General features: G+C 46.7%; 1 protein-coding gene across 1 annotated transcript; it reads right to left on the reverse strand.

Annotated features, from left to right (window-relative positions):
- Positions 1 to 7,403: 7,403 nt before the first annotated feature.
- On the reverse strand, positions 7,404 to 117,090 carry EIF2B3 (eukaryotic translation initiation factor 2B subunit gamma). Its single transcript, XM_056130925.1, has 12 exons — positions 117,012 to 117,090; positions 112,824 to 112,980; positions 107,893 to 108,038; positions 81,569 to 81,728; positions 72,841 to 72,952; positions 55,734 to 55,823; positions 38,170 to 38,297; positions 36,334 to 36,506; positions 34,960 to 35,037; positions 33,898 to 34,046; positions 19,981 to 20,084; positions 7,404 to 7,612 (listed from the first exon to the last, which is right to left on the reverse strand). The coding sequence occupies exons 2-12, from the start codon at positions 112,969 to 112,971 to the stop codon at positions 7,560 to 7,562; spliced, it is 1,341 nt and encodes a 446-aa protein (XP_055986900.1). The 5' UTR covers positions 112,972 to 112,980; positions 117,012 to 117,090; the 3' UTR covers positions 7,404 to 7,559.
- Between the last annotated feature and the right edge of the window lie 4,806 nt (positions 117,091 to 121,896).

Consider the following 121,896-nt stretch of genomic DNA (forward strand, 5'->3'; position numbering starts at 1 on the left):
CCTGGCGATGCTCGGGGGACCCTATGGGATGCCGGGAATCGAACCCGGGTCGGCCGCGTGCAAGGCAAATGCCCTACCCGCTGTGCTATCTCTCCAGCCCCTATTTTTTGCTTTTTGAGTCACATCCAGCGATGCACAGGGGTTACTCCTGGCTCTGCACTCAGGAATTATTCCTGGCGGTGCTCAGGGGACCCTATGGGATGCTGGGAATCGAACCCGGGTCGGCCGCGTGCAAGGCAAACGCCCTACCCAGCCCCACCGGAGGCCTCTTTGCAGCCTTCCTAGCACGCCCCCGACTCGGCCCGCTGGGAGGCTCCGGGAGGCGCTGGGAGCCAGAGTCCTTCTCTCCAAAGCTCCAAAGTGAACGTCGGTTGGTTGGTTGGTTGGTTGGTTGGTTGGTTGGTTGGTTGCAGGCCCTTCCGGAGATGCTCAGGGCTTACTTGGGGCTCTGCACTTGGGGGGATCTTCCTTGGCGGGGTTCCCGGACCCTAGGGGATGTCGGGGATCGAACCCGGGTCAGCAAGGCAAGTAAGCGCCTGACCCCCTGTTCAATTGCTCCAGCCTCTAAAGTGAAAATACCTTCAAAGCACAAAGCCCACTTGGCTGTACAGCCCTGCAGGACCCCAAACAAGCTTCTCTCCCACTGGGCCCTCACACCAACCTCACTGGCCTGCCCGCCCAGCACAACCGCCAGAATGTTCCAGACGCACCCGGAGATTCTGTTGAGTGTCTGCTTTGGAACACATTTGAGAACTCTTGGCAGAGAACCTTGATACTGAGCGGGAATCAATGACCTCTTCTTTGAAACACTTCTTGGATTTTTTTTTTCTGGGGGTGGGGGTGGGGGGTTGGGGACACACCCGGGATGCTCAGGGGTTTCTCCTGGCCCTGCACTCAGGAATCATTCTTGGCGGGTGCCTCGGGGACCATAAGGGATGCTGGGGATCTGACCTGGCCTGCCAGTGCAAGACAAGAGCCCTACCCGCTGTACTGTCACTTCGACCCTTCTTCTTTCTGGGCCTTATAGCACTCGATTTATAATTTTGTTATAGTATTTCTGACACAATTCATGTACTTGAAAGACTAGACAGTTAAGTGGGTTCTCAATAATTGCTGAGTGAGTCATTGAGAATTGCCGAAATCAGGGTGAAAAGGACAAGAAACATGGAAAAGATACTTAAATACTTCCATTAACTATCCCATCTGAAAATACTGTTTCTTTTTTGAAAATACTGTTTCTGCCAGCTTCCTTCCAAACTGATACCAGATTGAATAAAATCAGTATTCCAGTGTCATATTTGGGAAAGAGAAAAATAATCTCCTATAAATGCATTCCTCTACTATTATCTGCGATCACACTACTATTATCTCTGGCCAGTTTCTTGGTTGGTTCTTCCAGACTTGTTTATCATTGCATCATGAACAGTTCGTGTTACCACATAATCTTGTATCAATCATTTGTAGAATGTCCTTAGGACAGATTCCTAGAATTGGGGGTGTTAGGTCAAAGGCTCTGAACAATTGGATGGCTTCAGCTGCACACACTGACCAACTGTTTCTGGAATACTTGTGTTTGTTGACATCATTCCGAGAGCCTCATCCTGGGGCGAGGGAATCTTTAGGCTGAGGGATCAACAGCTAATAGGTTCATCACTTTCGTTGGTCCGCCCCTGCCATAAAATGCCTGTGGAGGAACTCATACACGTGTGATGCTGTGGGCCCAGGGCACCTGCTCTCTAAGAGCTGCTTATTCATCCCGTCCTTTCTCCCTTCGTCATCTGGAGTGAATTCTTGGTGGGTAAATGAAGTGTGTACCTTGAGCCATTCTCTGGAAGTCTGAAGACAAAAGTATATGTATCAAATAATTTCTACACTAGTTTGTTCTTGGGGCAATAGCTATAGACTTGTACAGAGGCTTTCTGTAAATAGTTCCTTTTTTTTGTTTTTTGTTTTTGCTTTTTGGGTCACACCCGGCGATGCACAGGGGTCACTCCTGGCTCTGCACTCAGGAATTACTCCTGGCGGTGCTCGGGGGACCATATGGGATGCCAGGGATTGAGCTCAGGTCAGCTGTGTGCAAGGCAAATGCCCCACCCACCGTACTATCACTCTGGTTCCTTTCTTTTGTTTTTGGACCACACCTGGCGGTGCTTTGGGGACCATAGGTGGTGCCAGAGATAAAACCAGGGTCAACCTCATGTAAAGCAAGCACCTTATCATCTGTATGAATTCTCTGGCCCTTAAAATGACCGTATGCTGAACAAAGTCTTGTAGTCCAGAGACAGGGTGGGATCAATTGTTCTGCAGGTTTCTGTTTTTCAGCTCAGGGCTTAGTACCCCCAGCTGCTCCACAATCCAAGATGATCTTTTTTTTTTCCTTCTCAACAAAGTGATTGCCTTGGGTTTGGGAATGTGGCTTAGTGGTATAGCACAGTCTGGTGTGGGTGACACACTGGGTTTATCCCTTGCACTGCGAAACAAAACAAACCAAATCCAAGTGATTTCTTCCCCCGGGTAGCTGAATCCAGACGGGGTGAACAGGAAGGGGAGTGAAGCCTCTCTCCTCTCTGTCAGCGGCCTGGTTTGCTGTGACTTCTTCTGGACCTGTGTCTGTGCTTTGGGCCCAGACGAAAGTTCTCCAAAGAATGGGAAAGGAGAAAAGCAATTCTACTTAAATGCGCTGTTGCCAAGGAACACATCTAATTACTAATTCATGAGACAAAATGAGATTCGAGAGATAAGAGATATCTGTTCACCCTTTTGTTAAGCTCCGAGGGCACAGGGTCCTCAGAGGGAGCAGAGAGAGCACACACAAAGAAGCCCCCGCTCGCCGGGGACGCGGAGATTTTTAGAAGTTAGGAGAACTGGGAAGGAGCGGCAGCAGGACGCCTGAACTGAACCTGAAAGACATAGTCCAACGTCAGAATCTTTCACCTTTTGGTTTTGATGCCACACCTGGTGGCGCTCAGGACTTACTCCTGGCTCTCTGTTCAGGGGTCACTTTGGCAGGAATCGCGCTTGGGAGACCATTTGGGATGCTGGGATGGAATCTGGGTTGGCCACATGCAAGGCCAACGCCCCACGCACTCACTGTGCTATTTCTGTGGCCCAGAATCTTTGATTTTTTTTTTTTTTGCCACAACCAGTCGTGCTCAAGGCTTACTCCTGGCTCTGTGCTCAGGGATCACTCCTGACAGGCTCAGTAAACCATACAGGGGGCTGGGACTGAACCCAGATTGGCTGTGTGCAAGGCAAACACTGTACTGACTGTACTATGGCTTCAGCCTAGACATTGATTTTATTGTTTTTGGGTCACACTCAGTTCTATGCAAGGGCTTACTACTGACTCTGTACTCAGGAATCACTCCTGGTGGTGCTCTGGGGACCCTGTGAGATGCTGGGGATTGAACCCGAGGTTGGTCATGTGCAAGGCAAACACTGTACCGGCTACATTACTGCTCTAGCCCTGAAACTTTTTTGTCTAAGAGATCTTGGGCAAAGCTCATAACTTTCAACACTGACATGGAATAAGTAAGAGAAGAGGAGAGGAGAGGAGAGGAGAGGAGAGAGAGAGAGAGAGCAGAAAGGCAGAGAGGGAGGGAGTGAGGGAGAGAGGAGAGAGGAGGGATACACACACACACACACACACACACACACACACACACAAGTGTTAAGGCACTTGCCTTACAAGCAGCACTAGCAGATGCGGCCCCCAAACCGAAACTTAAAAATAAAAAAATAAAAATAGAATAATATATGTGATTGAGAACAGAGTCAAGGAAGATGAAAACAGACACACGGCTACAGCGTATATTGAGAAAGTTGCCAGCCTGGTGTCAGGGTCGGGCCCTGAGAGTGGCAGCCAGTGAAGACGGGCCCTTCTCTTCTGGTGTAACATCTCACCCCACGGCCCCACGGGGCCGGGGCAGGCAGTGTGGACAACTCAGCGATGGCCCCCACCCCAGGCAGTTGAGGCCAACAGCCCTGAGTCTCCAGTGCCGACCCCCGATCAGAGACTGGCCTTTCACCACAGTGGAGAGGGGAGGCAGCTGACACTCACGCAGAGAAGCCCCGGACGTGAGCCTTCTGGGCGGTGGCGGGCAGCGCCGGCCAAGGCCAAGGCCAGGTCATGCTGGCCTCCAGCGGGACGTGTTCCCTCTCAGCCATCTCCCCTCCCTTCAGCTCCATCCCGCTCTGGACCTTCTGTCTGGGTGGTCCTTCCCACAGACCTCTCCCCCCTCCTCAGACACATTTAACTATTTAGAAAGGAACATACAAAGGCCTGACTCCTGAGCCTCCTCAGGGGGACTGTGAGTCTCTGGAAATACACACAGCTTCCATCGCGGCCAGTGGAGGCCTTTACTTGTTCCTGGGGTTCCAGGCAAAGACAGTCCTCCCCCCGGCCCCTGCGGGATGGAGTAGGGGAGGAAGAGTATGTGGGAAGAGGCTGGGGGAGGGCGGTCAGGCCTCTGACGGTGCAGGGAGCACTTGACAGGAGCTGGGGTGAGGCTCACTGAGGGAGGAGGTCCCTGGAGTTAGAGCCATCAGATTTGCCTGCGCTGGCGGGCTCCCAGCGCTGTGTCCACACCTTCCCGGCGTCCACCCGCGATCTGACTGGGAGGGCCTCCTTCCTCTTTCCCTCGGCCTCGAGCAGGGGCAGGGAGCGAGTCACCGGCTGCCCGGCTCTGCTGACTTCTGTCCCACAGAGAGGCGGCTGGCAAGCGGGCATTCATGCAGTTGCCCCCTGCATTCAGATGCGCTCAAGCCCTCTGAAGCGGCTGCCAAAAGCAGTGGGACACAATAGTAGCAGTGTCCTGAGACCAAGGCTCAAACCCGCAGGGGGGCCTTACCCCGGCCAAGCCCCCGTCACATCTGCCTGTTTCAGAGCTGCCTGCCGATCTTCCTGGGCGCAGGGGCTGCTCACGGCTCAGGCTGGGGGACCAAAGGACAGGCACGTCCTCTGTCGCCCGCAGAGGGAGGGGTGTCAGAAGGTCTGGGACTGTGGTGCAATCCTTTCTCCTTCCCCTGCCTTCAGAGTTACGCGGCCCCAGCGCCTTTGCTTCATGCCAGAATAGTGTTCTGGCCTCTCGGACCACCCAGACCACAAGGACCAAAATGCTCTGAGAAAGGGGTCAAAAATCTAAGGCCGCGAAGGACCTTTACTAAGTGCCGCTTGGTCCGGAGAGACGGCTCAGAAGGCTGCGCGTGTCCTTCGCATAGAGAGGCCTGGGTTTGATCCCGGGAACAGCCTGGTCCTGAGCTGCCAGGAGCAGGTCCAAGCACAGAACCGAGACCTGCTATATGTGGTTCCCCAATACTGGACCACTCCCCGCCTGAAAAAGTCCACCTTTCCTTTTTCTGGGGGGGAGGGAGGCACACCTGGCCGTGCTCAGGGCTATGCTCGGGGATCACTTGCAGCAGGGCTCGGGGGACCATAGGGGGGACCAGGGATTGAACCTGGGTTGGCTGCATTCAAGGGCAAGCTTTTTTTTTTTTTTTTTGCTTTTTGGGTCACACCCGGCCATGCTCAGGGGTTAATCCTGGCTCATGCACTCAGGAATCACCCCTGGCGGTGCTCGGGGGACCCAATGGGATGCTGGGAATCGAACCTGTATCGGCCATGTTGGCTGCGTGCAAGGCAAACACCCTACCCGCTGTGCTATCGCTCCAGCCCCCAAGGGTAAGCATTTTACTGGCTCTACTATCTCTCCGACCCCCCACCTTCCCGATTTTGAAGGTAAGGAAACTCAGGGTCAGAGGATCTGCGGTGATCCACCCAAGGTCCACCCCCCAGGGACAGTCCTCTTGCCATCAAAGCAGGACTACCTCCAGCATCACCCTGGGCCCACAGGTTTAATTTCAGCTCCAAAGGGGCCGTCAGACTCCATCTCTACGCTGCTCACCCCCCACTTCCAACGCGCCCCAGTGGTTGCTGCCCTCCTGCCGGGCCATTTCAGTTCCAGTCCAACTAGGGCAAACTTTCAGGCACCTTAATCTGCTCGGCGGGGGGTGGGGGGGATTGGGGGGGGGGGAAGGCGGAGTTGGAGCACTCCCAAGAAGGCGGATGGAGGTGGAGACCCCCCCGGGGTACGAATGCTCTTCCAGTCTCTCACAAGTCCGAGGAGAACAACACTCAGATCAGGCAAGATTACTCAAGTGAACTTGAGAGCCTTCACATTTTTGAAGCAACGGAGAAACCAGTATTTCAAATCAGTCTTTATAATTACCGCCACCCACAGTGAGGACATCAAGAGAAACCTTCACTTTGATAATTCTAAGAGGTAAAATCTCACCCCAGGAACCACTTTTATCTCCTCCCAAACACCTGCAGGTTGTAAAAGGCAAGCAGGGAGAGGCATGAGCAGAGAGCATAGGTGTGCTGGGAATATGGAAATCTCATTCCTCAATTATCTGCAGCAGCAGCAGAGGCTGTGTAATTAGGTTATAAAGCAGCGCAGCTGGAGGAGAGGGTTGGGGGGGGGGGGGGGAAGAACCTCATGCTCTAGGTCCTGCGTTTCCTCACCAGGCTGGACAGACCCCACGAGGGGAGAGGGAAGGTGCCTGGCCTCTCAAGTCCTGGCTGGCTTTTATTGCTCCTGCTGCCACTAGAACCCGTGGAGGTGGTCTTGCTGCTAAGGTAGGCCGTCCGGCCTGCTTCTTTAAGAGTCTCCAAGGAGACCAGTTGAGCTGAGCAAAAAGGGATGAGGCAGGGAGTGAACGGAGAGTACGGGGTGTGTGTGCACACGTGGCAACACTGGAAATCTGAACAGCATACATGGCAACAGAGTCCGGAGTCCTGCCTGGACAGAGGCTCCCAAACGGCCTTGAGCTGCCAGGAGCAGATCCGAGCGCAGAACTGAGCCCTGCTGGGTGTGGTTCCCCAACACCGGGCCTCTGCCCCCAAAAGTCCACGTTTCTTCTCTCTTTTCTGGTGCCACACCTGGCAGTGCTCAGGGTTTACTCCTGGCTCTGTGCTTAGGGATCACTTGTAGGGAACCATATCGGGTGCCAGGGACTGACCCCGGACGGGCTGCATTCAAGGGCAAACGCCTTACCGGCTGTACTATCCCTCCGAACCCCTTATCTTTCCTATTCTGAAGGTAAGAAAACTCAGGGACCGAGGATCAGCAGTGATTAGGGCAGGTCCACCTCAGGGGACAGTCCTCTTTCCATCAAAGCTGCCGAGTGTGGATCAGCTACAGAGGTGACACTGTCTAGACGGCCTGCAGGTCTAGGGGCTTCTTCTGGGTGGGGGAGGCTCTGATGAACATGGTTGGCAAGGAGCCCTCCGCAGGGCTTTCCCACGGGGGCCACGGTCCTTGCCCCGAAACCTGAAGGCAGGAGACGCTGGCTCCAGGAGAGCGAGACTTGACACCACACGACTCCCGGACACATGCTGTACACCTGCAGCCCACCCGACCGGGTGCCAGGGACCACTCCACGCGAGTCTCCGACACGACTCGGGGAGCGCATCTTTATTGGGAAATAAATACAGAGTCGCATAGGTGGGCCAGCCAACGTCTGTAGTCCCTAGGGCCAAGGAGAAGGACAGGACTTGCTCAGATCTCCATGAGCTGGTCATTCCCCACGATGACCTCATTCACGTGACTGGCTGCAAAAGTAAAGAAAAAGGTATGAGATTTGGCAGCAAAAGATGTTAATTCAAATCCAATTCTTTCTTTCGTTCTTTTTTTTTTTTTGGGGGGGGCACACCAGCAATGCTCAGGGAATTACTCCTGGCTCTGCACTCAGGGATCACCCCTGGCTGTGCTCAGGGGACCCTGTGGGATTCCAGGGTCCATACCAGAGCCTGCGAGGAGTGATCCCTGAGAACGGAGCCAGGAGTAAGGCACTGGTCGTGGCCCCCAAACAAACAAACAAACAAACAAACAAGAGTTCATTATGATTGTTTAGTGCTTGTTTTTGGGCCATACTTGGTGGTGCTCAGGTCTTACTCCTGGCTCTGTTCTAGAGATCACTCCTGGCAGGCTCGCAGGACCATATGGGCTGCTGCGGATCAAACCTGTGTTGGCGGCGTACAAGGCAAGCACCTTACCTGCCGTACTATTACTCCAGGCCCTGAAGAGAGTTTACTTTTTTTTTTTTTTGCTTTTTGGGTCACACCCGGCAATGCCCAGGGGTTACTCCTGGCTCTGCACTCAGGAATTACCCCTGGCGGTGCTCAGGGGACTATATGGGATGCTGGGAATCGAACCCGGGTCGGCCGCGTGCAAGGCAAACGCCCTACCCGCCGTGTTATTGCTCCAGCCCCTGAAGAGAGTTTACTTTTAAGGAACAAGAAGTATTTTAGGAAGAGATGGCAGGAGTAGAAAATACTGAGGGCAGGCACTTGCCTTGCACCCGGCCAACCTGGGTTGGAACCCCAGCATCCCAGAGAGTCCCCCAAGCACTACAAGGAGTGATCCCTGAACACAAAACCAGGAGTAGGCCTTGAGCCCGACCCCAGTGTGTCTGACCCCTTTCCAGAAAATAGAAAGAAGACGGGGGAACCAATGGTCTGCAACAGAAGCGGGGACCACGGGTGTTCCACCTCTTGCCTATAGGCACGAGGCAGCAGGTATCTCTCAGTCTTCTGGGGCTCACAAGAAAAAGACTTAATAAGGTGGAAGCTGCCGTGCCGGCGGCTTGTCAAGCCCCACACTTTCCTTGCCATATGGCAGGCCTGAGTGTGACCCTGAGAGGCAGACTTTCTGGCTTTCCTGAAGCTCGACTTCAACCTCAGAAGGCGTTGAGTAGCACAATGAAGACCCTCAGTGATGAGCCCGACTCGACAGAGATCTTCGGGACTGTCATTCTGCCCATCCCTACAGACTCTTGTGTTCTGCTCATTTGAAAAGGGGTCTGTAGCTGGCTGAACTTTCTTCCCCTGGGGTCACACCGGACAGTGCTCAGGGCTTACGCCTGGTTCTGTGCTCAGGGAACAATCTTGGTGGAGCTTAGAGAACTGTGCAGGGTGCTGGGGATTGAACTCCGCATGTGAGGCGAGCACCTTGTCCACTGTACTATCTCTCCAGCCTCTACTGATTGGACCATTAGAGACTGTGTCTTTGGGGAAGGGGGTGGAGCAATAGCACAGCTGAGAGGGCATTTGCCTTGCATGAAGCCAACTGGGGTTTGATCCTCAGCATCCCTTATGGTCTCCTGAACACTGCCAGGAGAAATTCCTGAGCGCAAGGCCGGGAGTAAGCCCTGAGCATTGCCTAGTGTGACCCCTCCCCCACCACAAAATAGGTCTTTGGTTCCGCCCCCTTTCCAGTACTGCAGAAACATATCCTTTATGTTTATTTTACATTTATTTCACATTTTCAAAATTATTTTCCGTTTCCTGCACACTAGATGATCTTCTGTCTCGCCAACAGGGGCTCATCACTTGCTCACAGGACTTCCCTTTGCTTCGGAGCTTTTCCTGTCGTGTCTAGTTGGTAAACAGCCCCAAATTTCAATATTCAAAGTTTATGTCTTCCTTTACGATGGCATACCTGGGGCTGAAGACAGAGTTCAATGGACTGAGTCCATTTTTGCACTTGGAAAGCCAGGTTTGCTCCCTGGCCCTGCATGCCTGGTTCCTGACCACGTGGTTGGGGGCAGCACCAAGTCAGGAGTAGCCCACGAGCACTGGCAGGTGTGGCCCTAAAACAAACCCTCTCTCTCTCACTCTCTCTTGATAGACATACATATAAGTAAATAAAAATAAAGGATGGCAACTGTACCTCATGGTGTTTCACTAATAAAAATTTAAAAAAAAAGGATGGCATTCCTGATCCTGTGTGAAGAACTGACAAATTTCTCTCTCTCTTTTTTGGGGGGGGGCACTCTTGGGGATGCTCAGTGTTTATTCCTGGTCCTTGCTCAGCAATACTCCCGGTGGGGCTTGGAGGACCACATGGGGTGCCAGGGATCGAATCCAAGTAGGCCAAGTGCAAGGCAAATGCCCTACCCGCTGTACTATCACGCTAACCCCTGAATTTCTCTTTTATGTCCTTAATTAACACTAACTGTCCTAGTGGCCCCTCCCCTGCCCCTGGCCCCCAGAGCCAGGGATCTAACCCAGGGCCTCACACGTTCCAGGCATGTGCTCTGCATCCTCTACTTTGTTTCCTTTATTCATTTGTCCTTTAAAATAGACTATGAGCTATTTATTTCATTTCATTTATTTATTTTAATTTCTACTGTCATTTATTCCTGTAGTCTTGAATCAGTTCTTTTTTTTTTTTGGAGTACTTTTTTTTTCTTAAATTGAATCACTGTGAGATATAGTTATAAAGCTTTCATGTTTGAGTTTCAGTCATACAATGATCAAACACCCATCTCTCCGCCAGTGACATTCCCCACCACCAATGTCCCCAGTATAACCCCCCTTTCCAACCCTCCTCCTGCAATACAGATACTGAGAGGTTATCACATTTGGTCCTGTATCTACTTTCAGCACACATCTCCCATCTCAAACTATCTCTCCAACCATCACTGACTTCGTGATCCCTTCTCTATCCCAGCTGCCTTCTCCCCCAGCTCATGACACAGGCTTCCAACTATGGGGCAATATTCCTGGCCCTTGTATCTACTGTCCTTGGGTGTCAGTTTCATATTATGTTATTTTATCTTCCACAAATGAGTGCAGTCCTTCTAGTCTGTCCCTCTCTTTCTGACTCGTTTCACTTAGCATGATACTCTCCATGTCCAGACCACGAGCTATTTTAGTGAGCTCCTCTTTATATCACAAACATACCAAGCTGTCATTGTTGAATGCATGTGTTTTTTGGGGTTATGGAAAGTACAAAGGTAGGAGCATGTATAGAAGAAAAGGCCTCCAACCTTGCGAGAAACGGAGATGCACGGATAACTCCTGACCCCAGGCTGCGTTGGGATTCAGGCCTGTTTTCCAACCTAGATCTCAGTCTGCAGCTCAGGTACCACTCTGGAGAGAGGCAGTATTGAGAAGACAAGGGAGGAAGAAAAGGTGACAGTGCAGGAAGGAGTTTTGAGTCCTAAAGACTTATTTGATCTTAAGCAAATTATTACATGTCTGTGCTTAAGTTTCCTTATGAAGTTGCGGGGATTCAGGAAGACGGCTGATGTAAAGACACAAGCCTGGCGCTTTGAGGGCACTGAACAGAAGCTAAAGAATGGAGACGGAGCTGGCCTGTGGATTCCTTCCCAAGGAGGTGCTCCCTCATGTTGCAGAGTCATCTGCTTTTGGGGCCTGATAGTACAGAGAGACGGTGCTTGTTTGTTCTGTACACGGCTGGCCTGGGTTCGATCCCCAGCATCCCATAAGGTTCTCTGAGCCTGCCGGGAGCAATTCCTAAGTGGAGAGCCAGGAAGTAATCCCTGAGCACTGTCGAGAGTGCCCCAAAACGGAACAAAACAAAACAAACCAGAGTCACCTGTTTCTTTGAGAGGCATAGAAAAAAGGAGGCCTCAGATCAGCTTTAACTTCTTGAGGACTGGGTCTCGTTTTATTTATTTGTTTGTTTGTTTATTTATTTATTTATTGCTTTTTGGGTCACACCCGGTGATGCACAGGGGTTACTCCTGGCTCTGCGTTCAGGAATTATTCCTGGCGGTGCTTAGGGGACCATATGGGATGCTGGGAATCGAACCCGGGTTGGCCGTGTGCAAGGCAAACGCCCTACCCGCTGTGCTATCTCTCCAGCTCTGGGTCTCATTCTAGAGTGTCACTGTCAATAAGCCCAACCCATGAAAGACTGACCAAAATAGCCCCCAACAATCCCCAATAAAGGAAATGCCTCTCTGGCTCGTTTCCAGGGTCATATCCAAAGGCTGTTTATCTCCCCAGACCCTGAGTCAGCCTTACCATCTCCTACCTAGACTGAAATTAAGCAGTGCCTTCATCAGTGCAGTTTTTCCCAGGTGAGGGAAACTGCCACTCAGGGGGTATGCTAGAAAAATCGATGAGGGCAGCAGAAATTTTAGGTGCAAGCACGGGGCTGCTTTCTGTTCACTTGTTTAAATATGGCAGATTTCCAGGAAAGTGTGTAGTATTTTTTGTTTTGTTTTGGGATCACACCCGGCAGTGCACAGGGTTCCTCCTGGCTCTGTACTCAGGAATCACTCCTGGTAGTGCTCAGGGGACCATATGGGATGCCGGGGATTGAACCTGGGTTGGCTACGTGCAAGGCAAACACCCTACCCCTTGTACTATCGCTCAGTGCTTCACTGAGTACTTTTTTTTTTACCCTGAGAAGGGGGCAGTAGGACAAATAATTTTGGAAGTTTACTTGTTTCTAAAGACTTTTTTTTGGGTGTTGTTTTTAGGCCATATCCAGAGATGCTCAGGGGTTACTCCTGGCTCTGCACTCAGGAATTACTCCTGGCAGTGCTCAGGGGGACTATATGGGGAGCCAGGGATGAACATGAACCTGGGTCGGCCGTGAAGAGGGCAAATGGCCTTCCTGCTGTCCTATCGTCTGGCCCTCTAAGGATTGTTATAAAGTGAGACCCAGGGTCTGGGAGACAGTTCACAGGACGGGAGCACATACTCTGCATGTCAAGACCAGGTCTGATTCCTGGCACTGCAAAGTCATCTGAGCATTAGGAACAAGCTCTGAACGAAGGGCTAGGAATAGGATGTGGCCTCCCTTAGCCCTCTGCTGCCATCCCTTCCCCAAGACTTTCTCAATTCCAGTGAATCTTCTTTTGAACCTCAGATCTCCAGATCAGAGGGGCACAAATGTGCCTGGCTGGAGCAGACAGTGTTCATTTTCTGCTCCGCCAGAATCCAGATACACGACTGAGCTTTCTCTGGCCTGTCCTCTCGACTCTTCTTTACCTCTGGTCTGCTCTAGACCTGGGATAGGAGAAGAAGATTGCTCGCTGAGATTCAGGGCATCCTGGTGTGGATGTGTTTCCATGGGACTTAGTGATGTGGAGGAAATGTGAGACACACAGGCAGGACTAGCTCTTCTTCGTGAGAGTTGGAAGCTGGTTCCGGTAAACAGAGGAGAAAGGTTCTGAGCTGGTATTAGGTTGGGAAAGACTCGAAAGGGAGGAGTACCAGAGACAGTGGCCAGCTGGGGAATCAACAAAGGAACAGAAGCAAATTATGTCAAAAATGAAAGGGAGTACCGCTGGAATCCAGGAAAGAGGGTTTATACCCATCAGATCTACTGATTACTGTGACCTGAGTGAAGGGGTCCAGCTTAGTTCACTGACAGGAAGAGAGACTCGGGGCCTGGGGAAAGAGAGAGAGAGGATAAAGTGCTTGCCTTGCCAACACCATGAGAGAACTGATGCATAAAACTGAGTTTGTGTGTGTGTGTGTGTGTGTGTTTGTATGTATGTGGGGGTGCTGAAAGGAGGGGCACTGGGTTCCCTGGGAAAGGGAAGTGGGTATATCGGCGAGGGTGTAGTGTTGGAATATGTACATGGGAAACCATCACTAACAATACTGTAAATAAGAGTATCTCAATTAAAGAAAGAAGTGCTTTCCTTGCAAGTAGCTGATCCCAATTCAATTCCCAGCATCTCACGTATGGTATTCTGAGTACCACCAGGAGAGATCTCTGAGCACAGGCGATTAGTAAGCCCTGAGTACTGCTGGTGTGGCCCTGAAACAAATTTCCCTAACTAACCGCCAGCCCCCCCTAAAAAAGAGAAAAGTCTCCGAGTATCCTAGATTCTTGCTTTGTTGGCTGTGGCCCTTCTGTTGGCTTGAGGTCAAATTTGGTTGCCAGATACAAACTCATCAATCATGCATGCTGGGGCAGGCCGAGGCAAATCGGAATTGTTAGAAAATGGTTTATTCTGGCCCAGGGGACGAGGCAGAGGCTTAGAGCAGCTGCCTTGCAAGTGTCTGGTCACCAGTTCAAACACCCGGTGTCCTACTTGCACCAGACGTGAGCCTGGCTCCCTTGAGCCCGAGAGCTCTGCCGGTTGGTCCTGGCACTCGAATGATTCCAGGCTGCTCTGCGGTCAGATCCGTGTGAGCGCTGCAGATAGGGATGCAGCCATGGTGAGCACCAGGCCAAGTGTACACCAGGACCTGGTGACACAGGAGCAAGCACGACAGGCTGTGCTCCGCAGGGGACATGTGGCCAGAACTGAACCCAGGTCTCCTGTGGGCAGAGCACACGCTCGAGCCCTCTGAGCTAGCTTGCTGGTCCTCACGGGGCATTTACGAGTCTACCGCAAGATCAGGTGCATGAGAACATTTTGTTTGTTCCTGCTCTGCGGGGCTGGGGTTTAAAGCCAGAGCCTCACATGTGAGGCCTGTGCTATTCTGAGTTCATCTATATCACAACCTTGGTCTTAGAAGAATATATGTATTTTTTTAAGCTGTAATAACAGCTGTCAGCCGACGGTATGGCAGAGGGAGTGCCAGCTCTTCCTGGGAATTTTTCTTACTCCTTTTTATGTTTTGGCACAACTGGCAGCCCAGCGGGGAATTTCTGAGGACTAGCCACTGGCAGTGGGAAACCACAGGTTTGGAGCGGAAAACTTGGCTAGGGCCCAATTTCCTTCATCTTCTGGGGCGGAAGCCCCATATCCAGCTGTGCTCAGGAGACTACTCCTGACTTGGTGCTCATGAGTCACTCCTGGTGGCGTAGGGTGACCACCTGACACTGGGGATCGAACCCAGGGCCTCATATACGCAAGGCAAGTACTCTCCTGATGAGCCACTCCCAACATGGTGACAGCCCAACTTCCATGCTTGATTCTACAGCCATGATACAGTTTAGACCTCACTGGTCACTGTCACTGTCCTCCCGTTGATCATCGATTTGCTCGAGCGGGCCCAGTAACGTCTCCATTGGAGACTTTGTTGTTACTGTGTCTGGCATATCGAAGACGTCACGGGGAGCTTGCCAGGCTCTGCCGTGCGGGCGAGATACTCTCGGTAGCTTGCCGGGCTCTCCGAGAGGGGCGGAGGAATCGAACTCGGGTCGGCCATGTGGGCTGCGTGCAAGGCAAACGCCCTGCCACTGTGCTACTGGTAGACTAGTGATATGCAAGAAAGATAATGCAAGAAAGGTCTCTCAGAACGTGATACTGTGATACTTAAGAAAGGTGATAATGCTCACGGGTAGAACAGAATGTACCTGATATGCGAGAAGAAAAGAAGTGAGGAGATGGGCCGCAGTGATAGTACAGTTGGCTGGGCATAGCTTGCACGCAGCTGATCTGGGTTTAATCCCTGGCATCCCATATGGTCCCTTAAGCACCATCAGGAGTGATTCCTGAGTACAAAACTCCTGAGCACTGAATTGGCTGTGACCCAAAAAGCAAAACAGAACAATAGTGAGGAGACAGAGTTGCACTTAGTATACGTGGAGAAATAATGGTGAATGGAGCAGGCAGGCTGTGGGTCAGGGGATACGGTCCCCATTTAAGGGTTACTGCCTCTGCACTCAGGAATTACTCCTGGTGGCGCTGTGGGACCATATGGGATGCTGGGGATCGAACCTGGTCAGCCACATGCAAGGCAAACACCCTAACTGCTGTACTATCATTGCTCTGGCACCCCCTCCCACCTTTTTTGACAGGATCACACCTGTTAATGGTCAGGGGTTACTCCTGGCTCTGCACTCAGGAATTACTCCCAGCAGTGCTCGGGGACCATATTGGGTGCTAAGGATTGAACCTGTGTTGGCCGTGTGAAAGGCAAATGCCCCAGCGCTGTATACTATCTATCATTCCAGCTCCTCTCTTTCTTTCTTTCTTTCTTTCTTTCTTTCTTTCGGCAGTGCTCAAGGTCTACTACTCCTGGATCTGTGCTCTGGGATCATTCCTAATGGAACTGGGGGACCATTTGGGGTGCCAGGGATCTTGAACCCAGGTTGGACATGTGCAAGGCAAGCGCCTTGACCACTGTATTATCCTTCTGGCCCACCACAGCTATTTATTTATTTTAAATGTGAAGTCACACTGTCACACTGTCCTCCCGTTGTTCATCAATTTCCTCAAGTGGGCCCAGTAACGTCTCCATTTTGAGACTTGTTACCGTGTTTGGCATATCGAATATGTCACGGGTAGCTTGCCAGGCTTTGCCGTGCGGGCGAGATACTCTCGGTAGCTTGCCGGGCTCCCGAGAGGGGCAGAGGAATCGAACCCGGCTCGGCCGGGCTGGCTGCACGCAAGGCAAACGCCCTACAGCTGTGCTATCGCTCCAGACCCATGTAAAGTGAGATAGTTTTTATTGACGGAAATTTACTTAGAAAAATGTGGGGAGGGGATGATAGTACAGTGGGTGTGTAGGATGTTTGGGTAGTGTAGCCTTGTACGTGGCTGACCTGGGTTTGATACCTGGCACCCCATATGGTCCCCCAAGCACTGTCAAGACTAATTCCCTAGTGTAGAGCCACCAGTAACCACTAAACATCACCGGGTGTGGCCCCAAAACAGAACAAAAAAAAAGACTTGAAGGGAGAGAAAGAAAGAACACAGGCTTCTCTAGAGTGGGAAAAAAAAAGCAAAAATACATTTCAAAAACACAACAGGCTTGAGAGGGCAAGTCACACGGTTCTTTTATCAGATTAAGCTTAAGAAAAAAGCGAGGCGGGGTCTCAGGATAATTCCAAGCCTCTCACAGATTCCTTGCTTGCTTCCTTTTCTTTGGTTTTGTTTTTGGGCCACTTGTGGCAGAGCTCAGGGCTAACTCCTGGCAGTGCTCAGGGGATCAAATGCAGTGCCAGGTGCCAGGGAACAAGCCTGGGTTGGTAACATGCAAGGCAAGTGCCCTGCTCACTGTACTATCTCTCCAGCTCAGAATCCTTTCTTGGAACACGGTCTTTCTATTCTGGAATCCCTCAAGTAATGCTGTGTGGATCAGAGATGGACGCATTTATCATCTCCGCTATCAGTTCCGCCAGCCTCTGCTAAATCAGGACCCTGGGTTCACTGGAATAAGGCGGTCCCGAAGGATCTCAGTCTAACATAGGAAGGAGCTACTGCCATAACTTGTGGCTTTTTTTTAATAATGGAGATGACAAAGTTTGGGGGTGCAGGGGAGTAAGAACGTCCAGTTTGGCTATGGGAAGTCATGGCAAGAGTTAAGGATGGTTCCACAGAGGAGAAACTATGTGGCTTGCCTTTAGGAAAGGGATTCCACAGAGAGAAAGGGGATGTGCAAAGGTCTGGAGAGACACAAAGCCTGGACTATATGGGGAGTGCTAAGTCCTTTGGCAAATTCCTGGCACTGGGCATATTCCTTACAAAACCAAACTTCATTTAATTCTCATGATCACTGTCCTGGGCTGGAGCGATAGCACAACGAGTAGGGCGTTTGCCTTCTGCGCAGCCGGCCTGGCCGAGTCAGGTTCGATTCCTCCGCCCCTCTCGGAGAGCCTGGCAAGCTACCGAGAATATCTCGCCCGCACGGCAGAGCCTGGCAAGCTCCCCGTGACGTATTCGATATGCCAAACACAGTAACAGTGAGTCTCACAATGGAGATGTTACTGGGCCCGCTCGAGCAAATCGATGAACAACAGTGACAGTGACAGTGATCATTGTCCAAGATAGGTAGTATTGTCTCATTTTTTTTTCTAGTTTCAAAAACAATCTGATACCTAGAAATAAAAATGCTTAGTTCATGAGCTGCACAATTGAGCCTCGAATTTAGATCTGGTTTTTTTGCTTTTTTTTTTGGCCATGCCTGGTGATGCTCAGGCTTATTTCTGGGTCTGTGCTTGGCGACCACTCCTGGTGGTGATCAGGGACCATACGTGGTACTGGGAATTGTACCGGGGTTATCCACGTGCAAGGCAAGTGCCCTACTCTCTATCTTTCCAACCCCCCCCGATCTGATTCTGAAGTTCAAAAGAGAGGTAAATAACTCAAAAAAAAAAAAAAACCCCAAAACAAAACAGATGGGTGAAAGATCATATAGCAAGTAGGGTGCTTGCCTTGCATATGGCCAGCCCAGGGTACTGAATATAGTCCCTACTGCATGCCAGACACGCTCCCAGGCTCACAGCCAGGAGTGCCCTCTGAGCACTATTGGGTGTAGCTCCAAACAACAGAAAGAATGAACCACTTTTATTTACTTGCGTGTTTTATTGACCAAGTTGCCCCCGCCTCCTCTGGCATTTGAATGTCTCTCAAGGACTGCATGTTCTTTTTTGGCTCTGGAGCAAATTAAACAGGACAGCTCAGCCTCACCTCAAAGCAGTTGGCTATTTCACTGCTGTGGTTTTGATTTTGGGGGCCACACCCAGAAATGCTCAGGGCTTTCTCCTGGAGCTCAGGAATCACTCCTGGTGGGTCTTGGGGGAACTAGATATGGTGGGGGACTGAACAGAGGTCGACGGCATGGAAAGCAAGGGCCTTAACTCTTGTGCACTTCTCTATGCCCCAGTGACTGATATGCGAAGATGCTTCTAATATTCTTTCAGACCAGGAATCCATGGAATTGTTTCTCTTAAATGTCAAGGACTTCTGAAGGCCAGAGCCAGTGCCAAAGACCTTGTTGAATTATTAGCCCTTCTCTCTAATGTCCAAAAGTCACTATAACATATTGGTGCTAATTGGGGCCATTTGATCTTTTTGCTATGTTTAACATTTTTTGGGCTGGAGCAATAACACAGCGGTAGGGTGTTTGCCATGCATGTAGGCAGCCCGGCCGAGCTGGGTTCGATTCCTCTGCCCCGCTCGGAGAGCCCGGCAAGCTACTGAGAGTATCTTGGCTGCACGGCAAAGTCTGGCAAGCTACCCGTGACGTATTCAATATGCCAAAACACAGTAACAACAAGTCTTATGATGGAGACGTTACTGGGCCTGCTCGAGCAAATTGATGAATAATGGGAAGATCATGACTGTGACCGTGAAAATTTTTCAATGACAAGACTGCTTAAATATATGAACATATCTGTAAGATAAATTCCTAGAAACAGGACTAAGGAGAGTTAAAGAAATGGACAGTGATTATCAATCCTCTTCTAAAGATGGTCGTACTGGGCCAGAAAGAGCGTAGCGTATTTTGCATGCTGGAGGCCTGGGTCTGACCCTGGGAAAAGTATGGTCCCCCAAATCCCAGTGGGAGCAACCCCCCGGAGCACTGGAAGGTGCACCCCCTGAAAACATATCAATTTGTTTTCATCTTCTGTGCAACGCATGCACTTGTTTCCTCATTCTCACCATCACTGAGCATCACCTACACTAATATGACAGATCACTGTATCACTGTCATCCCACTGTTCATCGATTTACTCGAGTGGGCACCAGTCACGTCTCCATTTGTCCCAGCCATGAGATTTTGGCAGCCTCTCCTTACTTGTCTTTCCCAACGAAACTGCCACATTGGTGGCTCTTTCAGGGTCAGGAGAATGAGACCCGGTATTGTTACTGTTTTTGGCATATTGAAAATGCCACGAGTAGCTTGCCAGGCTCTGTCGTGCAGGCGGGATACTCTTCGGTAGCTTCCTGGGCTCATAAATATATATATATATCACATCACTGTCACAGTCCTTCCGTTGTTCATCACTTTGCTCGAGTGGGTCCAGTAACGTCTCCATTGTGACAATTGTTACTGTGTTTGGCATATCAAATATGTCACAAGTAGCTTGCCAGGCTTTGCCGTGTGGCTGAGATACTCTCAGTAGCTTCCAGGGTCTATACATATATATATACATATATATTTCCCTCTATGATTTGTTGCCTATTGTCTGAACCCCCATCAAATATGGTGTGGTAATTATGGAAAATGGGTAGGGAATGTCTTACGATGTGTTGTGTGGCTGTGAAAGTGGCCGCGCGGTCCAGGGATATGTTGTTCACTCCTGTTTGAGGCTTGGCCCGAGCATGTGGAACGTGGAATCAAACCCGGGTTTGATTCCCAGCATCCCATATGGTTCCCCCAATCACCACTAGGAGTAATTCCTGAGTGCAGAGCCAGGAGTAACCCCTGTGCATCACTGGGTGTGATTCTTAAAGCAAAAAAGCAAAAAACGTGATAGATACATTAGAAAAACGGCATCCATGACTGTCACTTGGGTTCTGATATACCTTTGGCTTCAATTCGCTGGCCGTTTCCAATGAGGCAATCCTTCACTTCGGCTCCCTTCTCGATCACAGCATTGTTGCAGATGACACATCCACTGATGATGCTTCTGTAACACACAAGCAGTCAAGTCAGGGCCTGTCCCCAACGCTCATCACCATCCTCACTGCTACGGCTGGGGGCTTTGGGCAGCTCTGTCAGTTAAGGGTTCCTTAATGCAGTTCGTGCAGGCAGAAGGCCTGGGTGTCCCTCGATGGCAAATTGGCTCAGCTGGTACAAGGGGAGACAGGATTTCAGAGAGGCTGAATACGCCCCCAGTGACCTTCCCTCGAAGCCTGGAAGGAGCAGACATTCTGACTTAGTTCGTTAGGCACCCCAGACTGGCCCAAATTCCACTAGGGAGATACTACAGGGGTTAACCTTGCAAGTGGCCAACACAGATTTGATTCCCAGCACCCCAGAGTCACTTCTGAGGTCTGAATTTGGAATATGTGTGTGTGTTGTCTTTTTATTTATTTTTTTCATTTAAGTCTTAGATCGCACACTCTTCTTCCTAGGAAATCGGCTGTGGAAACAATGGGCGCCACCCAGCTCTGATCACAGACTACAGTTAATCAAAACCATACCCAATTAGCAAAACAAATAAATAAGTAAATCAAAGGATTTATTTCTTTTTGTGGTGCTTGGGATTGAACATAGGGCTCCGCCACATGTGAAGCATTTGCTCTCGCTAAGTCACATCCACAGCCCTATAAAGGAGGTGTTTCAAACCAGTTCCATGTCACATAAGATTATTCCAGATCCTACAGCCGCTTTTTCTAAAGTAGCACAACTTAATCTTAGCATCTGAAGGCTAATACTTTTGTGTGTGTGTGGTGCCAGACACTGAAGCCAGGGAATCACACATATGGGACTTGCACCTCCCTTTGGGTCACATCCCTGGGCTAGCAGTTGGCTGTTTGGAGAAAGTACCAGGGCTGGAGAGATAGCACAGTGGGCAGGAGGGTAGGCACTGCAGGCAGGAGGCCTGGGTCTGGAACCCGGCTCTATATACAGTCTTCCAATCACCTCCAAACACTGTCCCAGGAATAGCCTCTGAGCACCGCCCCCATCCCCAACACACACACACACACACACACACACACACACACACACACGCACACGCACCCCCCCCAATTTTCTGGCTCCTGAAAACTAGTAGGTAGGAAGCAGGTTCTTTTGGAAAACAATTTTTGGGGCGATCTCTAGACCTTGGAAATTACTGAGTAGCTACTAAATGCCATGTACCACACTACCTTTTTTGTTGTTCGTTATGTTGCAATGACTGAAAGTTGAATACATGTTTGGCTGCAGTGTTCATGCGTGTGTACTTGCCGGGGGGGGTCGAACTTTTCTTTTTGTTTGTTTGTTTTATTTGTTTCTAAGGTCATATTTATTGATGCTCAGGGCTTACTCCTGACTGCGCTTAGGGATCACTCTTGGCAGTTCCAGGGATCGAACTCAGGTCAGGCGTGTGCAAGGCAAGGGCCCTGCCTGTTACCTATTGTCCCATCCACAGTTGCACTCTTTTGACTATGGTGCTCACATACATTTTGGCTGTAGAGTTTGCACAGGTTGGACTCCGGGTACAGTGCTCGTACATATTTAACTGCACTACTGGGGTTCACAAACTGTTAGCAGTGGTGCACAGGAGACTGCACACTCTTGTTCCAGTGTCGGGAATCCCAAGCCACAGAGCTGCTGGAGCTGTGCCAGTGCATGTGGGTGGCACTGGAGAGCAGAGTCATGGCCTACTGCTTACAAGACAGGCCCTTTTGCTACTGAGCTACCTCTGGGGCTACGCAGAGGTTCTTTTAAATACTCTATGTAGGGCTGGAGCGATAGCACAGCGGTAGGGCATTTGCCTTGCACGTGGCTGACTCAGATTGGATCCCCTGCGTCCCATGTGGTCCCCCAAGCAATGCCAGGAGTAATTCCTGAGCGCAGAGCCAGGAGTAACCCCTGAGCATCGCTAAGAGTGACTCAAAAAGCAAAAATAAATAAATTATGTCTATTACAGGAGTGATTTACAGCTCTAGCTATTTCATCAGAAAACATCACCTGGGTAGTGTGAAAAATAAACAAGAACACTCTTACTGTCCTGGTGCTTATCAATGTTTTTGGTAGGCCTGAGATGGGGAGCTTATATTCACGATCACGACCACCCTGTTGTTCGTCGATTGCCTCGAGCAGGTGCCAGTAATGTCTTCTTTGTCCTAGCCCTGAGATTTTTTTTAAAAGTGCCATATTCAAGGCTTTTTCAGGGTTAGGAGAATGAGACCCATCATTGTTACTGGCATTTGGCATATTGGGTACGCCATGGGGAGTTTGCCAGACTCTGCCGTGTGGGCAGGTTACATTCGGTAGCCTGCCAGTTTGTCCAAAGTAGGAATGAGATTATAAAATGTTGCGCGGCCACAAATGTGGCCGCACGCTTCCGGGAGCTGAGTGTGATAATCTCTGGATCCTGGCCGTTGTTGGGGTTACACAGCAGTTGGTAGGTGTAATTGTCTAGCTACTGGCAGGTCCAGTCCCAAACCATGCAGGCTTGGAGATCTCAGCCCCGGGTCCCACACACCTGGGTTCCTCTGCCAGTTCTTTTATGCGTGAGGCTCATCCAAGTGTGTGGAGAGTGGTCCCAGCATGGCCTTGGCTGGGGCCCGGAGGTCTTCAGCTGTTGGGCCCTACCAAAGACTCAATGTTTTTGGTAGGCCTGAGATGGGGAACTTATATTACAAGACCAAAAAAAAAAAAAAACCAAACGGGAAGCTGACTCTGGGATATCATTTTCACCTCTGATGTAGTACAAAAGAACCCATATTTTGCAGATAAAGTAACATTTAGAGACGTCAACCCCAAACCACATTAAGCGCCAACTAGAATTCAAATTCAGGTATGCTTAACTTCAGGATCTGCACCTTTGGGGGTCAAACAGGTAGCTCAAAGGACTACTGAGCAGGCCTTGTCTACTGGAGGTCCGAGTTCAGTCACTGGCACTGCACGTCCCTCCAGAGCACTGAGTTTGGAGAAGTCCCTGAGCACTTTTTGGGCTGGGCCAAAAACAAGAGACAGAATCCATACATTTCATCGTAATGTCACGCAAAGGGAGAAATGACTAGAGGACTACCAAGTTCTTTTTCTGAGCTGAGTTGGCCCTGTGGAAACTTTTGTCTTCCGAATTCCAAAGGAATTACTCAGCACCCTAAAGGGTCAGAAAGTGGGAGGAATAAACAGATCTCTGGGGTGGGGGAATCACAGAGGATCCAGGATTTGGAAATTTACCTTCTTTAAAGAAAATTAACAGGGGCTGGAGCGATAGCACAGCGGGTCAGGTATTTGCCTTGCACGCGGCCAACCTGGGTAGAATTCTCAGCATCCCATAGGGTCCCCTGAGCACCGCCAGGAGTGATTCCTGAGTGCAGAGCCAGGAGTAACCCCTGTGCATCGCCGGGTGTGACCCAAAAAGAAAAAAAAAAAGAAAAAATTAACAGACGGGGATTAGAGCAATAGTATAGTTGGTAGGATGTTAGCCTTGCTAATTTCTGAGTACAGAGCCAGAAGTAACCCTTGAGCATCACTGGGTGTGACCCAAAAAGTTAAAAAAGAGGGAGAAAAAAATAAAAGTAAACAAATAGAAAGTGACCCCAATTGCACCAAGACTGCTACGGTCTCCAGACTGTCCTGGAGCCTTGCAGAGGGGCGGTAATCCTCCAACTGGGAAACAATGACTTAAACAAAACTAAAACAAAACAAAACAAAACAAAATCAACCAAGAACAAAAATCCTCAAGCGATCCAGAAGGCAAGGAGGATGGGACGAAAGAACATTCCAACGACTGTAATGCGCAGCCATTACAAAAGAGTCTTCCCAAATGCCAGAGTTTCAGTTGAGAGAAATTCTTGCCCTTTATGGCATTCCAGAGTCTTCTTTATCTCTAATTTTCCAGAAGGTTAAATCCTGTTGGGACGCATCAAAAGGCCAACGCGATAGCAACGCTGAGGCCTCGGCTCAGGAAGGGCAGCGTGTGTCTGGCTCAAGCTCAGGGCACATACACTCCGTGGGTGGGCCTTCAGGGACCTTCCGATCTTTCCAAGCTGCCCTTCGCCTTTGGCAAAGCCGCCTCGTCAGCATTTAGGGTACTCCTTAGGGAGAATTTCCCCCGAAAGAGTAGCAAGGAAATAGAGAACATCTCAGATACAGAGGATCCGAGACCAACTTCCTTGTTTGTTTTGGTCTGGGGGCCAGTTAGGTGGTGCTTAGGGCTTACTCTTGGCTCTGGTTTCAGGCATCACTCCCGGCAGTTCTTGGGATTAGAGGCGGTGCTGGGGACTGCTGGCTGCTTGCAGGGCAGCCTTAACCCTCGACTCTCTCTTGGGCCCACCAGAACAGAGTTGTTTTCTTAGAGTTGGTTCTAGTTGGTCACTGAAGTCTCAAACTAGACTGGGCTGGGGGGGCTTGTGTCCTGTTCAAGAGGCCCGGGGCTCCTCCCAGAGATTCTAGGCCAACTGGCTTGTGATTCAACCCTAGGCCTCAAGGATGCAGTGCCGCTGAGACTCGAGGTGCCAGGGATTACCCAGCAACGTGGGTGGTAAAGCATGCACCTTACACCCTGTACTCTCTCCGGCCCCCTGCTCCACAATTTAAGGGCCTGAGAACGTATGTTCTGGAGCAATTTTTCCCAACGTGGAAAAAAGGGGTGGTGAGACGAGTCTGGAAACCTAGGCTTTGGAGCTGGGCAAGAGGTAAACAGAGTCAACAGGCGACAAACAAACCAAAAACCAAAAACCAAAACACCACACACACACACACACACACAAAACCCCCTCAACTAACAGAAACATAAACAGTTACAATTTGGGACAACTGACTGGTTATTTTGGAATCTGAGATAGAAGGAAGAAGCCTTTCCAGAAGGAAGGGCGTGGAGGGATAAGGTCAGACTCCTGCAGCAGTGTCCAGCTTGGACTCCCCCGAGGGTCAGCGTGTCAGGACGGCGGTTCCCAGGAACCTCTGCTCTCGCTTGTTCATCTAGCTGGAACACAGCTTCCTCCGAGACACAAAGCAGCATGGGTCCGCAGTGTGGCCGGAAGAAGTGAGTGGACTGAGGGCACTCTCTGGACACTCTCGCTGCTGTAGAAGAATCTGAGGTGAACCACACCTGCCTGGTGAAATGTGAAGCCCTTTCTACCATAATTTCTTCAATTATTCCATGATCACTATTACGGTCACAAGTCAACTCCATGAGCAAGGCAGAAATATTTTGAAAAAATTTCAAGCCAAAACCGCTCTCACTCTGTCCAGAAACTCCAAAATTAAGGATTTTACTGGAAGTGTGTGAAAAATTGATAATTGTAAATTAATTAATTTTCAATTATTAATATTTAATAATTAATTTTCACACATACACACGCACGCACAGACACGTGTGCACACACGCATGCTCAAGATGACGGAACAGGGCTGACAATACACCAGACAAGTCCTCTCCTGGTGGCCATTCCAGAGTAAGGGCTGCCTCTTTTGATCAGTGCTTAATTCAGGGGAGGAGGTAACTTCCTGCGAAACTCAAGAGAAGGGGGCCGGAGAAATAGTCCAGCAGGGAGGGTGCTTGCCTTGCATGTGGCCGCAAAAGCCGCTTAAAGACGGCTCAGATGAATGGTGCCTTTGGTCCACTTGGTGGAACAAATATCTCCTTGGTGGGGTCAAATTTAAGCAAAGATACAGGTCTTAGAAAACTGTCCTGAAAACCCTGGTGCTTCAGCGGAGAGCTGGCTGTGAGAAAAACAAGCCTGCCACAAACAAGAACCTGCATGAGCCATAAAGCACAAAGGCAGAAGAGTAAGAAGGAAAGTGTCTGCCACAGAGGCAGGGGTGGGGTGGGTGGGAGGAGCGGGAGGGATACGGGATATTGGTGGTGGGAAATGCACACTGGTGGAGGGATGGGTGTTCAATCACTGTATGACGGAAACTCAATTATGAAAGCTTAACTGTGTCTTACGGTGATTCAATTAAAAAAAAAAAGGCCATTTTCTTTTTTTTTTTTTCTTTTTGGGTCACACCTGGCGATGCTCAGGAGTTACTCCTGGTTCATGCACTCAGGAATGACTCCTGGCGGTGCTCGGGGGACCCTATGGGATGCTGGGAATCGAACCCAGGTCGGCTGCGTGCAAGGCAAATGCCCTACCCGCTGTGCTATCGCTCCAGCCCCAAAAAGGCCATTTTAGAGGAGGAAGAAGTCATGAGCTGGGCAGCAAGAAGGCCTCAAGTTCTCACTCCTCTTCTGCTGCAGCTAGGACTTCCTTTATGACACAGTTCTTTTAGCAAACCTGCAGGGATGATGGAATTTATTAAATTTTTTTTTTTTTTTTGCTTTTTGGGTCACACCCAGCGATGTACAGGGGTTACTCCTGACTCTGCACTCAGGAATCACCCCTGGCGGCACTCAGGGGACCATATGGGATGCTGGGAATCGAACCCGGGTCGGCCATGTGCAAGGCAAATGCCCTACCCGCTGTGCTATTGCTCCAGCCCCCATAAATTTTTACAAATTAAAAAAATTATTAATTTTCACAGGGAAAAATTAAGCAAGGTTAAGCGACATGCCACAGCGGGTGGTGGTCCCATGGCATCACGGGTTTCTGTGCCCGCAGCTGCTACGGCCTTACTTGGTGGGAACCACCGCTTCACGACTCTGAGGACGGGCGGGCTCTGCTCCGGCTATGAGCTGGCAAGCTTTCTAAACTTACTCACGATTTGCGGGGGAGATGAGGATACAGAACTGGGGTTAGAGGCAGTTTTTCTAGGCGTCTGACTAAGGCCTGGTTTAAGTCAACACTCCATTAGCGCAAAGATAACGGCTGAGTCATCCATCTCTCCCCGTGACAAAGCCCCCAACCAGAGCCCAAAGGGTGCTGCAGGTCCAGGTGGACTTGATGGACAGTCACGCACTATTATTATTATTATTATTATTATTATTAATCCCTCTCCCATCCCCTTTGTTTGTCTGAAGATCATATTTTGGGTTGCGGTGCCTGAGCACTGGGTTGTATTATTACTAGTATTGTTTTTGATTTTGAGGCCACCCCTGGCTGTGCTCTGGGCTCACTCCCGGTGGAGCTCAGGGAATCATCTGGGCTGTCAGGGAACAAACCAAGGTTGGCTGTACTCTCTCTCTAGCCTCTATTGTTATTTTTTGTTTGTTTTGTTTTTGTTTTCTGGGCCAAACCCGATTGTGCTTCGTGGTTCCCGGATTTGTGGTTCTTTCAACACACTTGGCAGGGAGCTTTATTTTTCTTTAAGTAAACACATCTGAGGTACATGTGGAATATAAAAAGTTTAGTGTTAGGGCTTGCTCCTCAAGCCTGCATTGTTCCTCGAACATGGATCCCTCTGGCTTGTCTGTTTCTTTGGGTCTTATTTCCACTCTAGAGAAGTCTGTACTTTCTCTTGAACACACGTTTTTCTCTTTTTCTCCCTCCCTCTCTCCTTTTCCTTCCTTTCTTTGGTTTTTGGGCTACCTAGGCAATGCTCAGGAGTTACTCCTGGCTCTATGCTCAGGAATTACTCCTGGTGATGCTTGGAGGACCGTAGGAGATGCCGTGGATTAAACCCAGCTTGGTCACGTGCAAGGCAGGCGCCCTACTGCCTGTACTATCACTCTGGCTCATCGTTTCACATATTTCTAAGCAAGTTTCATTCAATAAAAACTACCTTAATTCACTTAAAAAATAAAAAAAGTATAGTGTTAGCAATTACGGGATATAACGACGTATGAGAAGTATTCTTATTCAAAAAATTTCACCTCTAGTTGAGGAGAAAAAAAAGAGGTAAGCGTCGCTTAAGTACAAATGAGGTGTTGGGATTCACAGGGAAAGCAGATGTGGTAGAAATCATTTCTCCCAAGGACGATTCAAGAAGACTACAGACAGGGAGGAGATGGAGCGACAGTACAGTGGGGTGGTGTTTGCCTTGCATGAGGCCAGCCCAAGTTCGATCCCTGGCATCCCACAAGGTCTCTGAACCTGCTTGGTGTGATCTCTGAGAGAGAGTATGCCCTGAGGACCCCCAAAAAACAAAAGCAAAAAGACTGCATGGAGAAGCTGGACTGTGGACTGGACCTTGGACGACAGGTAGGATTTCTCCAGGGAAAGATTTCTTAGAGGAAATCAGGCAGAATAAACATCAGGAATAAAAGTAAGGGACCCAGTGGACAGGGCAGCCAGTTGAATGCAGATCAAGAGGACACCTGGAGTGACAATGAGAAGGAACAATATCTTGCGTGGCTCTGAAGGCTGTACTTGCTGCCTGCAGAGAGCGAGGGAGACCTGCAGGGCATCCTGGTTCCCTCACCCACCTGTGTGTGAAGGTTCTACTCTACACTGCCTCTTGGGCCACTAGCACTGGACAAGGATGAAATGCAAACACTGTTGCTCAGAACCGACTGCTGACGACGTGAAACTCAGGACGAACAACGTAGGCTTAGACAATGTTTTCTCTAGGCTTCGGATTCCTGAGCATCAGCTGTCATACAAATTAGAAGTAGCACAAAATGAGAACGACAGGCAGGAGCCCCCTCTGCACAGTCCCGCCTACTCCTTCCCCAAGGTGGTCCCATTAGCATCCCTCCAGCCCCGAGGACCTTGGGCAGGTGTCCAAGCCACTGTCCAGAAAGCCTCGGCAGCTCCCCACGGCTGGCAGAGACAAGCCAATCAAGAACACAAGAAACTCCCTTCTGGACAAATTCAAGCACCTACTCTTACCTCTCGGTTCAGGAGTAATAGCAGCACACAATCAAGTCTCATGGGATCACTCTTCAACTCCCTCCCCAAATTTACCGTACGTAATTAAAACTAAATAACCTGAAAAAAATATGGAGAACAGTTTGGAGGGGAGGCAGGATGTCTGAGCTCACCTCAGAGCTCATTTGCACAGTTGTGTAATCACTAATGGTTTTCCGAGTCATTAGCCCCATGTGGGCTGCCTGTAGCTTTACCGCAACATGGTTATTTGGGAAACTTGTAAGTAAACAGTCAGCACCTAAAATATTCCCAGCTAGAAACCTTGCGAGGGCAGCCAGCATTAGGGGTCCTCAAAAAGAGCCACTGACTCTGGGATATGTCAGGCCCTTTCGGGGGCACGTCTCCCTGATCAGGGAGCTCCTTAGACGGTCATGGCTTCCTCTTGAGGCCAATTCAGTGCAGTGACGCTGGACAGAAAAAAGGTGCTAAAGGGCTGGGCCTCCGCCCACCCACAGTTGGGGAGTGAGTGGCTGTTAATTAGGGCAAAAGGCAAAATTATGGAACCGTCTTCCTTGGAAGGTCTGAGACAACGATGAGAAAAAACTGGAAGTTAAACACCCGCATGAGTTACTCTGAACCCCTGGGGGCAAAAGGACAAAAGCAACTCTGGGTTTCACTAGTGATGCCTGTCAGTCTGATGCATGCAATCTTTTCAATTTTATTTTTTTTTTGGTGGAGGTTTGGTCCACATCTGACTGTACTCTGGGGGTCATTCCCAGAGATGCTCAGGGAACCACATGGTCGGACGCATGTAAGGCAAGTGCCTTAGCCCCTGTACAATCTCTCTGGCCCCGTGAATCTCAAGGGGGACATGAAATAGCAGGGGTGCAAGGAGAAAGAATCTGGAATACCACACTTTATTCAGCTGTAAGGATGCACACCTTTTCTGTTTTGTTTCTGTTTTGTTTTTTGGGTCGGAGCGATAGCACAGCGGGTAGGGCGTTCGCCTTACACGCGGCCAACATGGCCGACCCGAGTTCGATTCCTCCGCCCCTCTCGGAGAGCCCGGCAAGCTACCGAGAGTATTCGATATGCCAGACACAGTAACAATAAAGTCTCCAATGGAGACGTTACTGGGCCCGCTCGAGCAAATCGACGATCAACGGGAGGGCCTTTACCTTTACCTTTACCTTTGTTTTTTGGGTCACACCCGGCGATGCTCAGGGGTTACTCCTGGCTCTGCACTCAGGAATCGCTCCTGGCGGTGATCGGGGGACCATATGGGATGCTGGGAATCAAACCCAGGTCGGCTGCGAGCAAGGCAAATGCCCTCCCCGCTGTGCTATTCCTCCAGCCTGCACACCTTGTTCTGGATGGTTTCACAGGTTCCATCCCACCCTAACATTCCAAAACTAAACGTCAGAGCTAGATCATGAAGGACCCTGAAGCTTAATTAATTAATTAATTAATTAATTTGGGGCAATAACTGGCAGTGCTCGGGGGACTATTTGGGGTGCTGGAGATCTAATACAGGTTGGCTGTATTAGTGCAGTGACGGGAGCCCTACCTGCTGAACTAGCACTCTGGCTCCTGTTAGAAATATTATTTATTTTGATTTTATTTACTTGTTTTGACTTTTTTTGGGCTTTATGCCATATCCGGCAGTGGTCAGGGGACACTCCTGGGACATCTAGCAGATCACGCAGTGCCAGGGGTTGACCTCGGTTTCCTGTATGCCAAAATATACGCTTAAGCCATTGTTCTATCTCTCTGGCCCTTTTATTTACTTATGTATTTATTTCGTCTTTCAAACACATCTGGTGATGCTTTAGAGCTACTCTTAGTAATGCTCAGGGTACTACGCAGTACCAGGAATCAAACCTGGGCCTCTTGCATGTACAGTATGTGCTCAATCCTTCAATCTATCTTTCTGGCGCCAGGATTATTCTTCAGAAAGACAATGCTGGCAATGCACCCATTCTGTGAGGTGAGAAAAAGTAATGATGATAGTGCTAATGATGATAATAACGTAACAGAAGCTAATATTCTGTGTGCATAGAACTATTCTAAGTACATTTTTCGGGTTACACGTGGCAATGCTCACGGCTTCCTCCTGGCTCTGCACTCAGGGACCACTCCTGGAGGTGCTTGGAAGACCATTTGGTGGGTCAGGGATCAAATCCGGGTCAGCTGTATGTAAGGAAAATGCCCCATCCGCTGTACTATTGCTCCAGCCCCCGTTCTAAGTATCTTATGTCTATTAATTCACTTAGTATTCATTAATTCATTTAGTATTCCCAATAAATCTATGATGTGGTTTAGTTTTCATCCCATTTTATAATGAGAAAATCAGGCACAAATACGTAAGTCAAATTTCCTAAATGACTATGAAGTGACAGAGACGCTGTTTAATCTGACAGTCTAACTCCAATGCTCAATTCAGAGGAGAAAGGGTGGAAGACTGTTTTGGAAAAGAAAAATGGAGATAGGAAAATAAGTTAGTACCACAATGACTCAGATTTATTTTTGAGCGGAGTGTTTGGGTCACAATGACTCAGGGCTTACTCCAGATTCTGCGCTGAGGAACCAGGGGATGGGAACCGCTTGCAAGGCAAGGGCTCTGCCCTCTATCTCTCTGGCCCCCGGAGACAAAGACTTAAATCTCTGGTCAGAACTCTTCTAACCTCTGATCACAAATGACTACCAAGTATCTCCATAGAACTGGAGACCCCACAAGTACCACTGGTCTCGGACACCTTTTATCTCCATAAATATGCGAATCTGGGCCGAGTGAAAGTACAACGGGCAGGGCACTTGCCTTGCAGGTAGCCAACACAGGTTCGATCACTGCACCGAGGCATCCGTGTGGTCCCCTAAGCCCACCAGGAACGATTCCTGAGTGCAGAGCCAAGAGTCCCGAGCACTGCTGTGGTCCAGAAACAAACACAAAATGCTAATCCTATTCTTTACTTCATTGGTTTCTCCAACATTTACCCTGTTTCTCCAAAATCTGGGATTTACCTATTAAATGACATTTCTTTTCCTCCTAATACCCCCTCCTCACTCACTGTCATCAGACTCCTAGTTTAGGTCTGAAATCATTGATGTTCTACAAGGCTTCAACTTGACTTTTTTTTTTTTTTTTTTTTTTGCTTTTTGGGTCACACCCAGCGATGCACAGGGGTTACTCCTGGCTCTGCACTCAGGAGTTACTCCTGGCGTGCTCAGGGGACCATATGGGATGCTGGGAATCGAACCCGGGTCGGCCGCGTGCAAGGCAAACGCCCTACCCGCTGTGCTATCTCTCCAGCCCCTTGACTTTTTCCATAGGGCATATTCTCCTTGAGTGATCTCATATACGCCCGTGGCTTCAACTGCTGCCTCTTGTGACCACCCCCAAATCTGAACTCAATGCACACATTTCTTTCCTGAGCTCCAGTCGTGCACATCAAAGAATCCCGCACAGTGCTGCCAACTCAACTTGGTCCAAATGGAACCTCTCACTTCCCTGCCTTCTACTCTACGAGTCTTGGTCCTCTCTTACTGATCTATTTATTTTTGTTTCTGGGGCCTTATCTGGCGCTGCTCAGGGGCTACTAGTTCCCAACTCTGAGATCAGAGGTTGCTCCCTGTGGTGTTCGGGGGGGTCATGTGGTACCAGGGATTGAGCCTGCGTCTTAGGCAAACAGAGCTTGCACACCGGCTCTTCGAGTTATCTCCAGAGTCTGTCTCACCAATTTCTTCGTGTAAGGTTCTTAGCAAAGTTTCTTAGTTTACTGTCTGAGCAAGAAACCTGGGAAATTTCCTTAATTTTTCTCTTTCAATTTATATACCCAGACAGTAATAATCTTATTTTAGTGTTTATCACTTTATTAATATTTCCTTAGTGTAGGATCACTGCTCTTTCAGCAGGATCATTTCGGGGCCCTCCCTGTCTCCATCTCCTTTGAATCATCCTTCAAGGGCTGTGGGCTCCGCTCGGTTGAAGAACTCTTGCCGTGCATGTGAGGCCCCTGGGTTCAATCTCTGGTATCGCAAGCAAATCAACCTTCAGTGTAGTCAAAATGATTTTCATAAAGTGAGAATTTAATCATGACGTTCCTTTGCTTTAAATTATGAATCTAGATTCTGGAGTGATAGCACAGCAGGTAGGGCTTGCATGTGGCTCACCTGGGTTTGATCCCCAGCATCCCGTATGGTCCCCCGTGCACTGCCAGGGGTAATTCCTGAGTACAGAGCCAGGAGTAATCCTGAGCATTTTTGAATGTGACCGAAAAAAGAAAAAAAAAAAAAAGAAACTACTATAATCTACTAAATTGCTTAGGGGGGCAGACCAAGATCTGATCCTTTTCCATGGAAACAGTTACTCTGTCCTATCATATATATTCCTCTTTGAATTCTCTATTAGTCATTATAAATTATTTACCATTCTTTTATATAATGAATATTTGGTGACTTCCTCTAGCCCTCCAGATACAACAGTGGAACAGAAGTATAAGGTACTTACACTCTGAAACTAACATTTTATTTACAAGAGACAAACAAATAAGATAGGGCCAGACATTAAATGAAATTAAAACTGTTTGATTTGACAATATCAAGACAGATTACTTCAAATAAGGTAGCAATGAAGTGGTGAAATCTGAGCTAAGATAAAAATGAGATGTTTCTGGAAAAAGATATGCTTCACATTCTTTTATTGTTTGTTTTTTTGGGCCACTCATGGTGGTGCTCAGGGGATTATGTGGGGTGTTGGGGATTGAACCCAGGGCAACTCCATGCAAGGCAAGAGCGTTGCCCACTGGACTATCACTCCAGCCCCTAATTACACTACTGTAACTGTAACCATCCAATCAAACAGACTATCAAAGCAAGCAAAGGCAACTTTCCCCAAGACCACTGCTGTCATAAGAAGGCTACTACAAATGCTTTTCAGAGACCAATGTCATCATGAAGTCAAAACCAAGGCCTTAGAAAATACACGGACTGCTTGTTCCTTCATCATTTCCTCTTTCTCCCTTCCCAGTGTGAGTTTTCTTTTGGTTTTTCTTTCTTTCTTTTTTTCTTTTTTTAGGCTGGTTTGCCTCTCAAAGTCCCCCCAGGATACCAAAAACTCTGCCTTCATGGGCACAAGGGGAAACATACCCTTCCTCCACAGTGACTGAGTCCATGAGAAGGCAATTGGTGATAACCACTCTGTCTCTGATGACACAGGACGATCCAATGACTGAGTGTTTGATAGATGACTTCTCTCCCACCTGTGTCTCTGGCCCGATGAGGGTGTCAGCTCCAACCTACAAAGTGGGAATATACAACCTTGTTCATTCATTTCAATTAGCTGCAAAACAATTCCTTAGATCCCTTGAGTGGAGTATAATGGAATCTTTCCCTAGAGACACTTCAGTAAGAGGGACCATCTTTTATAGTGCTTCCCAGAAAAAGGTGGAGTATTTCTGAGACCAACTCAAACATATGGTTAGGCATTTGTCTATGAAAATGCACTCTCAATTAATTTTTTTTCTTGCTTTTTGGATCACACCCAGCACAGGGGTTACTCCTGGTTCATGCACTCAGGAATTATTCCTGGCGGTGCCCGGGGTCCATATGGGATACTGGGAATTGAACCCAGGTTGGCTGCGTGCAAGGCAAACGCCCTCCCTGCTGTGCTATCACTCTATCCCCACTCTCAAATAATTTTTGTGGTGCCAGAGATTGAACTTAGGCATGCAAGGCATGTGGCTTTACCACTGAGTCACATCCCTGGCCCCTATAAATGGATATATATGGATTATAAATGGCCCTTGGATGGGCACTGTGGTCCAGTGGACACAGCACTTGCCTTACATGTATGAGGCCCTAGGTTTGATTCCCAGCACTGAAAAAAGAAACAACCACCACCCATGCCCCAACTCTCACTGAAGAAAGAATTCAAATCAGGGAATAAAGCCGAAAACCTTCTGTGTCTTGCGTCTCAAGATTATCATGAATTTTTCTCTACAGGGTTTACTGTATGGCTGGGATTAGCACCTGTTCAGACAGTCTTCTGAGTGCCTAGGTGAGATGATGCAATTTTCTTACCAAAAAGAATTCGGGTTTTCCCGGTGGTTAATACGGTTCAGTGTTAGAGAGGACCCAGTTTAGTTTCTCAGGGACAAGATGCCCCCTTGGAGACTGTTTCCTGCCTGCCCTGAGCAGCGTCGCACTTACCAGATGTTTATTGACAATCTGTGCTGATGAATGGACCAGTGATTCTTCTGGACAGAGAATAGGCAGCAATCTGGGCACCTTGAAGAAAGAAGTTTGGTCATTAAAAGAAAACCAGGAAATGCCTGAAAACACAGTAGGTAGCACCTAAACCTCTGTCAGACACGGGAAGTTGCCAGCAAGCGAGTCCTACCCCAGCAGGCAGAGCAGAGGCTGCTGTATTCCCCGACGATGAGGACTGTTTATTTTATTTTATTTTTTTTTTGCTTTTTGGGTCACACCTGGTTATGCACAGGGGTTACTCCTGGTTCATGCACTCAGGAATTACTCCTGGCAGTGCTCAGGGGACCATATGGGATGCTGGGAATTGAACCTGGGTCGGCCACATGCAAGGCAAATGCCCCACCCACTGTGCTATCGCCCCAGTCCCCGATGAGGACTGTTTAATTCAAGTGCTTTCTGGCTTTAATCTGATGTGAGAATCCTCTCGGCTGGGCAGCGGGGGCACTGAGGGGAAGGAGCACCTGATGTCTTGACCATAGTCACCACAGGCTATTCATGTCCCAGACCTGCTGTTCAACATGTATGAAACGAGCACTCGGGTCAGACAGATTTCACTGGTGGGAAAGACCCAGAGAGGCTGATACACGTCCTTCGCCAGCCTTAAAAAATATACTGAGGGGAAAGGTCACACTATTCTCCCTCCAGTCCACTGAGACAATTGAGAAGATCATTTACATTTTTTTTGCGGGGGGGGGGGGTTGGTCTTCCAAGCGTTGCTCAGGAGGTCTGGGGTCCCACTGGCAATTTTCAGCCTATGAGGCCAACCAGGCCAGCGGATCAGTGTAAGGGTACAAGGACGCGCTGCTGCTCGGGTCCTGCGGTGCCAGGGATACCTAGGCCATGCCAGCAGTGCTGGGGACCCCCAGGGTGACACCTGGCAATGCTCAGGGGCCCACACAGTCATCTGGGTTATTCATCTGTATATTATCTTCTGGCCCTGGAAAGGCTCTTTAATAACCTTGACTCTTACCCATAAATCTTAGCTTTGGACCCTCTAGGAAGGCACAGACTTCTCTATCTGATTCTCTAGTACAGACAGAATGCTGGTCAAAGGGCTAGATTGGTCCCGGAAGGCCTTGCTAAGGCTGGCTACAATGGCAATGTAAAGGCTAGTTCCTCAGTCCCTATGCCTGGGACTGTTAGAAACTCAATCCCACTTTTCAACAATCCCAATTTATGACTCTGCTTGGCTTCCGCCGCTCTAGTTCGCAGCTGGGGGGTCAGTGTCCACCCAGTGAAAAATTAAGCCAAAGGGCTTCATCTGTTCCAAGAAGAGGAACGCTTCCGAATGCTCTTCCAAAGCTGCCCACTCACCTGTCTGTTGGCTTCCATGTAGAGCCCCAGGGTGCTCACGCGAGAACAGAGACCCTCCTTCATGATGTGCACGTAGCAGCGGACTTGAGACCTGGACACGTCCTCCCACTGGTCTCCGCGATAGGCGTTCCAGCAGGGATCACAGGGAGCTTCTTTTATGAAACTGTAAATATCTTCACAACCAATGTCCGGGCCGAGTGAGCAATAGATGGCAGAAAGGAAACAGAACTGGTGAAGTTTTGCAAAGGGGGCTCAGCTCAGACCCAGGGTCCATGATGCATGAGGGGAACTCCAGGTGAAGAGCTCACCTCATGCATCATGGGCCCTGGGGAAATCCTTAGAATCTGAATGACTGAGTCATGTTCAAAGAGGCGATGTCCTTTCTTATATGCTTGAGATACTGCATGGATACAGATGCTTCAAAAGGGCTTACAAGTGGGGCTAGAGCAATAGCAGGGAGCTTGCCTTGTGTATATCTGACTCGGATTTGATCCCTGGCACTCCATATGGTACCCTGAGCTCTGCCAGGAGCCATTCCTGAGTGCAGAGCCAGGAATAAGCCCTGAGCACTGCTGGGTATGGCCCCCAAACAACAGTATATACAAACAAGCAAATAAATTGCCTCCAAGTAAGTTTGGCCAGCAACCAAGCACTTTAAGCTCTTCAATCATGAAGTTACAAAAGCAAGTTTCTAGGCTTTACTGATGGGTCATGTTGGCATATATCCTTAGCCACTGTTATGCTACACAGTGCTGTGATGTGATAGAAATAACATAGAATGTGGAGTCAGGGTACCTGGGCTCAGCGTTTCAACTCTTAGAATAATAAACTAAATCTTTTTTTTTTTTTTGCTTTTTGGGTCACACCCGGCAATGCACAGGGGTTACTCCTGGCTCTGCGCTCAGGAATTACCCCTGGCGGTGCTCAGGGGACCATATGGGATGCTGGGAATCGAACCCAGGTCGGCTGCGTGCAAGGCAAACGCCCTCCCTGCTGTGCTACTGCTCCAGCCCCTAAACTAAATCTTTTATATTATCAGAAAGACTGAGTAGCCTGCCTCAGCTACAGAGAGAGTAAGAGGAAGAGACTGATTCTGAAGTCAGATCTGCCTGATACCAAGTCCTGCAAACTTACTTATCTGGCTAGCCTGTTCCATTTACTCATTTGATAAGGTGTGTGTTTTTTAAAAATATCTAGTGTGAGCTCAGGCCAGGACATGGCAAGGATATGAAAGCAAACAAGACAGACCTGTAGCTCTGCCATGGAAAGGAGAGAGTCTGGTTGGCCTCTGGTCAAAATAAACGCAATATTCCTTCATCGTTCTTTGACAAGAGAGGCCTAAGTTAGTCAGGAATGGGCTGCCCAGAGCCTAGAGAATAAGAGGGACTGAAAAGGGTGGGCAGAATTGAAAGTCAAATGTTCTGGGCACAGAGTTGGGCCTGACGTGCCATTAGATGATCCCTGCAGGGCACAGGGACAGGAGCTGGCCCAGGGCTCAGCCAGTGACTTCAGCCTGGCTCGCCTGTGGGCGGGACATGAATCTGTTGCCTCGAGGTAGGCACTGTGGACTGGGCTTGGTCCTCAGCTACTTTTGTAGTTAAAAATGTTTGGACTTTGGGTCACACCCCATGGGGCTCGTGGGCTACTCCTGGCTTTGTTCTAGCGGGTTGTTTCCTATAAAGAGGCGACCCCCAAAGTGCCAGGGATCAAACTCAGGCCTCCTACATGCAAAGCATGTATGCACTCGCTCTCTGTGGCGCCTCTCAGCACCCCTAGCTACTCCTTCCCAAGGTGCTGGCTTCTCTACCAATGTCACTGCACCAACCGAGTACTGACCTAAGGACTTCAGTTCCTTTTTCTTTAGATCCTCTTCCTTTTCTTCTGGTCCTTGTTGTGAAGAAGCTGAGGAGAACTGTTTTCTTACTAGGTATGGAATCAGCTCACTCCGGATGGAAGTGATCGACCTAGGAAGAAAGCAAATAGAATTCCTGGCTCTGCACTCAGGAATTACTCCTGGCGGTGCTTGGGGGACCATATGGGATGCCGGGGATCGAACCCAGGCCGGCCGCGTGCAAGGCAAACGCCCTACCGCTGTGCTATGGCTCCAGCCCCAATAATAGTTTTTTTTTAATCATCAAAATTACCATGTATTGTCTTTTATATGTAGATGCTGGGCTTCATGATTATAGTCAGTAGGTACCTTTTACCAGGCTAAGGATGTTCTTTTATCCCTAACTTACTTTTATTTATTTATTTGCTTTTTGGGTCACACCTGGCGAGGCACAGGGGGTCACTCCTGGCTCTGCACTCAGGAGTTACTCCTGGCGGTGCTCAGGGAACGATATGGGAGGCTGGGAATCGAACCCGGGTTGGCTGTGTGCAAGGCAAACGCCCTACCCGCTATGCTATCTCTCCAGCCCTGTAACTTACTTTTCAATAACTATTTAATTCAATATTTACCATGCATCTATTATTAATATATCAGTCAATATGCCGGTGCTATAAATATATGACTTCAAAGAATCATGATTCAGGGGACGCACTGCTGAGCAATAGAGCCCTTGTCTTGTACTCTGAGGCCCCGTGTTTGATCTCCTGCACCGGTGATGAGTGGGGGAGCGGGTGAGAACTCACCACCAATGGATAGTAACTGGGGGCTGGAGTGGTATGACAATAGGCAGGGCGTTTGCCTTGCACACCGCTGACCTGGGTTCGATCACCCACACCAAATATGGTCCCCTGAGCCGCATCAGGAGTGATTCCTGAGCACAGAGTCTGAAGTGAGCACGGAGTGTAGCCCCAAACAAAAACAAACAACAGGACAGTAGCCTATGGATTTAAGGAGGACAGGAGAGGAGAGTGATTAGATTATCAAGAGAACCAAATCAAGGCAGCTTTCTTTGGCAGTCTAGAAAGCTTGGATTGAGAGAGGCCAGTAGTAGGTTTTTTGTGTGTGTGTGTGTCACACTGGTGGTGCTCACGGCTTACTCCGGGATCTGAGCTCAGTAATCATTCCTGGTGGGCTCGGAGGACCACATGGGGTGCAGGGATTGAACTCGGCTGGCCATGTGCAAGGCACTCTACCCACTGTACTATTGCTCTGACCCTCAGTGGCAATATTTAAGCAGGAAAGTAACACCATCAATTTTCTTATTTTATTGATTTATTTATCTATTTTTGGGTCACAGCTGGCTTGGCTCAGGGCTTACTCCTGGCTCTGCACTCAGGGATCACTCCTGGCAGGCTCAGGGACCTTCCGGGGTGCAGTGCTGGGAACTGAATGCGAGTAGGCCGCGTGCAAGGCGGCAGGTGCCTGACCTGCTTTACTATTGCTCTGGCCCCTCGATTTGAATTCTTTAATTCTGATCATAGTAGAAATGGGCCTGGACCAAGGGAAATGAAGAAGACAAAGCCCTGGAGACGAAAAAAGGGCGACCCGTCACAAAACAGAGACCAGCCAGCGTGGCTCAGAGGAGGACTGATGAGGCGTCTCTGAGGAGGGCAGCAGCCCCATCCGCCCCTTGTTGCTGCGGATTTCTCCTCCTGCGCCCCCCATTTCAAGAGGCGCTGTGGGCGGACACAAGACCACACAGATGGAGAGAAGGTAGGAAGGCGAGAGAGAGCAGGAGGCTGAGGAGGGGAAGCAAAATTACGAGTGAACCCTGGAGCTACACAGTGGACGCTTTTTGTCACTTCTAACGGCTCAAGTTAAACATCATTGAAGAATTCTGTGTAAGCTGGCAGCTCTTGTATTTAATTTCTCCCCGCCCCCCCTTCTCGTATTTAATTTCAATGTGATTTTTCTCCGGGTTCTTTGATGAAGATAAAAAATTTCCATATGAATACAAAGAATGAGATGCTAACGCTTAGCGCCTTTCTCCCCGTTTTAATGTGCCAAACCCAGTGTGTGGGGTAGCAAACGTTCCCTGGCCCCCTCTGGTGGAAAACAAGTCAGTTCCTTTTGAAGGAGCGACAAAGCGTGGACAGCTGGGGGATTTCAGAGCCCTGATATTTACATTATGGGCGAAACAGAACTGTCACCGCGAACGGCAAGCAAACAAGCCGTGGCAAAGCGCCCCCTCAGGCAGCGCCCCTGAAGATCTGACAGCCAGCCGAAGGGAGGATGTGAAGCTTCCCTGCCACGTTCCTCCCACCTCTGCTGGCACTTGGCCTTCGGGGGATTCCCACAATGCAGCTGGTTCAGCAGCCGACTGGAGGGTGAAGAGGATGAAATGACTCTTCTTTCTTCCTCGTCAAAATAGAGGCGGCTCAAAGTTGGCCGAGGAAGGGGACCATGTCCCGGGAGACTGACATCCTGACCCTGGGGCCGAAGAGGACAGTTGGAGCTGGTGTGCCAAGGGGCCTCGCTGGCCTCACTCTCTCCCTGCCCTCTTAAATACAACCTTTCTGGAAACATCTGCCTTATCAAAGTATCAGTGCTGGAGAAATAACGAATTACAAAGGAGAACCATCATTTTGACTACTAGCTGTAAACAATTTTGCCAAATTCCAAAGGACAAAAAAACTGTGACAAAGAGGACAAAGTAAGATCAAGGAGGTAGTTGGAAGGGCCGGAGCCCAAGCCTGAGACACAAAAGCCCCAAGTTTGGCCCCTGGCAGTCCTTAGCACTGGAAAGAAATAAAGTGTTCAGTTATGTGAACAAAGCAGTCGATCGATATATGGGCAATATTTTCTTTCTTTTTTCAGAATTTTTGTTTTGTTTTTGGGTCACACCCGGTGGTGCTCAGGGGTGCTTCCTCCTAGCTTTGGCCTCAGGGACCACCCTTGCAGGATCTGGGAACCAACTGGGGCACCGAGGATCGGAACCCCATCCGCTGTGTGCAAGGCAGGTAGGTGCCCGGCTGCTGTACTATCTCTTTGGTCCCTATAGGTGAAATTTTCTTTTGAGAATTTTCCAGATTTCTCAACACAGGCCATTCTTCCCTTTCTGTGAACCCAGTCTCTGGATTTATTTCTATTTTTGATATCTTTTCTTCTAAAATATTTGGTATTTCTCAAGATTTTTCTTTTCGTCTATTATTTTTTCTTGTTTTCGATTCCTCCGCCCCTCTCAGAGAGCCTGGCAAGCTACCGAGAGTATTCAGTATGCCAAACACAGTAACAAGAAGTCTCACAATGGAGACGTTACTGGGCCCGCTTGAGCAAATCGATGAACAGCGGGAGGACAGTGACAGTGACAGTGTTCATCTCCTTAAGACAGAATATCAAATAGCGGCTGCTTTTAGGATTTCCATAGATGGGTCCATAACAAAGACTTCTCTCGCCATTCCTTTCACATCGTATTTTCAGCCGACTGATGAACCCCTTCACTGAGATGACTCAGGTCTAAAGCCACGGCTAGAACTAAACCCATCATCTTCCTAAACCTCCTTCCACTCACACTGGTCATCTTGCTTGGTCAGATGAAGATTCATCTGGCCACCCAGGCTAGAAATCTGTTCATTTTCTTGATCCTTTCTTATTCCTCTACTCTTATATACTGAATCACCATTCGCTGAGTCTTAAAAAAATTTTTTTTTTTTGGTTGGGGGGCAGGCACATCAAGCAGAGCTTAGGGTTTACTCCTCGCAGGTTTGGGGGACCAACTGGGAAGGCAGGAATGAAACCCGGATTGGCCATGTGCAAAACAAGAAGCTTACCCATGTACTATCTCTCCGGTCCCTCTCTTCAGTCTTTCTTTCTTTCCTTCTTTCTTTCCTTCTTTCCTTCTTTCTTTCTTTCTTTCTTTCTTTCTTTCTTTCTTTCTTTCTTTCTTTCTTGCCTTTCTATCTAAAGAAATATTGCTTTATTTGAGAAACTTACATCCAAATTACTTTTATGTGTTTTAAGAAGTCCTAATGAGCTTCCAAGAAGAAAACACATACAGCTTCCACAGGAATAAGGATCAAACAAGGGGGTTGATGATTACCCCCACAGATATTTCCTAGAAGAAAAAGTGTAGTATTTAACCTTTCTTTTCCTGAGGCAAGGCAGGTGAACTACACACACCACAAATAAAGTTTTCCTACTTTACAAGGCAGAATGACTATGATATGTTTCAATATCGATGTGTTTTCAGAAGGTCCGGTGGCGCCGTCTCTCCCGCCGCCCGTGTTCGGCAGTCCCACATCGCTTCCCCCACCCTGGGGAGGTCGATGGCGATGGGCAGGCGCAGGAACGAGGGCCACGCTGGTCGTTCTCAATTGTAGTTTATTCCGATCTTCACTTCCCTTCTGCTTCTCTCTCTCAAGCCTGAGCCCCTCTCACCTCTGACTCTGCCCTCTGGTGCCCGAGCCTGAACTCGAACCTGAGCCTCAGCCTCCTCCCCAGCCTGAGCCTTCTCGCTCCGCTCTCTCAAACCCAAGCCCTAGACCGCCTGAGCCCCAGACCCAGCCTGGGCTTCAGCTGACTACGATCTTACAGTCTTAGTTTATACAGCAATCACGTAGGGTAGTGACACAAAGGTGGGTTGAACATCAACAAATCAACAAAGAGAGGTAAGAGAGGAGGAGATTAACTCAAGGATAAAATCTCATTTTAAAGAGATTATTCCAGATTACTAGATCTGCTCAAGGGTGGGATCCCAACGAGGGTGTGTTCTTTCCTCAGCTAGTAATCTACTTAAATAGTTGTAGTAAATCTACTTCCAATATTTCTAGCAATGTCATTCTGCATGAGCACAGTAAGAGATATAATCTTACAGTTTGGTTCTTCCTGAGGACATCTCACTATATATTCTGCAGTCCTCAGGCTAGGTTAGTCTTCCTAGCCCCAGCAGGGTCCTAGTCTTGTTGTTACTTACTTTTAAATCATGACAGCATTTGTCCATGATCATGCCCTCAACTTATAGTTGAGTATCGTGGTGCTTTGGCCTGGCCCATTTCGATGCCAGGGTACCTCACAGCTTGCCTTGGGTCCATTCGGTCCCTCGTTGGGACCCTGCTTTTGGGGTGCTAGGAACTAAGGGCAACTGAGTCAAGAAAGCAGATGCCCAGGAGTAAATATTATTCACAGTCAATCAACTTCCAAGTTACAAAGCATAATATCAACTGTCTTCCTGTGTTCATACAGAAAGGACATTGCTTTAAGGTAAACTATGCAAAGGACAGAACTTACAATACAAGTTCAGTGTCCTTAGAAGGATCTGATCTTACAAGCTAACAGAATCTGATTAGGGAGAAAAGGTGATTAGCTGGCTGGGGAGGAGAGCACCAGAGAAGAGTTTACAGATAAACAGAGGAATGGGAGCACTGTGATGGGTGTAACCTGATAAACCTAAGCTCCCTGTGGCAAGGGAGAAAGGACAAATCAATGTTATCCTACAAATATCTATCATAAACAATTACAAAATCCACTCATCTTCTGACCAAGGGGAGGGGAGAAATCATTCTTTAACAGTTCTCATGCAATGAAATCCAAAGGTCTGTTGAATCCACCTTTTCAATTCATGTACTGCCTGTACTTCCTCTTCTGGGACCCGTGGATGGTGCAGGCATTTACAGCGCCATCCATCTTTCCCCCTTTTTGTGGGATCAAAGGAGGCAAATCCCATTAGTTTCATCATTTCTATTTCTCCCTCAGTTCTGCCCTCCAAGTCTTCCTTAGTAATCTGCTCTTCTTTGCTCTTTGTGCCTTTTCTTTCTACCTTTTCATCTATTCATGCATGCAAATGTTTGCTCTACCTTAAAATTATGTTAGTGGGGGCTGGAGCGATAGTACAGTGGGTAGGGTGTTTGCCTTGCACACGGCCGACCCGGGTTGGAGCGATAGCACAGCGGTAGGGCGTTTGCCTTGCATGCAGCCAACATGGCCGACCCAAGTTCGATTCCTCCGCCCCTCTCGGAGAGCCCGGCAAGCTACCGAGAGGATCTCGCCCGCACGGCAGAGCCTGGCAAGCTCCCCGTGACGTACTCGATACACGCCAAACACAGTAACAACAAGTCTCATGATGGAGACGTTACTGGGCCCGCTCGAGCAAATCGACGATCAACGGGAGGTCCTTGGGGGTCACCTTTTTACCTTCTTTCTTTCAGTCAAGCAGGGGAAGGAAATCTAGATCGATATTGTCCTGGGGGTCTTCTGTGTGGGGATCGAGGGCAGCTTCTTCTCCGGTGTTTCTCCCTGGACCAGGACCTTTCTCAGCACCTGCCTTCTCTCCCCCGGACGTGGACCGGGGCCACCTATGCTCCTTCCGCAGGGAGCGGCTGCAACCCTTTCAGAGTCCTTGTGCACCGTGCACGGCAACTGCCCCGGAAATGACTGCCAGGTCCCCTAAATTTCTTAAGGTCACCTTCTTTCCATCTCTACAATCACCAATTCAAATCACTGTCATCAAGTACCTGCACTCCAACAACTGCTTTCAATTGGTTTCTCTCCCAAGTCTTTCCTGTTGATATCTGTTCTTCATATAGTAGACAGAATATTCTTTTCTTTCTGAAGGGAGGGTAGTGCCAGGGGCTCTCCAGTGGTGTTTGGAGGTAATCCAAACTTGGTATTGGGGTTATGGCAGTGCTTGGGGGCTCGTGTAGGGCTGTGGATCAAACGCAGGCCTCCTGCATACAAAGCATGTACACTAGCCCTTTGAGCTGTCTCCCTGGCCCCAGAAAACCCTTTAAAGTACAATCTGATCATATCTCTTCCTTTAATCTATTCACCATATTACAGGCAGGTGATTTCTCTGTGTGTGTGTGTTTGTTTGGGGGCCACACCCAGTGGTGCTCAGTGATTACTCCTGGCAAGTTCAGGGGACCATATGGGATGCTGAAGATTAGACCAGGTTCGGCTATGTGAAGGAGTAATATTTTGTTTTTAAGCAAGAAATTTATGTGAGTGTGGGGGGCACACCCAGTGGTGTTTTGGGGTCAGTAGGGAGCGCAGGAATGGAATTCGGGGTTCCCATAAAACAAAGTATGGATTCCAGCCTTTTGTACCATCTCTCTGGCTTGAAAGAACAAATCTTATCTCCTTTAACATTTGATGTTCAGGATAAGTGTTACTTTTGTATTGAGAGATTAAGTTACATCCTGGGAGGCAGTAGAAGAGCTTCCGGAAATCTGGTAATTTTTTGTGGGGGGGGGGAGGGGAAGAGAAAGGCAATCTAGATCTATATTGTCCTGGGGCGTCACTTAGGCTACACTTTGCTGTGGTGTGGGCTCTTCCCAGCCGTGCTGGGGGGATCACGCAACGGAGTGGGGTCAGTCGCATGCAAGGCAAGGACTTAACCCTTGGACTATGTCTCCAGCGCTGACGTTCTAGTTCTTGATCTGATCGGTAGTTATGAGAGTATGCTCATGTTGGGCCCAGAGAGACAGTATGGTAGGGAAGTACTGCACATAGCCGACCCATGTTTGATCCCTGGCACTTCTTGTGGCCCCTCAGCACTTCGAGGAGTGATCCCTGAGAACACAGCCAGAAGTAAGCCCTGAGCTCAGCCTGGTTGTGGCCTAAAAATAAAACAAAACAAAGAAACAACAACAAAGGCCAGAGTATGTTCATGCGCTCAGAGTATGTTTACTCTGACAATTCACTGAGCTTTAAGACTACTCAAATAACATCTCTTCTTGGAGGCATCACTTGATCACTTGACATCCCGTTACTCATCGATTTGCTCAAGCAGGCACCAGTAACATCTCTATTCGTCCCTGTCGTGTGCTAGTGTAGCCCAATGGCATCTGCTTGCTCCAGGAACATGAAGAGCCTCAAACCGGTCGTTCAGGGTCTTGGCGAAGAAGTCTGACCATCTTGTAGGTGGGTGGCCATGCGTCCTTTTGATGTCCCGTCGAATCCAGTCGGTAACAGCTCTAGTCTAGTGGTCATCTCCAAAATTGCATTACGTGTCCAGCCCATCTGATTTTCGACGCGTTGGCAAATGAGACAGCGTCACTGATTCTATTGATGGAGGTTGGAACTCCGGATCTTTTCTCTCTCTTGAGTGAAGCATGATACACCAAGCACAGCTCTTTTGATTCCTCGTTGGGAGACCCAAATAGCATTCTCATCCTATTTTCGTAGGGCCCCGGTCCCTGAGGCATATGTTAATGCAGGAAGAACAGTGGAATCAAAGAGATGTACCTGGAGACAGAGGTTCTTCGTCCTCTTAGGTTTTTTTTCGATGCTCTTGAAGGCATTCCAAGCCGCTCTCTTCCTCCTGCACAACTCAGGTGCCAGGTCATTCGTCACATTGAGTTCTCAACCTAGGTACACATTACTGTTGCATTCGGAGATGTTCATTCCGGTGAGAGCAAATGGAACGTCAGGAAGGAGGCTGTTTCTCATAAACATTGTCTTCGTGAGATTCAGCTGTAGTCTGACCTTTCCACACTCATGGTCGAAGTTGGCCAGCATTTGTGCTACTTGGCTAATGTTTGGTGTTATTAGAATGGTGTTATCAGTGAAGTGGAGGTGGTGTAGTTGCCGAACGTCTATCTTCACTCCCATTCCTTCCCATTCCAGTTCTCGAGGGTGGCACTGAAGAGTTTCGGTGAAATAGTATCACCCTGCCGAACCTCTCTCTTGTCATGGATGATCACTTCCTTGTAGAATGGTGAGATCCTGGTAGTGAATCCGTAATACAGCTCATGGAGGATCCTGATGTATTGAGTTTGAACTTATATATGTTTGGAGGCATATATATATATATTCAATTTCTGAACCCATGTCATAGTTGGCAGAACTGAAATTTACTCTACACCTATCCCAAAGTCATGATTTTCCCACTATCACACACTGACTGTGCTTACTACAATCACAGCACTTCATACTTTTCTACCTTTTGTTCCTACCAATAAACATGCACGCAGTGCTAAATGTTTATTTGAATAAATGAATGAGTGAATGTATAAATGATTATCATCACTCTGGGTTAGACAGCTGGCAATAATGAATTCTTCTGATTTTTTTTTCTTTTCGGGTCACACCTGGCGATGCTCAGGGGTTACTCCTGGCTTTGCACTCAGGAATCACTCCTGGCGGTGCTCGGGGGACCATATGGGATGCTGGGAATCGAACCCGGGTTGGCCGCGTGCAAAGTAAACACCCTACCCACTGTGCTATTACTCCAGTCCCAATTCTTCTGATTTTTACACGGTTTTCCTGATTTGGTAAAATAATAAACTCTAAAGGTATTTATCTGTTAGTAGTATTACTAATACTGACAATCCAATATTTAAGAAAACACTTCCTGATATTTTTTAGTATTTTGACTTGAAGACTGGACCCTTTTCATAGCTACGAGGGTCCTGGGAGAGTCTAAAAGTGATGTCCTGGCAGGGCCTGGAGATAATGGCAGGCAGGACATTTGCCTTGCATGTGGCCCACCTAGGTTCAATCCCTGGCATCCCATATGGTTCCCTGAGCACCGCCAGGAGTGACTACTAAGAGCAGAGCCAGGGGTAACCTTTGAGCATCGTTGGGTTTGGCCTCTTCCAAATGATGCCTATGGCAAAAAAAAAAAAAAAAAGGCAAATTTTGCATTTTGACTCTGCAAGCAAAGCCAAAGAGACTGAGGGTTGGAGCAAGCTCAGAGGGCTACAGGGTATCCTACACCTGCAGGCAAGCTGGGTTCAATCCCTCACACTGTGGCCCCTAGCACTGGAGCAACCCCCAAACACAGCTGGAGCGATACAAAACCAATCCTCCTCCCCACAATAAAAGAAACAGAAATTCTCTAAGTGTCTTCCACTTCAAGTTAATCCTTCAAAAAGTTAGTTAAGAAAGTGGCAGAAGAGAGAGCCTACTCTCATGGGGCCTGGAACTCAGTCCTGCAGAGCCAAATACTAAGGGCTTGGGTCTTCTCACCTCCTCTCAGCAGAACAGTAACTGGGAAGAAAAGTCGTGCTGAGCTAACCCTATGCTTTGTTTTCAGGCTTTTCTTTGCCTCCAGAGGAAACATAAAATCTGGAACAGTAAACAGAAAATTAGGTAAAAGTAAAAGTAAAGGCCCTCCCGTTGATCGTCGATTTGCTCGAGCGGGCCCAGTAACGTCTCCATTGGAGACTTTGTTGTTACTGTGTCTGGCATATCGAATACTCTCGGTAGCTTGCCGGGCTCTCCGAGAGGGGCGGAGGAATCGAACTCGGGTCGGCCATGTTGGCTGAGTGCAAGGCAGATGCCCTACCCGCTGTGCTATCGCTCCAGCCCTAAACAGAAAATTACTTTAGATTAAAAGGGACTGACTTTAAAGCTGGGACTTGGGGGGCTGGAGCGACAGCACAGCGGGTAGGGCGTTTGCCTTGCACGCAGCCAACCTGGGTTCGATTCCCATCATCCCATATGGTCCCCCGAGCACCGCCAGGAGTGATTCCTGAGTGCAGAGCCAGGAGTAACCCCTGAGCATCGCTGGATGTGACCCAAAAAGAAAAAAAAAAAAGCAAAACCATGAATAAAAGCAAGGGACTGCTATATTAAAAAAAAAAACAAAAGCTGGGACTTGGTAAGGAAGGGTGCTTGACTTGCACGCGGCCCAGCTGGGTTTGATCCCTCGCACCCCATATCGTCCCCTAAGCATCGCCAGGAGTGATCCTGAGCACTGCCAGGATGGCCCCAAAACCCAAACTGAAAGCAAACAAACAAAAACTGGAAAGAGAAACAGAAAAGATACATGTAAATATAAATTAACAGAAATATGTAAGGACTGAAAGTCATACAAAATCAGGAGAGAATGATTCATTGTGTTAAATGGTTATAAGCATAGAATTCTATGACAGCACGAAACAAGAATAATTAAGAGTTAAAGGGAAAAATACAAGAAGCTTCTGAAATGAATTGACTTTCTAGGCAAATTTTAATGAATAATTGTTAGAGAAAGAAAAATGGGAAGGACACTAATCAAGCACTGTATTTATCGGGATTTTGTCCCTTTCCTCTAATTTTAGTATTTTGGGGCCACACCAGGCACCATGCTCAGGGCTTACTCCTTGCAGGGATCACTCCTGGAGGAATCGGAGGACCATCTGGGATACGGGGATCAAACTCAGGTCTGCGGCATGCAAGGCAAACATCCTAACTGTTGTTCTATCTCTCCAGCACCAGTTTTAGATTTCGTTTCGTTCTGATAACGCTTATTCCAGGGAGAGCTTTAATGATAAATATTATGTAAGTTCTAATGTAAGTTCTACGTAAGTCTTTTTGGGGGGGCGAGAGAGGGTCACATCCAGTGATGCTCAAGGTTTACTCTTGGCTCTGTGCTCAAGGATCACTCCTGGCAGTATCGGGGGGGGGGGGGTCATATGAGGTGCTGGGAATCAAACCGGAGTCTTCTGCATGCTAGGCAAGTGCTTAAGTCCTTATACCATCTCTTCTGCTGTTACACCATTCTTATCCCCCACCACTTTTTTAAGTGAACCACAGTCAAATACAGAGTTACCAAGGTTTCATGATTGGGTTCAGTCATACAATGTTCCCACATCCATCCTTTCACCAGCGTACATTGCCCACCATCAATGTCCCCACTTTCATCCCCCCCATCTTTCTCTCTCTTCCCCCCTCCCGCTCTCCCCTCCTCCTCCCTCTCTCCTCCCTCTCTCTCTCTCTCTCCTGCCTCTTCCTCCCTCTCCCGTCTCTCTCCCTTGCCCCTCCTTCCCAGCCCTCCATTTGGGCATTAGGGTTTGCAATACAGACACTGAAGATGATCATATACATCCCTTTACCTCCTTTCAACACTCAGTTCTTGTCCAGAGTGATCGTTTTCGACTATCCTTGTCACACCGGTCCCTTCTCGATCTTAACTGCTCTTGCCAGTTCTTATGTCCTCTTTTGTGGTTGGGGCCACATTCAGTGGAGATCAGGGGTGACTCCTGGTTCTGTGCTCAGGGCCCACTTCTGGTGGAGCCGGGGGATGATATGCAGTCGTGGGGATCAAACTGGGGCAGGCCATATGTTAGGCAAGTGCCTTAATCCCTAGACTATCTCTGCTGCCCTTCTGCCAGTTTTGGAGCCCTCTGTCAAAGGTGATCTTTGCTCTCCTGGTCTGCCTACTTACTGCCCCCACTGCTGGCATAGCAAATTTACTTGGGGGACTTTTTAAATTTACTTTTTGGGTCACACGTAGTGGTGCTCAGAGCTTATTTCTGCCTCTGAGCTCAGGGATCACTCTTGGTAGGCTCTGGGGACCAGATGAGATGCCAGGAATTGATCCTGGGTCGGCCAGGTCCAAGGCAAGTGCCCTCTCCACTGTACTATCACTCCGGCTCCAGGGGGACTCACACTTAAGTTAACTTTAAGTATGATGTGCTGCTAGGTCTCTGTCCCTTTCCCAGTAACCAGTGGCTTCCAGAAATTGAACACATGACTAAGGAATTCAAAGGAAACTATTCTCCTTCAGCCTTGGTAGCCCCTGAATTTTCAGATATTGGTAAAAGGCCCGCCAGAAGATCTACAAGTCATATATTCTTTTTTTTTTTTTACATTTTGGGTCACACCCAGCAATGCTCAGGGGTCACTCCTGGCTCTGCACTCAGGAATCACTCCTGGCGGTGCTTGGGGGACCATATGGGATGCCAGGGATGGAACCTGGGTCGGCTGCGTGCAAGGCAAACGCCCTACCCGCCGTGCTATCGCTCCGTCCCAAGTCATATATTCTTAACTTAATTTGGTTATTAATTATTATTATGATTATTATTTGGTTTCTGGGCCACATACAGCAACACTTAGGATTTATTCCTGGCTCTGCACTCAGGAAATATGCCTGGTGATACTCAGGAAACTATATGGGATGGTGGACTGAACCTGCCTACTGCCCCCACTGCTGGCATAGCAAATTTACTTGGGGGACTTTTAAAATTGAGATTGAACCTGGGTTGGCTGTGTGCAAGGCAAGCGCTCTGCCCTGTGTACTATCTCTCCCAGCCTTGAATTTTGTTGTTATCTAAATGAAAGATTTATCATGCAATCTCTAGGACATCTAAGGACAGGAAACCAAACAGGTATGATCATCATCTGGATGCCTGAGCGGAACAGGAAGAATCCCAGGTTTCTCCTGCCTGTCTCTTAGGGCACTAAGCAAGCAGTCCCTTATCTCTTACTTTGTTTTTTAAGTTTACCCTCGGCTTTGTTTGTTTTTTTGGGGATCATACCAGAGGTGGTGGTGACAGGGCAGAAGGGGCTTACATTCAGTGCCATGTGCTGGGTCCATGCCACCAGCTCTCACGCTGGGGGTCAAAGCTGGGACGCCCATAGGCAAAGCATGCATTATAACCCTTTGAGTCATCTCCCCAGCTCCTTTTCCAGGCAGTCCGTAACTTAATCCTGCATGATTTTTTTTTTTAATCGTCTTGGTTCTAATCGTGCGGCATAGCTGCCTAGCTCCAATTCCTGTTTTGTTTTCTTTTCTTTCGTTTCAGTGCCTGGAATTGAACCCAGACCTCACACATGAAAGACAAGTGCTCGAGCACTGGGTCACATTCCCTAGTTCCTAGCTCTAATTCCTGATTTCGCGTGCATTCCTCTGTAGCTAAGACCAGGGAGTCTGGCCTGCCCTTTTTCCTTCTAGGTAACTCTGCATCTCTGTAACAGATACGGGAATATATGATGTCTACAGAATGTTGTCAATAATCAGTTCATTAGCAACAACAGCAATAATTAGTTCATTAGAACCTGGCAGGCTACCGAGGGTATCCTGCCCGCACGGCAGAGTCTGGCAAGCTCCCCGGCAGAGTCTGGCAAGATATGCCAAAACCCAGTAACAATGACGGGGCTCATTCCCCGGACCCTGAAAGAGCCTCCAATGTGGCACTTGCTAAAACCTCAGGGCTAGCTCGAGGAAATCGATGAACAATGGAATGACAGTGATACAGTTACAGCAACAGCTCATTTTCTATGACCGTGAGCAAGTGATTTTTCAGTCTAATTTTCCTCCTCTTTTAAAAAAAATTGCGTAGCCAGGATCCAACCCAAAGCCATGCAGGTGAGGTATCTGATATACAATTGAGCCACATCCTGGCCCTATTCTCTAATACCTAAACGAGAGAACCACGTTGAATCACATGAATCAACATGAATCAATAACTCATGCAGTGCTGCATGAATCAACTCATGTGTGAAAAGTAACTATCAAAGTGCCCAGTATATGGCTGGTGTATTGGAGGCGAATCTCTCAATCAGTTCAAGCTTTAAAATGAGATGTCCTTGGGGCTGGGGCAATAGCACAGCGGGTAGGGCGTTTGCCTTGCACGCGGCCGACCCGGGTTCGATTCCCAGCATCCCATATGGTCCCCTGAGCACTGCCAGGGGTAATTCCTGAGCACAGAGCCAGGAGCAGCCCCTGTGCATCGCTGGATATGACCCAAAAAGCAAAAAAAAAAAAAAAAAAAAAAAGAGAGATGTCCCGCAAAGACAGATCAGATCCTAAATGAGAAGAGGAGGATTAGAATCTTTTTTACTTGGGGGCCACACCCGCCAGTGCTCAGGGCTTCCTTCTGACTCTGTGCTCAGGAATCACTCCTGGAGAGGCTCAGGGGACGATATGTGGCGCTGGGGACTGAACTTGGGCTGGCCGCATGCAACTCTGTTGTATCAGATCATCCCCCCTACTTACCCTGAAAGGGTTTCTTTCCAATCTAGAATATTCTAACCATGCCCTTCTGCCAGCTTGCTTCACTGCTTATTAGGGATTGTTTTGTTGAAAGAACTGTAATTTCCAGTTTGGTTTTCAAAGCCTTCTCTATTTGCTACTTCACCACCAATTCCATGTATTCCATGTTTTAACTAGGAATAAAGAAAATCTCTCACACACCCACTGTAATTCGTCCTGCTGTGCCCTTACATTTTTCCTACCAAGAACCCCGGATCCTAACCACCAGATCACTAGGGAGCTATTAGTATATTAAAATTGACCAATTTTCCATATTTAACACCAACGACTCTGACAGATAAAGATGAAATGAGCAGAAGAAAAAGATAAGGGTCTCATTAGCAGATCTTGAGAAGGGGAAGTAGGTTTGAGCCAATGATCTGCTATCTGCACAGATCTGGGAAAGTCCCATTTGGCAGTTTTTGGCCAGGGTCCAGAGAATCACTAAATTTAGTTTTTTTTTTTTGTTTTTGTTTTATTGGGGGGAGTGGGGATTTGGGCCATAGCCAGAGATGTTCAGGGGTTACTTTCAGCTATGCACTCAGGGATCACTCCTGGCAGGGCTGGGAGGACCGAATGGGATGCTGGGGCTTGACCCTGGGTTGGTCACAAGTAGGGAAAGGGTCCTACCCACTGTATTATCTTTCTGGCCCTTGAAGCACTAAATTTAAGTTTTTTTCTCTACGCATATACTAGATTTCAAGTTATAGGAATGACTAAATGGTGGTATTCAAATGCAAAACCCTAAGTACAGCTACCCAAAGCTGTACTTTCAAATAGTATTTACATTCCAAATACTATTTGATAGTATTAGGGAAGCATTGCTAGCTTTAAAAAAAAGTGTGTTAAATGGCATCTAGGTATTTACAAAAAAGGTAAGAATACTGGGGGGGCTGGAGTGATAGCACAGCAGGTAGGGCGTTTGCCTTTCACGTGGCCGAAGCAGGTTAGATTCCCAGCATCCCAAATGGTCCCCCAAGCACTGCCAGGAGTGATTACTGAATGAAGAGCCAGGAGTAACCCCTGAGCATTGCCGGGTGTGACCCCCCAAAAAAATATTGGGCCACAGAGATAGTGAGATAAGGCCCTTGCCATGCATGTAGCCAGCCTCCATTTTATCTCTAATACTGCATATGGCCTCCTCAGTACACAGGGGCCACACCGGAATACACAGCCAGGAACAGCCACTGAGCATCACAGGTACGACCAAATCCCACTCCCCACTGCCCAAAAAATAGATAAAATCACAACACAACTTTTGTTTTTGGACCACACACAGTTGTGCTCAGGGCTTACTCCTGGCTCTGTGCTCAGGAATCACTCCTAGAGGGATCAGGGGATCACATGGGATATAGGGATTGAACCCTGGTCTGCTGCATACAAGACAAACATCCTACCTGATGTTCTATCTCAAGAATCACTCCTGGTGGGGCTCAGGGGGCTATTTGGGATGATGGGGAAGGAACATGGGTCAGCCACATGCGTGTAAGCCAGATTCCCTACCCGCTGTACCATCTCTCCAGCCCCAAGAAATCTTTTTAAAAAGAAAAAAGCACTATGCTTTATAGACACTGGAATATTTACGAATATATGTACATATACATTGTTTGGATTTTGGGCCACACCTGGGTGTGCTCAGTGGTTACTCCTGATTCAGCATACAGGAATCTATCTGGGCGGGGCTCAGGGAATCATATGGGGTGCCAGGGATTGAACTGGGGTCAGCGTGTGCAAGGCAAGTGCCCTACCTGCTGTGCTATGGATCCGGCCCCAGATAATTTTAACTGAAATGATATCATTGAGACATGATTTAAAACAATTCTGAATGGGGCTGGGGAGATAGTTCAGAGGGCCAGAGGACATGCCTTGCATGCGCTTGGTCCCAAGTCTGACCACCAACACTGCATGGCGCTCTTGGTGGTCCCCAGAATTGTCCCCAGGGCAATGCATTGGGCCCTAGCACTGTTTACTAGGCCTGAGCACTGAATATTAGTTGGATTGGCCCCAGATCCCCAAGCCTCCGCATCCTCTAGAGTGGACTTTTTTATTAAAATTCAAGGAAATGTGTTTTCCTGCATTGGTAAGTCACTCTTTTCTAAGAAGGCCTCTCTTTGGTAAAAATGCCCAGGGGAAGACGCCTGCTTACGAACAAATGGCTAGGGAGTTTATCCTCGTAGAACAAAACAGAAAGACCTGGAAACGTGAAGCTGGAAGTCAGGAGCTGGAGAGACAGAATAGCAGGGAAGGTGTTTGCCTTGCAGGCAGCCTACCAGGGTTTGATCCCCGGCATCTCATATGGTCCCTCGAGCACTGCCAGGAATAATACCCGAGTGGAGAGTCAGGAGTAACCTCTGAGCATTGCCAGGTGTGACTGCTCCCAAAACCAAAACAAAACCAAACAAAACCAAACCTTGGAATTTTGCAGGAAGAGGGATGATAGGTTACTATCAATTTCACAAAAGAAATGTCGATGGTTTAATATAGACCCTGTGATATATAAGCAGGGTCTATGGTGCAGAAAATCATACTAGGATGCAGCTACCATGACATCATTTCTAAACGGTGAGGATCAACTACAATAATAGGCTTTGTCCCTTCTGGAGAAGCTCAGGTTCTCTCTTGAACAGGAATCTTTTTTTTTTTTCTCCTCACATGTCTCTAAGAAGATTTCTTTCATAAAAACTATCTGGCTTCAGTAAAACAACAAAACCCCAACACAACTGTGTTACTTCTGTAAACTGATTATCTTCCATTATCAAGGTTTAAAGCCCTTAACCAGGTCACAAGCAGCCTGTGTAGTCAGGCTTTGACTCTACCTCCCCTCTTTCTTACTTATTCTCCATTAAGAAGTCCACGACGTATTTTTTCAGGCAGTAGAGATGGGCATCCACAAGGCCGGTGTGGAAACGTATCCTAGGGTACCTGCGAAAAGAATGAAAGAGGGATGAGCGTTCAATCACTGTATGACTGAAACTCAAACATGAAAGCTTTGTAACTGTATCTCATGGTGATTCAATTAAAAAAAAAAAGTTACAGTAAGAGAACAGCCGAGGTATTTATTCTATCTCTTCCAACAGTTTCCTGAAGGCAGATTTACCTTTCTGGTCATAGTACTTAGCACTGTACCTATCAGAAAGTAAAAACTTAATAAAACGTGAAATTAAGTTACCATTTGGGTTAAGTTATTGCCTAGTTACTGCTGAGTCTGACATCTGCGGATTCAGCACACGGAATTAAACGCAGGGACCGAGAGACAGCCCCAAAATTAACATGCTGGCCTAAAACGTGGATAAGGCTGTATGTGATCCTCTTTCAAATCCTAGCATTGCATATGTTCCCCAGAGCACTGCCAGGTGAGTTCCCCCAAAAAGGAATGAGTTGCTGAGGTGGAGACATGACTCAAAGAGCCAGAGCACATGCTTCACATGTAGGAGTCCTGGCATAATTCTGGCACCACATGAGGGGCGTGGATCCAAGAACAGGCGCCCAAGAAAGACATCTCATGCTAATAACATGCCTGGCTGATGTGAGGGCAAGGAAGGGAGGAGTAGGGGTAGGCGGGAGGAGGGAGACCCCCCTCCTAGTGGCCAGGCTGTCATCTTCTGCGTGGGGTTACTTGGGAGACTTTGCTCCGACTGACTCACAGGGGTTGGATTGTCTTTCTTTTGGTGCTAGAGATGAAACTCAGGGTTTCTTATGTACAAAACGTTCACTCTACCTCCTAGTGGTACCTCCCTGGACCCTGGTTTAAAGTTCTAAGTAAAATTATTTTCATGTGTTCTAGAAGCCTCAGAAGTAATTTATCAAAAAGTTAAGGTGCGCTTAAGCTTCTGCTCTGGAAAGGAAGAGGAACAAAATGTGACCAGAAGAGGCAACAGCAGTTAGATGTGGGACTCAACACTTAAAACACACACACACACACACACACACACACACACACACACACACACACATCAATTATTATTAAAAAAATTGAGGGGTTTTTGGGCGACACTTGATTATGCTCCGGGTTTACTCCTGGCTCTGCACTCATGGTTCATTCTTGCAGGGCTCTGGGGATCATATGGGGGCCTGGGAATCAAACCTGGGTCTGCAGTGTGCAAGGCAAGTGCCCTATACCTACACTATTGCTCTGACCCAGACAGCAATTATTATACACACAGAAGATAAGGGGAAAAAGGAAGGTATACTTTCCATTCCCGATTTTCTAAGATTTTTGAGTTTTACGGTGATTCCTAGGAAATAAAACTTTCTAGATATGAATGTGGTAATCTTGTAATGTCAAGAATTGTCTTAAATTCATACACAATCATCTGCCTTGATCTACCTAATCTGGAAAGCTGCAGTCTCCTTTTCGGCCCCTCTGCTTACAAGTTCCTTGAATTCTTCATAAACATTATCACAGGGCCAAGGAGATAGCTTAAAGGGATAAATCCAGAAACAACCCAAGAACAGAAGGTTGGGTAAAGAAACTATGGAACACAGACACACATACACTTGGAACGTGAACTTGGTTTTTAGTACACCACGTAATTTGCTGCTATGTGGATGAATTTGGCAAGCATCGTGCAGTGTGATGTTCATCAGAGGGAGAGGGACACAGAATGATCTCTCCTACATGGGATATAAAGGAGCACAGAAGGGGAATAACAAAAGCCCAAAGGCAACAGAAATGGAGAATGGTCTTCAGTATTGCCATGGTCTTGCCATGGAGGTCTGGGGGAGGGGGGACATTGGAACAAAGATGGAGGGAAGCAAATACTCTGATGCAGAGAGTAGTGCTAGACTGTTTTATGCATGAAACTCTACTGTTAACAGTTTTGTAAGCCATGATGCCTAAATTTAAAAAAACAAAAAAAATAAAAAGAGACGAAAAGACAAAAGAAGGTTTGGAATGCAAGCTTGGCATGTGGGAGGTCTAGGTTCGATCCCTGGTACCTCATGGTCCTAGGAGTACAACAGGAGCAAGCCCTCATTATCTGAGCACTACTGAGTTGAGTGTGATTCTCCTTTTAAAATAACTACTACCTATCCTGGGCTAGGGCTGGAGTGATAGCACAGTGGTAGGGCGTTCGCCTTACAAGCGGCCAACATAGCTGCCCCGAGTTCGATTCCTCCGCCCCTCTCGGAGAGCCCGGCAAGCTACCGAGAGTATTTGATATGCCAGACACAGTAACAACAAAGTCTCCAATAGAGACGTTACTGGGCCCGCTCGAGCAAATCGACGATCAACGGGAGGGCCTTTTTATCCTGGGCTGGAGTGACAGCACAGCGGGTAGGGCGTTTGCCTTGCATGCGGCTGACCCTGCTGATTCGATTCTGCTGCCGCTCTCGGGGAGCCTGGCAAGCTACTGAGAATATCCCGCCTGCAGGGCAGAGCCTGGCAAGCTACTTGTGACATACTCGATATGCCAAAAATAGCAACAAGTCTCACAGTGGAGATGTTACTGGTGCCCGCCGAGCAAATCGATGAACAGTGGGACGACAGTGCTACAGTGCTACATGCTATTTGATCCTCATAAGTAACTCATAGGTGTATATATATATTACTTCCATCTTTAGAGCTAAGATCAGTTTGTATAGAGAAGATAGGAATAATTCAAAAGTCTGAGTCATCATCTTCTAAACTTACAACCCTTCAGCATATATGGCACTAACAGCCATACAGCATTTTATTTTATTATTATTATTATTACTGTTATTATCGTCACACCCGACTGTGCTCAGGGGCTACTCCTGGCTCTGTGTCTGGGGACTGCTCCTGGTGGTGCTGGGGGACTGAGTAGTGCTGAGGGTGAGATCTGGGCCTTCTACATGCAGAGCATGTGCTAAAGCTCTCTTTGGTTCCATCTAGCATTTCATAGTTCATAAATGTTTTTTTTTAATCAGCTTTTTATTTTCCTTTTCTGTAAAGTTGGTAAAACCAAAAAATTCTTTTTTTTTTTTAAGAAAAACTATAAAACTTTGGCTGATATGCTCAAAACTAGATTTTTAGCTACAAACATGGAATATGCTGAAGGAAGAGACATGAATAATTCAGATTTTTTTTTTATAAATAAATTTTTGGTGAATGCAAATCTTCAGACTGGGAGACTAGTAGCAGTCAAATCAGAACTGCTGAACTGCTGTCACGAAGGAGAAGGTAGGTTTATTTTCTGAGACAGAAAGTGTGAAGGTGGTCACACCTGGTAATGCTCAGGGATTACTCCTGGCTGTGCACTCAGGAACTACTCCTGACGGTGCCCGGGGGACCACCTGGGATGCCGGGTGTTGGTTTCAAGGAAGGCAAATGCCCTCCCTATTGTACTATTGCTATAGCCCCAGTGGTGATTATTGACAAGAGCTACTGCGAGGCAGGAAGATGGTCCAGCATAGGAGTTAAGAACACAGAGAGGTTCTCAGGAAACAACTAAGATTAGAGTAATAGATTTATGGTGCCACTAATAACCACCAATGAGTAATATTTCTCCAAAACACGATTTTTCTTTTCCGCGGGGGGTCACTCTGGCAGTGCTCAGGGGCAATCGTGGTGCCAGGGATTCAAACTGGGGTTAGCTACAAGAAAGGTAAGCACCTTACCTCCTGTACAGAGGGGAGTGAAACAAAATGAGTTGAAGACGAAGAAAATTATTCTGGATAAAGATGGCTGATTAAAAACAGGTATTAAAATTCTTAAAGATTCTTTACTTTTTGGGTCACACCCGGCAATGCACAGGGGTTCCTCCTGGCTCTGCACTCAGGAGTTACTCCTGGCGGTGCTCAGGGGACCATATGGGATGCTGGGAATCGAACCCGGGTCGGCCGCGTGCAAGGCAAACGCCCTACCCACTGTGCTATCTCTCCAGCCCCAAGGTGACAATTTTGAAGGCAGAACCATGGGCCGTGGACATGGCTCAGTGGCAGAGCACTTGTCCTGCATGTGTGTGACTCTGGGTATGATTCCTCACCGCACTAGGGGAAGATTAGCAGCGATGAATGAAAAAGTAGTTTCTGGAATGCATTGTAACACCTAGAGTCTCTCTTAAGGAAATTAACAAAACTTGGTTGTTGGCAAAATTTAATTGGTGAGATAAAGGCATAATCGCCCAAGTACAAAGAAAAGGAACAAAACTACAGAAGTTAAGGGAGCACAATGATGGTGGTAACACACAAAGTCTATTAAAAAAAATTCAGTCCTGGGGCCAGAGCGATAGCACAGCGGGTAGGGTGTTTGCCTTGCACGCGGCCGACCTGGGTTCGATCCCGGGCATCCCCTGTGGTACCCCAAACACTGCCAGGAGTAATTCCTGAGTGCAGAGCCAGGAATAACCCCTGAGCATCGCTGGGTGTGACCCAAAAAGTAAAAAAAAAAAAAAAATTCAATCCTAAACAAACCTTAAGGAAAGTCGCAAAGTGATTTGTACTAAAGATGCCTGGAAATGCTGAGGAACTGTCAGCACACACAGCTTTTGTCTACGTATCTTGGGGATTAGAAGATTTTTCTCTGAAGTCTGTATCAGCCCTAAAGAAAAGGGGTCCGAGAGAGTTCAAGTGGCTGAGCACACGCTTGGCATGCGTAAGGCCTGGTTAGAGCCTGGTTAGGGACATCACGTGGTCCCCTGAACATCAGTGGGAGCAACCCAGCTCCAAACACTGAGTTAGGAATAGCTTCAAGAACTACTGGGTGTTATCCTAAACAAACAAACAAAAAAATTAAAAGAAGGCTTAGAAAGATGAAGTCATGAAATTTACATACAAGTGGTACTACATGGAAAGTACCATGCTAAGAGAAATGAGTCAGAAAGAAAGGGACAGACATTGAAAGACTGCAATCATCTGGGGAACAAAAAGTAACAAAATAGGAGACTAACACTCAAGAATAGCCAAGATAAGTACCAGGAGGTTTACTCCATGGCTTGGAGGTCAGCTGCACATGCTAGGGGGAAAGGCAGCTCAGATAGAGAAAGGAGCACCAAGTAAAGGGTGTTGGGAGGATCCTCCCAGGATGGGAGATGCATGCTGAAAGTAGACTATAGACCGAACACGATTGCCACTCAATGCCTCTTTTGCAAACCACAGCACCCAAAAGGAGTGAGAGAACAAAAGGGAATGAATGCCCTGCCACAGAGGCGAGGTGGGATGGGGGAACGAGGGGTGGGAGGGATACTGGGATCAGTGGTGGTGGAGAATGGGCACTGGTGGAGGGATGGGTACTCGATCATTATATAACTGAAACCCAAGCACGAAAGTTTGTAAGTTTACAATTGTACCTCATGGTGTTTCACTAATAAAAATTTTAAAAAATGAAAAAAAAAAGGAAGGCTTAGAGGATACTGACAAGAGGTGAAATTTTCTGATAAATAATCTGGTTAGGGGTCAGAGTGAAAGTACTTGCATTGCATGTGACGGACCTGGTTTGATCCCTGGCACCACATATGGTCCCCCGAGCCCTCTAGGAGTGATCCTGAGTACAGAGCCAGTACTAAGCCCTGAGCACTACTGGGTGTGACCCCCAAAAAACAACAAAAAAAACCTAGCTAGTGCAGGAGATAGTACAGGAACAGGAAATAGCGGCTGACTCAGGCTAAAATCCCTGATACCACCTCTGAGCGCAGGGGTTAGCCCTTGGGCACAGAGCCAGGAGTAGCCTCTGAACACTCTGAGGTATGATACACCCCCCAAACTCTAAGTAAATCAATAACCTAGTTATACCACTTTATAGAAGTAGGAATTAAAAGTATAAAAATATCAGAATAAAACTTTTTGAGCCTATGCTAGACCTTGGGAAATGTCCTGGAGGCCGAATTCCCAAGTGCCTCTACACTGCTACCGCCCCAAACTGTAAATGAGAGTAATACTTTAGGAACTTACCTAGTTTAGCAGCAGTGAAGATGAGGGTTTAGATAAATGGCATTTCAAGACTTTCCATGCCACTGGGAGAATAATCAAGAGTCTACCCATTTCTCATCATCTGTAATTTCCAATATTTGAGGTTTGGATCTATATTTTTGTCTTCTCAAATATAAATGTCTAAATGTCTCAAGGTAAATGTGTGAATATTTTATTACATTTTAAATGATGTCTTTTAGAAGGTCATTTTAATATTTTCATTACCCGTCCAGTTTAAAAAATATCTTGACCAGTATTCAAAAGAAAACAACATAACATTGGGGAAAAGCGACATGATTTTCTTATTAAATACTTGGCACAAATACCGTTCCTTATAAATTATTAAAAACACATGTATCTTAGATATAAAACAGGAATTTCAGGACTAGTTGCGGGGGTGGGGGGCGGGAAGAGTGTCTTTAAGGAACAACTAAGCCAATTTCAGCTGGGGAAAAGCTTAAAGAGGCAAACTGACTTGCTCAAGGTCATAGTTACCTCTAGAATATGGTCTCCGGACTTGCATTTCCAGGATCGTGCTTTTCCTACCACTTACTCCCACGATATATAATGCCATTCTGAATCAACGCCATTCAGCAGGTGGGAAAGGTACTGTGCTTTCTACACAGTCCACTGAGGCAGTAAGAATCTGGGCCCACTGGAGTCAAGCCGTGAGTGCTTGCTGACTGAGTAGCTTGCTGGGGAGACTGTTTCTGTGCCTGATCAATACCTCGTAGTCCAACTACAGTCTTGTACTAACCCACGTTTAAAGCGAAAGAGGCGCAGTACAACAAAACACGTTCAGAAATCAAGCAAAGCTCAAAGGAGAAACAGTTGAATCCACAGTCCATCACTGCTGTCCTCTTCTACATCAAGTATTAAAGCAAGAACACTTGGAAACAGAGGTTTCCAGCTCTCCTGCAGACACAGATGCATTTTGAAGATAACTTCTGTTTGCCCAACAGCAAGCAGTCTCCCACCTTTGGATATTTAACTTTTACCAAAACACAGGGCGCGCTGCATTCTCATATCCAAAGAGTCCCTAAAAATCTGCATCTAATTATCTTTTAACCCATCATCTTACTGAGGTTAGGAGGAGCGCAACGTCCCAGAGGGTCACAGGAAGAGGAGGAAGAACATTTTTTTACGGTTTATTTATGCAGTCAGCTGCCCTATTAAAACCACACAGAAAAGAGCCTGAATCATCCATTGTTACAAGTTGAAACAATGGATGGGAAAAAAAAAATCTAGGAATGACGACAGTATAATATACATGGAAGAATTAAAGACTCCACTAAAAAAGTTCACAGAAATAATAAACCAACACAGCGAGTCAGAAGGCTACGAAGTTAATCTACAAAACCTGGTTGCATCTCTACATGCAAATGAACTAGAGAAGAAATACGAAAGGCAACTCCATTTAAAATCGCATCCAGGAGGCTGGAGTGATGGTGTAAGGAGTAGGGTGCTTGTCCGGCACGCAGCCAACTTGGGTCCAATCCCCAGCATGCCATATGGTTCCTCAAGCCCCACCAGTGGTACTCCCTGAGCGCAGGGCTGGAAATAATTACTGAGCTGTTACATATCAATAAAACTGTTATTATCATTACTATTTTATTTGTTTGTGGGCCACACCTGGCAGAGACCTGTTCTGTGCTCAGGGATCACTGTTCGTGGAGCTCAGGGGACAAGAAGAGATGCTGGTGATGGAACCTTGGCCACCTGAATGCAAGGCAAGTACCTTACCAACTACACTCTCTCTCTGGTCCCTGTTATCTTTCTGGTTTGCCTTGTTCTGGAGCCGCACCAGCAGTGCTCAGGGGACCATGTGCAGTGCTGGGCAGCAAACTTGAGTCAGTCACGTGCAAGAGACGTACCATGCTCTACTAGTGCTCTGGCCTCTCCGATTATCATTTTGAAAAGGGAAAACCAGGGCACATGGTACAGCGATGAGAGGCTTGCCTGGCATGCAGCCAACCTGAGCTCAATCTCCAGCACCCCTTATGGTCCCTGGAGGAGCCCAACTCGGAGTGTTCCCTGACCACTCCATCACTTGAACAGAGACAGTACTAACAAGTGATTAAAGAGAATTTAGTTAAATTTCTTACCAAGTTTCTACAATAACCCTGCACATTAAGGTGGCAGGCTATACAATCAACACACAGAAATTGGCTGCATTCATAAATGTAAATAAAGATGTAGGATAGAAATAAGATGATCCCACTTAGGATCATGTCAAGAAAATTCAACTCTCTAGGAATCAATTTATAAAGAAGGTGAAAGACCTATTTAGTAAAAATTATATATCATTTCTGAAAGAAATAAAAGAAGACACAAGGAAATAAGAACATGTTTCCTGTTCATGGATTAGGAGAACAAAGGTCATTAAAAAAAACCATCTTACCCAAAGCAACTTATAAATCAATGCAATTCCAATAAAAATTCTCAAGCTGGGTATGTGTTCGTAGGGGGGTGCTGGAGAGAGAGGATAGCAGACGTGGCACTCGCCTTGCATGCTCCCAATCTGGGATTGATCCCTGGCATCACAGATGGTCCCCCAACTACTGCCAGGAGGGACTCCTGAGCATAGACCCAGGAGTTAGCACTGAGCACCTCCAGATGTGGCCTAACCCCAGCTTCACCACAGAAGACATGCTCATGGCATTTTTCAAGAGCTTAGAAAATCTATATCACAGTGGGTAGGGCGTTTGCCTCGTACGCGGCTGACCAGGGTTCGATTCCCAGCATCCCATATGGTTCCAGGAGCACTGCCAGGAGTAACTCCTGAGTGCAGAACCAGGAGTAACCTCTGCAACGCCAGGTGTGACCCAAAAAGCCAAAAAAAAAAAAAAGAGCTTAGAAAATCTGACTGGAGACATGTTTTCCTGCTGTCTGCTTCACAACCTGCAATGTGTACTTTCTTTTTCTTTCTAACCCTCGTTACATTTTTCTAAATAAAACTATTTTTTACTTTACTAAAACTTGTTAGAGTGGCTGGATAGTACAGTGGGCAGGGTGCTTGCCTTGCACGTGGCCAACCTGAGTTTGATCCCCAGCATTCCATATGGTCCCCTAAGCACTGCTAGGAGTAATTCCTGAATGCAGAGCCATGAATAATCCCTGAGCACCACTTGGGGCGGCCCCAAAACAAAAACAAACACCCCTCACTGCCCCCCCCCAAAACCCCCCTGAAGTCTAGAGACGTAGAATTTCATTGGTCATCTATAATGGTGTACTAAATGATCCCAAATTCAGGGGCTTAAAATAACGACATTTATTATCTCAGAGTTTCCAGAACTGGGGAATGCTAGCACGATGTTTCCGACTCAGAGGATCCCATGAGGCTGCCAAATCAGGGCTCAATCATGGCAAGCTTTTATTTATTTATTTTTTTTAATTTTTGGGTCACACCCAGCAATGCACAGGGATTACTCCTGGTTCATGCACTCAGGAATTACTCCTGGCTGTGCTCCAGGGACCATATGGGATGCTGGGAATCGAACCTGGCTCGGGCTGCATGGAAGGCAAATGCCCTACCCACTGTGCTATCCTCCAGCCCCTCATAGCAAGCTTAACAGGTGGCAGATCTGCTTTTGCACAGCTACTGACAGGCCTTAGAATAGCCTATTCGTACAGCTACCGAAAGGCCTTAGAATAGTCCATTTCACTGCATAACAGTCACACTATAGTTTGTTTTGTTTTCAGTTCAAAACGGCTTATGGCTCTTCGCTGTATACTCCTGATCACAAATCACAAATCATCCTGTTATTCGTCGATTGCCTCGAGCAGGCCCCAGTAACGTCTCCTTCATCCTAGCCCTGAGATTATATTCAAGGCTCTTTAGGAGAATGAGACCCATCATTGTTACTGGTATTTGGCATATTGGGTATGCCACGGGGAGTTTGCCAGACTCTGCCGTGTGGGCAGGCTACATTCGGAAGCCTGCCAGTTTGTCAAAGTAGAAATGAGATAATGAGATGTCATAATAAGATGTCACGCGGCCGCAAATGCGGCCACGCGGTTCTGGGAGCTGGTTTTTATAGTCTCTGAGTCTTGGCCGCTGATGGAATTACACAGCGCCAGGGGGCCAATTGGTGGGTGTGACCCCCGCCTACTGGAATTTGGAGGATCTGGGTGGAGGATGCTCGGCCCAAATCCGAGTAGGCTCGGAGATCTCGGCCCCGGAACTCGCGTGGCTTTGTCCCTCTGTTCATGTGTGCGGAGAGTGGTCTCAGCATGGTGGTGGCTGGTCCTGGAGGTCTTCGGCTGCCGGAGCCCTGGTCGGGGCGGGGAGGAAAGCTCAACCCGCTTCCCTCCAAGGGGCCCCGGCGAGGACAGCCAGGCGCGGGGGCAGGAGACTGCACTGTTCTCTTCCGGGGTACTCCTGATAGAGTACAATTCTGTCTGTCAAACTGCTTAAAAAGTTTGACAAACAGGGCAGCAATGTATTTACTACATTGATACACACATGTCAATGATAAGTGATTTGTCTTCTTGGTGCTGCAAGTTCCAAATGGAATTCTCAGCGCACGAGCACTGTTGGTGTACTTCTGAAAGCTGATGCTGTGGTACTAGTGGTATCCTCACTCAACCCAGTGGGCAGGCAAAGCGGCCGGAGTAAATCACGTGATGCATTAAGACTTGCATCGTCCTGTGTTAGATAAACTGTCCAGTTTGTATGCCAGCTTTATACCGAAACAGTTAGCTCTGCTCACTTTAGTTTCTTTTATTTTTTTGGTTATTGAGTCCTACCTGGTGATGTTCATGGCTTCCTCCTGGCTCTGTGCTCAGGGATCACTCCTGGAGGGGACTGGGGGTTCATATGGGGTGCTGGGAATCAAACCTGGGTCGACTATGTGCCAGGCAAATGCCCTACTGGCTGTACTATCTCTCCAGCCCCTTGTGTTAATTTATGAGGTCATACTATAAATGAAACGAAGCAGCCTCTCCATGAACACAACATGCAACAGGTAGTCAAGATAGATGTGGCATAACATATACCACTGAATGCATTTATAAACATACCCTTAAAAGACCAGCTGCAACTTTTTACAATAGCCAGAATCTGGAAAAAACCTGAGTGCCCAGAACAGATGACTGGTTAAAGAAACTTTGGTACATCTACGCAATGGAGTACTATGTAGCTGTTAGAAAAGATGAAGTCATGAAATTTACATACAAGTGGTACTACATGGAAAGTATCATGTTAAGCGAAATGAGTCAGAAAGAGAGGGGTAGACATAGAAAGATTGCATTCATCTGGAGAACATAAAGTAACAGAATAGAGACTGACACCCAAGAGTGGCGGAGATTAGTACCAGGAGTTTTGCTCCATGGCCTGGAGGCCAGCCACACACTCTAGAGGAAAAGGGAGCTCAGATAGAGAAAGGAGCACCAAATAAAGCGTGTTGGGAGGATCCTCCCAGGATGGGAGAAGCATGCTGAAAGTAGACTACAGACCAAACGTGATTGCCACTCAATGCCTCTTTTGCAAACCACAACACCCAAAAGGAGAGAGAGAACAAAAGAGAATACCCTGCCACAGAGGTAGGGTGGGATGGGGGGGTGATGGGGGGAGGGAGGGGTACTGGGATCAGTGGTGGTGGAAAATGGGCACTGGTGGAGGGATGGGTATTTGATCATTGTACACCTGAAACCCAAGCACAAAAATTTGTAAATCTACAACTGTACCTCATGGTGTTCACTAACAAAAATTTTTTAAAAAAATGTAAATGATGGAGAATGGGCACTGGTGGAGGGATGGGTACTGGATCATTGTATAACTGAAACCCAAGCACAAAAATTTGTAAGTCTACAACTGTACCTCATGGTGTTTCACTAATAAAAAATAAAAAAAAAAAAAGACCAGCTGCAGGGGCTGGAGTGATAGCACAGCAGGTAGGGTGTTTGCCTTGCATGCAGCTGACTTGGGTTCGATTCCCAGCATCCCATATGGTCCCCTGAGCACCGCCAGGAGTAATTCCTGAGTGCAGAGCCATGAGTAACCCTGTGCACTGGTGCATTGCCAGGTGTGACCCAAAAAGCAAAAAAAAAAAAAAAGAACAATCCAATCCAACAAAAGCTGTTAGGTCAAGTGTACTAAGAAACCTGGTTTTGTACGAGAACAAAGACACTTTGTCCCCTGAGATCCTCCTCAGTAGACCAGTAGACATCCATGGATCTGCACTAAACTGGGAAAGGATACTTTCCCAAGTCAAAAGCAAAGGATACAGAAACATCTTCATCCACTGGAGCATATGCTTAAAAATATAACCATCCTTGGGGCTGGAGTGATAATACAGCAGGTAGGGTGATGGCTTTGCACATGGCTGACCAGGGCCAATCCCCAGAACCCCATATGGTCTTCTGAGCACTGCCAGGAGTGACTGTTGAGTGCAGAGCCAGGAGTAACCCCTGAGCATAACCAGCATAATCAGCCCTGTGCATTGCCGGGTGTGACCCAAAAAGGGGGAAAAAACAAACAAAAAAGACCAGCTGCACCATTTTACAGTGAGTGGATGATGAGCAGCGGAGACCACCAATTGTGCCCACTAGAAGTATTAAATGCCCATTCTTGAAACTACCATGCACAGGAGTAACTAAAGGATGAAGTGATATACCACATGAAAAACTCATCAAAAGCTCCAAATTGACAGGATTTTCCAGCACATTTGATGGATCTGAAGGTAAAACACTGTGGACAGAGCAAGCATGAAAACTCCTCTTCTATACTGTATATATGCCATATAGTGGCACCAGGTAATGAAACCAAGGGGGTGCAGAATCTTCAGATACATTAATTTTGTAAGTCTGTACTTTTTTTTTTCTCTCTCTTTTTTTTTCCTTCTTGGGTCGCACTTGGCGATGCACAGGGGTTACTCCTGGCTCTGCACTCAGGAATCACTCCTGGCGGCGCTCAGGGGACCCTATGGGATGCTGGGAATCGAACCCGGGTTGGCCGCGTGCAAGGCAAACGCCCTACCTGCTGTGCTATTGCTCCAGCCCTGTAAGTCTGTACTTTGCAACATGATAGTAAATTTTTTCAAGTACAGTTATTTTGACTGTAATTTACAAATAAATAACAACGTGTTAACTTTTTTCCATAGGAAAAATGTTCACTAAACTCTCAGCTTTATTATATTTCACAAGTATTCCAGGCTTACTCATCAAAGTATGTCTTGCACATGGCCAACAGGCACCACATATGGTCCCCTGAACATGGCCAGGGGTCACTATTGAGCACAGAGCCAGGAATAACCCCGACAACTTCTGGATATGGCCTCCAAACCAAAAAAATAAATTAAAAATAAAGCTTCACACAATGGGTATATTCCACTATTTAAAAAATTGGCACTAAGTCTGTGATAATTATGTGGTGAAATATACAGTATTTGCTTCCAAGTTCACTCACATGATTGCAAACAGTCCTTGGCTTCTCCATAGCCTGTCTGAACATCCTCATGACATGGGAGTTAACTTTTCTTTTCTATATCTGAGTTATAATATAGCATCTGACTCACCCAAAAGAAATGGATTCAAGCGTGATAGCAAGAGACATGATTGGGCACCAAAGACCAAAGACAAAAGCTTTATCTTTTACAAATCTAATGTTGAGGGTGAAATTGTAATCAGGAGGAGGGGAATTATGTTCCAACCTCTCAGGAGAGATTATCCAAGGATGTGTGAATTAATACTGTCACTGTCACCGTCCTCCCATTGTTCATCGATTTGCTTGAGCGGGCCCAGTAATACTGTGAGACTTATTACTGTGTTTGGCATATCGAATATGTCATGGGTAGCTTGCCAGGCTTTGCCGTGTTGGCGAGATACTCTTGGTAGCTTGCTGGGCTCTCCGAGAGGGGCAGAGGAATCGAACCTGGGCCAACCAGGTAGGCCGCGTGCAAGGCAAGCGCCCCACCCGCTGTGCTATCGCTCCAGCCCATAAAAAAAAAATTAAACAGAACAGAAAGCCACTCAGAGTTTTCCTAGGCTTGCTTTTTATAACTGGAAACAAGAACAATCCAGGGGGCTAGAGCCATAGCACAGCGGGTAGTGCGTTTGCCTTGCACGCAGCCGACTTGGGTTCGATTCCCAGCATCCCTTATGGTCCCCTGAGCACCTCCAGGAGTAATTCCTGAGTGCAGAGCCATGAGTAACCCTGTGCATTGCCAGGTGTGACCCAAAAAGAAAAAAAAAAGAGAACAATCCAATCCAACAAAAGCTGGTAGGTCAAGTGTACTAAGAAACCTGGTTTTGTACAAGAACAAAGACACTTTGTCCCCTGAGATCCTCCTCAGTAGACCCGTAGACATCCATGGATCTGCACTAAACTGGGAAAGGGTACTTTTCCAAGTCAACAGCAAAGGATACAGAAACATCTTTATCCACTGGAGCATATGCTTAAAAATATAACCATCCTTGGGGCTGGAGTGATAATACAGCAGGTAGGATGATGGCTTTGCACATGGCTGACCAGGGCCAATCCCCAGAACCCCATATGGTCTTCTGAGCACTGCCAGGAGTGACTGTTGAGTGCAGAGCCAGGAGTAACCCCTGAGCATAACCAGTTACAGCCCCAAACCCAAAATAAATAAGTCAGAGGAGCTAGAGAGATAGTACAGCTTGCCTTGCACTCAGCCAACCTGGGTACCATCCCTGGGACTCCATGTGGTCCTCTAAGCACCACCAAGAGCGACTCCTACGTGCAGAGCCAGGAGTAAGCTCTGAGTACTGCTCGGTGTGACCCCCAAACGAAACAAAACAAAATTGGGGCAAAAAATTTTAGTGTAGAAGGATATGAAGAAAGAAATCTATTTATACTTCGGTTCCCCAGAATTATTTCAGTAAAAATGCGTCTAGTGTTTCTTTTTAAAGTGGGGTCTGGGGAGATAGTTCAAAGGGGTGGGACACATGCCTTGCACGTTTAAGGTCTTGGTTCAACCTCTGGCTCTGTGAATACTACCAGGGTGGCCCTGGGGACTCTTGCATGATGTGGGAAGGCTAGAGAAGAGCTACCTCTCACACGTGTGCAATCAGCAACGCACAGGACCCAAGACCCAACATGCATCTCCAATGGGAGAGAGGTTGCTTCCCCATCCCAGTGGAAGGAAGCAGGCTGCCTCTATTCGCTAAGCAACGGACCCCTCCAAAAGCTATATGAGAGGGTGCTGACTTACTATAGTTTTAGTTGCCACGAGATCAAAAACCAGGGCACCACTGGCTTTGGCTCCAAAATTGAAATTAAACGAAAGAAAATATATACTAAGATCTATGCCTCCTCCTTTGTTGTACTAGACAGCAATGACAAAGAGACACCTCTCTCTCCCAACTTACTTTCATATTCGTTCCACACCTGGACAAAACATTATTTAGCATTCTTTTCTTGTTGTCTTTGGGCCACACCTGGTGGTGCTCAGGGTTTACTCCTGGCTCTGTACTCAGAGATCATTCCTGGCTCGGGGGACCATAGGGGGTAACTGGGGATCAGACCTGGGTGGGCCACGTTCAAGGCAAGTACCCTTGCCTGCTATAATATCTCTCAGGTCTCTACTTAGCATTCTTATATAATATTGTCAGAGAATGAAGCTTTTACTTACAAGGCTTCTGATGAAAAAGTTCACGTAGGAAAGCACTTAATAAAGATGGACTGAATAAAATATGAGTGGGCTGTATATATGTAGTCTAATATTAAAAAGGATATGGTCTAATTACCATTGGGTAGCACTGTAGCACTGTCCTACAATTGTTCATCGATTTGCTCGAGTGGGCCCAGTAAGGTCCCCATTGTGAGACTTGTTGTTACTTTGTTTGGCATATCGAATACGTCACAGGTAGCTTGCCAGGCTTTGCTGTGCAGGTGAGATACTCTTGGTAGTTTGCCGAGCTCTCCGAGAAGGGCAGAGGAATCGAACCTGGGTCGGCCAGGTTGGCTGCATGCAAGGCAAATGCCCTACCTGCTGTGCTATTGTTCCAGCCCACCACTGGGTTACTGTCACTGTCCTCCCGTTGTTCATCGACTTGCTCAAGCGGGCCCAGTAACGGCTCCATTGTGACAGTTGTTACTGTGTTTGGCATATCAAATACGTCACAGGGAGCTTGCCAGGCTTTGCCGTGCAGGTGAGCTTGCCGAGCTCTCCGAGAGGGATAACTACTATAAAAAATAAAAAGTGCTGAAGTGCTGAAGAGATAAATATAGTGGGTAGGGTGTTTGCTTTGCACACAGTTGACTTGGGTTCAATTCCAGGCACAACATACAGTCCCCTGAGCCCTGTCAGGAGTGATTCCAGAGCACAGAGCCAAAAGTAAGCCCTCATTACTGTTGAGTATGGTCCAAAACCAAATGAACAAAGAAAAGAAAAAAGGAAAAAACAAATACTGGTGAGAATGTATAGAAATCGAAACTCTAGTGCACTGTAAAATGGTGCAACTCTATGGAGAATAGTATAGAGGCATGAACTAAACAGAGAATGGTTATATGATCCAGCAATTCCAATTATAACTTGCATACAATCCCAAGTATATCCAAATAATTCAAAGGAAGATTTTGAGGGGATATTTACACACCCATGTACACTGAATTATTCATAATAGTCAAGAGGTGGACGTAATCTAATGTCTATCAACAGACAAATAAATAAAGAAAATGTGTACACATATAAGTTTTAGGGAGGGGGTTCTGACATATGACACCATGGGTGATCCTTGAGGACAATACAGTAAGTGAAATAAGTGACAACAGACAAATACAGGCTGATTTCACATTTATATTAGGTATCTGAAGTAGATGAATTATTAGAAACAGAAAGAGGATGGTCTCTCCATAGCTACTTCGCCTGACTCTTATGTAGGATCCGGCCCTACCTTGGGAAGAAAAGACACATGGAAAAGAGTGAAACAGCTAAACTTGTGCAGTGAGGAAAAGCCTCCATCCCATCTCACGGGAAAACATTCGCATACTTTGGTCCATTTCACACAGTATCATCTAGTTTTCATTCCCTCTTTCCCATTCACTGGGTGGTTTTGTTTTGTTTCAAAACAAGGAGAAAAGCCAAAAGAGGAAAACCCAAGGGCTTACTTCTGCAGGATGGATCCCTTAATAACCAGTTCTTCGTCCAAGTCAGCTTCATTAGCCATAAACAGCAGCCTCTTTCCTGTGCTGTCCACTCCGATGAAGTCACGCTGCTCCACTGAGTAGGACAAAAGAAGGGGCGTCAAACAAAGCCATTTCACTGCCTGCACAACGAAGTTAAGGGACGGGACACCTGCTCATGACACGCTGGAGCCAGACACAGGCCTGAGTGTTACGCAGCACATATGCACGACATTGTTGGAAACACGGGGTGACAACACATTTTGATCCTGCCCTAATGGGCACTTTTAAGCTAGCTAGAGAAGTCTGGATGAAGCCTGTACACTATGAACTCAATGTAATTTCCTGTAATTCCTTTTATTTTTGTTTCGTATGGATGAAACACACACTGATGTATTTAATGACAAAGGGAAGCCTGTCTGCGACTTATTCTCAAGTAGCTCAGGAAAATAATGTTTACAATGTTATATATACATATTATATGTATTTGAATATATTATAATGAAACTCACAGAGAACAACAGAGAAAGAATACATCAATTCTTTGTACTATTCTTGTAACCATTCAATAAACATAAAAATTTTGCAAAAACACAAAGATGACAGATATTTTATTAGTGTGATTATGGCAATCACTTCATTTTATATTATATGTATGTGAACACTGAATGCCCTAACTATATGTAATTTTTATTTATCAAAAAGAAGGAAAGAAGGAAAACAGTGAAATATGGTATAGGTGAATAAGCCACAAGCCCACTCTGTTGAACAGAAAATACAATGAACATCTTCTCTGAAAGGGCCACCCTTGGTCAGCTCATGGCGAAAATGGCAATAACATTATTCAAGGAAATCCTCCACCAATATCAACTACACGTCTGTAGCATATTAGATTTATACTGTGCTGGGAATGTTGAAAATAAGCAAGTTGCATGGGGCCAGGGGGATAGTACAGACATTAAGGCACTTGCCTTGCAGGGTGCTGATCCCAGTGCAGTCCCTGGCATTATATCAAGTCCCTTGAGCACTGCCAGGAGTGATCCCTGGGCACAAAGTCAGGAGTAAGCCCTGAGCACTGCCAGGTGTGGTCCAAAACCCAGAAAGACAAAACGAATCAAGCAAGATGCATATTTACGAAATGTGGAAACTCCTCTAGTAGACACTGATATGGGTTGTCTTACTGCTACTTCCTTTATTTCTCTCCCAACCAGGTTACAAACGTGCCACAAGTAATCTTAGATCTTTTTTATACGCATTGAGAACAGTGTTTTACACTTCATAGAATATGCTACTAAGAGTGACAGAGTGTCTATCACCGATGAAAGGATTTTCATATAGAGATTAAACATTGTACCTCAAGGGGCCGGGGAGATAATAAAGCGGGTTAAGGCGCTTGCACTGTGTGGGGGCAACCCAGGTTCGATTCCTGGCACTCCACAAGGTCTCCCAAATCCTGTGAGGAGTGGTCCCTGAGTGCAGAGCTAGGAATAAACCCTTAGCACTGCTGGGTGTGGTCCCAAAACAAATACAAAAGGGAATAATAGAAACTCTAAAGCCAGCCCACCTGCATATGAATATTATTTACTATCTTTAAATCCCTAGAGAGAATAGTAATTTTTACTTCCACCAAATAATAATGGTAATATTTAGTAGTAATATTTAATAGTAATATTACTTCCACCAAATACAATAAGGATGATACTAGTGAACAGCACAGTGGAGAGAGTGTTTGCCTTGCACGCACCAACCTGGGTTCGATCCCCGGCATCCCATATGGTCCCCTGAGCACGACCAGGAGTCATTCCCGAGTACAGAGCCACGAGTAACCCCTAAGCATCACTGGGTGTGACCCAAAAAGCCAAAAAAAAAAAAAAAGGATAATCCTAGTGCTCCAGTCACAGATTTGTTATGAGGACTAAATAAGTTACTATTCATAAATTCAGATGACTATTCATAATATGAATCATATTCATAAAGCTGGTGTCATAGAAACATATCAACTGTTTTAAATATTAAGAAGAAAACAAAGTACACTTTCCCACTTGATCTTCACAGCAATCAAACAAATCAATGATTTATTACTGTCTAGTATATGTGCGGCCCAAAAGTAGAAAAGCAGAAACTGGGGGGAGCTGGCGAGGCAGAACCTCGGGTAGGGTGCTTGTCTTACACATGCCTGACCTTGGTTCACTCCCAGAATTCCATAAGGTCCCCTGAGAGCTGCCAAGAGTAATTCCTGAGTGCAGAGCCAGGAGCTGGGTGTGGCCCAAAACCCCAAACCAGAAAACCAAAAGCAAGGAGAAACTGAGGCTGAGTTCCAGGCAAAATACTCTGGAAAGATGAATTTATCCCACTGCTTAATACTACCACACATCCCGGCGTGACTACCAAGAGCAGCAATCGCCTGTATCCTCAAAAACAAATGTATTACTCCAGGCACATGTGTCTAGCTCAGCCGCTTGGAAGCACCCAGATGGTCTCTGTTCGTACTATCATACACAGTGTTTACATCTAGACAGTGAGAGACCCTCATAAAATGTTAAATGGGGCTGGAGAGATAGGACAGTGGGCAATGTGCCTGCTTTGCATATGGCGCCCCATAAGGTTCCCCGAACCCCCCATAGGGAGGGTGATCCCTATGCGCAGAGCCAGGAATAAGTAGCTCCAAAACAAAACAAGAAAAAAAAGAAAAATCTGAGTTTAAAAGATTTGGGGGCGGGAGAGGGGGGCTGGGCCTCAACCTGGTGGTGCTCAGAGCTTAATTTTGGCTTTGCACAGGGATCAGGGATCATTCCCGGAATGCCCGGGCATTCCGTATGTGGTGCTGGGAATCAAACTCCAGGCGGCTGTGTGCAAGGCAAGTGCCCTGCCTCTGTACTAAGGCTCCGGTCCCTGCTGTAAGTATTGCAGAGACTTCTGATTGCAGTCGAATTTTGCAGATAAGTTCAAAAGCCACCCAGCAGGGGCTGGCGAGAGAGCTCAAAGACTGGAGTGCCTGTTTTGCACTGAGGAGGCGTGGGTTCAGTCCCGTCCCTGGCACTGTATGGTCTCCTGATCACTGCTAGGAGCAACCCCACAGCACTAAGTTGGGAGTAGTCTTTGAACACTTCTGGGTGTGGTCCCCAAGTTAAAACAAAATGAAAAGCCACACAGCAGCTTTGACATTTATCAATTCATCCATTACATGGAAACCTGAAACTAAAACAATGTCTGCAAAGATCTGATTAGGAGCCAACATTTAAAGCAGAAACACAGTCATGTTATTTTTGGATATAACTCCTTGTCCTTAACCTACCCGAATCCTTAGGCCACAAAAGCCTTGAAGCACTGAATGTCCTGGGAACAATACTTTCCAACAAGTCGATTTTTCTGCTCCGCGGTACCTGGGTTGAGTTCTTCTCCCTCTCAGGCCTCCCTCTCCCTGTATCTGCTTCTTTGTAAAGCTACCATAGTAACTGGGACCTCTGAACTATTACACAAATTAGAGGAAAGATTGCTTGTTGTTGCTTATTCTAGTTTGCTTTGACAGAGTGAAGCTCACTTTAGGAGCGGGGCTGATAATCAGAATAAAAACCACAGAAATAGGGACTGGAGCGATAGCACAACGGGTAGGGCGTTTGCCTCGCACGCGGCTGACCCGGGTTTGAATCCCAGCATCCCATATGGTCCCCTGAGCACGTCCAGGAGTAATTCCTGAGTGCAGAGCCAGGAGTAACCTCTGAGCATGCCTGGGTGTGAGCCAAAAAGCAAACAAAACAAAACAAAACAAAAACCAAAAAACTACAGAAATAGGGCAAGAAAGAAATAAGGCAAGAAAACTAGAAACTTCTGGGCCAAAAAAAGAGCTCAAAGGACTAGAGCATGTTTCTGACATGCACGGGGCTGGGGTCCCATCCCTGGCACTGTGTGGGCTTGCCAGGCACTGCCCAGCGTGGCCCATGTGGACCCAGCACTTTTGTGGTGGTCTGAAAAAGAAAACAAACTAAAACTTCCATTTAAAAATATTCTGACTATAAAAAAAAATTGACTATTCAACTATATTCACATTTTTTCTTTCTTTCTTTCTTTTTTTTTTTTAAACTCCTGCGACTGACCCTCTGACTTCAGTACAGTCAGTTACTTATGCATTCAACTGACAAAAAAGCTGTGTACCTATCCCATGGGGGGCATTAGGTTGGTAATCCGAACTCATTTTGGGAGGCAAGCATGATCAAACAAAACAGACAAAAATATTAAAAGAAAGGAAAATGATGGGCATATAAACATAAAAAAATCTATTTATTTAGGGGCTGGAGCGATGGCACAGTAGGTAGGGCATTTGCTTTGTACGCGGCCAACCTGAGTTGATTCCCAGCATCCCACATGGTCCCCGAGCATCGCCAGGAGTGACCCCTGTGCAATGCTGGGTGTGACCCAAAAAGAAAAAAAAAATATTGATTTGTTGCTCTTTGTCCAGATCCAGCATGCTCAGGGGTTACTCCTGGCTCTGCACTCAGGAATTACTCCTGGCAGTGCTCAGGGGACGATATGGAAGGCCAGGGATTGAATATGGGTCAGCTGCTTGCAAGGCAAATGCCCTACCTGCTATACTTTTGCTCAGATCTCCATATATGCATTTTATATTAACATAATGATCCTAAGTAAATCAAAACTTTTGTTACAGTTCCTCCCACCAAAAATCAGAAGTAAGCACTTTGAATTGCTAGGAACAGTCCTAAAACAACAGCAACAACCACCAAAAAAAGCTCTAAGTGTCTCTACTAATAATAGCAAAGTATAGTAAGTAGTAGTTTAGTAAGTTTTAGTATAGTAAGTTTAGTATAGTAAGGTTTTTTTTTTTTTTTTTTTTTTTTTTTTTTGCTTTCTGGGTCACACCTGGCGATGCACAGGGGTTACTCCTGGCTCTGCACTCAGGAGTTACTCCTGGCGGTGCTCAGGGGACCATATGGGATGCTGGGAATCGAACCTGGGTTGGCTGCGTGCAAGGCAAACGCCCTACCCGCTGTGCTATTGCTCCAGCCCCAGTATAGTAAGTTTTACATAGCACCTCAAGATAGCAAGTCAGTGGGTCATAATGCTGGCTAAGCAAAGCTTATAGAACACATGATTTTCCCAGGGTAGAAAACAAATTATTGTAGGGCCAATTGTAGGGCCAGGGACAGCACAGAGGTTAAGGCACTTGTCTAGTCTGACATGTAGTTGGCCCCTGTCCTGGTTTGGGGCTTGATACCACTTGGTCTTCCAAGCACTACCAGAGGTGACCCCTAAGTGCTGAGCTGGGACTAGTCCCTGTGCATTTCTGGGAATGGCCCCAAGACTCTAAAACCAAATCAAACAGAAGCAGATTACTCCAGGATAAATCTGAACTCGCACCAAGTGTGATCTCAGCTTGCTGGTCACAGATTCATTCAAAGTGGGTCAGTGATGCAGGTGGCTCAGGCCCTGGGTTCTATTTCCACCACGACCAACCAATGCACGGCAGCCCAAGGAGGCCAGTTACACAAGAAGTATAAAGTACTCTGGGAAAAGCAATGACATCTCCTCAGGTTAATGACTCAAATTCTATAGTTTTGGTCACCCAATGTGTACTATTCTTTTTCTCTGGGATATGGTAAGATTGCTATAACTCTCAGAGGATGAAAAAGAAGTATAATAGTATGATAAAGAGTCTCTAACACTCTACTACTAGAACTCTAGGGAAAAAAAATAGGCTGAAGAGAGAGTACAGGGGTTCTGTGCTTGCCTTGCATGCTAACCCAAGTTCCATCCTGTACTCCACATGATCCCCTAGACCACCAGGAGTGATTCCTGAGTGCAGAGCCAGGAGTAACCCCTGAGGCGTGCGCAGAGCCAGGCAGGTGTGGCTGAAAAGCAAACCAAAAAAGTAATGCCACAGTTCTAAAACAAAACTATGGCTAGCATCTATTCTGTTTATGAGCTATTTAAGATGTTGAGAGTATACCATAATAAATCTAATTCTGAAAAAAAAAAACTTTTTTATTTTGTGGGGGCAGATCCTATGATGCTTTTTTTTTTTCCTTTTTGGGTCACATCCTGCGATGGACAAGAGTTACTCCTGGCTCTGAACTCAGGAATTACTGCTGGCGGTGCTCAGGGGACCATATGGGATGCTGGGAATCGAACCCAGGTTGGCTGTGTGCAGGGCAAATTCCCTATCCACTGTACTGTTGTTCCAGCCCCCTCTGATGCTTAAGAGGCACTGTAGCACTGTCCTCCCGTTGTTCATCGATTTGTTCGAGTGGGCCCAGTAACGTCTCCATTGTGAGACTTGCTTACGAGGCATAATGTTCTTTTCTGTTTTTAAAATTTATTTGGCTTTTCGAGATTAGTACCAGGAATTTTACTCCATGGCTTGGAGGCCAACCACACATGCTAGGAGAAAAGGGAGCTCAGATAGAAAAGGGAACACCAAATAAAGGTGTTGGGAGGATCCTCTCAGGATGGGAGAAGCATGCTGAAAATAGAGTATAGACCAAACATGATAGCCACTCAATGTTTCTTTTGCAAACCACAACACCCAAACGGAGAGAGAGAACAGAGGGGAATGCCCGCCACAGAGGCAGGGTGGGATGGGGGGGGATGGGGGGTGGGAGGGATACTGGGATCCGTGGTGGTGGGAAATGGGCACTGGTGGAGGGATGGGTATTTCATCATTGTATAATTGAAACCCAAGCACAACAATGTGTAAGTCTGCAACTGTACCTCATGATGTCTCACTATTAAAAATAAAAAAACAAACAAAAAAATTTATTTGGCTTTTGGGTCACACCTGGTGGTGCTCACATCCTGTCAGTACTTGGGTAATGGGATGCCAGGGATCGAATCCAGGTCTGCCACATGCAAGGTAAACTCCCCACTATGGCTCAGGCCCACAATATTATTTTTAATTGTTTTTTGGTTTGCCTGTTTTTGTTTTGGGGCCACACCTGGCAGTGCTCTTGGCTCACTAATCACACAAAAACTTGGGGATAGTGCCCTTCCTGCTGTACTATCTCTCTGGCCCTAGAGGCACAATGCTTTTTGGTTTGTTTTGTTTTGGGGCCACACTCAGCAATGCTCATTCCATGCTCTGCACTCAGGAATCATTTCTGGTGGTGCTCAGGGGACCATACGGGATGCTGGGGATCGAACCCCAGTAGGTTACTTGCAAGGCAAGTGCCCTGCCAACTGTATTATCTTCCAGCCCCCTTAGAGACACAGTATTAAGGGGTCTCTTTATGATATTTTGGGGACTGTATGGTGCCAAGGATCAAACCATATACAAAGTATGTTCTCTATCCCTTTGAGAAATCCTCTTGGCTCTGTAGTAGTAATTTTCATCACCTAAGGAGATACCTAATAAAAATTTATTACTAAAATTTAAATTATTGTTAATTTTTTTTGGTTTGTTTTTGGCCATATCTAATCCAATGGTGCTCAGGGGTAATTCCTGGCTCTGCACTCAAGAATTACTCCTGGTAAGGGTCAGGGGACCGTATGAAATGCCAAGATTGAACCCGGATTGACCAGGTGCAAGCAAGGGCCCTACCTGCTATACTATCTTTCCAGGCCCAAACTGTTTTAAAAATTTTTTAAATTTTATTTTCCAGGGAAGCAAAATCATTTTTGTTGAAAGAAATTTAGAGAGATTTGAAGGGAGAAAAAGAGAGAGATTTACGTGATCAAGATCAAGAGAGAACATGGGGCCTGGGTTTGATCCTTGGGACCCTTTATGGTCCCCTGAACCTGCCAGGAGCGAATCCTGAGTGCAGAGCCAAGAGTAAGATTTGAGCACTACCCCTCTCGGAGAGCCCGGCAAGCTACCGAGAGTATTCAATATGCCAGACACAGTAACAACAAAGTCTCCAATGGAGACGTTACTGGGCCTGCTCGAGCAAATCGACGATCAACGGGAGGGCCCTTTACCTTTACCTTTACCACGTGTGGCCCTAAAATAACAAAAAAATAACATGAGCTTTTTCATAGGAGAAAAAAAAAGCCCTTTCTAAATTTTAAGTTAGATTTTATTTCTTAGATCTAAACATTTAATTGTATGAGATTTCAATACTATGCAAACAGTCTTGAGATTCCAGCAGACAAAATCCACTTGAACGTCAAAGAATCTGATCAGACTGTATCTTATCTGATTTAATGTCATCAATCAACTCTTAGTATGGTGGTGTTCGGGGTGCACAGCAGATCTCAAAAAAATGCTTCGAAGCATGAATGATGATAATCACAGATCACAGATCACAGATCCTCCTGTTATTCGTCGATTGCCTCAAGCAGGCCCCAGTAACATCTCCTTCGTCCTAGCCCTGAGATTATATTCAAGGCTCTTTAGGAGAATGAGACCCATCATTGTTACTGGTATTTGGCATATTGGGTATATTGGGTACATATTTGGCATATTGGGTACAATATGGCATATTGGCATATTGGGGAGTTTGCCAGACTCTGCCGTGTGGGCAGGCTACATTCGGTAGCCTGCCAGTTTGTCAAAGTAGGAATGAGATGTCACAATAAGATGTTGCGCGGCCGCAAATGCGGGCAGAAGACTGCACTGTTCTCCCTCCGGGAGCTGGTTTTTATAGTCTCTGAGTCTTGGCCACTGATGGGATTACACGGCGCAAGGGGGTCAGTTGGTGGGTGATGATGATAATAATTATTTAAAAAATCAACAAACAAATAAGTTGAGCCCCAGTCATCTTACCTGTTTTCTTTTTCCCTTTTTGACCTGGAACTGGCTGTAAACAATCTTGGCCTTTCCTCATTAACATGGCAAGTGATGCATTATGAGCTCTGAACAGGTCTACAACCTCATGTAATGCAACATCTGTTATCAGATCACAGCTCAGGACCAGCACATCTGTCTATCAAGAAGAAAAGGAGAAAGTCAGTATCACAACGGGCCGTGGGTCAGGCAAATCATCACAGTACAAACTCATAATGGCTTAGAAGGACACTAAGCTGACATTTGTTTTCAATTCTTTAGGGGTGGGACGGAACAGGGATTTAGGCCACACCTTAGTGTGGTCAGAGGCTATTCCTGGGTCTGTGCTAAGGAGTGACCCCTGGTGGCACTTGGGGGGACCATACGCATAAGGAGTGACCCTTGGTGGCACTTGGGGGGACCACATGCAGTGTCAGGGATCAAACAAGGGTAGGCAGGATGCAACAGGGCAAACACCTCACTGCCTGCACTATGCCTCCAGTCCCTCAAATCTCTGTTTTTGGGTCCTACCTGGCTCTGTGCTTGGGACAGGGGTGGGGAAGACCAAACACAGTGGCAGGATTTGAACTAGTGCCATGGCCACAGCTGCACATGAGGCAGTCACCTTAAACTTCGTACACTCTCTCCAGCATTCAAATGTTTTTTATAGCAGCAGAGTAACAGAAATGTGTCTGCATTAACCGAACTATGCTGAGTGACGGCCTAGAAATCACACCTCCCCTTTGTGTGTGCTTCAGTATTCCCATTCCTGAGCCATCTCTGGAATCCTGGCTCTACAGAAGTCTGAAAGACAGTACATTGTCCGTTTCTATCATTATAGAATTAATTATCTTAAATTCATAATTTCAACTATAGGTTGAAAAGTATTTTCACACTGTTTGATGATTCCATATAGTTATAAAAAACTATAACTTTTTTTTGCTAGAGCACCGGGAAGAAACAGGAGGAATGTAATGCCATCCTTTGGGGACTCAATCTAGCTAATCACTTGATATCCCATTACTCATCAATTGATTTGCTTGAGCGGGTGCCAGTAACTTCTCCATTTGTCCCTGTCACGGGCTAGTGTAGCCCAATGGCGTCTGCTCGCTCCAGGAACATGAAGAGCCTCAAACCGTTTGTTCAGGTCTTTTTGTTTGTTTTTTGCTTTTGGGTCACATTCAGCGATATTCGAGTTACTCCTGGCTCTGCACTCAGAAATTACCCCTGCGGTACTTGGGGGACCATGTGGGATGCTGGGAATCAAACCCAGGTCAGCCGCGTGCAAGGCAAAAGTCCCTACACGCTGTGCTATTGCTCCAGCCCCTTGTTCAGGGTACTGATGAAGAAGTCTGACCATCTCGTAGGTGGGCGGCCATGCGTCCTTTTGATGTCCCATGGAATCCAGTCGGTAACAGCTCTAGTCCAGCGGTCATCTTCAAGTCGCATTATGTGTCCAGCCCACTTGATTTTTGATGCCTTGGCAAATGAGACCGCATCCCTGATTCTCAGATCGTCAACGGACATCAGAACTCCAGACTCCTTCTCTCACTTGAGTGAAGCGTGATACTCCAAGCATAGCTCTTTCAATTCCTCTTTGGGTAACCTGAATAGCATTCTCATCCTGTTTTCATAGGGCCCAGGTCTCTGAGGCGTATATTAGTGCAAGGAGAATGGAGGAGTCAAAGAGATGTGCCTGGAGCCAGAGGTTCTTCATCCTCTTAGCTATTTTTTCAATGCTCTTGAAGGCATTTCACGATGCTCTCTTCCTCCTGTGCAGCTCAGGTGCCATGTCGTTCATCATGTTGAGTTCTCAACCTAGGTACACATAACTGCTGCATTAAGAGATGTTCATTCCATTGAGAGCAAATGAAACATCAGGAACGAGTTCGTTTTTCATAAACACTGTCTTCGTGAGGTTTACCTGCAGCCCAATCTTTCCACACTCACGGTCAAAGTCGGCCAGCATTTGTGCCACTTGGCCAATGTTTGGTGTTATTAGAACAATGTCATCTGCGAAGTCTGGAGTCCAAGGTCGCAGAGTTCCGCTTACCTGGTTCTTGGGGCTTCACTCGTGTGTGTCTCGGCCTGATCGTCCGGAAAGCGTCCAGGCTCAACGGGACCCGGAACAGAGATCCTCTGCCTGCTCCCACCAATCTCTGGAGACCAAGGGATTAAAACCAGAAGCCCCACCCTACCCTGCCCTGTCTGCTTCCACCAACCTCCGGAGACCCAGGAATTACAGACAGAAGAACCACCCTACCGGTACCAGATAAATACCTCAACGGCAGACCTCCACTACCTCCCCTACCCAGCCACCGCCACGCTCCAGGACACTTTTCGGACATAAGACATTTAATACCCATCTTCCAAGATTACCGCACCATATTTGATAAGGTTCAAATATGGTTTGAACCATGGGAACACCTGCAAGGGCGATTAGAGGCCGCCCTAAAAGCCTCTATCCCTCTTGAGAGCCTGGCAAGCTACTGAGAATATCCTGCTCGCACGGCAGAACCTAGCAAGCTATTTGTGGCGTATTCAATATGCCAAAAACCAGTAAATATAATAAGCCTCATTCCCCTGGCCCTGAAAGAACCACCAATACAGCAGTGTTAAGGATGAGGAAGGAGAGGCTGATAAAATCTCAAGGCCGAACTAGGCTGCCAAAATGAAGAAGGACAAAAATGACTGTCTGAACTTTCAATGCATGTATGCTGGCATTGGATGCATCCATCGAGGACCTGATAGTACTAGTACGAAAGATCAAGTACGACATCACTGGTCTGACCGAGACGAGAAGGCATCAATCACATCACGCCGTTTTTGACAGTGGAGAAGAACTGTTCCCTGGAACATGTGACAAAAGAGACACTGGCGTTGGTGTCCCTGTCAACACGAACTTGGCCACGAGCACTGATTCATTCGAATGCCTAGCAACTCAAATTGGACGATTACACTTGAAGAGATGTGGCTCACTGCTGGCAGTTTCTATCTTCATTGTCTACGCATCAACATCCAATTATGATGAAGGAGAAATCGAGAAGTTCTACATGGAGCTGGAGAAGTTCTATAAAGACCATACCTTTTACAAGATCATTGTCGGTGGTCTTAATGCCAAGATATGACCGAGAAGATCATCTGAAGAACTCCACATCGGGATCCATGGTCTAGAATGGAGCGAACAGGGTGAGAGACTGTCTGAGTTCATCATGTCGACCAAGACCATCCATGGTAACTCACAGTTCCAGAATCTAAACGTTGGATGTGGGAGTCTCCCGGTAAACAGTTCCACAACGAAACTGACCACATCATATTCAATCGATGGTTCTGCCTGACCGATGTCGCTGTTGTCCCAAAATTCCAAACAGGATTGGACCACCAACTCCTTTGTGCAAAATTCTACTTCACGGAGCAAGGAGAAAGGGCTACAAAGTTTAAAAAGAGAACTCCCTGAATGACCACCAACTGGGAGCTCTTTGGCATTATTGCAGCAACATGGGAAGATGCCGTCGTTGACAACATTGACGAAGAATATGATTGACTGGTTCAGCACCTCCATGATTGTGCCAGGAATGCTGAGAGAAAGCCACAAAAAGACGCCTGTCTTTGAAAACTCTCAAGCTCAATTGCCAATGTGGCTTGGCGCAAGACTCAGGCAACCACAAGCTAATGTTCGAGCTCGCAAAGCAGTGCAGAGATGCGATCAAGGAAGACCTCAAAGAGAGAAGAGCAGAAGTACTGGTAGATGTGGCAGAAGCCGGGAAAAGTATTCGTAACGCCCTCCTGTCCTTCGCCAACTACAAGACCAAGATGACTGCCCTCCGACGTCCTGATGGATCTATCACATCTTCCAGAAGGGCAATGGAGAAGATTATCTATGACTTTTACTCGGATCTCTTCGATAGCTACGTCCACCTGCCCACATACCAAATTCCGCAGGATGGATATGTTGCTCCCAATGTTTTACCTTCCGAAATCTGACACGCCATTTCATTGGTAAAGAAGCGAACAGCAACCGGCCCAGACAAGGTCAGACTGAACACCTGAAGAATGTGTCATCAGTACTTGTCAATACACTGGCTTGGCTCTTCACATGCTACCTGTCTGAATGCAAGGTTCTGTCCCAGTGGAAAAGGAGCAGGACCGTTCTACTGTATAAGAAGGGAGACATCCACGACATTGGCAACTGTCGCCCGATCTGCCTGTTGTCCATCATCTACAAGCTGTTCATTTAGTCTAACTAATAATCACAATACAACCTCAAATATGCAATCACTTACTTAATCCTTGTAACAAAACCATGGGGGAAAGGATTGTTAACAATAATATTAGTCCTCATCTTTTTTTTTTTCTGGGGGGGTGTTGCTTTTGGACCACGCTCAGCAATGCTCAGGGGCTAGTCCTGGCTATATATTCAGGGGTGACCGCGGGTGGTATTGAGGGGAACACAGGTGGTACCAGGGATTTAAACCTGGGTGTAGGGGAAGCAAGGCAAGCACCTTAACCTTCGTACTATCTCAGGCTCTATTATTCTACCCCGTTTTTTGGGGGGTGGGGCTCAGACCCAGTGGTGTTCGGGATTTACTCCTGGCTCTATGTTCAGGGATAACTCCTGGCAATGCTCAGGGGACCATATGGGGTGCTGGGGATCGAACTCAGGTCTGCTGCTGGCAAGACAAGAGCCCAACTATTGTACTACTGCCCTGGCTCCTATTAGTCTCCATTTTCCATGGGCAAGAAAAATGAGGCCTACCTATCAGAAAACTTTGCACAAGCCAGGCATTTAATAATGTGAACAAACAAATCAATGATGCAAAAGCTTTTTCTTCCTTTCCTTTTTTTGGCAGGATGGGAGGGGGGGCCTCTTGGGGGTGCTCAGGGCTTACTCCTAGCTGTAAGGAGCACTAGTCTTAACCCCTGTATCCTCTCTCCAGCTCTCCTCAAAAGATTTCCATATTGTGGCAAGTTTGTCTGATTATAATTCTAACAATTTAGATTCACTTCAATAATTGATAATGATAACTAACATTTATTAAATATGTCCAACTAGCTATTGGGGCAATACTTTTATATGCATTATTTCAGTCTTTATGGAGTAAGCTCTATGGAGTAGGCAGTATTACTATTATTAGTACTTTACAAAAAAAACCCCCATTTTTCTATAGTTTTATATACTATCAAGTATTTAACACAGAATAATGACTATTCATGTAACTGAAGAATATGCATTATCAAATAGTGGGTTTTCTGTTTTGATTCTTTTTTTTTTTTTCTTTTTGGATAACACCTGGCGATGCTCAGGGTTTACTCCTGCCTCTGCACTCAGGAATTACTCCTGGCAGTGCTAGGGGGACCATATGGGATGCTGGGGAACAAACCAGATTGGCTGCATGCAAGCAAATGCCCAAACCTGCTGTACTATCGCTCTGGCCCCTTGATTCTTCTTTTTGGACCAGACCTGTTGTACTCAGGGGATACTCCTGGCTTAGAGTTTAAGGGGTTTCTCCTGGCAGTGTTGAGGAACATTTTGATGCTGGGCAATCAAACTGGCACATCCTGCACACGATGATAGCTCTGGTCACTGAACTATCTCTCCAGTATTTGAATAATGTTTAAAGAAATACAATCTCAGTAGTTTAAAGACCCATTAATGGGGCTGGAGCAATAGCACAGCAGTGAGGGCATTTGCTGTGCATGCAGCCAACTGGGTTCTATCCCCGACATCCCATATGGTCCCCTGAGCACCTTCAGGAGTCATTCCTGAGTGCAGAACCAGGAGTGACCCCTGAGCATCGCTGGATGTGACCCAAAAAGCCGAAATAAACAAATAAACAAATAAATTAAGACCCATTCACTGGGTTATAATGATGAACGTATCTGGCAGTTATTGAGTCACGAAACCATTGCGCAGCCAAGTTCTCTTTAGAAAGTTGGAAGACACTTAGACTAGACAATATTAAATAGGAGTAGTAAAGGCTACTCAGTATATTTTATTTCATTATTATATTTTGGGGGGACCTCCCCACCAGTACTGGAGGGTCCATGGGCCACTCCTAGCAATACTCAGTCAGAGTTTGGTGATGGTTCTGTGCCAGGCCTGGTACTGTGGTACTGCTTTGGCCAGCTATGTTGGGGGGTCACCAAGGCGACCCCAGTGGTGCTGAAGGGCCACCCGCGATGTACCTGATGGTGCCCAAGGGGCCATAGAATACTGGGCATTAATGTGGGGTCTCATGCAAGCTAGGCAAGCTACCTTCCCAGCCCAAGGCTACTTAATAAATACTAAGCAAATTTCCACCTGTACATTCTAATGTGGCATTTTATTATAAGTGAAGAAAAAAAGAGACCTAAAAAAGAATCAACTAGAAAAGAAATCCCTTAAATTTTCAATTTAAAAAAGTTGAGGGAGCCTCCCATGCCGTTCCCAGGGGGCCCAGTGACTTTCAGCCAACCAGGCAGAGGTTCAATGTGAGGGTCCCTGGAGGGGGTGCTGTGCCAGTCCTACGATGTCAGTGCCAGGGACCACCAGAACCATCCTGGCGGTGCTTAGGGGCCCTTATGTTGAAATTTAAATTGGCTATATCAATTCTTATAACATGAATATTAATTTATTATAAGCTTCATATTAGTATTAATTTACTACCAATCACATAATAATTTTGTACTGTGAGGTGGCTGAGATGCATCAATGCTTTTCACTAGTTTCGGTGCACCCAGAGCACATCTGCAGACGTCCAGAGGTTCCCAAGGAAGCCTGGCCCCTGTCACAGTGCTGGGATTAGGCCCAGGGCCCTGTACATGTGACGGATGTGCTCAGAACTACATTCCCAGCCCTCACTTTCATTTCATTGATATTTTTGGTTTGTTTTTGGGCCACATCCAGTGTGCTCAGTGCTTGCTCTTGGCTCTGTGCTTGAGGGACGATGTGGGGTCTTGGGGATTGAACCTGTGTCGGCCACAAGCAAGAAAAGCACCTTACCCACTATTCTCACTCAGCATCTCATTAATTTTATTTTCTAGGCTTCTGTTTAAGTGCTGGTTTTGAAAGCAGGCTCTACTACATTAGAGAGTTTGAAAAACACCGAACTGGGTTATTACAAATTCAAGAATAAAATGAGTCACGGTCACAGTCCTCCCGTTATTCATCGATTTGCTCAAGCGGGCCCAGTAACATCTCCATCGTGAGACTTGTTGTTACTGTGTTTGGCATATTGAATATGTCACGGGTAGCTTGTCAGGCTTTGCCCTGCCCTCTCAGTAGCTTGCCAGGCTCTCCAAGAGGGGCGAAGAAATTGAACTTGGGTTGGCCATATTGGCCGCTTGCAAGGCAAACGCTTACCCTCTGTGCTATAAACATTTTTATAAAAGGTTCCAACTTTTCTGGAATTTTAATTTAAAATCAAGATTCCTTCTTTGGGTGGGAAAATGGATGACTTCAACTCACATTTTATTAAAGCAGAGAGTAATGTTTGGCTCAGAAAGTAAAGCAAACCCTTCAAGATGTCTTATATTATAGTTTAAAATTCCTTATTGTGAATATGGAATTTGTACCCAAGAAAACATCATTTTTCTTTCTTTCTTTCTTTTTTTTTTTTAGATTTTGGGCCACACTTGTTGATGCACAGGGGTCACTCTTGGCACTGCACTCAGAATTACTCCTGGTGATGCTTGGGGGGGTGTACAGGATGCTAAGGATTGAACCCTGATTGGCTGCATGCAAGGTGAGCGTTCTGCCCACTGGCCCATTGTACTATCTCTCCAGCCTATATATCACTTTTCCCCACTACACATAACTTATATATAGTCTCAACCAGTGTTTCCCAACTGGGGTCTTAGGCCCCTCTTGTGGGCCCTTAGATGAAAATTATGAGAGTTAGTACATCGGGGCAGGTGCTTTGCCTTGCATGTGGGTTGACCAGGTTCAATCCCCGGCACCCCATATCACCAGGAGTGATCCCTGAATGCAGAGCCAGGAGTAACCCCTGAGCCCCTGAGCACTGCCGGATGTGGCCCCAAAGCATCCCTCCCCTCCAAAAAAAACCTGTATAAATGGGGGGGGCGGGCATGGCACAAGGTTCTATAGAGGGTTAATCAGAAAGACAGGAGGGCCATAGAGAAGAGAGAAGGTTGGAAGCAGGTCACTCTGAAAGGAAGCTGAGAAACGCAGTGTAAGCAATTCTTTTGGAGCTGTTTGAGGGTGAAGCAGTTGAAAACTGAATTTTTACCCTACTTATAAGAAGTTGATTCCTTCTCATCTTAATTCTTGGCTGGAAGAAATATAGAGCCCTAAAAGCATCTTTTTTAAGGGAAAGAAAAATCTTTAGCCTATATAATAGCTCACCATCCAGGAACTCCAAAGACGAGCAAATTAGCCTGCATCTAACTTCTTACAACCATGCTTAGAAAGGCAGGGAGCACGGGCCATTAGTAAAGACACCCACACAATTGCTATTCTAGCAGTACAGAAGCTGTCCTATTTCATTAAAATTAAAAAAAAAAAACCACTTTCTATTTTTTCTAAGACTTTCTAATTAGTTGACTTTTTTTTTGGGGGGGCAAGCTGACTGTCCTACAATCAATTGAACTATTAAGTATACTTCAAGTGACAATGACCCTAGTGCAGAGGCCCCTGAAGTGGTGACAACGTTGTCTTAGTAAATGCTGTTATCATTCAATATCCGCGAGAAATAAATCTGTCAGGGCAGTGAATGCCAAACAAGTCCGGCATAATTGTGAACAGTCTGCAGTCTCACTTTTCTCTTTTGCTTTTAGATGACTTCTTGCTAAACTGAATGAAAAATCCCCAAGGAGCCCCTCCCTCCCCAGCCCAGTGTCTGCTTGCCATCTGTTCTCGGTATGAAAAGAAAGCGGCAGGTCTGAAAGGGCAGGCCTGGGATGCAGATGAGGGTGCTGTTTCAGCAGGCTCCGCTCCGGCCTCTGTTCTCAGGGATGAATGCACCACGCAAGGCACACCCAGGCCAGACACATTCCTGTCCCCTTTACAATTCCACCACTTCCAAAGCCAAAGCTCTGCTGTCTCATCAATGCATCTTGTTTCCAAAGCTGGAAACCGTGAAAGAAGAAACAAGGCTAAAAGGTAAACAAAGGCAGAAGCAAATCCGATGTTTCCACAATGCCACTTTCTTTGTGCTTTAGAAAAGCTCTAAGGTGACGATTGTTTTCATTTTCAATTCTGAAAAAATGGTAGTAGGGCCATTCTACAAACACAGCTATTCTACTATCTAGAGTCTAGAGGAAAGTAGGGACACCGGAAAGAACTAGGAAGTACTTATTGTGACTATGAGACTCGGGTAAACAGAGCGGAGTAGAAAGCCATCGTGTATCTGAAATGTCATTAATCTGAAAGTTGCTGGGACACACAGACTGCTACCTGAAACTTTTCCAACATCAACACAAACAACACACCTGTTTACTTATTTATTTTGCAGCTGGAAATCTCCACAGGCCTCCTGACCCTCTGTTCCAGCAGTTCTGAGTGTGCCTCAGGCCTGGCTGCTCCTTTAGGACTTGCTTCTAAAACTGTGGGTTAGGACCCCATCATGAAAATGTGTCAGGCATGAGGGCTTCAGTTATGCAAGTGATATGGGTGAGTGGTACAGCCATATATCCAAAACACACACTCAACAACACCGAAAGCACGGGATTTAAGCGGCGACCACTGGAACTTTGTAATGTGCCTGTCAAGTTGACAGGTGGGGACAGGACACGGGAACACTAGTGGCAGGAAGTTGACACTGGCAGTGGGACTGGCGTGGAAATATTACTACAATATGCCTAAAACTTAACTATCAATAACTTTGTAAATCTGTTGTTTAATTAAATAAAAAAATTATTAAGGAAATTGTCTGAAAATAAATTATGCAGGGGCCAGAGAGAGAGTAAAACAAAATGTGGCAAACCTTTAAGAGAAATAAGAATGAAGCGCTTTGAATATCATTACTGCCTGTATATGAATGTGAGTGTTAGATGGATATATTTTTCACCAGTGGCAATCAGGAGTGTAGGTAGTTTGGTGAGGGGATTAAAAAAGAAACCTGAGACCAGAGAGACAGCGCAGCAGACAGGCCGCTTGCCTTCATGTAGTCGACCTGGGTTAGATCCCTGGCACCCCAGATTGTCCCCTGTGCAATACTGGGAGTGGTCCTGAGTACAGAGCCAGGAGTAAGCTAGGTGTGGCCCTAAAACAAAACAACTAAATAAAAATGCATGCAATAAGTGTTCATCAAGACCATGAACGTAAATACAATTTTAGTTACCTTAACTACAATAATAAAAATAATTTTAAGATTCTCTGTATTACCAGAGAATATTTGATTTGTATATATCCAATTATATACCTGAGGGCATGTAAAAAATTTTTTTTAAGTCATCTTTATTAATTTGTTTTGGTTTTGGGGCCACACCCAGCAATGCTCAGAGGTTAATCCTACCTCTGCACTAAGGGATCACTCCTGGCAGTGCTTGGAGAACCATATGGGATGCTGAGGACTGAATTTGGATCAGCTGTATGCAAAGTAAATGTCCTACCTGCTGTATTATCGCACGTAAAAATTTCTGGGCCAAAAAGGGATCGATGGGGGGAAACCATCTACAAAGCTCTGCTTGTGAAGAGTGAGGGTGATGATGTTCAGAACCAAAAGACAGCTTAAAAGGACACCCAGTGTGTGCATTTTTGACAAAAAAAAAAATACAAGGTCTTCAGGGGAAAGCGGAACACAACAGTTTTGTATCTGGGGAGGTATCAAGACACCCAGGAATTCAAACGGCTGCCAGCTAGCCTGGACTCAGGGAAACACATTATGCTCAGTAAAGCCGATTGCCTCGCCAGAGCGAAGCCCAGAAATCTTTTCTTACGAGAACACTTTCCATCAAGCCAAAACCACTGAGTAAAATTAGAAGGAAAAACAAAAGTTGAATCAGAAAACCGGATGTATGTGTGTGCGGTGGGGATGGGGGGGCGGGAGTGGGATCGCTACTGGGAATAGCCTCTCTCCACTTTCTGGCAGCCGTTTCCATGACAGATTGTTATAAAGAACACAATCTGGCAAACGATTTCCCATGCAAGGAGAAAGAAAAACACACTCACTCCCTGGGAAAAGAAGTGTCAGGGTAAGGGAACTACCACGCTCCCACTCATCGACCCAGTACTTCCAGAAACAATGACCACGATCCACATCACCACCCTGCTCCCAACCCCTGCCCATATGGAACTAATGAATTCAGCTACTTGGTGTTTTCATGAATGGTCACAAAGTACACTTCCTCCCGTGATCCGATCTTAATTCACTCCCCAAGAGCAGTTTGGTACTTTAATAAACACCATGGCTAACTGCAGAGCCCTCACCGTGCTCAGTATCGGGTGAAAATACTCAGAGATGATTTCCTTCTGTACACTGCAAAGTGCACAGCGCAGGGTCAGCTGTCACTTGACTTTTACTGAGGCTGTGGCAGAAGGTGCGGAAAGTAGTGGCCAGTCACTCTGGAAGTAAGTATGATCATCCTTAGACTTAGAGCTACATGTCCTTTCTGTGTTTCTTACTGAATTTTTTTTTGTATATGTGTGCTTTATGGGTCACACCCGGTGTTGCACAGGGGTTACTCCTGGCTCATGCGCTCAGGGATTACTCCTAGAAGTGCTCGGGGGACCAAATGGGATGGTAGGAATCGAATCCAGGTCAGCCGCGTGCAAGGCAAATGTTGTATCCACTGTGCTATCACTCCAGCCCCTCTTACTGAATCTTTATGTCACCCACCACCCAGGATCTGAAGCCAGAAACCTGGCCAGAGTTTAGGTCTGAAGTCTTTCTCCTTGTCCAGTTTCCTATCCCAAATCTCAATGGTCTCAACCCTATTCCTTTATCTCTAATGATCTTAGTTCAGGATCGTTAGATCATAAAAACATTTTTCCAGTTTCTTATGTGGATCTCTTGCATCTGGTCTGTCTCCAATCTTCTCCTGTTCTAATCCATATCCCAATTTCCACTATTATTTCCTGGCTTAAAGATATCCTAGGGGCCAGAGCGAAGGGTCAGCTGCCACTTGACTTTTACTGAGTAGTATGGAAGTCAGTTTGAGGAGGGTGTTTGCCTTGCATACAGTTGACCTGGGGTTGATCCCCAGCATCCCATATGGTCCCCCGAGCATTGCCAGGAGTCATTCCTGAGTGCAGAGCCAGGAGGAACCACTAAGCATTGTTGGGTGTACCCCCCCCCAAAAAAAAGATATCCTAAAAGAGCGTTCCCCAAACAAAAATAAAATGTTGAATTTTATCACTACTTTAAGTATTATCACTACTTAAAGTCCAGTTATCACTTAAGTTTTATTTAAGAATTCACAAACCAGGGGCCAGAGAGTAGGGGCCTGCTTTGTATAGGCCCAACCCAGCTTTGGTCTTTGGCACCCAAGTCTGCCAGGAGTAATCCCTGAATGCAGAGCCAGGAATAAGCTGGGATCATAGCTTATTGTTGTTTATAGTTTTTGCTGGCTCAAACACCAAAATAAATTAAAAATCCACAAACCACTGTAGATGATATAATAGTCTTTATAGAACATTGCTCGAGCATATTCAAAATATACTTACAATGAGAGATAGAATTAAAAGAATAGAAGTCTAATATTTTCTCTAGTACTTCATCCCAAAAACCTTCTAGCTTTGAGAACAAACATTTTATGTTCAAGACCACTGCAGTATGAAACTGAGTCTAAATTTCTTTCTTCTTTTTTTTTTTTTGGTTTTCTTTTGGGTCACACCCGGCGATGCACAGGGGTTACTCCTGGCTCTGCACTCAGGAGTTTCTCCTGGCAGTGCTCAGGGGACCATATGGGATGCTGGGAATCGAACCTGGGTCGGCCGCATGAAAGGCAGACTCCCTACTCGCTGTGCTATCTCTCCAGCCCCGAGTCTAAATTTCTCAGCATGATACTGTATCACTGTATCACTATCATCCCATTGTTCGTTGATTTACTCGAGTGGGCGCTAGTAACATCTCTATTCCTCTCAGCCCTGAGATTTTAGCAGCCTTTCCTTACTTGTCTTTCCCAATGATTGGAGGCTCTTTCAGGGTCAGGGGAATGAGACCTGTTATCGTTACTGTTTCTGGCATATCAAATATGCCACAGGGAGTTTGCCAGGCTCTGCCCAGGTGGGAGGGACAGTCTTGGTAGCTTGCCGGTCTCTCCGAGAGGTATATATACATATAATACATATATATTATAAATATATATATATATATATTTCTCTCTATGATGTGTTGCCTAATGTCTGAACCCCATCAAATATGGTGTAGCAATTATGGAAAATGGGTAGGAAGTGTCTTATGGTATGAAGCAGCCACGGGGTCTGGAAAGCAACCCGGAGCGTGGCGGCGGTTGGGTAGTGGAGATCATGCTGTTTTCACTTTGGGGTGCTCTGAGTGAAAACTAGGATCTTCAAAACAGGGCTCAGGTACCTAATTCCATCTTCTCTCCCACAACTGCCCCTTACAGAGCTAATGTTAATTTGCTGAAGTGCCAAGAATGCATTCCCTATTCTCTTTCCCACCCCACTATATATTCATCCATCAAGAATGAACACCTATCCATCTACTACTCGTCACATTAAAAGGGTAGAGTCAATTTATTACCTCCTCTGAACAAGTCTTTTCTGATTCATTACCGACCTCAAATCACTCAATTGGGTTCCATTTTTTTTTTTGGTTCCTTTATGCCCCACACTACTAGCTTCATACGGAGTTCTTTTATCTCTTATCCTGATTATAACCTAGTACTGGCAAACAAGCATAGAGTATATAAGCATTTTATTAAAATTTTTTTTTGTTGTTTTTTTTTTTGCTTTTTTTGGGTCACACCTGGCGATGCACAGAGGTTACTCCTGGCTCTGCACTCAGGAACCACTCCTGGCGGTACTCAGGGGACCATATGGGATGCTGGGAATCGAACCCGAGTCGGCTGCGTGCAAAGCAAACTCCCTACCTGCTGTGCTATCACTCCAGCCCCCTAAAAAAATATTTTTACTTGGCATATTTTCTAATGTTTACACATTGCTTTATATGCCATTTCTGGTCTTAGTTAGGGAATGGTATATATATATATATATATATGAAAATATAATATATATATATTTTATTTCCCCCCCGTTAAGTATCATAGTTTACATACGATTGAAGTCGCTGTTTAACAGTTGCAAAGTTACTACACCAGTCCCTCCACTAGTGTTTCACTTCTGCCTTCCATTATTTTCTTCTTCTCTTTTTTAGGTCACATCTGGTGGTGCTCAGGGCTTATTCCTGGCTCTGCACTCAGTGATCACTTCTGGAAGGGCCAATATGGGGTGCCGGGATTGAAGCCAGGTCAGCAGTATGTAAACTCATTCCCCAACGTACTATCATTTCAGCCCTTCCACCGTGTTCGAAAATCTTCCCACCATTACCACACCACCCTCCTAGCCATACCAAGGCCTGCCAGGGAGTAGTTTTCAGTTCTATTGGTCATGTCTCGGGATTAGTTTGCACTGGGGATTGTCTATTTCCTTGCTTTGTATCTTTATAGTCCACATATGAATGAGACCATCTGGAATTTATCTTTTATGACTCACTTCACGGAGCATGACACCGCTCCAATTCTATCCAAGTTGCAGTAAATTTCAAAACAACATCTTTTCTCAGAGCTGAGTAGTAGTCCATTGTGTATATAGACCACAATAATTTTTTTTTTTTGGTCTTTTAGGGTCACACCCAGTGATGCTCAGGGATTACTCCTGATTTTGCACTCAGGACTTACTCCTGGCAGTAAGGTCCACATGTAATGTCCACATGTACTATCGTTCTGGCCCTAGACCACAATTTTTTTATCCACGCATCAGCTGGTGGACACTTGGGTCACTTCCAGACCTTGGCTATTGTAAATAGTGCTATGATGAACTCAGAAATGCATGTTTTTTTTTTTGTTTTTCAGATTAATGTTTTTGTGTTCTTGGGGTAGATGCCCACCAGTAGAAATCCTGGATGGCATCCAAACCATTTTCCAAAGGAACTGAAACATAGCATTCTTCCTATCACTCCTTGTTTAAATTGAGTAACACATAAAAACATCCTATTTCAGGTCTTTAGAAACAACATTCTTCCTGCCAGAGCTGAGTGCCCTCCTCCACCTTGCAGATTCTATTCAAAATTAGGATGGGGCCACAAAGGTTCGCGACTCCGAAAGCATAAGGAAGTTAACCTGCTGCCTCGTAAGAGGAAAGACAGGGTTGTCCAAAAGGAAAGAAATCAGACAGAGCTGTCCTGGGGGAAGTTGGGCTAGATTTATAATTTTTAAATGCAGGCTCAACACTTACTTCGTGCATCTTCCTACAGACATTTTTATTTTCATATTAAGAATAGAAAAAGATGAAATGATGCAATTTACTACGTGGGATGGAACCGAAGAGTTTCAGGCGAAGGGAAGTTAGGAGAGGGGCAGGTACATAAGGATCTCTCTGCTCTGTGGGCTGCAGGGAAACACAGTCACGGTCACGGTCCTCCCGTTGTTCACTGATTTGCTCGAGCGGGCCCAGTAACGTCTCCATTGGAGACTTTGTTGTTACTGTGTCTGGCATATCAAATACGGGGAGCTTGCCAGGCTCTGCCGTGCAGGCGAGATACTCTCGGTAGCTTGCCGGGCTCTCCGAGAGGGGTGGAGGAATCGAACTCGGGTCGGCCATGTGGGCTGCGTGCAAGGCAAATGCCCTACCCGCTATGCTATCGCTCCAGCCCAGAGAAACACACTAAAAGTAACAAATGGCCAAGGTAACAGAGCCTGAGAACTGGTCTACAGAACTGAGCTTACCATGGGGCGGGGGTGGTGGTGCAGGATGGTGTGGCAGATGAAGAGGGGCATGCTGGTGGGGTGTGGGCCACTGGAACACTGTATGCAGGAAACCCTATTATGAACAGTACTGTCTAAGATTTTTTTTTCTTTTTGGGTCACACCTGTCTATGCACAGGGGTTCCTCCTGGCTCTGCACTCAGGAATTACTCCTGGCGGTGCTCTGGGGACCATATGGGATGCTGGGAATCGAACCCGGGTCGGCCACATGCAAGAGAAACACCCTACCTGCTGTGCTATCTCGCCAGCCCCATTGTCTAAGATTTTTAAAATAATTTACAAAACACAAAGATATAAGAACAACAAAAGAGAACAGAGGGGCCTTTCCTGGGGGCCTTGGCATGGCTCTGTGCTACAATGCCTGCCTTGCAAGCATAAGCTGTCAGGCTGGATCCCTAACACCATCCACATGCCTGTGCTCAGGCCTGGCCCTGGGACCCTTTGGGATCCTCAGAGCTGCCCACACTAACCTGCAGCACACAACAAGCAAGTGTGTGAGCCCTGGCGGGCACGATCATGGGCACGAGAACTAAAGTGTGCAACCTCCAACAAGTATTGCAACCGAACACGTGTGTGTGTGTGTGTGTGTGTGTGTGTGTGTGTATGTGTGTGTGGCCTCCAGTCATCACAAAAAGAAAAAGAAAAAAAAAAGGAGGGGTGGAGGGAGGGGGAAAGATGGCACAAAATCACACTCTTAGGAGTACAGGGAAGTTCCTCGGCTCTGCCCACATTCTCAGTGCGAGGTCAGATTCCCGGTACTGTGGTCCTGCAGGTGCGATGTCCCCACAGGCAGAAGCAGCGGGAGACCTGAGAGAGGGTGGGAAACACCATCACAACTCTGCCTCATGTGCCGCTCAGGAGAGCAGCGAGGCTGCAACACCAAACATGGCTTTGGAGACTGAAGAGTTCACACCCTCGCTGGGACCCTGGAAGTACAGCATCACGGAGGGGCGTGCACCTGTCAGGTGTGGGAAAGGCACAGGCTTTTCACCGAGAGCTCTGATGGTGGGGAGCAGAGATCCGTGGCTGAGCATTAGAGAAGACCCAATGGTCTCTGGAAGCGCTTGTGGCTGCTGGCACGATGCTTGTCTAGGATGGGACTGACAACTGGAGCCAGGACCCAGTGTACAGAAGCAGGGGTTCGAGACTTGAAGGAAGGAAGATTGGCAGAGCCCATCAAGTCCAAGGGTGAATTATTTTTTGTGGGGAGGATGTATTCTCTCAAGCAGAGCACAGGGGAACTGGGGGTCACTTCTGGCAATACTCTGTCCCTCAGTGCACGTTGAAAGGCTCAGTGCCTGGGCGTGGCAATAGTGTTGCTTGGGCTCTGAGGTGTGGGGGCCAACAGATCACCCCAGTAGTGTTTTGGGGACCATGTGGGGCCGGGTGTTGAAGTAAGGGCCTCCACACGCCCGGCATGTGCTTAGACCTTTGAGTTATCTCTTCAGTCCAAGAATAAATTCTTTTACAAATCAAAAAAAAGTTTTTACTTTTGGGGCCATGCCCAGTAGAGTTCTGGGGACTACCCCTGTTGATGTGCTCAGGGATCTATCCTGGTGGTACTTAGAGGATTATACACAGTACTGGGGATTGAAATGGTGTCAGTCACATGCAAAACAAATCTTTAACCCCTGGATTATTGCTCTAGCCTCCAGGAATAATTTTGCTTTTGTTTTTGGGCCACACCTGATGATGCTCAAGGGGTTACTCCTGGCTCCGCACTTAGGAATGCCCTGGTGATGCTCAGGGGACCATATGGATGCTAGGAATCAAACTAGGATTGGCCACATGCAAGGCAAATGAATGCTCTACCCACTGAACTATCACTCCAGTCCAAGAATAAATTCTTATTTTTCATCTTGTTCCCATAGTCTAGTGCAAGAAAGTGATAATGATTTCACACAGAATTTTAATCCTCTGTGCAAATATAGAAAACACGATTCGGTCGCAGAAAGCCAGGGAAGGCTTTCTATGTTCATGCTAACATCATCCTGACTCCCCAACTACTGTACAGACCTATTCCCCCAGTCAGGCTGGAGCGGGACTTTAAGATTCAAAGCAGGTGGGGCTGGAGCAATGGTACAGCGGGTAGGGCGTTTGCCTTGCACGAGGCTGACCCGGGTTTGATTCCCAGCATCCCATATGGTCTCCTGAGCACCACCAGGAGTAATTCCTGAGTGCATGAGCCAGGAGTGTGCACAGCCAGGTGTGACCCCCAAAAAATTAAAAAACAAAAAAAAAGATTCAAAGCAGGGCAGCCAGGTAGACCGAGAGCTCCCAAATATCTAAGCCATAGGAGTCACATTAACTGGAGATAAACAGGGCTTGTGACAACAGTCTGGACTTTCTATCCTAATTCCTGGTTATCAGATCTTGTCCTACTCCGCCTGCTGACCCATCCTAAGAGTCCTTCAGTGCATAACGGATCTTTATGGAAAATTGGCCAGTTACCAAATTCAGCCCTGGGCTGCAGAAATGCCAGTCCACAGACTGGCAGTCCAACATGGAACAACCCGTGACCAGGTGAGACGGAAAGCATTTTCAACTTGTGAACACAGGTGAGCACCGTCAAGAGAAAAACTCCACTGAAATGCTTGGGGGAATTTTTTCCCTCAAATTTCCTCATCCAATCTGTTTTGCCATAACTCCGAGCACTTTGTTCTCTGCCTGGAACACCCCACGAAGACTACAGCGCAATTGCAGAGTCTGCCTTCGCAGGCATGAGTTTGAGCCTCAGCACTGCCCCACCTGCCAAAGGTGATCCCTGAGGCATAACAGCGATCCCAGGGACACAAGAAACGTGGTCCCGGGCACATGCACCTAAGTGTGTGAACCCCACCATGGCAACAACAAAGGGAAGGGAAGAGAGACAAACCAAAGACAGCACGCGCAGAGATACGCTGCTGCCCCGGAGGCAGCCACAGCCCACCAAAACAGTACTAAGGAAAGTTGCCACCTTTAAAAAAAGTCTTTAAACAAGTTGGAACCAGGTTCTCAGATCTTGCCCCTGACAAAAGGGTACTCAATTCTTTCCAGGCATAAAAAAAAAAGCTGCCAAAAATAAATCCCTGGGCACAATAAAAGCTTCCATGAAAGAATGACAGATTTGTAATTTGATAAAGACATCAAACACTCAACTGAAAATAACCTGCATTTAGGTTTTTTAACCATCTAAAAATAGCAGGCGCTAAATCTAATAAGCGTCTCAGAGGAGGGGATTTCAGCCGCATAGTTTGCTCTTTGTTGTAGCATGTTAGCTATTTCAGAAGACGTATAACAATAGTCCTTTACCTACATCAAAGACTTAAATAACTAAACCTTTAACAACCAGTCTGCTGGTATCATTATCCCTATTTTGTTGACTGTGAAACTGAGGCAGAGGATAAATGGGCTTGCCTGAATCTCTAAGTTAAAGAGAATCCGTGAGACCTGCAATGTAAGATACGGACTTCAAACCCTAGCTCTTTGTTTTGATTTGGGTTTTTTGGCCACACCCAATAGTGCTCAGGACTTACTCCTGCCTCCACGGTCAGGGATCTTCTGGTGGGACTTAGGGGATGAAATGGGGTGTTGGGGATCAAATTCAGTTAGATTGTATAAAAAGAGAAGCATACTACCTTCTGTACTAATGCTCCAGACCTCAAAAACCTAGCTGTTTAAGGTTTGGAGTTAAAACCCAAAATGTTTAAAAACTGTGGGTTGCAACCCCATATAGTCACGTAAATTTACTTATTTTTTTGGTGGGATTGGGGGAGTTTGGGTCAAAGTCAACAATGCTCTGGGGCCACTCCTGAATTTGTGTTCACAGGTTGCTAGCAGCAGTGCCTCAGAACTATGTATACATGCAGTGCCAGGGTTCAAACTGGGGTTAGTGCCTTGCAAGGCGAGTACCTTCACTCCTGCACTATCTCTCCAAGTCAGGACTCACACACTTTAAAAAACTGTTTTTACATGATTGCCATTCAATGCCTCTTTTGCAAACCACAGCACCCAAAAGGAGAGAGAGGGAAATGCCCTGCCACAGAGGCAGGGTGAGATGGGGGCTGGGGGGTGGGAGGGATGCTGGGATCCGTGGTGGTGGGAAATGGGCACTGGTGGAGGGATGGGTGTTTGATCATTGTATAATTGAAACCCAAGCACAAAAATGTGTAAGTCTGCAACTGTACCTCATGATGTCTCACTATAAAAAAATTGTTTTTATATTCATTATTGGTAAATGATTTGTTTGTTTTGGGGCCACATCCAGCAGTACTCAGACGTTATTCCTAGTTCTGCACTCAGGGATTACTTCTGGTGGGCTTGGGGGACTAAATGGGATGCTGGGGATGAAACACAGGTCAGTGACAAGTGCCATACCTACTGTATTATCTCCCCAGTCCTTAAGTGTTTGATTTGTATGTCTATTCTGCATACCTATATAATCAGGGTTGCGTAAAATTTTGAGTAAAAAGGAGTTGCAAAGAGAAAAAATTTCAAAAGTCCTACTCTCAACACAGGTTACGGAAATCTATTAAAGGCTGCTGAAGGGGCTGGAGGGATGGCACAGCAGGTAGGGCGTTTGCCTTTCATGCAGCCAACCTGGGTTCGATTCCCATCATCCCATACGGTCCCCCGAGCACCGCCAGGAGTAATTCCCGAGTGCAAGAGCCAGGAGGAACCCCTGTGCATCGTTGGGTGTGACCTAAAAAGCAAAGCAAATAAATAAATAAAGGGGCTGCTGAAGTCTCTTCAGTATCTTATTATCCTGTTCTCTAACTACTCATTTTAGGAATAATTGAAATTCCTTCCACTTAGGAGATATTAATAAGCAACCACAGCATATTTTGCAAAATGAGAATTCTGGGGCTGATTGATAAGGGCTCAATAAACCCCACGAGGAAGTTCTTCAGTCTAGATGTTTGATGTTCTTCTTTTTCTTGGGGAGTGGGGTGGGATAGGGGAAGGCTACATCTGGCAGTGCTCAGAGTAAGCCAGGGCTTACTCCTGGCTCTGTGCTCAGGAATCACTCCTGGCAGGGCTCAGGGAACTGGGTGGGGTGCCAAGGATCAAACTCAGGTCAGCTGAATACAAGGCAAACACCCTACCTACGATACTGCCACTCTGACCCCTGATCTTCTTATTTCAGAATATGTTTCATACAAAAATATCTAATTAAGCATTCCGTATGTATTTAGAACCACTTAACTTGGACACTGAGTTCTAGGGGCCAAGGAGACAGCTCAATGGGCTGGTGCACATGCTATTCTCAGGTTAAGTCCAAGTTTGATCCCTAGCACCACAGGGTTCCATGAGCACTGAGCTGGGAGTAGTCCCTGAGCACTGCCAAGTGTGACCCCAAAACCAAACAATTAAAAAAATGTGTATGTACATACAAATACACAAAAATGTTCATATAAAAAAGAAAGCAGTATTCTGAAAACGCTAAACCAAGTGTAGTCTAAAGCCAAGAGGCTGGAGTTTGAGTAGATTTTAAGAAGTACCGAAGCTCGAGTGTAAAAAGTTACACGACGAAAATGCCTAGGGCAGATGAGAGGCATAAAGACACCTCAAACCCAGGACTACGCTCTTGTCCTGGCCCAGAACCTGCCCAGGTGGGGCACTTTGCACACATTATACCATCTACCTTTCAAGGTGACTAGAGATTAGAAATCCATTGGGTTGGGGCAGGAGCAACAGTACAATGAGGAGGGCATTTGCCTTGCATGTGGCCCACCCGGGTTCAATCCTCTGCATCCCATCTAGTCCTGCCAAGTAGGTAATTCCTGAGTGCAGAGCATTACAGAGTGTGGCCCGAAAAGGAAAAAAGAAAAATCCACAAGGCCAGATACACAAAGTAATAAGTGTGGAAGCTTTCCTTTGCGATCTTCAGAGCAAGTGTTTCAGGAAAAGAAAATTAGAACACCCCATGATCAGTAATTTAATTCTCTATTTTAGAAAAATCTCCCTTTTTTTTTTTTTGCTTTTTGGGTCACACCCGGCGATGCACAGGGGTTATTCCTGGCTCATGCACTCAGGAATTACTCCTGGCAGTGCTTGGGGGACCATATGGGATGCTGGGAATCGAACCCGGGTCGGCTGCGTGCGAGGCAAATGCCTTACCCGTTGTGCTATTGCTTCAGCCCTGAAAATCTCTTTCTTAAAAAAAAAAGCTAGGTAATAAATTCATTGCGTAAAATGCATTTCATTTATAAAGCTTTAGAGCAGCTATAATGCTCCTCAGAGTGCTCATCTGACTGCAGAGATCCAGTGTAAATCATCAAATGATATTGCAGAGCAGGTCTCCGCTGCTCCTCAGTCCCAGTTTTCAACTACCTTTATGCTCTCTCCAGAGTTGTTCAAACTCTAGAGAAAGTGATTAGATTCAACCTTACATGTACGTATAGTTTAGGCTAACACCCAGGAAGGGAAAGAAAAAGGACTACCAGTGAAGTCATTTAATGCATCTCAAAGAAACATAGATGAGGTAAAAGTCTTTTTTTTTTTTTGCTTTTTTTTGGGGGGGGGGGGTCACACCCGGTGATGCACAGGGGTTACTCCTGGCTCTGAACTCGGGAGTTACTCCTGGTGGTGCTCAGGGGACCATATGGGATGCTGCGAATCGAACCCGGGTTGGCCGCGTGCAGGCAAACGCCCTACCCACTGTGCTATGTCTCCAGCTCCTAAAAGTCTTAAAGAAACATAATAAGAAAAGTTTTATAGTAATTTTTCAACTGCTAAAATGAAAAAAAAAGCCAACAGTTTCACGCTTTTGGGGGGCTTATTTGGTGGGAATAAGTCCTACTTATTCCCATTTTTTCAGTAGGAATACTTATGCTTTCTTTTTTTCCTACTATCACAAATTTCTATTCTTCCTAAAAGATCCAGTGAGAGGGCACAGAGATAGTACATCTGGCTCACTGGGTGTGACAAACCCAACCTCACCCCCATCCCCACCTCCGCTGGCACTAGAATCTCTGGGAGTGGCCCCCTCAAAAGGACTCAGTTAGAAATGACATTTAGGAAGCTTTCTTTCCTTTCCATCAGTTCGTCCAAGTAGTTTCTCCACTGTTCCTCTAGAGGGTGCACAGGACTCTTTCAGCTAATTACGAAAACCACGTCCCTAACCCACTCCACTGCTGTGCTGTCGAGAAAAAAACTCAGTTTCCACTGAGACAGGTGCCATCTAGCTGTACTAACAGACGTTATAATATTTTTTGTTTTGCTTTGTTTTCGTACTCAAGGATCACTCCTGGAGGTGCTCACGGCACCACATGGGATGTCAGGGATCGAACGTGGGTGGGCTGAGGGCAAGGCAAAGCCCTCCTATTGCTCTGGTCCCCAAATATTGTTCTATTATCCTTCGATTACTTAAATGCATTTACTGTGACTTTAGCATCTAATTCATGGTCTTTCCAACAGAACTTAAAGCTTGTAACTCAAGCTCCCTGAGCCCTATTTTCTTGCTTGATTTTTTTTTCTCCTGAGTCTCATTTTTCTCACCTGTAAAGTGAAGATCAAGATTCGAGCTACCTCAGAATGTAGCTGGAGGATGCACATAAAGTGTTCGGTGTAGAGGTTTCTTATGCTGGGAAACTGGAGAATTAAGAACCTACAGATCTTGTCACAAGTACCTAAAAGTTTTTTGATAAGACATCACAAAATGTCTTCCAAATATATTCAAATGTACAAAAAATAAAGGGAAATACAAAGTGCTAGAACTGAAGCAGAAACGTGAACTAGAATCCAGCACGAACAAGACCTCAGTGAAAGATAAACTCGGAGGGGAAAGCTACATTTAGCACAGCCACCAAAGCAGTGTACATCTGTCTCCGAGCTTACGGCAGGAAATTCTGAGAGGATATTATTTCTATCCTCAAATTCTACATAAATATTAGTTATTCAGGAGTAAGGGTAGAATTAAACATTTCCATACAAGCAAGTTCTCGAGTATTTCTCGTCCATACTCTTTTTAAGAAGATAAGGGTTGGCTTTCCCTGAAATCAGGGAATAAACCAAGAGAGAAGAAACACAGGAAGCAGGAGCCAGGGCACTCAACACAGGAAAGAGAATGGAACTTCCAGAATGACCGTGAAGAAGTTATAGAACTGTACACAGGGCAACCAGGTAAGGGGACAATGAATGACTTCCAGGGGGGCTGCCTCGAAGGGAAAAAGAAAGCCATTCACACATTTCACATTCTGATTCACTTACGTTCCCTTAAAAGAGTCTGAGAACGCCGGCTTTGAAGCGATAGTACAGCAGGCAGGGAGCTTGCCTTGCATGTGTCCCACCTGGGTTTGATCCCCAGCATTCAGCTTGGTGCCCTGAACCTCACCAGGAGTGATCCCTGAGCACAGAGCCAGGCCAGGCGTAACCCCTGAGCACGCTGGGTATGTCCTCAAAAATACCAAACCAAAACAATAACATCCACAAAATTTGGAGCTGAGAGACAGTACAGCAGGTAGAGTGTTTACCTTGCATGCAGTTGACCTGGGTTTAATCCTCAGTATCCCATATGGTCCCCTGAACCCACTAGGAGTGATCCCTGGGTGCAGAGCAAGGAGTGAGCCTTTAAGTCAGGTATAGCTCCAAAGCAAAACAAAACAAAAACAGCACAAATATTATCATGCTTGGACTTTATGTTGCATTGGGGAATGGTATTTTTGCGGGGTGGAGGGGAGTGGAGGGCACACACCGGCAGTGCTCAGGGGTTACTCCTGGTTCAGTGCTCAGGAATTACTCCTAGTGGTGCACGGGGACCGTATGAGATACTGGAGATCGAACCCAGGCTGGCCGTGTGCAAGGTAAGTGCTCTACCTGCATGTTATCGCTCCTGTCCCGGGGAATGTTATTTTTGCATATTCGTTTGTATTTCTTCATAATCAACCTCTCATTGCAGAGTCAACTGATTTCTATTACCACATATTCAATTCGCTGTTCATGGAATCCTTTGACACATAAAATGTATCTCTTTTTTTTTATAAAGATGTACTGGTACTCAGAATACTGGACACCAATGACTTGGTAACTAACCATCTAAATCTATACTAGTAATGAAACAAAAAGCAGCTGAAAGCATATGGACAACCAGTATGCGATGCAAAAATACATGTATCGGGGAGCAGTTTGGGGCATACAGTGTTTGGGACCATCTGCAGTGCCACAGACCAAATAGGGTCAGTTGCATGCAAGACAAGAGCCTGAAAGGTCTACCTCAGATAGACCCTGTACTATCTCTCTGGCTCACAGGGTTTTTAAAGCAACACTAAAGGGCTGAAACTATTCACAAAAGCCAAAAGCTGTAAACAACCCAAATGTCCAAGGACAGAAGACCTGATAAAGAAACTAGGGCGTTTATACACGTGGAATACAACTGGACCCTAAGAAAAGATGAAGTCAAGAAATTCGCTGCTACCTGGATAAATCTGGAGAGTGTCCTGTTAAGTGAAGTCAGGCAGAGGGAGAGAGTCAGACTCAGAACCACCTCTAGCATATGTGGGATATAAGGAAACTTCCTGGGGAAATAGCAAACGCTTAATGGCATCAGAAAGAAAGACCAGAACTGGTCTTCAGGAGGAAGCTTGCCACTGGCGTGGGGTGGGAGAAGAAGTTAGGGAAGGAACCAAGAAGACAATCATGGAGGGGGAAAGTGCTTTCACAGAGGCAGGATAGGGGTGGGAGGAAAGTGGGGACATCGGTGGAAGCTGGTGGGGACTGCTGAAGGGAACGATGTTGGGACATTGTGCACCTGAAGCATAATCATGAGTAACTATGTAATTCATGGTGATTAAAAAAAGATACATTAAAAAATACGATGGGGCGGGGCTGGAGCAATAGCACAGCGGGTAGGGCGTTTGCCTTGCACGCCGCCAATCCGGGTTCGATTCCCAGCATCCCATATGGTCCCCTGAGCACAGAGCCAGGAGGAACCCCTGTGCATCACCGGGTGTGACCCAAAAAAGCAAAAAAAAAAAAAAATACAATGGGGGGCCAGAATGATAGTATAGTGGGGAGGGTGTTTGCCTTGCATGTGACTGACCCGGGTTCAATCCCTGGCATCCCATATGGTACCCCAAGCACTGCCAGGAGTAATTACTGAGTGCACAGCCAGGAGTAACCCCTGAGCATGGCTGGATGTGGCCCAAAAAGCAAATATATATATATATATATATTATATATATATATATATAGAGAGAGAGAGAGAGAGAGTGTTAGAGAGATGATTCAGTGGGTTGGAGTATGTGCAGGGGGTATGGGTTTGATACCAGCACAACTGTGCACCAAGACAGGAGTCCCTGAGCACTGCTGGGTGGCCCTAAATACTTCTGCTCCCAGCTTCCGGAAAAAACTGCAAGGTGGAACATGCTAGGCAAATGCTAATTGTAACATGTAATGTGCTGGAATCTCAATGAAATGATATCATTTTCAACAGTCAAAGTCAACAGATCGTTTTTCACCTTAAGTTTTGGATATATGTGACGCAGAGAATCTGCAGTTCCCATATCAGCTTCATCAGAAATACACACAATATCTGTCTTCATTTTCGTCTTGAATTCTGCACTCAGAGCCTTTTGGACATCCCTGGTTGTAATGATAATGACCTCTATAGCACAAAAAAAAAAAAAAGAAAAAAAAGAAAATAATGCAAAAATTTTATTCATTTGCGTAACAGCTTTCTCATTTTGACTAGATTTTAGTCCGTTTTTGTTGTAACAGTAACAGAGCTACAACTATCCAGCCTTCTCAATATATTTTACATGCATTCTCTCTACTCTTACAGCAATCTCATTTTCCAAATTAGGAAATTTGGACAAAAACACGTAACTTCGCTCAACCATACAACTAATAACACAACCAGTTAAGCAATCAGCCCGAGGAAAAAAACTGAAGTCTGTATGATCCTTAAACGAATGCCTACATTACATGCCATTTCTGATTTCTGAAGAGCGTTCTTCAAAGCATAAACAAAAGGAATTGCATTGGAAATCTTCTTTCACCACAAAGTGCTATCACCGCTTTCACCACAAAGTGCCAGTAAGTCATTCATGTTTTCCTGAGGATCACAGTGAATCCTAGCAAAAGATAATTTCTATACCACAGATATCTTCACTTTATGTAGCTATCAAACGACGAGAGAAACCTTTGGGTTTTTGTCACGGAACTTTGGTGTGCAATGTGGTACACTGCAACATGATACATTACTGATGCATGAAGACCAAACTTCAGCATCTCTAAAATAGTACAATTTCCACTTGTTCCATGATATTGCTCCATGGAACCATTCTTCTCTCTCTCTCTCTCTCTCTCTCTCTCTCTCTCTGTCTCGGCCACACCCAGCGAAACTTGTGCTGATTCCTGACTCTGTGCTCAGGAATCATTCCTGGCAAGCTCCGGGGACCAGATGCGTGCTGGGGATCAAACCTGGGTCAGCTGTGTGCATGCAAGGCAAGTGCCCCGTCTGTTGTACTACTGCTCTGCTCCCTCTTTTCCTTTTCTATTGTTTTTTTTTTCCTTGCTTACTTTTTTGAAACCATTTGCCACTCATTCCTTTCTTTTATTACTCTCTCTACCTAGATTTTTCTAATTACTAAAGTTTTCCTTCCCTTTCCCTCTTGCTACTCTTGGGATGCCCAGAGGTCACATTTGTTGTGGAGCTAAAAATCGCGGTGATGCGGAGCAGTGCCAGAGACCAAGTTTGTAGCCTGGAAAGCAGGTGTGCTACCACTCACAGCCGTGACCTCTCCACATTTAGTCTCTAACTCATTCGCTCACTCAATAAAAACATCAATGCTTAATATATAGAGGGCAAGTAGTCCCTGGCAGGTATGGCTACCAAGCCGGGAAGCATGGGGGATGAGACCCACACTAATGAACGAAAGAAAGCATGTCTCAAAATTGAAAACACTGACAAACAAGCAAACAAAAAGCATGCCTCAGCACTAACGTCACAGGTGGAGTTCTAGTTCAGTGGTGGGGCGTGTGCCTCTCACGCCTGGGGTTCTGACTTTAATTCCTGGCTTCAAAAACACAATTCCTGTCATATCGACCAGTATTGCTGTCCTTGTCTTGCTTTTCTGTGTTTGGGCCACAACTAGCAGTGCTCAGGGCTTATTCCTGGCTCTGTAATCAAGGGGCCATATGAGGAGGTGGGATTGAACCTAGGTCAGCCCTGCGTTAGGCAAGAGAACTGCCTGCTGTACTGTCTCTCAGCCCCCTAGACCAGCATTTCTTGATCTTTGTACAATACGGCATTCTCTCTGACTGTGTTTCCTTCCTGTAACTCTCATCCTACTGATGGCACCCTAGTCTTGCACAGTGGCTTCCCAGTTATACAATCCTTACCCGTGGTCCACAGAATATCCTGGGGGCCCACGTGGGCTATGCGGCTATGGATTGGAGACACTGATATAGACTACAGCATAGAAATGTTAATGGGTCTGTTCCAGGAAGACAATTCTTTTTTTGGTTTGGGGGCTATACCTGGCAGTGCTCAGGGGTTACTTCTGGCAGGCTTAGGGTGGGCGGGACCATATGGGATGCTGGGAATTAAACCTGGATTGGCTGCGTGGGAGGTAAGTGCTTGACCCACTGTAGTATCACTCAGGCCCCCCTCTTTTTTTTCTTTTTTAAATAGGGTGAATTTTATTTTTACTTTTTGATTTCTGGGCCATAACTGGCAGTTCTCAGGGCTCACTCCTGACTCTGTACGCAGCGATCACTCTTGGCGGGCTGTGGGAGATTTTATATGGTGCTGGGGATTGAACCTAGGTGCTGTCTGCAAGGCAAGCACCCTCCTGCTGTGCTATGGTTCCAGGGCCAGGAGGCAGTTCTTCCAGCTGAAATGAGTGCTGGATCACATGACTGGGCTCCAGGATCTGAACTACTTCTTTTTGGTGCTCAGAGTTGCTCAAACCACAGGACACCTCAAGCTCAAGGGAAATCACACTGAACTTATTAATCACTTTTTGGGATTAAATCATAGAAAAATCTGAGGATTCCATAAAAACGCTACAGGAATCTGTAATAAACATTTAGCAGAAGAGTAAATACATTACAGAGAGTTCAAGGATCTTGAGATACAGTTCAGGAGGCTAGAGACACAAGCTTTGTATGAAGGAAGTCCTGGTACCACGTGGTCTCCTGAGCACTGTCAAGAGCAACCTCTCAGCACTGAGCCAAGAATAATACCCAAGCACCACTCAGTATGGTCCCCAAACTGAAAAGTAAATAAATAAATGCACTTAGCGAAGTTTAAGGGCATAATGTCAGTAAGAAATTTATATTTTAGGGGGTCCCAGAGAGACAATTCGGGGGCTAAGGAGCTTGCCTTACACGGGACCAACCTCAGTTTGGTGCTCACCAGCAGGAATGATTGCTGGGCACACAGCCAGGAGTAGCCCCCAAGCACCACTGGGCTTGGCTCTAAAGTTGTTTTTTGGGGTCTGGGAGATAGTTCAAAAGGCTGGACTGGACGCTCTGCATTTGGGAGCTCTTGGTTTTTCTCCAGAACTGCAATGTTCTCTAAGCAACACAGCGGTGAATCCTCTGAATAAACACTACCAGTTGGGGCTGGAGTGACAGTGTAGCAGGCAGGGTGTTTGCCGTGCACGTGGCTGACCCAGGTTTGATCCACAGCACCCAGGAGTGACCTGCAAGGAGTGACCCCTGAATACAGAGGAGCACCACCTGATGTGAACCCCCACCAAAAAAGAAAATAATGAAGTAAAAAAATAAAAAACACTCTCAGTCTGGTTAAAAAAAATAGACAAAATTAAATTAAAAAATATACCCCACCAAATGTATGTTTTTTTTTTTTTTTTTTTTGCTTTTTGGGTCATACCCAGCCGATGCTTAGGGGTTACTCCTGGCTCTGCACTCAGGAATCACTCGTGGCGGTGCTTGGGGGACCATATGGGATGCTGGGAATCGAACCCGGGTTGACTGTGTGCAAGGCAAACGCCCTACCCACTGTGCTATTGCTCCAACCCCCAAATGTATGTATCTTAATGTACTAGCAACAAACGACTTGTTAACAAATTGTTAACAACTTTAACAATTACTATTTATAACAGAATCAAAAGCTTAGAGACAAATTTAACAAAATTATGTATAAATTCTACACACTGAATACCATAAAATGGAGAAAATTTCGGAAGGCATACGTAAGTGAAGAAATACAGCATGATTATCGATCAAAAAGACTCAGTGCTGTTACGATGTGAATTCTCCTCAGATTCATCATCCAATCTCAATATAAATCCCAGCGATCCTTTTTGTAGAAATAGACAAGCTGACTCTATAGTTTATATAAAGATGCAAAGATCTTAGAAGAGCTAAAATATGACTCTAACCATATTATATCTGTGTTTACATCTTTTACTGCTTTCCCGCTGTTTTCAGGAGAAACAATTTCGATCAATCAGCACGGAATACAGGCCCTCCTAAGCATGATCTCCATTTACCTCTCTTGTTACGCCTACTCCTCCCCTTACACCTTATAAAATTATAACACAGTCCACAGGGCCAGCAGTACAGCCCAAGTAGAGCCAGGTGCGCCCCCCAAACAAAACAAAACAGAGCAGTTGCTAGAACATGGTGTGCTGATCATGACTCTTTGTCGCTGCATATGTGTTATTATGTCTACAAAGCATGCTCTTCACATTCATCAATTGGGTAGCGTGTTTTTTCAAGACTCAATTGTCATCTTCTATGAAACCTTTCCTGAGTCCTTCAGGAAGAAAAAGCAACTTCCAGGCTGGAGAGATAGCAGGTAAGATGTACTTGCATGTAGCTGACCAGGGTTTGATTCCTGGCATCCCATATGGTACCCTCAGCACTGCCAAGAGTGACCCTCCTGAGCACAGAACCAGAAGAAAGCCCTGAGCATTGTCAGGTGTGGCCCCAAAACTAAACAAAAAAACTGAGGCAACTTCCTCTGTATTTTTAAGCATTTATAATACATCTATTATTATACTCATATACTACACAATAATAAAATGTTTATATGTGTTTCTCTACTTTAAGGGTACAGAAATCAGGCCTGGATCAGCATCTTAATTCTGTACCCCAGTACTTATAACCCAACACATAGAGTTCTTCAGTGAATTCTAATAACGAGGCACTTCAATTTCCACTGCTTTCTTTCTGATATTTGCAGAAGTCCACTGTGGGTAACTGTAGAGACTGTCTCCAAAACAATGCTTTCTTTCCAAATCCTATCATACAGAAAGATGATGCCGATGGTCCCAACTTAGAGAGATCAGCCTCCAGCCCAACAGCGACTCCTCGTCCTTTCTTATTCATCTGATCTCACGCTCACAAATCTGACACATCACTGGGACTAAACACCCTGCAAGTTTTATGAGTGCATTTCATTGCTGTAGATCACCTTCAAATCCAACGCGCTCAAGCAGGTTCAGCGGGTACCAAATTAAAGGCTTGTTTCCAACCGGAAGCAGAGGCTTGGGAACGCTGGAAGTCAGGTCTGTCATTCGAGAGCCCCCTCCGACGGCCATCACTACTGCTTGAAATTCCATGTTTGCACACTGTAGGCACAGAGGAAAATGATTAATGGGGAAAGAAAACTCTACCATTAATAGTACTGTGAACCTTGGTTCCTAAAATAAAATTTCTGAAAAGCCAAAGCACCTGATTTTTACACAGATTACATGTATGTCACATGTATCACTTCCACCTCCAATAACCAGAATAGAAAGGTTCATTCACAGGAAAGGGAGACAGTAGTCAGGGCATGCCTTGCATCCTCAGGATGTAAGTTTGTAGCCTGGCACTGCGTGTACCCTGACCACCCCCATCAGCAGGCTTGAACAGCACTGAGGATCAAACCATGCAGCCCACTTGTGTGAGAAAGAAAGGTTCATTCCTCTGTGTATGATACTGGTGTCAGAACTGTTCCATGAGGGGAATGATTTAGCGACCTCTGTTTGAGAGGCCCCCATAGGGGTCATTTCTGCACCATAGCACTAGAAGTAAAATACAACCAGGGTGATTTTGTATTTAATTATGAGAGTGCTTGAAGTTATGCAAACAGCAGGTATTTAATACTGCTTGTTATTGATTTTAAGCAGTTTAATCCTAGATTATGTTCAGGCAAAATAAAGAGAATTTTTATTTCTTCCTTTGGGGGAAAAAAAGGTTCATTCGCTGCAGTGATGTGTAACCACCACCTTTATCATAGACCCTCACTTACTAATACCTCTTCTTGGCTCCATCCTGGGAAATGGAATGGAGGATGGATATGAGTTTAAAAGAAAACAAAATAAAACAAGACAGGGGGCCAGAATGATAGTACGGTGGGTAGGGCATTAGCCTTGCATGCGGCCAACCTGGGTTTGATTCCCAGCATCCCATATGGTCCCCCAAGCACCTCCAAAAGTAATTCCCGAGTGCAGAGCCACGAGTAACCCCTGAGCATCGCTGGTTGTGACCCAAAAAGCAAAAAAATAATAAACAAAACAAAACCGGTTCTTTCCTTCTGAGTTTCTCACAATTAAGTAGAGAAGAAAAAATTAGGAAATTACAAATACTAATATTTTTATCTATGGCAAGGCTATTTCCAAGATGCCATAAACATAAAGTGAAGATAATAGTGAAGAGAGCATTTATCTTCCTAGAAAATATAAGGAAGTCTGGAGAGGAACGTTAATCCTGAACTGACTCTTTAAGAAGCTGAACTAGTAGTCTTCTGACATGTGAGTTCTTACTCCTTAAAATTTTTTGAAAACTTCTGACTAGAATAAACAGCATACTAAGTCTTGAGATTAATTCATTAATACTGACAAATATTAATGACTTACTATTTCTCAACTGAAAAAAATGCAGTGATCTATTCCAGTCTTCTCATGACCTCCAACTATGAAAGATTCATCATAAACACAAATGCAGGCTTCTATCTCAACCTAGGTTTTTGTTGGTCAACTGCAAAAACAGCCAAAGTAACACCTTTTTTCAAACTCCAGGTAAGAAAAGAACCTGTTTGACTTTCAAGAGAATCACTTTACGGCAGCTACTATGTAGCAGAGGTCCAGATAAAGGTCATAAGTCTTCACTGATTTAAAAGAAGACAAAACAAAAATAAAAACAGTGGATGGGGAGCGAGCCTTTAATGCAGCTGACCCAGGTTCTATCCCTGGCATCTCATACGGTTCCCTGAGCCTGGCAGCAGGGATCCCTGAGTGCAGAGCCAAGAGTAAGCCCTGAGCACTGTTAAGTGCAGCAAAACATAAAAATCACATAAGAGGAGTCTGGATTAGGATATGGCTCCAGCAGCGCACAGGCCTTACATGTGACTGGGTCTGATTACCAGCATCAAAAAAACGAAAATACTCCTTGGCTTATAGTATGTGATATAATCTTTTAAGATTTGCAAATGCAGATGGCCAAAAAAACAAAAACAAAAACAAAAAATGCAAATGGCAACATTCAGAAAAATAATTTTTTCCAGACTGTCAAATAATTTTGCATGCTTATCATAACTCTAGTAAGAGCTAGGTCTCTCCCATCAATATCTAAACTGCAGCACTGACAAACTGTCTACTCAAAGCACAGTGTAAAGGTCCTAGTACAACATCCACAACTTCAAAATGGGGTCATTTCCACTTTTCCAATGCAGAGTCATGAGAAAGCATTACCTCAGATTGGACTTTTTTTTTTGGCCACACCTGCCTGGGGATGCTCAGGAATAACTCCTGGCTCTGCACACAGAAATTACTCCTGGCAGTGTGTGGGGACCCTATGGGATGCTCGGAATCAAACCTGGGTTGGCCATGTGCAAGGAAAGGGCGTTACCCGCTGTACTACGGCTCAAGCACCCTCTGGCTGGAATTTAACTTCAATTTGGCACTACGGAACCCACATCCTATTTGATAAGACTCTGGTAATAAGAGCACTGGAACCCTCCATTCAGAAAGACTTGAGTTTAGTCTGCTTCTACCACTTGTTAGGGATCTGACCAGGAGTCTGACACTTCAACACTCGCCACATCCTCAGATCTTCGAAGGGGAGACTGCTGGCCAAGTCCACAGATCCCAGCCACCGCTGGGCTGGCTGGATTGGAATTCTAGCTCGAACAAGCTATTAGTATACTGACCGGGGCAAACGACATAAACGTTTCTGGGGTCTCAGTTTTCTGTGATTTCTAAGAGGAAGAGAGGTCACGGATTTTACTTCACAGGATTCATCATGCAGATGGCACACGCTAAATTAGGCAAAGGACACGAAATAATTCAATCCTATGCAAGCACCATCGACATCAACGATCATTTTATATTACTTTTGCTTTTTGGGTCACACCCGGCGATGCACAGGGGTTCCTCCTGGCTCATGCATTCAGGAGTTGCTCCTGGCGGTGCTCAGGGGACCCTATGGGATGCTGGGACTCAAACTCGGGGTCGGCCGCGTGCCAGGCAAATGCCCTCCCCGCTGTGCCATCGCTCCAGCCCCTTAAGGATCATTTTCAAGGCAGAGAAGCTGGATGATGAAAAGCCTTCGGTGCCAACAGGAACCCTATGCTAGATAATTCTAGAGTACTGCTAGTCTTGCTCCCCCCACCCACCCACCCACCCACCCATGCCTAGTAATCACCTATTAAGCTTTTAAGACTCGGCTCCGGGCGTACCTGGCCTCCAGCACAGTCCAGGTGGTGCACTGGTAGGGCCCAGTGGTGGGGAGCATTCGGGCTCAGGGGTGCTGGGGACCCCCAAGGCTATTCCCACCGTGCTCAGGGAGCTCCGATCTCAAGTACTCCTCACCCCTTAGCTCCCTCTCCCACCCAAGGCAGCAGTTTTCAAAACGCGCGTTTCTCAGCGTCTCTGCGCTGCGGGCTCCCGCCTCCTCCTCGCAGCCCCCCGCGCCTCGCCCAGCGCCCAGCAGGTGCCCAGCAGGTGCCCAGCAGGTGCCCAGCAGGTGCCCAGCAGGTGCCAGGCTGGCGGCCAGGCAGTGCGAGCGAGCGAACGCAGCATCTGGGAGCCGGGCGCGAGGCCCCAGCGCGCGATCGCGGCCAGGCTGTGCGGCAGAGGGAGAGGACCCAGCCGAGTGCCCCCCCACTCCCCGGCTGCCCGCGGGGGGCGGTCCCCGGGGACAAATGGACAACCGGGGTGCCAGGGCGCGCGCCGCGGCTCTCCCCAGCCTGGCACGTTCCAGGCGGAGCCGGTGCTCCCCGCAGCCCGGACGCGCCTCGGTCATCAGCGCGCCCCCCGCCCCGAGAGCGATGCCCGCTCGCCCCTCGGCAGACCACCCGGAGGGCGCGGCTGGCATCACCCTCCAGCACCCGGGGGGCGGAGAGCGGGCGGCGGCAACGCACGGGGCGCGGCGGGAGAGCCAGGGCGAGCGCGCGGGGGGCCGGGCCGGGCGCGGCAGGTGCCCGGGGAGCGTGCGGTGCTCCCGGGCCCCGCGCAGGTCCTCCCCGCCCCCGAAATTCCGTGTCTCCGCCCGCGGCGCCCGACTCCTCGCGAAACGCGGCTTCTCGGCGATCGGCCCCGAACCCGCGAGCGGGAAGGCTCCGGGCGCTCCCCCGGGGCTCGGGGCAGCCCGGCTCCCGCCCGCCCGCGCGGCTCACCCTCCTGGGGCGGCGGTTCGCGGCCGCCCGGGGAAGCAGCGCGGCCGCAGCTCGGCTCCCGCGTCCGGAAACGGCTCCCAGGCGCCCCACGCCGCCCGCGACTGACAGCCCCAAGGCGCAGGCGCACGACGGCGGAGCGGCTCGATGGCGCGGGCGGGCGGGCGGCGCGGCGGGACGAGCGCCGAGCGATCGATGCCGGCGTGGGCGGGGCGTGGGCGGGGCGTGGGCGGGGCCTCGGAGCGCGGCTTCATTCACAAATCTCCCACTCACGGTCGTTCGCAAGCCCTTTCCCACTGCCCGGCTCCTCCAAGCCTCCGCTAGGAAAGAATTTATTCTTTCTTTTTTTTTTTTCCCTAGATTCCTTTCTTTCTCTTTTTTTTTATTAAAAAAAATTTTAATAGTGAGACATCATAAGGTACAGTTGCAGACTTACACATTTTTGTGCTTGGGTTTCAATTGTACAATGATCAAGTACCCATCCCTCCACCGGTGCCCATTTCCCACCACCACGGATCCCAGTATCCCTCCCACCCCCCATCCCCCCATCCCACCCTGCCTCTGTGGCAGGGCACTCCCTTTTGTTCTCTCTCTCCTTTTGGGTGCTGTGGTTTGCAAAAGAAGCAGTGAGTGGCAATCATGTTCAGTCTATAGTCTACTTTCTGCATGCTTCTCCCATCCTGGGAGGATCCTCCCAACACCGTTTATTTGGTGTTCCCTTCTCTATCTGAGCTCCCTTTTCCCCTAGCATGTGTGGCTGGCCTCCAAGCCATGGAGTAAAATTCCTGGTATAAATCTCAGCCATTCCTGGGTGTTAGTCTCCTATTTTGTTACTTTATGTTCCCCAGATGAATGCAATCTTTCTATGTCTAGCCCTTTCTTTCTGAGTCATTTCACTTAACATACTTTCCATGTAGTACCACATGTATGTAAATTTCATGACTTCGTCTAGAAAAGAATTCTTATTCGACTGCCACAGGCCTCTGAACCACTCTGCGGAAAAGCAAGCTCTCTGGGGACAGACCGGTGGCGGAATCATCAGTTGTTTGTTGAAAACCAGGGAGCGCCAGAGAATGCATCCAGGAGGTCCAAGGGGACCCTCGGCAGCATTCCGAACCCGATGGGAACCGTCAGGGTGGCATCCCCGAGCTGATGCTCACACACATCAGCAAAGCGACAATGCAGAGGGTGAGTCGGGAGGGCTGTCTGGGTAAGAGCCTTAGCCAGAGTGAATGATGGCAGAGGCAGAGGGGTCCGGGAGGCTGGAGAATTCAGCCTGGAGAGTTTTGGGTCTTTGGGAACATTTGTGAGGACCTTGAATTAAGCACAGAAGAGAGAGAGAGAGAAAGAGAGAGAGAGAGAGAGAGAGAGAGTGAGAACTAATACCGTTGTTAGTGGTTTTCCTTGAGTTGATGGCCTTGCTTTATTTATTTTCATAATTGGTCAACTATGTTGGTCAGCTATCGTTGGCGTAAACCGTGTTCGAAGGAGTGTTCTATAGTTTGCAATTCAGATAACCAAATCACACAAAGTACTTTTCCTGGAGGCGAGCATCACACATCAGCATGCACAGAAGTAGTATATGTGTACTTACCAGTTTATTGCCTAGAATATTAAAAAGATGTGTACACAGAGATGGAGATTTTGCAAAAAATAATGCTGTTGCTTTATTAAAGACATTCTTAAATAAGCTTACCTTGTCTTGTTATTATTTTACTTTTTACTGCAATCATGTGGCAGTGAAGAATACAGTGACTACTAGAACACTTTGGTGTCATGCTAGTGCACCAGTTGGTTTACCCATTATTGCTTTGGTGCCATGTGGCAAATACCAATACAGTGAATGAGGCATTAGTCCTATGTTGAAAATCTTTTTTTGTCTGTTTGTTTGTGTTTTTTAAATCCGGGCCAGAGCAGTAGTACAGTTCACCTTGTATAGTACAGCTTACCTTGTATACAGCCAACATGATTCGATCCCCATTGGTCACCTGAGCTATGCCAGGAGTAATCCTTGAGCACTGCCAGGTGTGTCCTCTCTAGCCCCCAAATCTTTTTTACCTGACTGAACCCTTTAACAGCTCTGAGTTCTTTCAGGGGTCCTTGGTGCATGTTTTAAAAACTGCTGCCTTGGGTGGGAGAGAGAGCTAAGGGGTGAGGAGTACATGAGATCTGAGTTCGATTCCCAGCACTGCATAGCTCCCTGAGCACTGTGGGAATAGCCTTGGTGGTCTCCAGCACCCCTGAGCCTGAATGCTTGAGCACTTGTCCCTTGAGCACTTCTGAGGAAACCCTCCCCCGAAATTTTTAAAAAGAACTGCCACTCTCTAGATTGGCATTCCTTCGGCTTGCACTACCTCTAGTCATATACTGTTTTTTTTTTCCCTTTTTTTTCATGTCTTCCCTACCACACTGGGGACTCTGAGGAAGTTTTTGAGCACAAAGGCTATGCTATTTGTTTCTCTTTCCCTAAGTGCTTGCCCAGGACCTGTAGTATGCTAAGTAAATAAGACTGACTGACTGACTTAAGAGCTACCCATAAATTTCCCATAACTTCTCATTTGAGAAGATAGAGTTAGAGTCCTGGTCTCCCTGGCAACGCCCTTCTGACTAAGTCAATTTATAATATTGTCACTTCTGCCTCATGGATATTCTTTTTTTTTTTTTTTTTTTTGTGTTTTGGGTCACACCCGGTGATGCACAGGGGTTACTCCTGGCGGTGCTCAGGGGACCATATGGGATGCTGGGAATCGAACCTGGGTCGGCTGGGAATCGAACCTGGGTCGGCCACGTGCAAGGCAAATGCCCTACCCGCTGTGCTATTGCTCCAGGCCCCTCATGTTTATTCTTTATTTTTATTTTCTAAGTACACAGGAAATTCTCTATAAATGTTTGAATAAGGCTGTTTCCTAAAATGTTTATTTCTTGTTCACAGTTCTTCTCTAGGGGATATTTGTGTGCTTGTGCATACATATGGTAGGTGAATAGTTCAAGAAGGTCAAGCTCTTTGAACTGTGGTAGACAAAAGAAATCTTTCAAAAATTGGGCCTTCGGGATTTTGCAATAGACCTCCTCCTCTGGGCCGCTCCAGACAGGGGCAGACGCCGCCCCACCGCCTGCCCTCTATGAGCTCCAGCGGTCTCCATTTTTTAGAAGCCAGCAAGAAGCTCCCACATGGCCACGATCCAGAGACACACACAGGAATCTCGGACCCGAGCAACTTGTGGCAAGCTATTTCTTCAGACCCTAATTATTAAAATCTTAGAATTCCTAGAGCACATGGCCACTTTTGCGGCTGCATGACATTGTCCATAACATATGTCCATAATAGGCAATATAAAACACACTGTCTAGCAATTGTATTTTCGGCAGGTATGAGGGGTGGTAGGACTGGTCTCGAAATATCGAAGGTAACTAAAGTAGAGGAAGAATACTTTGCCTGCCACACAGGCAGGGGGAGGTGTGGAATGGGGTGGGGGGAAACACTGGGAATTTTGGTGGAAAATGTGCACTGGTGAAGGGATGGGTGTTTGATGATCGTATGATTTAAGTTCAAATATGAAATTTTTGTTACTGTATCTCACGGTGAATTAATAAAAAAAATGGGCCGTGACTCAGAGACTTTTTCCACAGTTCACCAGAGATCTCTCTTTGGGAATTTGCAGGACACATCCTAATCTTCATCTCCTCCATTTGGTTCCAGATTATCTGGGGGCCAGGGAATTTTTAGTTTTGAGTGAAAGATAAAAATGAAAGAACTCTACTTAGGAAACTTAAATACTTTAATGTTTGTACACAGTTACCTAATAGAGTTATGATAAATTAGACAAGCAAAGGATACTGTTTACATAAAGAGCTTAGAATGGAATTTCATTAGTTAGGTAGTACTTTATTTTAATTTTATTATTATTATTTTTTATAATTTTTATTACTGAAACTGGCTCTCCTCACCGGGCTTACTCCTAGGTCTGTGTTCAAGGATTGCACACATGGCGGTGCATGAGAAATCTCCCTTAAATTCTCGGTCAAACCATGGTTCGGAGCAAGTGCCTGGGGATGTGATGTGATGCTCTTTGGGCAGCAGCTTTATCCAGGACACCCGGCAGTGTTGGAGATGGCGAGGCTGCCCCTGGTCACATTCAGGAGTGCTTGCGGTGGCCTCCAGGCTGTAGTCTGCAATGCTCTAGGACCATATGGTACCAAGGATAGACATAAATTGGGCTGAGCCACATGCAAGGTGTTGTATCCCTATACTACCTCCAGCTCTCTGTACAAGGAAAATTTAATTCTCAGTGAAAAAACATTGATTACAAACTACTAAATACATTCAGCTTTACTAATTTTTAATTTTCTAGTGCAATTATAATTGGCAGTACAAGAGGGGTTTAATAAAAACGTTTTAGAGGTTCATGAAACAATCATAATTTCCTTCATTAGTGATGATGATGATGATCGATGTTGGTGATGATTGGCTTTGGTGATACAGTAACAAAAATTTCCTGTTTGAACTTCAATCATACGGTCATAACACCCTTCAGTGCTCAGGGGTTACTCCTGAATCCACTCAGGATCACTCGGGGTGGTTCTCGGGGAACCGTGTGGGATGCCAGGGATCAAACTGAGACAGACCATATGCAAGGCAAATGCTCTATCTATGTACTATTGCTGTTGCCCCCGGCCCCCTCATGGATTTATTAAGATCTCTTTGCTCAGTTTCTAACTCCAGAGACAATTTTACAGTCTGGCACTACTGTGCAAAATGAGGATTTATTATTTTTTTTTCCAGTCCATACCTGGTGGTATTCAGAGCTTGCTCCTGGCTCTGTGCTTAGGGATCACTTCTGGTGTTGCGAAGAGCTAGAGCAACAGTACAGCAGGTAGGATGTTTGCC

This window comes from Sorex fumeus, unplaced genomic scaffold, assembly GCF_029834395.1.
Source record: "Sorex fumeus unplaced genomic scaffold, SorFum_2.1 ptg000082l, whole genome shotgun sequence".
Lineage (NCBI taxonomy): Eukaryota > Metazoa > Chordata > Mammalia > Eulipotyphla > Soricidae > Sorex > Sorex fumeus.

What these genes read in the sequence shown, in the direction of transcription:
- EIF2B3 (XM_056130925.1), bottom strand. Translation starts at nt 112,971, where the DNA reads ATGGAATTTCAAGCAGTAGTGATGGCCGTCGGAGGGGGCTCTCGAATG. An exon ending in ACATATATCCAAAACTTAAG is followed by an intron (nt 81,729 to 107,892) that starts GTGAAAAACGAT and finishes TCTTCTTGATAG; the next exon opens with ACAGATGTGCTGGTCCTGAG. An exon ending in TCAGTCACTGTGGAGGAAGG is followed by an intron (nt 20,085 to 33,897) that starts GTATGTTTCCCC and finishes TGTGTGTTACAG; the next exon opens with AAGCATCATCAGTGGATGTG.